General features: G+C 36.0%; 21 protein-coding genes and 2 long non-coding RNA genes across 42 annotated transcripts in view; 11 read left to right on the top strand and 12 right to left on the bottom strand.

The window, feature by feature from the left end:
- LOC122311020 (oligopeptide transporter 4-like) overlaps positions 1-820 on the bottom strand; it is a 7,128-nt gene extending 6,308 nt beyond the window's left edge. The window contains exon 1 of one of the 2 annotated variants that reach the window (XM_043125363.1): positions 155-820. In XM_043125363.1, the coding sequence (XP_042981297.1) occupies positions 155-688 (534 nt within the window). In that variant the 5' untranslated portion in view covers positions 689-820. The remainder of the gene's footprint in view (positions 1-154) is intronic. The other variant, XM_043125362.1, reaches the window with a different exon arrangement.
- Positions 821-2,533: 1,713 nt separating this feature from the next.
- LOC122311019 lies at positions 2,534-9,557 on the top strand. 4 transcript variants are annotated; one of them, XM_043125358.1, is made up of 9 exons: positions 2,534-2,853; positions 3,409-3,510; positions 3,687-3,846; positions 3,972-4,151; positions 5,091-5,225; positions 5,466-5,548; positions 5,933-6,026; positions 6,132-6,230; positions 9,244-9,557. In XM_043125358.1, exons 1-8 carry the CDS (start codon positions 2,582-2,584, stop codon positions 6,207-6,209), a joined length of 1,104 nt encoding a protein of 367 aa, XP_042981292.1. In that variant the 5' UTR covers positions 2,534-2,581; the 3' UTR covers positions 6,210-6,230; positions 9,244-9,557. The 4 variants fall into 4 exon arrangements, with proteins under 4 accessions (XP_042981292.1, XP_042981293.1, XP_042981295.1 ...); XM_043125359.1 differs by having other exon boundaries at positions 8,439-9,557; XM_043125361.1 differs by lacking the exon at positions 6,132-6,230.
- On the bottom strand, positions 7,293-13,244 carry LOC122311018 (oligopeptide transporter 4-like). Its single transcript, XM_043125356.1, has 6 exons — positions 12,584-13,244; positions 11,964-12,061; positions 10,204-10,767; positions 9,227-9,479; positions 8,454-8,636; positions 7,293-8,141 (listed from the first exon to the last, which is right to left on the bottom strand). The coding sequence occupies exons 1-6, from the start codon at positions 13,115-13,117 to the stop codon at positions 7,527-7,529; spliced, it is 2,247 nt and encodes a 748-aa protein (XP_042981290.1). The 5' UTR covers positions 13,118-13,244; the 3' UTR covers positions 7,293-7,526.
- A 6,727-nt stretch (positions 13,245-19,971) lies between these two features.
- On the top strand, positions 19,972-26,334 carry LOC122310592 (zinc transport protein ZntB-like). Of its 2 annotated transcripts, none has more exons than XR_006242647.1 (6): positions 19,972-21,554; positions 22,893-22,972; positions 23,443-23,707; positions 23,824-24,123; positions 26,102-26,178; positions 26,270-26,334. XR_006242647.1 is itself a non-coding variant. In XM_043124594.1 (6 exons), exons 2-5 carry the CDS (start codon positions 20,801-20,803, stop codon positions 24,090-24,092), a joined length of 1,368 nt encoding a protein of 455 aa, XP_042980528.1. In that variant the 5' UTR covers positions 19,973-20,282; positions 20,711-20,800; the 3' UTR covers positions 24,093-24,123; positions 24,242-24,519. The 2 variants fall into 2 exon arrangements, 1 of the variants encoding a protein (XP_042980528.1); XM_043124594.1 differs by lacking the exons at positions 26,102-26,178; positions 26,270-26,334 and adding an exon at positions 24,242-24,519 and having other exon boundaries at positions 19,973-20,282; positions 20,711-21,554.
- LOC122310590 (heat shock 70 kDa protein, mitochondrial-like) lies at positions 25,210-29,181 on the top strand. Its single transcript, XM_043124592.1, has 6 exons — positions 25,210-25,347; positions 26,102-26,178; positions 26,270-26,348; positions 26,476-27,042; positions 27,134-27,754; positions 28,377-29,181. Exons 1-6 carry the CDS (start codon positions 25,270-25,272, stop codon positions 29,001-29,003), a joined length of 2,049 nt encoding a protein of 682 aa, XP_042980526.1. The 5' UTR covers positions 25,210-25,269; the 3' UTR covers positions 29,004-29,181.
- A 1,203-nt stretch (positions 29,182-30,384) lies between these two features.
- LOC122310591 (transcription factor GTE7-like) lies at positions 30,385-32,949 on the bottom strand. The gene is made up of 4 exons (XM_043124593.1): positions 31,342-32,949; positions 31,022-31,238; positions 30,775-30,936; positions 30,385-30,685 (listed from the first exon to the last, which is right to left on the bottom strand). Exons 1-3 carry the CDS (start codon positions 32,710-32,712, stop codon positions 30,878-30,880), a joined length of 1,647 nt encoding a protein of 548 aa, XP_042980527.1. The 5' UTR covers positions 32,713-32,949; the 3' UTR covers positions 30,385-30,685; positions 30,775-30,877.
- Positions 32,950-33,810: 861 nt separating this feature from the next.
- Positions 33,811-34,458, top strand: LOC122311793. Its single transcript, XR_006242864.1, has 2 exons — positions 33,811-34,111; positions 34,194-34,458. It is a non-coding gene; the product is annotated as an uncharacterized LOC122311793 (long non-coding RNA).
- A 1,971-nt stretch (positions 34,459-36,429) lies between these two features.
- LOC122311568 lies at positions 36,430-37,254 on the bottom strand. Its single transcript, XR_006242811.1, has 3 exons — positions 36,999-37,254; positions 36,712-36,802; positions 36,430-36,623 (listed from the first exon to the last, which is right to left on the bottom strand). It is a non-coding gene; the product is annotated as an uncharacterized LOC122311568 (long non-coding RNA).
- A 5,192-nt stretch (positions 37,255-42,446) lies between these two features.
- Positions 42,447-44,210, bottom strand: LOC122310901. Its single transcript, XM_043125146.1, has one exon. It carries the CDS (start codon positions 44,069-44,071, stop codon positions 42,644-42,646), a length of 1,428 nt encoding a protein of 475 aa, XP_042981080.1. The 5' UTR covers positions 44,072-44,210; the 3' UTR covers positions 42,447-42,643.
- Positions 44,211-53,734: 9,524 nt separating this feature from the next.
- On the top strand, positions 53,735-65,311 carry LOC122310983 (fatty acid amide hydrolase-like). 4 transcript variants are annotated; one of them, XM_043125295.1, is made up of 21 exons: positions 53,743-54,082; positions 54,179-54,266; positions 54,404-54,513; positions 54,605-54,665; positions 54,903-55,093; positions 55,173-55,302; positions 55,476-55,553; positions 55,646-55,793; positions 57,849-57,961; positions 58,049-58,124; positions 58,906-58,977; positions 59,404-59,455; positions 60,339-60,419; positions 60,513-60,596; positions 60,797-60,900; positions 61,108-61,200; positions 62,390-62,458; positions 63,013-63,077; positions 63,779-63,840; positions 64,809-64,904; positions 64,988-65,311. In XM_043125295.1, the coding sequence occupies exons 2-21, from the start codon at positions 54,188-54,190 to the stop codon at positions 65,048-65,050; spliced, it is 1,827 nt and encodes a 608-aa protein (XP_042981229.1). In that variant the 5' UTR covers positions 53,743-54,082; positions 54,179-54,187; the 3' UTR covers positions 65,051-65,311. The 4 variants fall into 4 exon arrangements, 3 of the variants coding, with proteins under 3 accessions (XP_042981230.1, XP_042981229.1, XP_042981231.1); XM_043125297.1 differs by having other exon boundaries at positions 53,744-54,082; positions 54,576-54,665; XR_006242713.1 differs by lacking the exons at positions 64,809-64,904; positions 64,988-65,311 and adding an exon at positions 62,543-62,577 and having other exon boundaries at positions 53,735-54,082.
- A 187-nt stretch (positions 65,312-65,498) lies between these two features.
- Positions 65,499-82,739, bottom strand: LOC122310990 (phosphoglycerate mutase-like protein 1). Of its 2 annotated transcripts, none has more exons than XM_043125310.1 (4): positions 82,114-82,739; positions 66,819-66,999; positions 65,931-65,975; positions 65,499-65,852 (listed from the first exon to the last, which is right to left on the bottom strand). In XM_043125310.1, exons 2-4 carry the CDS (start codon positions 66,974-66,976, stop codon positions 65,726-65,728), a joined length of 330 nt encoding a protein of 109 aa, XP_042981244.1. In that variant the 5' UTR covers positions 66,977-66,999; positions 82,114-82,739; the 3' UTR covers positions 65,499-65,725. The 2 variants fall into 2 exon arrangements, with proteins under 2 accessions (XP_042981244.1, XP_042981243.1); XM_043125309.1 differs by lacking the exon at positions 82,114-82,739 and adding an exon at positions 67,431-67,642.
- LOC122310982 (fatty acid amide hydrolase-like) lies at positions 70,015-80,631 on the top strand. Of its 6 annotated transcripts, none has more exons than XM_043125292.1 (21): positions 70,252-70,565; positions 70,662-70,726; positions 70,888-70,997; positions 71,086-71,146; positions 71,386-71,576; positions 71,656-71,785; positions 71,959-72,036; positions 72,133-72,280; positions 73,383-73,495; positions 73,583-73,658; positions 74,456-74,527; positions 74,954-75,005; positions 75,883-75,963; positions 76,057-76,140; positions 76,341-76,444; positions 76,652-76,744; positions 77,917-77,985; positions 78,332-78,396; positions 79,091-79,152; positions 80,125-80,220; positions 80,310-80,631. In XM_043125292.1, exons 2-21 carry the CDS (start codon positions 70,684-70,686, stop codon positions 80,370-80,372), a joined length of 1,791 nt encoding a protein of 596 aa, XP_042981226.1. In that variant the 5' UTR covers positions 70,252-70,565; positions 70,662-70,683; the 3' UTR covers positions 80,373-80,631. The 6 variants fall into 6 exon arrangements, 5 of the variants coding, with proteins under 5 accessions (XP_042981223.1, XP_042981227.1, XP_042981226.1 ...); XM_043125291.1 differs by having other exon boundaries at positions 70,262-70,565; positions 70,662-70,749; XM_043125289.1 differs by having other exon boundaries at positions 70,015-70,565; positions 70,662-70,749; positions 71,959-72,280.
- Positions 80,877-86,970, bottom strand: LOC122310988 (phosphoglycerate mutase-like protein 1). Of its 2 annotated transcripts, none has more exons than XM_043125306.1 (10): positions 86,712-86,970; positions 85,752-85,813; positions 85,491-85,675; positions 85,296-85,375; positions 84,418-84,580; positions 83,373-83,447; positions 83,179-83,267; positions 81,937-82,056; positions 81,245-81,289; positions 80,877-81,166 (listed from the first exon to the last, which is right to left on the bottom strand). In XM_043125306.1, exons 2-10 carry the CDS (start codon positions 85,768-85,770, stop codon positions 81,040-81,042), a joined length of 903 nt encoding a protein of 300 aa, XP_042981240.1. In that variant the 5' UTR covers positions 85,771-85,813; positions 86,712-86,970; the 3' UTR covers positions 80,877-81,039. The 2 variants fall into 2 exon arrangements, with proteins under 2 accessions (XP_042981240.1, XP_042981241.1); XM_043125307.1 differs by having other exon boundaries at positions 85,491-85,598; positions 86,712-86,960.
- A 1,008-nt stretch (positions 86,971-87,978) lies between these two features.
- Positions 87,979-92,145, top strand: LOC122310985 (protein trichome birefringence-like 12). 2 transcript variants are annotated; one of them, XM_043125300.1, is made up of 4 exons: positions 87,979-88,627; positions 90,081-90,218; positions 91,012-91,261; positions 91,490-91,686. In XM_043125300.1, the coding sequence occupies exons 1-4, from the start codon at positions 88,113-88,115 to the stop codon at positions 91,535-91,537; spliced, it is 951 nt and encodes a 316-aa protein (XP_042981234.1). In that variant the 5' UTR covers positions 87,979-88,112; the 3' UTR covers positions 91,538-91,686. The 2 variants fall into 2 exon arrangements, with proteins under 2 accessions (XP_042981234.1, XP_042981233.1); XM_043125299.1 differs by having other exon boundaries at positions 87,982-88,627; positions 91,467-92,145.
- Positions 92,146-92,478: 333 nt separating this feature from the next.
- Positions 92,479-93,382, top strand: LOC122310989. The gene has a single exon (XM_043125308.1). The coding sequence runs from the start codon at positions 92,691-92,693 to the stop codon at positions 93,183-93,185; it is 495 nt and encodes a 164-aa protein (XP_042981242.1). The 5' UTR covers positions 92,479-92,690; the 3' UTR covers positions 93,186-93,382.
- An 886-nt stretch (positions 93,383-94,268) lies between these two features.
- On the bottom strand, positions 94,269-97,698 carry LOC122310986 (protein RMD5 homolog). 4 transcript variants are annotated; one of them, XM_043125301.1, is made up of 2 exons: positions 97,567-97,698; positions 94,269-95,760 (listed from the first exon to the last, which is right to left on the bottom strand). In XM_043125301.1, exon 2 carries the CDS (start codon positions 95,735-95,737, stop codon positions 94,580-94,582), a length of 1,158 nt encoding a protein of 385 aa, XP_042981235.1. In that variant the 5' UTR covers positions 95,738-95,760; positions 97,567-97,698; the 3' UTR covers positions 94,269-94,579. The 4 variants fall into 4 exon arrangements, with proteins under 4 accessions (XP_042981235.1, XP_042981238.1, XP_042981237.1 ...); XM_043125304.1 differs by having other exon boundaries at positions 94,269-95,773; positions 97,567-97,674; XM_043125303.1 differs by lacking the exon at positions 97,567-97,698 and adding an exon at positions 97,059-97,555.
- A 1,304-nt stretch (positions 97,699-99,002) lies between these two features.
- On the bottom strand, positions 99,003-102,094 carry LOC122310984 (glutamyl-tRNA reductase 2, chloroplastic-like). The gene is made up of 3 exons (XM_043125298.1): positions 101,728-102,094; positions 100,566-100,807; positions 99,003-100,458 (listed from the first exon to the last, which is right to left on the bottom strand). The coding sequence occupies exons 1-3, from the start codon at positions 101,999-102,001 to the stop codon at positions 99,337-99,339; spliced, it is 1,638 nt and encodes a 545-aa protein (XP_042981232.1). The 5' UTR covers positions 102,002-102,094; the 3' UTR covers positions 99,003-99,336.
- A 1,600-nt stretch (positions 102,095-103,694) lies between these two features.
- Positions 103,695-106,015, top strand: LOC122311667 (peptide methionine sulfoxide reductase B5-like). Its single transcript, XM_043126301.1, has 3 exons — positions 103,695-104,146; positions 105,293-105,449; positions 105,558-106,015. The coding sequence occupies exons 1-3, from the start codon at positions 103,710-103,712 to the stop codon at positions 105,720-105,722; spliced, it is 759 nt and encodes a 252-aa protein (XP_042982235.1). The 5' UTR covers positions 103,695-103,709; the 3' UTR covers positions 105,723-106,015.
- A 7,575-nt stretch (positions 106,016-113,590) lies between these two features.
- LOC122309385 (protein FAR1-RELATED SEQUENCE 1-like) lies at positions 113,591-115,116 on the bottom strand. Its single transcript, XM_043122860.1, has 4 exons — positions 114,595-115,116; positions 113,965-114,540; positions 113,786-113,854; positions 113,591-113,677 (listed from the first exon to the last, which is right to left on the bottom strand). Exons 1-4 carry the CDS (start codon positions 115,114-115,116, stop codon positions 113,591-113,593), a joined length of 1,254 nt encoding a protein of 417 aa, XP_042978794.1.
- Positions 115,113-115,976, bottom strand: LOC122309381 (protein FAR1-RELATED SEQUENCE 5-like). The gene has a single exon (XM_043122858.1). It carries the CDS (start codon positions 115,974-115,976, stop codon positions 115,113-115,115), a length of 864 nt encoding a protein of 287 aa, XP_042978792.1.
- A 24-nt stretch (positions 115,977-116,000) lies between these two features.
- On the bottom strand, positions 116,001-117,383 carry LOC122309378 (leucine-rich repeat extensin-like protein 2). The gene is made up of 7 exons (XM_043122855.1): positions 117,324-117,383; positions 117,153-117,245; positions 116,987-117,076; positions 116,821-116,910; positions 116,484-116,573; positions 116,301-116,390; positions 116,001-116,201 (listed from the first exon to the last, which is right to left on the bottom strand). Exons 1-7 carry the CDS (start codon positions 117,381-117,383, stop codon positions 116,001-116,003), a joined length of 714 nt encoding a protein of 237 aa, XP_042978789.1.
- A 1,252-nt stretch (positions 117,384-118,635) lies between these two features.
- Positions 118,636-129,879, top strand: LOC122310827 (K(+) efflux antiporter 3, chloroplastic). Its single transcript, XM_043125001.1, has 19 exons — positions 118,636-119,003; positions 119,868-120,254; positions 120,833-120,934; positions 121,918-121,998; positions 123,071-123,172; positions 124,019-124,096; positions 124,768-124,836; positions 124,973-125,023; positions 125,323-125,436; positions 125,514-125,615; positions 125,702-125,836; positions 126,689-126,870; positions 126,973-127,108; positions 127,705-127,776; positions 127,879-127,980; positions 128,198-128,359; positions 128,650-128,739; positions 128,847-129,008; positions 129,344-129,879. The coding sequence occupies exons 1-19, from the start codon at positions 118,968-118,970 to the stop codon at positions 129,629-129,631; spliced, it is 2,451 nt and encodes an 816-aa protein (XP_042980935.1). The 5' UTR covers positions 118,636-118,967; the 3' UTR covers positions 129,632-129,879.
- Positions 129,880-130,013: 134 nt separating this feature from the next.
- Positions 130,014-133,741, top strand: LOC122310828. Its single transcript, XM_043125002.1, has 2 exons — positions 130,014-132,944; positions 133,038-133,741. The coding sequence occupies exons 1-2, from the start codon at positions 132,507-132,509 to the stop codon at positions 133,482-133,484; spliced, it is 885 nt and encodes a 294-aa protein (XP_042980936.1). The 5' UTR covers positions 130,014-132,506; the 3' UTR covers positions 133,485-133,741.
- Positions 133,742-137,441: the final 3,700 nt, after the last annotated feature.

Raw genomic sequence — 137,441 nt, 5'->3', positions numbered from 1 at the left:
ATATATATATATATATATGATACAAAGAACAAAACAACATTTACTTCTAAAAAGCAAGAGAATTGTTTGTTCTAATAATTTCAAACCCTCGAACTGTGTATTCACAACAATAATAGAAATAAAAAGATTGAAAGTTTTGTCATCTGAATCTCACCTGCGTAGTGGTAATAAGAAACCAACCAGCAACAAACGAGATGTTGTGATTGTAGAAGGCTTTGATTATGGTAATAATATTAACAGCATATGCATACCCAGATCCAAATGCACTCCCAGCATTAGCAAAGATTGAAATGAGGACGTGCTCCTTCATGTTGAACGGACCTGGGTTGACCGAGAATGTCCGGGATCCGAAGCCAGGTATCCGAAACTTGGTCTTCGGGAGGACAGAAGCCATGAAACGACCGATGGGGAGAGTGGCCACTTGGACGGTGATCTGGGTTACGATGAGGGGCTGAGTCCGATAAGAGAAGAATTGGTCTAGGAAGGAAAGAAGGGCACATGAGAGTAAGCCAAGGAACCACATCCGGAAGGTCCATATGGGGAGGGTAGGGTCGTCAGTGTTAGCCACAGTTAGTCGGACTTCTTCAATGGGAGAGAGCTCCTCCTCGTCGGCATGTTCACCACTTGAGGGGATGAGCTTTTCTGGGTCCGTGGATTTGGAGGGCGTTTGTATATCCATGGTGGCCATTGAATGCCACAGAGCAAAGAGGAAGGGAGGGTGAGGGTGAAAGTGGACGGAGGAAGCACTGGTTTTAGTATGAAGGGTAATGATGGATCTGGCCTTTATAAAAACAAAAATTTGACGAGTCTACTTGATTTACTTTGTATTTGATCCTAAAATGATTGACTCTACTTGATTTTATTAAATATGGGATTTTTTTTAGAATATTCAAAACCCTATCATTCGTACACTACAGTAAAGTCACACATAGTGCTTTATTTTCCAAGTCGTGTGGGCCCAAATGGCTGGAAAAACACAAAAAAGGACAAAAGTTAACATGTTCTGACGACGACGTCTCATGAATCTTTTTATTATTTTGGGACACAGAGATGGATCTTAGGTGGATGGAGCACGGATCTTTGAGATAAGTCATTATTCTAAAGTTGTCAGTTGATTCAACATTCTAACGATTTTGGCTCATCTTTATAGATAAGAATTATATGTATTTTAGAGCATCTTTAATTAATTATATAAAATTAAAAGATAATTTTAATAAATATAAAATAAATTTAATTTTTATCTATTTTATTCACATAAATTTTTACATTAAAATAGTTATTTTTTTATTATATAATAATAAAATAATATAAAATTAATTTAATTTTAACTATTCACATAAAATCTTCATATTGAATTATCCATCTATTCATTATATTATAATAAGTAATTAATAATTAAAAAATATTTAATTTTTTTAATTATTAATTAATTTTATTTTATCATATTTTACTATTCTACCTATTATATATTAATTGTAATTACATTATAATTTAATTAGTAATCAAGAGTAATATAAAGTAATAAAATAAATATTTGCTCCTTAAACATGAACAATCAAATTTTATTTTATATTTACCAATATTATACCCGAAAGCTAAATAATTTAGATTTAACTAATCCATTGCAACCCTCATTTCATTTATAATAGTTAAAAGTTAGTTTATTTTTATATATGCATAATTTATTAACAATGCTCTAAATAACGAGCAATATATAAATAATCCTATAAAATATGAGTTTTTTATTTGAATGGCTCTAAGGTCACATGAAGAATCCAGATTGAAATTCCGATACAGCAATTTTTTTTTTTATATATTTTTAATATTATTAAATTTTTTCTTAAGAAAACACCTATTCCAATTTTTTAAACTATTGTTTTTTTAATAATTTTTTTAAAATATTAAAAAATAATTTCTTAATCATTAAATAAATAAATAAAATCAATCGAAACCCTCCATCTGGAAGAGTAACAATTCTCCTTTTATTTTGTCAATAATTTTAGAGGAATTGGTTGGGTCAAATAAAGGCCATTGAATAAAGTGATTTTTTGTTTTTGTTTAGAGAGAGTTGGAAATAATTTTAAAAAATTGAAATTTATGTTTTGTTTTTGCTCCTATTGTTAATCATGTGATCCAGCTGACCATAAATGTAAGAAAAATACGAAATGATTTCATGAGTTTGCACCCTTAATTTTACTGCTCAGTAAATAAATATTAATAAAACTTTGTATTTATTTATTTATTTTTAATAATTAAAGTTGTTAAAAAATATTTAAAATAAAATCACAAATATAAAAAAATTGAACTAGCAGTACGTCCACCTATAAAGATTGGACGGCCCGCTCGTAGCCTCAGTAAAATGCCAGTGATGGGCCATGGCTTTGGCAGGTAGGTGTAGTAAATTACTAAATATCATTTACAATTCTATGTATTCACTCGCACACGGAAAGCCCAAAGGATGACTCCAAAACCCTGAGTAAGTGGGCTGGGCTGGGCTGGACCGCGTTGGAGAATAAAGCCCTTAAAATTAAGGCGTAGGCCGAATAGCTGGTACTGGGCAATTTCTCTTCTTCTCCGTCGGATGTGTCGAAGGAATTTCGGAATATCCATGACTCACGCCCTTCTCCAAAGATGGAGGCCTCTCTCTGCGTTGAGAGCTGGAGCTCGGAGCTTCCGGTCAGACGCTGCACTGGAGGCCCTATCCAAAGCTTCGGAAGATAAAGTCCCCAACTTAGTGCTCTACAACTACCCCTCTTTCTCTGGAGCTTTCTCGGCTCTCTTCGCCCACCTCTTCCACTCTCGCCTTAATCTCCCTTGCCTCATTTTGCCTTTCTCTTCCGTTGAGCCTCTCTGGTGCGCTCTCTCTCTCTCTTTACCCGCACGGATATTTGGACGTGTAGAAAGAAAAGGCTTTGAGTACACTCCTTGCTTTTGAAATTCTTGGTTTACGTTTTGTGCTTATTGGGGGCTTGCTTTGGATGTCGAGAACGTGCAAGAAACGAAGTGGAAAGAAAATAAATGAAAGTAAAAGGAAATTTTATTATCTAACAGACTGATCGTATTCGGTATAATATACTTTTATAGCTTGCATTTGCTCGCCCCTGTTCATATTCAAACGCTCTATGCTTCACACTGAAACTTTGTATGTAGTTTTGGGTTCTATAGTTAAGTTTGTGAGAGATTGATTGCTCAGCTAAGACTCATTTCTTGCATTGGGCTCGGCTGACATCAACCTTTAACTTAGTTGGGATAAAAAGAAGATTACAGTATTAAATTTTTGTAGTGCTTTGGTTTTTCAGGTTCTTCGAGCAACCAAACAGATCCTTAAATTTTTTTGATAAGTAAAACTGTCAGAAAAAAAACAGATCCTTAAATTAGTGATTTAATATATATTTTCTTCTATTTTAGGGTTGAAGATCTATACATAGAAGGGCTTAAGCGATGCTATCTGCTTGACTTCCTTGGTCCAAAAGGATTTGCTATGAAACTTGCACAGCGGTCATCATGCGAGTAAGCTAAGCTGATATGTCCGGTCGTCAGTCGTCAGTTTATTTTCAAGTATCTGTTTATTTAAAAAATTATCTTCAAGTATTCATCTTAACTGGCCAATGGTTTTGTTTTATTTTCTTTTTCAACTGGGTCGACTGTGCAAGCTGTAACTTATTTTTTGTTGTTGATCCAATTAGGATCATAGGTTTTGATCACCGAAAATCAGTACTTGCGCAGATTCTCCCTGCCGAAGATCATCCTGATAACCTCATATTTCATATAGATTTTGAGAAGAGTAGCTCTCGTGCTGTGTATGATTACTTTTCTGATAAACTTACTGATATGACATTTACTAATGTAAGTAGAAATGAGATTATTATCTTCTATTCTTTAGTTCCTAGCACCTTGCGTTCAGGATAACTGAGACATGAAGGTATTCTTCTTTTTTCTTTTCTTATTTTTTCGTTCTTTTTTTAAATAAGGGGTTGGTTGCAAGTTTGTTAGACCCGAAAGACCAAGATCGCATGGAAATAATTCTCAAGTTTATTGAGGATGGAGATCTTCGCCGATGGAGCTTAGCAGATATTAGGGCATTTAATATTGGACTTAGGGAATGGCGCTCAAGGTTGAACTGCATCACTAATCCATACGTGTATGAACAGGTTTGGAATTTCAAAGTTTGATGCTTTTCCTTTTATTTCTGAAATTCTACTTCTATGTTATTTTTCACACTCCCTAGTTCATGATAATTTTTTTATTGGGTACTTCACTACTTTCTGTTAGTGTTTGCTGCTGCTTGTATGCTGACTTCTGCTTCTGCTGGAATCCAGAGTAAATGTCTAATAGAAGGAAAAAAAACTTGAGTCCTATATTTATATATATATATATATATATATATATATATTTTTTATAAGTACTAAAAGATTTTATTCCCAAGAAATAGGCATAAGCCCAAGTACACAGGACGCATACAAAGGAAATACCTGCTACTTTGTATACATCCTATGTCTGTGTAAACCCCTAGGGATTGGCTCAAGTGGCAAAGGCCTTGGTCTTTGAGGTATGTTCCCTCCAGGACTAAGGTTTGAATCTCATTGAGTGCAAAAAATTTCTAGGGGCCATCGGATTGGGGGATTTTTCCCTTAAATTACCTGTTGTTTACTGGTGAGAAACTCCTTGCCGAGGACCTGTGCACTTCCGAGATTAGTCTGGGTGCTATTCCCAGACACTCAGTGCCAATAAAAAAAGGTCTGTGTAAGCACTTTATTTAGGTAAAAGTACATTTAAGTTCACCTAAATCCAAATGCTATTGTAGGCACGTAACAATGGTTTAAAAGTGATTGTTTACCTGATGAATAGTCAGACGGACATGTATTCAAATTAGTATTGATGCATCATCTCTAGATTCAAATTTCTCAAATTGATGTTTTCCAAATTTTGACCTTGAATGGCTATTACTTTGGCGTATTCTATTACCACTGGGTTTGTATTTTGAAATTGGAACCTGTTCTTGGTTTGCCTCTTCGTTTCTATTTTTGACATCATATTTTGGTTTCAAAGTTTTAGCCTCTTTAACCTGGTTTGGATCATTTCTGTGGCAGTTACTGGAGTTAAGTTCCAATGATCTAATTACTAAGGGAAATTCCTATATGGAATCTCTCCGCACTGCTGCACATAATTCGCTGGGTAATGTTTTCAAAGTTCAATTAGGCAGGGGATTATACGGAGTGTGTCTGGTAATGATAACTCACAACAGATTCTCATTCTATTATATATGTCCTACTTTTATTTGGTCTGCTCCTACTCCAATATGGTTGGCTTTATTTCGGATATGGGAGTTTCAAGGCCATTTTCTCAACCATATTATCATGGAACAATTTTTTGAATCATTGTAATTTCATATGAAACGCTTAAGATGCAGTACTTTTCCCCCATAGCATCTTAAGTGAGTTTTTGTTTCCTCATTGTACTTTTAGGGAGTTAAAGTGGATCAGAATTCCAACTTAATTGATGAAATTGGCAAGCAAATTAGCGTAAAAAGTGCTGCAGCTGGTCTAAGGTAATTTGTCTAAGAAAAGGTGTAACTCAATTTCCGTATTCTTGTAGATTCGTATCACTGAAAAGTCCTTGTTCATGCCATCAATTACATATCTAGGGGGTTTGGGGCAAAGTTAATATTTTCCTTTGAATTATATGCTGGTCAAGAAATAGTAAAAAAAATGCAATTTTCAATGAATTAATTTTAGTTTTAGTCATTTCTAAACTAATAGTTTTAGTTTAGTCAATTCTAAATAGTTGTAGTTTAATATAAAATATATATATTTTATATAGTAAATTTTATCTCATTTCTAAACTGCTATTTTTTCCATTTTGGTATTAGAATCATCAAGTCATTGATAGTTGATTATAATTTGTCTTAGTCTTCACCCGTTGATGGTGTCAGGCCTATAGGAGCTGTTGTTTACATGCAACGAAAGAATCTTAAGATGTGCTTGAGGAGTACCGACGATGCCATTGATACCTCTGAAGTTGCAAAGGTTTGCATCATTGTTAACTAAACTGTATTTTTAATATCTTGTATTAATTTCTTAAGTAGGAATTTTTTGGGCTAAATTATTGAGTCCACATCTTGGGACATGAAGGCATATGGTGGAGGAGGTTCCCCAAGTTCTAGCTCCTTCATTATTCGGATGGATGAGTATAACCAGTGGCTAGCGTGAACTCATCATGAGCATATCAAGGCGTGAAAAACTATCCTTCTAATCTGTACTCCAATTTTCAATTTAAAAGTATCGAATTTAGGACCAGTATTCTGAACCAAAAAAATTATCAGATTGTGAACATTTGTTTTTGGTGTGTGAATGCGATCGAGAACAATTAAAACAGATTACACCGGTCTCAGTTGCCCCAGTTCTATGATATACGAAACACCTCTACACTGTAAGAATTCAATGATAGTGCAGTAAAAACTTCTAATATAGAGAATTTCAGTTCATCGTCATGCAGAAAAGCATGGTTAGAAGCAGTTTTTTATGTCAAGGAATGCACTGGTATCTGAGCTCTTCATTTCGTTAATGTACAACTTGATTATGAGTCTTGTCGAAAAAGTTTTAATAGGGCATGGTTTCAATTTGTAGCTCTTAATATGTGAGTACTTGCACCTCTGATTTGACATGCATATTCGCGACCAAAAGAAAAGAAAGGAAATTGCTATCCTTGTCTGTGCCTTATTTTATATCATATCTCCCCAGCACTTATTAGGAGGTGTTCTCTTGTATGCTTCTTGTACTTGGGCTATGCCTAATTATGTGGATTAATAAATTCTTCTTATAAAACATATATATATATATATATCATATCTCCAATTGTATAAGAAAAGTTCTTCATAACAAGGATCCTTTATTTTTCCAATATTTTCATTGTATATATGATGTTAATCTAGCCATACTTGCACTTGTTTCTACTTATACTCCACATACTTCTGCAAAATCTCATTTATACACATTGCAACCATCCCCATGATTATGGGTGTTGTCATGTATTTGGGATTGTACTCATCAGAAAAAATATAATAATGCAATGTTAATGATGGGAATTCCTCTATAGAGATTTTGAATCATGACCATGTTGCTTGAATGCAGTTTCAGTTGAGTCAGGTGTATTGTATCGCGAGCTCGAATGACTGGCATGTAATTCGATGGGCTCAAAAGTTTCGATACGTAAATTAAGTTGTGATAAGATATTAAATGAGATGAAAATTAAATAAAATATTATTAAAAAAAAGGTGTACTGCTGCTAAGGAATAAAAAAAATAAAAGGTTTGTTGCTGTTAAGGGCTAAATCAAAAGATATACACAACAATATGCACTTAAACTCAAAGGTTAATTTGCACAAAATATTATGACTTCTATAATACATAACATCCCCACCATTTATCTAGTCCAAATTTAAAATCCCACCATCATAGTAATTCCCACTTGTATATGTTGCACAACGTTAGAAGCGCGAAAATCTTGTATGACATAGAAGCATTCAAGTTAGTTCACTGGACAACCATCAACAGCTATACCCTTGGCTGTTGGACATGTTGCTAATGGACAATGTTCACCATCGGTACCCCACCAGGTCAAACCTTTCCCTTCCATGCCCACTGAAAAGTACAATAGCACTCCCATGAAAGCCACGCCAGCATCCAATGCTGCTGAAAGAATGTAATTGTATCTCTGCCACCACTGCTTTCTGTAACGGAAGATGAAAAAGTTGAAAATTGTTCCAACAAGAATCCATGCATTGTAGTTCAATGGTGTTGCCGGTGGCATCATTCCAGTTGCTCCAAGAAGGACTGGAAGGTTAATGAGAGGAATCCAATTTTGCTTGGGAAATGCCTTGTGCAACAGCCAAACAATAAATGGCCCTATTGCACCTCCAAGGAAGAACCAATTCATCATCCCATAGTTTCCAAGTGTTCCAAAGATCCGTTTTGGTCCTACCAGACCCCATATAACAGATGCATCAAAGAAGACTCGGTCTCCAGGGCATGTCCAGGGACTGTCAGCAGGAAGAAGATCATCCTGGCATATGTTCTTTATGGAGTCCAGCAACCACATTGCCACCGCAAGGTTGATGGTTCCAGCCAGAATTGTTCCTATGAACTAGGAATAGACATGCACCAATGCAGCAGAGGAACAACTTATCAATAATTTTGTAGAAAAAATGAGAAAAAAATATAGCTTAAAGAAATTGGGGAGTTGATGGATAATTTAAATAGTCGTTCTAACGACATGAAATTAGGTGAAAAATCGTCCCATACAAATCTAATATGCTTTGCTTCTCCATGCAAATTATCAAGCAATTTGTACCTTACTCAAGTGTTAAGAGGATCTACTGGCTAAACAATGGTAAATAAATGTCGAAACTTATGTTTGTTTCTTTTGATTTGTTGATTGTAGGAAAGAAAATTGCACCTGAACTAAGAACATTGATCTTGGAGGAATCTTCATATAGTGTCCCAGCTTAAAATCACTGAGGAAAGAGACAGCCTGAGCCATGCTCATGTATCCATAGGTTTTGAAGCAAACATTGGCTATTGGTCTTCCAGGGTATATTAGACCCATTGCATACTCCGTGATAATGTTTAGCCCCGGTGTCTGTATATAGAACATTAGATTGTTAATTGACAAATAGCAACTTTTATTCAGATATGGAAATGAAAACTGTGCTTATATTAATGAGTGAATTCGAGAAAATTATGCTGAAACAAGCTAAAATCATTAATGATAGTGATGTGATCTGGTAATTCTATCTGACTGGAGCTGTTTTAATATAATAGCTAGTTTCTTTGAAGCTATGTTAAATTTTATCCTTATATTATTAAGAGTACTGCTACATCTACAAATGAATTATACAAAACAATCACACAAACTGACGTGGCTTCATTTGATTTTTTAAATCTACTTTACAAGAAAAGTAACTTTACAATCGGACGAACCACATTAAACCACATCAGTTTGTAGGATTATTTTTGTATAATTCTTTTGTGGCTAGAATATTTCCCAATTATTAAACCTAGTAGAGTTCATAAGTCTTATGTGATGTATGAAAAACTAAGCTTGGCATGACACAGCTTGCATGACACAGTTGAGATAACCCATTAATGGTAATTTCAATTACTTAAGACATATAGATCTCTTGCTGCAAGATGAGCAAAAGAAGTAGAAAAATGTATTCTCCCAATAACCTGGTTTGTCGTGGCAGTTATGATGCTGATTGGAAGAGTGAAAATAAAGGCCATGGCTGCAGCAAAGAGGAGTCCCCACCATGGCATCTGAACCTGATTGTTTAAAAATATGCAGAGTACTAAGGAAACTGCAAGTGTCACACCAAGCAGAATGTAGAACCACCAGGTAGGTATGTCCTTGTATCTCCTCATCAATTTGGTATGGATGTCCTCCTTGCCCTTGTAAGAAGCATGATACCGCTCATAAATTTCCCTGTACATATTTTTTTTTATACGACATGAGACTTCACAAATATAATTATAAAAATTTCAGAACCTTGCAAACTTTTTGCGAGATAAGGGTGTTTGTGTTCTTGATTCCTTTGAAAAGGGTCTTATCTATCTGGATTACGTGAATCTTTATATGTATCTATACATACATACATACAAACATTTATACACATGCATACAGAAAGGGCACTCCTGAGAATAGGATAAACAGGAATTTTTGAGAAGTTGTGAGTATTGTTTAACATCTTGGCTCATTTTTCAAAGAACGAATAGTGTTCAAATTTTAAAGCCACATTGAGAAAGAATAGACCTTGTTGTGATGAGGAATAAATCTCGCACATTGAAGGCAAAATACTTTCAAATCTTGTAACACTGAGGGGTAGTTTAATTGGTCAGGCCTTGGGATTGCTCTCCAATGGTAGTCACCAGTTGGAATCTCCTCAAGGCCACTAGAGGTTTACTTGGCCGTTAATTTTAGGGCCCCGTGGGATTAGTCGAGGTGCATGCAAGCTGACCCGGACACCCACGAATATTACCCAAAAAAAAAAAAAATCTTGTAGGTATTCTGTTTTGTGGCATCTTGGTAAATTAATGATACAGACAGACCACAGAATTATTTCTTCAACTTAACCAGTACAATTCTTACTATTTCTTGAAACAATGAAAGATCTCACATCTAACCACCTGAGAATTGATTGAGAATATACCTGCCATAGAAAAATGCCACATGTGTGAGGGTGGATGCGATTGTGGCAAATCCAAAGCCATAGGTGAGAGCAAAAAACATGCTTAAGTGAATCCGTCCTTGCTCCTGATACTTTGCTAGATCTAGCTCAAAGTTGTCATTTACAATGGCTGATATGTTGTATGTTTGACCTTGGGCTGTAAACAAGTGTGACGAGAAAATAGGAAATCTACTTGCCTTGTACATGTCAAATGCCCAATATGCTGTTGGGATTGCAATGTAAACTATCAATACATAGCCTGCAAAAATGTTGACGATGGAGAAGAAAGGGCTGATGAGGGGGCTGAACAAGAAAGATGCCACAGCAGACCAGTCAAGTGTCAGAGCTCCAAGTCCAAGGCCTTTCATGCCAGAACCGAGCTGCTGGGCTGTAACTGACTTGGAGAATACCCAGCAGACCCATGATATGCTTGTGAGTGTTGAGAAGAGGTACCCCGGGACCAGGTACCATGAGAAACTGCAGATTAATGCAATCAGGAAGAACTTTGCCCGTGACATGCGCTCATTCTCATGTTCATGCAAAGCCCTGCAAATGTATAGGTCAGAATTTTATGTCGATGAAGTTTATATCAAGGATTAGAATAGGTTTTTTTTTTTTTTTTCAAATGCCTAGAGGCGTTTGCCCTTACGTGCGTCTTTAGGCTTTAATGACACTGCCTCAGTGGAGTCTCGCACATTTTGGCATGCTACTCTACTTGAGAATTAACCAGTGAAATGAATACGACATGCATGTCTACATAGCTGAGAGTTGAGTCGTTGACATTGCCACTGATCATCCTTTGGTATTAGGGTCTCTTTCACCTTCGTTTTCATCGTTATCAGCGAGGCTGAGACATACTAACCGGAGTTTTGAGTAAAATCTATAAATATAGAATATCTGTGAATATCATCCCTCTTACTGTGAATTCTTTAAAATATATTTGCTTTCAAGGGTGGTGGTTCCTTGGACTTATTAAATGACCGTACGTAAGAAGACTCTGTTGTGTGGTTGTTGAAATAGATCCCTTAATAAATAATTATTAGTGTGGGGTCCCACTTCACGAGATGGGTGGCAGATGCAACATCTTTTTGGTTGGAAAATACAATTAACCATAATGGAATTGCCACTGAAAAATAATTAGTTCTCCCTTCAATTGAGGGCAATAAATGTATGGTTTATAGCCAAAAAAATAAGATATTATTTTCTGCAACCAATGAATTAATATCTTTATAAACTTAATATTTCGAGAAGAATCTTATCTCCTATTTAGAAATGAGTTGCCCCGTACAGTGAGGTGGGGTGAGGTATAACCCACAACCACATCCACTTGTTAATCCACAAATTTTGAATCTCATCGTTTGAGGTTTAGAAATGTCAATTTTGTTCGCATCCTATGAAATCAGGATCCGTGAAGTTACATAAATGCGTATAATAATTATATTTTTTTATAAAAAGTATGAACGCATGCACTTGTGATAAGATTTGATTTTAAAAGTAAAATGAATAGTTTTGAAACCCATCGGCTAGATTAAACTTGGTTCTTGCTTTCGGTTTCAGTCTCAGTTTCATCATCTTTTGGGCAGCGGAGACCGAAAACGTTGAAAAGAATCTTGAGAATGAAGACCCAAAAAAACAATTAAAAATAATAAAAAAGAAAGAAAAATATTGAATGGCGATATCAGCGTGATAAATAATTGCATGAGAGTATATGAATTTGAATTTTTTTTTTTTTTTTCACTTACCGGAAAAGTGAAACCTGAACGAGGGTGCTCGGCCACCACATATGTGCCGGCTCCACCACATACTTCCTCAATAACCCTGCCCAGCCGTATCCCAACACCTGCAGGCAACCATCCTCCAAGTTAGTATTCATCTTTCTTCACATAAATAACCCATACCGACTTTGAAAAATTGGTGGGAATCTTTCCAAAAAAAAAAAAAAAATTAGAAGAGAAAGGAAAAATAATTATTTTTCCAATGTTAGATTGTATCAAAATCAACCAAACAAGATGCATGAGAGTTTGGAAACCTAACAATCAACTATGCATGTAATCAATATAGTGTGAATCGGCCCGTTTCAATGGCCTCCAGACATACAAGTTAAGAAAAGGGCTGGGAGCTACGAGCAATCAAAGATATTCATTAACGAGCCTTTTTTATTTCTTACTTCTTTTATACATGATATATATATATATATATATATATATATATATATATATATATGATAAAAGAATAAAACTACTTTTGCTTCTAAAAAATAAGAGAATTGTTTGTTTTTAATAATTTCAAAATCTCGGATTGTGTATAATTCCCAGCAATAATACAAACAAAAATATTGAACTTTTCGTCATCTGAATCTCACCTGCGTAGTGGTAATAAGAAGCCAGCCAGCAACAAACGAGATGTTGCGGTGGTAGAAGGCTTTGATTATGGTAACAATACCAACAGCGTATGCAGACCCAGATCCAAATGCACTTCCAGCATTAGCAAAGATTGAAATGAGGACGTGCTCTTTCATGTTGAACGGGCCCGGGTTGACCGAGAACGTCCGGGATCCGAAGCCGGGTATCTGGAACTTGGTCTTCGGGAGGATGGAAGCCATGAAACGACCGATGGGGAGCGTGGCCACTTGGACGGTGATCTGGGTTATGATGAGGGGCTCGGTCCGATAAGCGAAGAACTGGTTGAGGAAGGAAAGGAGGGCACACGAGAGTAAGCCAAGGAACCACATCCGGAAGGTCCATATGGGGAGGGTAGGGTCGTCGGTGTTGGCCACAGTTAGCCGGACTTCTTCGATGGGAGAGAGCTCCTCCTCGTCGGCATGTTCACCACCTGAGGGGACGTGCTTTTCTGGGTCCGTGGATTTGGAGGGCGTTTGTATATCCAGGGTGCCCATGGAATGCCACAGAGCGAAGAGGGAGGTAGGATGAGGGTGAAGGTGGACGTAGGGAGTACTGGTTTTAGCCGGAAGTGAAATGATGGGTCTTTGGAAGTGAAATGATGGGCCTGGCAGTGACCTTTGTAAAAATAATATAAATATATTGCATGTGGGGAGGAGTTTGTATTTTACTTCAAGAGTAAAGTACTGTTGAATATTGAATTCGAGAAAACAGGCAATTGGATTTGCTTTACTTTGATTCTGTAATTGACGTGGCTGCGTTTGACTCAGTCATGGTTTGGTAAAAAAAAAAAAAAAATTATCTTTAATTTTTAATTTTTAATTTTTATTTTATTATTATAATTTTTTTAAATTTTTATATAAAATATAATAAATAATTTTTTTTTAATTTTAAAATTTTATTTTAAATTCAAAATTTTCATCTTATTTAATAAATAAAATTTTAAATTGAGTTAAGAAGAAATGATAATTAAAAATTTATAAAATATTATTATAATATTATGTTTTAATATTATTATTATTTTAAAATTTAAAAGATTAAATTATTTATTATATTTTATATTAAAATTTTAAAAAAATTTAATGATGGGTTAAAGATATTTTATTTTATTAAATATGGAATATTTTTTAGAATATTCAAAATCTACTCAATTGTACACTACAGTAGTCACACATCATGCTTTATTTTCTCTTTTCTAAGTCCCGTGGACCCAAATGTCAGGAAAACAAAATAAAAAAAGTTATTCTGTCGACGAGACAACAACCCATGACCTGAATTTTTTATGTCTATGGGATAAGCCATTATTCTAAAGTTGTCAGTTGATTTTACATCCTAATAGTTTTGGCTCGTTTATATAGATAAAATTTATTATATGCATTTTAATAATGAGGATTAATGTCTTATCTCAAATGAAATAATTAGTAAGTGTTTTTGGCCTAATTATGCTCTAATTTTTATTTTTATTTTTCTAAACAAGTTGTTCATTGATAAAAATTAAAGGATACGCGATACAAGTTTTAGTAGAGTGGAAGTCTCTAATAAACATCTCAAAATAAATAAAATGCAACACTAGTAAAAATAAAAAAAAGACATCTAGAGTTAAAATTGGCTCTCACCCATTTCTCACTAAGGAGAAGGAGAATGTCGTTTGAAACGGTTTTGAATAGTTTGATAAGCAGACTATTAAACTGCAATTAAAAGTTACAGCATGAAGGTGTGTGCTGCTGCTTGCTTGTCTAGATTGGCTATAGAAAACTTTCACACTCATTTTATCTTGATCATCGGTTATGAAAAGTGGGAACATAAAAATATAACAACTAAAAAGGGTACCAATATACCAGAAAATGACCATCATTGACTACAATGGCGCATGTAGATCACGCACCACACTAGGAAGGGAGCTGGTGGTCAAATATGGGTAAACCGAGGCCGCTTATCTCAGTGAAGCTGTACGTAACGCTAGCTGAGACTTGCTAGCACAAAGGAGTGTGAAATTCACGCACGGTAAAGACCGGACGTGAGATTCATGCGTCACTCTTTTGAGAAAATTTGTTCCACCATCCAACAGATCGACATGAGATTCATGGCGGTCAAAGGTGTCTGGTAGGTAGGAGATCGGCACTTCTTTGTACTATGAACAGAAGAAAAAAAATTATATATTTTTTCAACTGGCGCCAGAAAAAAAGAGGGAGGGCGGAGCTTCTGAGTGGAAACAAGGTATGCAGGATATTGAAGGTGGTTTGGGTGGAACGAAACTACGGAGAGAGAGAGTGGACGAAAGGGTCAACGAAAACTTTTTTGACAAAAAAATACGTTTTCCAAATTAATCTCTAACTTGGCAAGAGTCCAATAATATAATGACATATGTTTTGATTTTGTAAATAATTCAAAACTTTCCACCCTTTTATCAAAAATTTAAAAAATAAACAGCAACTTGTTCATCTGAAAACTCAGAGTCACGATTCTACGCATAGTTGCAGATGCACCCATATTTCAGCCGCAATTAAATGAAGGAAAACGTCAAAGCGTTGATTTTTTTAATCATAACTAAATTTTGATTCGGATGTTGGAGATCATGTACGCCTTGTCTTTGAACTCCACTAGTGTCGCCGCAATAAAGGAATTTCATCCGTTCACGTTTAATATTTCCCCAACGACCATGCTTTATTTTATTCGTCAAGGAATCTCGCGGATACTCCGTGAAAATTAGGAGGAAAAGGAAGAGAGAAAGAAGGATGTAATGAATATCAATCGGCAATGCATCATCTCGGATCACGACTAACTAAATTTTGCCAATCCATAGTAATCAGTGCAGACGTTGAGTCATTTTTGGCACAATGGTTATAAGACAATTTCATTCCATATATGTATTTCAATTAGGTGAATTTTTTAAAATAATTACGTGACGTTTATACACTTCATATATTTTTGATAGAGTCGAGTTTACATATTGAATTTATTTATTTTATTTTAAAAAGAGTTATTCTACATATAATCTTGAAGTATATAAATATCACGTAATTATTTTGAAAAAAGTGTAAGATCTACCATAAAAAAATTAATTTTTTTTAAATAGATCTCATATTTTATATTTTCTCATTGTAGAAATATAAGGTTTTTTTTTTTTTTAAAAGTACCTAAATACAAGAAATTAAAATAACTGAAAACAAGCTGAAATATTGATAGACATGCATGTTTATTTGCTTACAACCCCAACTGGACTTCCTAAAGGACTGGACCTCGTGGGCACGAGCATCATTAATTAAATAGAGTAATGTTAGATTCTTAATATAATTATAAAGTTTGCAAGTTGCCCACGAGGCTTTTTGAATAAATAAGTTTAATCATGTATTTCTTTTGAATAAATATAAATAAGGACTGGGCCTCGTGGCCCACGGGATTCTTAATATAATATAATCATGTATGTTTTTTGAATAAATAAGTTGAATCTATTAACAAAATGATTTTTTTTTTACGTAAGTTTCAAGTTTATTCATTTCTTTTCAAATGAATGTGTAAAATTTGTAAATTTTAAGACTGTAAATACTATTTCTCACTTAAATAAGTTAAGAGTCCACTTGCTTCGTTACTTTCTCTAATTTCCAAATTGTAATAAGTTTCAATTGTTAGTTACGGCAAGTTTGAGACCTTATATGAGACATAAAATTATCATTTGATTTTATTTTATCTCATCTTATTTTATTTTTAAATATAATTCAAATATAACTAATCATAATAATTTTTTAAAACTCTTAAATAAAAAATAATTCAAACTTTTTCAAATATCCAGACAAAAATAATATTATAATATTATATTCTTATAATATTTTAATTTTATAATATTTGTTATTCAGCTTTTTATCTCTTATTTTTTAAAATAAAAAAAAAATATTCGACTCAAAACTATTTCGTTATTATTCACAAACTATTTTATTAATATTCACAAAATTCTTATCACATCTCACTCTTCACACCAGCCTTTAGAGTTCTCGAGATGCCCTTGCTAGCACGTTTATTTTTGTAAATTAGTGTTCTATTAATCTTTCTTTTCTTCTCTTATCTTCTCTTCCTGGTCCCTTCCTTCCTTCCTTTTGGCGTCATTCCAAGACTTATCTTATTTAACTCTGAATGCCAATGGACACACTGCGACGGTTTTGAAATGCTGTTGCTATTGCAAATCGGTCACTGCTAAGGTGAATGTGTTTCAGGCCCATTAGCACCTGATGGGCCTTTTGTACCACTTTCTCTTATAAAAGGGCTTGACCAGCATACTAACCCACGCCCATGCAAAAAAGGACTTTCCAAGCTTTCCGGAGGATCCCATTTAGCAATCAGTTCATTTAGGAAATAAAAAAAAAAAAATTTATGTGCTGTAATTTTTACATATTTTTTATTAATATGATTTATTATATATATAAAAAATTAATACAGTCAATCACATTAATAGAGTACATAAAAAATATATAAAAGTAATTATATGTAATATTACTCAATACATATTTGAGATTGTGGTAGGAAATATAACTTATAATTTTAGGATTTATAGCTTATACCTTAAATAACAAACTCTACTATTAAAAAGTCATTTACCGTTTAGTAATCATGTCTTTAAAGTACTTTTAAAGTTTTTTTAAAAATATACAGACTTTTCAATAAAAGTTTCAATTTGGTACTTTTTAAAAAAAGTAAATTTTCATCTTTTTTAGATGATTAAAGAACTTTTATAAATTTACCAAGCACATCATTTTTTCTTTAAAAGAGCTTTTAAACAATTAAAAGTACTTTTTAAATTTTCAAACTCAATCCCAGACAGGCTCTCAATAAAATAGCCTATGAAATTTGTATTTTAAAAAAAAAAGATGAAGTCATGTATTATACAATCATTGTACATTTATTTTAAAAAATAGTAAAATTTACTATTGAAATGCATAACATTTACACATTCCATGACTATAAATATCACTTATCTTTCTTTAAATATTGATTTTTACATTTTAATTTCGAGTTTCTTTATCATTACAATTTCAATATTATTCAAAGTTTTTTAAATGAGCCACATAAACACCAATCATGGAGTGCCACATCAAACATGCTTAGCACTCGAGTATAGCCTAAATCGCATCCAAACATCCTATGAACATGTAAATTATGTCTAAGTTTTATACTGACAAAATATATTTATAAATAAATAAAAATATAAAATTGAGAAATCTATTTGATCTCATTGTTTACAAAGAAGACTCTTCTTCGATATCTTTCTTGCTTTGTGTTTGCATATTTGAAGTCAACAACAACTTGAGTGAGCCAATCAATTTACTTGTAGGTGTACATCGCTAGTGTTGTGGGAGTTCTATAGTCAAGTAACAATCGCCATTTTCCTGACCAAAGCCCGAATCGTCCAAAGTACTTCACCCTTTAGTTGTAGAGACAATGGTGTTGATGTTGAATCCATGTGCCAATAATTAAGATTTGCACTCATTACACTTTGGAGACTGTTTGGATAGTAAGAAAATAATATAGTTTTAGATGAAAATTAAAAATTAAATAAAATATTATAATATTATGAAATTTAAAAAAATTGAATTATTTATTATATTTTATATAAAAATTTAAAAAATTTTAATGATAAAATAGGATGAATTTTTCAATTTAAATTTCCTCTAAAAATTGTAGTACGGTCTAGATAATAAAAAGCTCGGAGAAAAGAACATAAAGTGAAAAGGCTAAGTACTAAAACAATTATTGAGTTTTTATTTATTTTTTTTATTTCAAAGGTTGTACGGATTTCAATTTTATTAGTTGATTGTCTATATTTGTAAAATGAAAAATCATTATCCCTATACAATACATTACACACAATTTTTTTTTAATTTTATTTTTATCAAATGTGTGGTATATAGATGATGAGTAGAAAAATTCATTAAGTTCAATAAGAAAAAATTAAAAAAAAAAATCAAGTGTTGTGTGTGGAGTATGGATAATGAATGGAAAAACTTTTATAAATATATATCAATTAAATTGCTCAATTGTATAAATTAGGAAGATAAGTACTGCATTTTTTAAAAGATTTCAAAAATAAATAAATTTATAACCATATATGACAGACATAACTTCATGTGTTATATTAGATCTATTTACAATCTAATATATCATATAAACTCATATCAATTTATGAGTTTACTTTAATATGGTCTATTTTATGGCTAAAACATCTATTAATTAAGGATAATCTTGCTAAGTGTGTGTTTTCTTTTCTCGGATCTTTTTTATTATTCTCATACACCAAAATGTCTAATTGATAACCTTTATAGATATCGAAAGTAAAATGGTAAAATTAAAAAATTAGAAGAAAAATATGAAAATCTTATATAGAGATGGTAGATAGTATGTCAAAGATTTGAGTATCCGTCAAGAGTTTGTTGGTTTGATAGCATATAACCCGATTTTCTAAATAAAAAATTTGCATTCAAAATCCTATCCATTGTATAAAAAATAGAAAAGAAAGATTTGAGCACCTAATTCAATAAAAACATAATACAGTTGAAGATGGTAAGAAAGTGGGTGGATATTAGGTACAAATTATTATATGAAGTCCTCGAGACAAGAAATAAATAAAAAAATGCGATTAATAATTTAAAATCAAGTTCCATTATAACCTTAAGTGGATCTACACTTCAGATCCTTCTCACAAAGTGTAAGCTTGAATTCATTTTTTTTTTTTTTTTGAGACGAGACTGAAGAGATGAGAAGCATCACAGCAGGCTCCATTTATTTTCAGATTTTTTTAGAAGCATTGCTCCAAAGGGAACAGAATCTGAAGAACACTTTTTGCAATTGCTTCCCTTTTGGCCGCAATATTGATTAAATCATGAATTCGCAATTATAATTGTGTGCATAATGAGATGATCTTTGCTTTTTGATCTTCGATGCATTCAAAGGGAGTTATTAACTGACACAGCTCGAGACCAGAAAAGGAAAAAAAAAAAAAAAACAACCGACAATTGATTATTTACTGTACAATCTTAATATAAAGAGTTTTCTATTGAGTTGAATTTTTTTTTTCTCGTTTTCTTTTTTCCAATAAGATCTCAAACACCAAATTAGATTTTAAAATAAAGAAGAAAAGAAATCAACATATAGGACTAGAGGAAACTGCAAAAACGCCCAGAGTTGGGCCAAAATTCATTGCAACATCTTGCATTTTAAAAATAATTACGTGATTGGTCGTGATAGAAAAATTCATTTTTTATTAATATAAAAATGAAAAAATTTTAAAGGTGCATGACTGCAAGTTGGCGATGATTCTGATGAATGAGAAGTTGGGAAAGAAACTACTTCAATTTCCATATAAAAAAGGGCAAAGGAAGCTTCGTAGGAAAGTGAGACCCATGCAACACGTTTCCTTTTTTTTTCTTTGTTTTTACGCCTGACATAATCCCGTTATCAAAATATTCCACCAGTCGCAAATAAATATTTGTTTCAAAGACAAGTTGTTTTGAAGCTTTCAAACATCGAGGGGGTTGCTCTACGAGTCTACGGCCTTTATTAAGTTGAAATTTAAAAGTTTTGTATATTTCTACCGCTTGGCGATTGGGTTAGCTGATTCTGACGTGGGTCTTCTTGTTTGGGCGATGGTCTGCTCGTTTGTAACCTTTAAATAAGGTATAGCATGTGTGTAAACCTGTACATGTTGCTGTTTTCATTATTTTCTCGGCTGTTTACGCATAATCGAGGATTGCATGTTGTAATGGGGTTTCTCGGGGTTCAGTGGGACTTGAAAGATTGAAGATTTGATGGGTTTCTTGGGCACTGATGGGCGTTGAATTTGGAGTCTTGGTGGTTCTGAAGTGTCCAGTGGGTTTGTAGGAAATTTGGTGAATTATATTGATTTGGGTTCGTTCTGGATCCGAGTGTCGCCTCTGTCTTGTTTTGAGGCAGTTAGGGTTGATTTGATGCCATCTTCTTCTTCGTGTATATTACTGATTTGGTTCTCAATAGATAGAAAACGTGGCGTTTTGAGGTTGAAACATTGCAATTCCCCGTGAAGTGCGGAGTTTTGAATGATATAATTTTTTTATTTTATTGGACAGGGAAGTTGATTCAGGTTTTTGTGGATTGGATTGGTTTGATAAACTTCCTTGTTGTTATTGGATTGATTATTCCAAGGTAAGCTACAAATCATGGACTTAGATCCTGAAGAACCAGCGGTTAATGGAGAGGCAGATGTAATGGACAGGGACCTCTTGGGAGACACTCCTCTCAGGGAGCCCCCTCTCTACTGGACCCATTTTCAGGGTATGGTGAGACAGAAAGCCTATATTTTTGATGGCCTTGGGAACTTCTATAATAAGGAATGGGATCTTGCAGAGGGTGGAGGCAATGAGTTTTGTTGGTACCATGTGGAGCTTCCAAGAGTAAATGAAAAACTGTCACAATCTGCACAATACCTCATTGGTGTTCTTTGTCCACCTTTGAAACTCCAAGACATTCTTTCACTCGTCAGCAATGGACCCTTTTGTGGGCATGTTGATGGGGCTCTTGTCTTCAGAATTAATTCACCTGGCCCTGCCTCGAGCGATTTTACATTTAGAATTGCTGCTAGAGTTACTGAGAATTCAGTCATCACAGTATCTTTAGGTCGTGTTCCTAGATTGGGCTTCTCACGGATGGCTCAGTCTCTTCTCTCAGAGATTCCTAGAGTTGAGAGTTCGTATCTTAGGGGTGAACATAAGGAAGGGGGTGGAACTGTTATCAGGGAGCATGTTCTCGAGTTCTTGTTGACAATGAATCACTCTGAGGAGGCTGATAATCCCGTGCCAAAATCTATCTCTAATCTTGTTGTTCACATTCTTGACACACATGTGGATCACCTTCAAGATGTTGTGACTAAACTTGAGATGGAGCTGGATTCTGTGGAGCTTCAATTGGATAAAGGTAAACTCTGAAATGAGCTAAATATAAGTTGTTCTACCCATAATTGAATCATCCTTATATATAGTAACATCAAATTTTCAGGATTCGTGCATCACTTCTGATTCAGAGCTGTATTAGACTGTTATGCCTTTATTAGTCTTTTCTATCAATAAGTCACTCAGAACCTAGTGAAAAAGGGGGTCAAAGGATCTTGCACACCAGAGTTGTGGAAACTCAGAAACCTTTAGGTAGCATTAATAAAGGCCGCATGCTTGAAAGTATAAGAATGAAGCTGGATTAAAATATCATCTGCAAGTTTGTAATCGTATTATCAATGTGCAGTACACAATCTGTTGATGCAGTATCATTCTCTTATGGGATTGTGTATCATTCTTTAGTTATGTCCCAAACAATTTGTTGCGAACCTGTTTTAAAATACCCAGCAAGCTCGTGTCGATGAGCAATATGGAGCCCTTTGCTTTTGTTGCTCACTTTTGGGTTTAACCTTTTTCTTTTTGGGGGAGATTGGAATATTGATTCTTTACTGTTGAGATAGAGAGAGCAAAGTAAAATGAATTTGAACAAGTCTTGATTCTTACAATAACGATATTATATAATAAATTGGACTAATTGCTTGAGTAATACTTTACAAAGGTCATTCATGTCATTTTACAAGGTCATTTTACACCCAAGTAACCAGGATACAGATACACTGAGTAATACTTTTTCATGTTAAATGGTGTAAAATGACATGAGTTTTACCTTGTTTTCTGGGCCCATCCTTAAAAGTTCTAAATGTTCTTTACAGCTTAACTAGGATGTTGAAAACATTGGAGGATATGCATTTTCATGGTAAAGTGTACTTTCCCACATCTATGGTTGGAGACATTAAAAAAAATTTAATGACTTCTGCCAGTTATCAGTAACGTCTGAAAATCTGGAATGAAGAGAACATTGTGTAAGACAGTCTATGTGAGTCTATGATTTGGGTGTTTCAAGGCCTTAGGATTTTTTTTGAAGTTCTGAACTTTATTTTAATTGTTTTGTACTTTATTATTTCACCTTATTGATTTATGAAAAGATAGTCGGTCTATCTGTAGTCTATAATGATACATTGAGAAAGCATGGTGAGGGCCAGTTGCAGGATTTTTGTCTGGAAAGACCTGTTCTCCATTGGGGATGCATGCTCTTGTTTACTCAAAAAGGACGTGGATATAATTCCAATTGAAATTCTTCCATTTCTTTCCATAGTTTGTTTGTGCTTACGAAGCTCCTATGAGTTCATATTGTTTTCTCCTTGGATTCATATGGTTTGATATAGGGTCGAAATTAAGGCATGGTTCTTCTGCTTCATTGCAGGTGGGTTTGCTTTGAAGAAGCAAATGCTAGATGATAGAAGATTCCCCAAAATGCATATTAATTTGCAGCGCCTTCTGCAGGTATCAGCCCCATTTAGTTTCTTTAATGGCCAAAAACAGAGTAGGAGAGAGATTAGAGTTATTACTAACCTTATGTTCGATGTTGTTAGCCTGTCAAGTTTTATTTGGGTAACAACTCACAAATTAAAGTCTCTAGTAAGAGGCATGCTTTTGAAAGAAATGACTAGCAATGAGACAGCTATGGAAGTTACTTCGATAAATGGATTTCGACCATTTCTGGGGTCTTAGCTCCTTCCAGCCAACTTCACGAAATTAGAACATACTAGCTGCGTTGGTGGCCATAAGGGTTATGATGCCTGGTAAATAGTAAACCAATAAAGTGTTTGGACAATCGTGTCTTGATCTGCCATAGGAAGGCCGTTGTCTAGAATAGTTACTCTACCATTTAATTTTAGTTTCGGCCTACTGAATTGAAGTAAAAAACGGTTAACTGGACCTTCACTTTGTTTTTGTAACTTCATTGAATTCAGGTGATAGCGCATGGGGAGCAAGTATTTCCACGGGTGAAAGAGAAATGTTCTTCAAAAAGTTGGTTTGGTATCGAAGACATTAACTCCCTTGAAGAGTTGATCGGACGTTTAGGGAGGCTAAAAGACAATGTGGGGTTCATAGCAAATCGTGTCACAGCAATTCAAGCAGGACTTGATAGCTGGCAGGCCGAGCAAATAAACAGGAAACTATATTATCTTTCATTCCTTTCCATAATATTCCTTCCGCTGTCCATCATCACCGGGGGTAAATGTTTCACCTTGCTGCAACCTTATTACATTCAGAAGAACTTTCTGGTGCACGTTTTTTTGTTATGATTTTGTTTAAGAGATTAGTAATTGACACCGATCACTTTGGAACAGTGTTTGGCATGAATGTGGGAGGAGTTCCATGGACAGGGCAAATGAACTCAAAGTCAAAAGATGGTTTCCGGAATGTTATGTTACTCTGCGTGGCAATGCTACTTGTGGTACTGATGTGCTTCTGTTTCCCTGCTCTTTATACCCATTTAGCTGCTTGGCAGCGGAGGAGGGTTATGAGAAGAAGCTGGTCTCTTAACAGGAAGTCAATCCTCATGAGAACCGCAGGAAATGGAGGAGCTCAAGAAAGAGGAGGTTACCTTCGGATTTGAATGGAACTGAAAATGTGTTTATTATCTTCCTGTATGTATCTCTTTTAGCACACACTCTCCTCATTTACTTTCCAATTACATCTTCTTCCTTTGCCTGTTTAAATATTCACTTCTCTATCATCTCTCTCTTCCTCGTTTTTCTTTTCCAGGATGTCATCATGCCACTCTACTGTGATCAATTTGTTTAGGCCTGGTTCTACATGACCCCTTTTTTTCATTTGTACCATTGACTCTATCCTGGAAATGGGAATTTTTCATTTTTTTTCCCTTCTGATTTTTGTTTCTATAGTTTCTTCCATCTGTTGGTATTCATCTCTGCTAATAGTACAATATTTCTTTTACTTTCACCTTCCTTAGCAGCACTAATTGCGAGTGTATTCTTGGAATTATATTAATGATATGTGTACATACACTGCTTAAATTGCAAGGAATCTGTGACTCTCTCTACTCTCTATCTGTGAAGACTCTTCTATCTGATGCTTGCTAATGCAAGTGATACAAATTGCATTGTTCTGGGTGCTATAATTGAAAGTCCTTCCTTTAAATAAATAATTAAGATGAAAACTATATATTTATATGTATATAAACAGATATTTTTTTATTTAATTTATTAATTTATGAAAATATTTAAAATAACACATATAATTAAAAATAAAAAAGGAGATGAAGTTTAAAAAAAAAAAAATGCCTATGATGGACTGCATTTTGGAAAACTTGCTGAACTCGATCGAACGGTTGGTAGTGAATTGATTAACACTCGTGGCTAGTTTAGATATTAGAATATTCATTACTATTTATTATTTTATTATTATTATTTATTTATTTTTGGTTACTTTTTATTAATATTTATTATTATTTAATATTTTTAATTATTTCTTAACTATCTTTCACGTAACATCTGAGATGATATACACAAACTATTTGAGTTTAACTCACTGTCCAAATGCAACTTTAATCACCTGGGGGTGAGGTGCGCAGTAAGGAGATCTAGAAGCTTCGACCAACCTCTCTTAGCTAATCGCTAGAACAATCTCAAAAAACAAAAATTGAAAAAAGTCACCTCCTTTCCTTCCCACCGCAAAACCCCTAAACCCTCCATTTTCCTCAACTGACTCACTCTCTGTTTCTGTGTCTTCCACTTCTCGCTGTGTTCTGATCCTCCGAAGGCGATCCGTCCATGGCCGCCACCGCCGTCTTGCTTCGCACACTACGACGCCGTGACGTTGCCTCTGCACCTCTCTCCGCCTTTCGATCCGTACGTCTTCTTCTTCGTCGTCGCCGTCCTGCGAGATTTCTCTCTGCTCTGTTTTATTGAACTGTTTCTTTTTAGTCGTCTATTCTGTGCTCTGTTTAGTTCCTGCGAAGGTTCAGAGAAATTGAATGAGTCTGCGGAATTTTCAGGCGAAATACTTGGTTTCCGTTGGTTTTTTTTTGCTCTTTGTTTTAACCTATTAAACGAAAAATCTAGTCCGTTATTTTGTTTCTGTGCGTCTTTTTCTCGGTTTTATTCTTTATATCTGCGCTGAAGGTTTTGTGTAACGATATATATAAAAAAATTTCCGTAAGAGATTGGAACCGAGTCCGATGGATGTATAGAGCTCAGTTCCATTATGGTTTTAGCTCTGGTTTCCGGAACACAATTTCTTCTTCATCTTATGTTAATGCTGAAGTTTTCTTTGAAGGGGCTATTTGAACCTATGACAGACACTTTCACTTGTATTTTTGTTACTCCCTATGTTTGTGAACGATCGAAAGTAAGAGGTTTTATGACTGTCTAGAGGTGTTCATGGAAATATTGTCTGCTATACGTGGTTATATTGAAGTTAGGTATAAGTTCAGCTTGGTAGATACGGGTAAATCATGGGTGAGAAATAACCTTTTTGATAAGTAACGGTGAGAAAAAAACTTTTTTATTTTTTATATCAGAAAGTAAGAATTTTATTGAAAATAGACGAAGCCAAGTACACGGTGAGAAATAAACTTAGTGGTGTTTTCTAATGATCACGCAGTTAGCCAGCAATGTGAAGCCAGTGTGGGCTCCCTCAAAGCTGGGCTACAATTGGGCAAGTTTGACGAGTGCATTCAGGTATAATGGATTTTCCGGCTATTTTTGGGAGTTCGTTAGAATATTTTTCCAACTTTTTTCTTGCTGTAACATTTTTCTATTTTCAATTCAGTTCAAAGTCTGCTGCGAGTGATGTTGTCGGCATCGACTTGGGAACAACCAACTCATGTGTTGCGGTTATGGAGGGAAAGGTATAGACATGAAACAGTGTTCTCATAATGACTCCAAATGCCATCCCATCTATTGATAAGTATTGTGTTATTTCTTATTCCGTTTAGTTTACCTCTGACTCATTTTAATTTCTGAGAGAATCTGTAGAATCCCAAAGTTATTGAGAATGCGGAGGGATCTCGAACAACACCATCCGTGGTTGCCTTCACCCCGAAAGGAGAACTACTTGTTGGTACTCCTGCAAAACGTCAGGCTGTGACTAACCCCACGAATACCATTTTTGGAACCAAGCGTCTGATTGGCAGACGATTTGATGATCCTATAACACAGAAAGAAATGAAGATGGTTCCATACAAGATAGTCAGGGGTCCAAATGGAGATGCTTGGGTTGAAGCCAACGGGCAACAGTATTCCCCAAGCCAAATTGGGGCTTTTATCCTGATCAAGATGAAAGAAACGGCAGAGGCATATCTTGGAAAGTCTGTTACAAAGGCTGTGATCACTGTTCCAGCTTATTTCAATGACGCTCAGAGACAAGCAACAAAGGATGCTGGCAGAATTGCAGGACTTGATGTGCAGAGAATTATTAACGAGCCTACTGCTGCTGCACTTTCCTATGGAATGAACAATAAGGAGGGTCTCATAGCAGTTTTTGATCTTGGGGGTGGAACATTTGATGTTTCTATTTTAGAGATCTCTAATGGTGTTTTTGAGGTAGTCCTTCCCAACTCCTTAAAAAAAAGCTGTTGGAGTAGTTCTTTCTTGTCGCTTAGGCAAGTCCCACTAACTCCTCTCTCTTGGAAAGGTTAAAGCAACAAATGGAGACACGTTCTTGGGAGGAGAAGATTTCGACAATGCACTGTTGGAGTACTTGGTGAGTGAATTCAAGAGAACTGAGGGGATTGATCTTTCTAAGGACAGGCTTGCCCTGCAGAGGCTTCGTGAAGCAGCTGAGAAAGCTAAGATAGAACTGTCGTCCACAACCCAAACTGAAATCAACCTGCCCTTCATCACAGCTGATGCATCTGGCGCAAAACATCTGAATATCACACTAACCAGATCGAAATTTGAAAGCTTGGTGAATCACTTGATTGAGAGGACTAGGGGCCCATGTAAGAACTGTTTAAAGGATGCCGGAATAACTTCCAAGGAAGTAGACGAGGTACTTCTGGTAGGAGGGATGACACGTGTTCCCAAAGTACAAGAGGTCGTTGCAGAGATCTTCCAAAAGACCCCAAGCAAAGGAGTGAATCCTGATGAGGCAGTTGCTTTGGGAGCTGCTATCCAGGGTGGTATTCTACGTGGTGATGTCAAAGAATTGCTCCTCTTAGATGTCACTCCGTTGTCGCTTGGTATTGAGACATTGGGTGGTATCTTCACCAGGCTTATCAATAGGAACACAACCATTCCAACAAAGAAGAGTCAGGTATGGCCTCAAAGCCAAAATGCAGTGATTTAGTTAGTTTTTTACTAAATCCATTATGGGTACAAATGCAACAGAGTAGTTTATGGATTTTTTTATAATTTTTTGTTAACAGATTTGTACTTGAAATTAGAGTAGTAAATGGCTTGGTTTACCAGTTTTATGTTCAAATATTTTTTAACGTGACCAAGACTGTTGCACACCGGATGATTGGTTTGATAAATTGATTGTGTTAGGGAGCATGTGCTTATTGCATTTTGGGAAAATTTTCCATTTTGAGACAAGGAAGTTTGTGAAATTAAGTAATTAAAAAAAAAAAATGTTTGTGAAATTAAATAGGATGTTTTAGTGGGATCATACGTGTTTTCTCCTTTAAGGCTTGTGCTGCCTAATAAGATTACCCCATTTAAGTCCTTCCTTCATGTTCTCAGGCTCTCAGCGTTCCCAAATGATTTTGTGGTGGAAGAAAAGATGTCGATTTGCTACAAAAAATTTCCAAGTTACTCCTGTTCTAGAGACCCCATATGACTCAACCTTTTGACGTTGGAGATCGTCTTTAATGGCACTTTACATTTTATAGTTTCGGAGGATGCTAAGTTCCTGAATACAACTTACATTATTGCAGGTCTTTTCCACGGCAGCTGACAACCAAACTCAGGTGGGCATCAAGGTATTGCAAGGTGAGCGTGAGATGGCCTCTGACAACAAGCTTCTCGGAGAGTTTGAGCTTGTGGGCATTCCGCCGGCCCCCAGAGGCATGCCTCAGATTGAAGTCACATTTGACATTGATGCCAATGGCATTGTGACTGTTTCTGCCAAGGACAAGACCACTGGGAAGGAACAACAGATTACCATCCGTTCGTCAGGAGGGCTCTCAGAAGATGAAATTGAAAAGATGGTTAAGGAAGCGGAGTTGCATGCTCAGAGGGATCAAGAAAGAAAAGCATTGATTGATATCAGAAATAGTGCAGACACTACCATTTACAGCATTGAGAAAAGCTTGAGTGAGTACAAGGACAAGATTTCTGGTGAGGTTGCAAAAGAGATTGGGGATGCAATTACAGATTTAAGAAAGGCAACAGCTGGGGACAACGTTGAGGAAATTAAGTCAAAGATTGATGCTGCAAACAAAACTGTGTCAAAGATAGGACAGCACATGCAAGGTGGGTCTGATGGTGGTTCTTCCTCGGGAGGTGGCTCTCAGGGTGGCGACCAGGCTCCTGAGGCAGAATATGAAGAGGTGAAGAAGTGAGTGTTGAGATTGTTGTGTGATACTTTCTTTCTGATGGCAGTGTCACAAACTGGGGTGGATATCTCTAGTTTCATTCGCTCTTTCGGCCATAAAAGTTTTTAGCGGTTTTTGTATCTAAATATGGGAGAGGTGGTATTAGGAAAGTCTCTTTATATGAGCGCAAGTCTATGCTCTTTTAGTACGTGCGTTGACGAAGTTTTCGCTGCAGTGTTCTTCCTGGTTGGCGTTCGCTTGATAGTTTGAGAGAGATTTTGCTTGGGAGACCCGGGTCATCAAAACCAATACATTTTCAGGACCACGTAGTGATGCTGTCTTTAGCCTGAAATTACTTGATAATAGCTTAAATTTGGGAGGCCGTTGAATATGGCTCCAGAATCGTCGGGACTTTGCCTGGCAACAACATGGTTAATGTACAGTTGGCCAAGCAGCTTTAAAAGCGATGGATTTGATGAATTCTTAGCAGTATAGGTTGGTAAACTTGATTTGTGTTTTTATTTGTGAAACAATGATGACTAATTACCATGGGAAATTCTTACAACGCCTCCACATCTTAAGAGTCCCACCCCACCCAATGACCAGAATGGGGAGCAGCGAGTAGAATAGAAGAAGAATGCCCCACTTGCTTCAAGCCTCCAACCATATATATATATATAAATGCCATTGCCATAGGTCACATAGAGAGAGAGAGAGAGAGAGAGAGAGAGGAGGGTGCCGCGAGTAACTCCGTGGAAAGTAACATCCCATCCCCATCAAAGATGTACAAAATGCCAAGATACCTAGAAGATGTTCTCTGTCAAAGGGATGCTTTTCTGAGGTCACACGAACTTTCATTTCTTTTCGGTTATTATACGTAGTTGGGTCGAAGGATAGACAGGGACTCCGGAAAAAAATAAAAGGGTACTTCTTCACACCCCCTACCCACTCACGTTCTCTACAGTTTTTGAGCAAATTTCTCCCCATACCATGAAGCAGCACATGGATGGACTGAGACTTTCGAAGCCTTCTGAACTCCTGTTCGGAGAATCCAAGTTTCAAAGCCCGGCGACACCCCGGCGACACCTGATATGCGGACCTTCTTATTATTTATATTTTGATTAAACTTAAAAGAGTTATGAAGATTTCAACATATCTCTTCCCTCGTCGAATCTTGTGCACCAACATGTCATCAGAGAGTTTCTTCCCCCTCAAAAGTCTTGGGCATCAACGGACCACTAGAATGATTCACAAGATAGAATGCTTGCTTTGGAATCTCTTGGCTACAAAGCAGGGAATGGCCGCCTCGAACACACTCTCTCTCCCTCTCCCTCTCTCTCTCTGGTGCTATCCTGCTTAAGAGAACCAAACCCAAGAAGATGGATATAAATTGAACCACAAAAGCCTCTGAGAAAAATCATGTATTAATGCGGGTAATGTGTACAATGGTATCTCTCAATCCTCTAATTCTCTCTCTCTCTCTCTCTACCTTCTTCTAATCCCTAACCATTTTTTTTCACACACTGAAGTTATCTTAACATCTGACCTACAAACTTGTTTTTTTTTTGGCCCAACTCAAGGGTTCCTTTTCACATATTCCTCGCGCCACAGCCAAAATGCCCACTCACAGATACAGACTTCCAGTTCCATCAATCTCTCCAAAAGCTTGAAACAGAATATCACACTTCACCGAGTTTAACACCCATCCCCTGTATCAAAAGAGCTTCTTCGTAATTCAGCTCATACCAAAAAGTAGAAACAAAATTTATCGAAGACAATTATAGCACAAACTTTATACCTTGTCCAACAAAACAAACATTTCCCAAAAATGGGAAATTTCTGATCCACCTCTCCACTTGATTCCACTCTTGGGAGACCATTTCAATTAATTCAATGCAACCTCATGACTGTGCATTATCGGCGTCCGAATCACTCCCAGAAGAACTCCCTGAATCTGAATCTGCATCCAACCCTCACTTGTCAATCATTTCTACAAACAAAAATTTCTCAAACCCACCAAGAAGAAATGAAACAATGGGTTATACCACTTGACGAGGAATCACTGTCTGAACTGCTGGAGCTGCTAGAACTACTACTACTCCCGTGTCCACCAACATCTTTCTCGATCTCCACCGGCGGGAAATTACTCATCGGCATCTCGTCCCCAATGTCCACATCTTCCTCCCCAACTTCCCCTCCTTTCTTCGACTTCTTCGCCTCACTAGCCACAGCTTCAATCTTCTCGCTGCTCACAGGTAGCTCCTACACACAATAATTATTAAGCGAAGTTAGTATAAAATGTCCAAAATTTTAGATCAAAATTAAACAAATGCCCGTATTTCTGAAATTTGTTGAATTTCTCTACCCCATTATTTTTGGCGTAGTTTCCCATGAGAGCTTGGCGTTTGATCTTGCTGACCATCTTCTTCCAATTGGTGACGAGTCGATCTAGCTCCCAAAGTGTCTCGGTGTCCACGGCCTCAATATCGAGCTCTATCTCATCACCATCCTGCTTCAAATGCCCGTTTCTCTTCCTTATTATCTGCACGACTTGTTCCATCTTCTCTGGAGGCAGACTCTGCAACCCGATCCCCAATTTGTGCTTCTCCTCCAGACTCATCTCCCTCTTGTTTGGATCCTTTGCCTTCGGCTTCGGCTGCTTCACCGGTTTCACTGGTGGCGTTTTCACTGGAGACTGCACCATCTGACGATTCGATGAGCTTGCGTGGAGCTTCTGCAACGGTTCAGAATGATCCGAAACCCGATCCGATCGCTCCGCAATTTGCATCGAATTAGTATTATTATTATCGCTCGCTTGCAATTCTTCCTCCGTATCGAAAATCCGTTTTTCTCCCTCTTCTTCATCAATCCGATCGATTTTCTCGCTGAAAGGGCGAAACAACTCCTCAAATCTGGCCAGTAGCAGCTCGGCCATGGCGTGCACGGTGTGGCCCTTGGGGTTGTAGGTCAAGGCATTGGTGAAGGTCAGCCTCACATCAGCGGCGAAATCCAACGGAGACTGGTAGAGATTCCTACCAAGCCTTGACTTAACGGTCCCCAAATCCATGGGCTGCTTGATTATGTCGTGGTAATCGTGAAGCCCCATGCCCACCACATCCACCGGCTCGTTAAATACCCACCCGCTCTTGTGCTTTCTCAGCTTCGTCAGTATATCCTTGCACGCCTTCATGGACATCAGGTTCATGCTCCTGTTCACGTTGTTGGCATTTGACGAAATCAAATTCGGGCTCGGATTCTGGTTCTTCTGATTCAGATTGCCCGGCAAGGGACGCTTCTTGCCCGATAATTTTTTCGATTTCTTCGAAGGCGGCGGCGCATGGGTGTGATTGGGTGTTGAATGGGATTCGAGGCGGTGTTTGAGTTCGCGAATCTGGTCAAGCTCGGCGGCCAGACGGGTCTTAAGGTCGCCGAGCTGCTTCTTCGATAAGGATGCGACGTTGAAGCTCAAGTATTGAACGTTGTTAAATTCGGTACTGGTGGAGGTGTGTCTTCGGTGGTTGATTGACGAAGCATCGTCTGAGGCTGCCGATTGCGTCACGTCCGGGGATTCCTCAACGATGATTTTACCCCCAATTGGATGCGACTGTTGCTGTTGCTGCCGTTTTTTGGTGGTGAAATTGGGGTTAGGGTTTGAGAAAGGGACTTTGCCCATGAATCCTCCGCCTGCTCTGTTGTTGGTGGTGCTGGTGGTTCTGGCTAAGACAGCGGACGCCATGGACGTACCGAATTCGAAATCTTCAATTCCGGTGAGGTGGAAACCATGAATCGGGTGGGGCGTGACCTTCACGCGCAGATCAATAACCGCACGCGCTGAAGGAAAGGCCTCCCAACTTCCCAAAAATTTCTAAAAATAAAAATAATTGGGGAGAGAGAGAGAGAGAGAGAGAGAGAGAGGGAACGTGAAAGTTAGGGTTTGGGGATTTTGAACCCTAAATCTGAGCGAGGAAGGAGAGGAGGCTAGGGCCGGTTCTTAAAGGCGATGAGATCTGACCGAGGAAGTATCGGGCAGGTTGTGAGCCACCGATAGGGATTTGATTTTTCATCCGAGGGTGAATCGAGATTCTCTTGGTGCCCAAAGAACTGACCGCGTGACCTGGCATGGACGGCGAGGATGTGAGGGTTGGTGCACGTGGCGGATTTTTGGAGGTCTTGGATTATTTGGAGGCGGGTTGAGAAAGGTTATTCGCGGGGGGTGGGTTTGAGTCTGGGTTACATTTGCATTTGGGTTGAATTTGTACTGCATGTAGGGTTTTTATTTATTTAATTATTTAACAAATTTCGATATTTAATGGGAAATGTCTGGGGCCCAGTGGCGTTGACGTGGAAGGAAGCGAATTGGATGGTCGTAGCGTGAGCTAGAAGGGAAGCTTGAAAAGTGGCTAAGAAAATGAATGTAAGGGTCATTTCGTAAATGCAGACGACGTGCTTGCTGGGGTAATCAACGACCTACTGTTCTAGCTTCCATTTGGCCCTGCGGATAGTACATGGACAGATGGACTCGTTCTTGAAACATCTTAATTTACCATGTTACCCGCGTATGGACTGGCCACAATAACCTTTAAATTTACTATAAAAAATAATGAACCTGGAATATAATTAATTTACAATCTATTTTCTTATTAATTGACATAAAAATATCATTTATCACATATATTACAGTTTTCATTTAAATTTTATATTTTATATTATTTTCTTTCATTATAAAATAAAGAATAATATTACATATTGTAATTATTTTATAAAAAAAATGGATTCATTATTATAAAAAGAATAAACTGTAATTTTAGGTATCTGTTTTGTTTTGAATGAAGAGATGGTCTCCCTCCCTCAAGCTCACTATATAAAGCAGCTCTGAAATCCTTGACGCCGACCACTCCAAACAACACGACCGCACCTAGCATCTGTTCATTTTCTGCATTTATTTATTTGTAAAAATCTCCTTTTACGTTCCCCTCGTTCTTGTTTTCTCCCCCTGTTCTTATTTCTTCGTTCTTCTTTTCCCATCACGCTAGTCTCAGTAAAAACAATCATATCATTCTGCAATGATGTCTTTCCTGAAAGAATTCACGGCTTACTATCGTGATCGACCGCCTTTTTCACGGTAGATACAATCGGTAATTTTTCTGATACAATCTCGCCCTCCCTTTGATCTTTATTTATTTTTTTTCCCCTTCAATTTGGTGTTTTTTGTTTTAGCTCTTCCTCTCGCGTAGTCGTTGGATTTAGTTCAAGGGAATTCAGCCTGGGTTTCGTGAGGAGATGTTGGCCTAAGTCTGTTTTCTGTGGAGTGGGCATTTTCATTCCGCAAAGGTACATCAAAACCAATTTAATACTGCAGAATACGTCAACATTTTGATTGGGGCTTTGTGCAAAACAGTGTGAATTTGTGTAAGACATATGTCAAGTAACGAAGGATATGTACGTTGGGAGTACGGAATATATTCGATGAAAGTTGATCCAACTCAGACTTTTCCTTCACCAAAAAGAAAAATAGAAATTTTATTTTATTGCTAAACTAATTAGATCTGGACACCACAGACCTTAATGTCTTCAAATCAAACTAACTCACGGCCGAAGGTTGTTGGAAAGTTTAATGGTTTTTAACAGGACAGCTTAAGATTGTATAGTTACCAAGAGCCTTGTTTCCTCAAAGCTCTTCTGCTATTATCAAAACCAGTAATCCGAGGATCTTCTTTGCTTCTTTTCTGTTATTTTCTTCTTCTTTTGGCCGGAAGAAGAAGAAGAAGGAAGACCTAGTCTCCGATTCCTTCACAATGAATTCTCAAAAGGAGTAGATCAATCTAATTTTTATTTTTTATTTTTGCATTTTACCCGTGGAATAACATCTCAAAGCTCAGATGGGAGCTGAATCCATGTATTGTGATGCTATAGTCATTCGTGTAACCTGGAGGTAATTTGCCACTGGGACAAAAACACAGCAAAAAACAAAGCCAACCCATCCAACTCCTTGAAGGTTTTTTATACAACATAAAAAAGATGTAGAATTTAGTCAAAAGAAAAAGGGCAAAGACATACATGCACATACGTGTAGCTTTTGAATTTTCTATCGTCCAGAAGTTGTGTGCTGCCTTTCATTGAACAGAAAGGGCCATTGTTGTTGTCGGCTTTGTTGCTGTTTTTTCGAATGTCAAGAGCCATAGGTTGCATGTTTTGGAGGCCCACGAAACCATCCGCAAGTCTATAATGCATTTGGGCCCTTTTGGACCATTTCTAGAGCCACCAGTGTGGCATTCACTATCAGCAGTTCAGCTTGGGCTGAAGATCTCCTTCGAGAAATTTTTATAGTTGGCTTAGCTTGATTGATGTGATGCTTCATGGCTCATGCTTATTAAAAGACTACGGTTAGAATATGAAAATAGCTGTGTTCATCTTAATTGAGTTTAAATTTAAATTTTAGCATAATATTTAAATACATAATTTTTAAATTAATAAATATCATTCAACATAAAACTTCTTTACGGGTGGTATATACAATATTTTTTAATTCAAAACCTTTTTATACACAGGATTTATAATATTTTTCAACTTTTCATAAATATATCTAAATTTATTTTAACATCTAAACACATTTAAATTCATTTTAAGTGAACTCCATAAAACTCACACTACCATCTCAACTCACTAATAAATATTTTTCATAAAGAACTTAACTCATTTCAGTTCAACTCAACATCTAAATGCAACCTGAATAAACTTACAAGAATAAACTTGTTGAGGATTGGAGATTTAGGACAGTTTGGTTTCACAAATAGTCTCAACCTATCTCTTCTTAACATTCAGATACCATTCAAATACAAATATTTTTTAATTTCAAATTTTTAATTTTTTCATCTAATCATTATACCTAATCGTTATAATTTTTTCAAATTTTCAATCAAAACATAAAAAACAATTCAATTTTTTCAAATATAAAAAATTATATTTTGACAATATTTTTATTCAACTTTTTTTATTTTTCAAAACTCTATAAAATATCTTTAACTCAAACTATTATATTACTATACACAAACTATCTCGTTACTATTCACATATTTCCTATCTCAAACCAACTTGTATGTAGTTTCTCGTTCTTAGTTCATTCTCACGGTTGGAAAAAGCCATCTCATAACCTTTTCCAAATGCACAAACAAACAAACAAAAAAAAGTAACAATCCCCTCCATCTATTCGTTAAATTATTATGCTTCTTTAAATAATTAGCTGTATTATTTCGCATAATGGATCCTACTCTTTTGTCACATGCATAGATGCACAAAAAGTAGCTGCTTGAAATCATTTATGCTATTGCCTCTGTTTCCTTTTCTTCCCGCAAATTTTAAAATGACTTGGATTAGTTCACCTATAAATTTACTCTGGGAAACATTCGTAGCAAGTGCCATATATATAAATATATATATTAAAAAAAAAATCATATGGAAAACAACAAAAATATTGAAGATGACCAGAATGTGTACATGTATAATTCGACTACATCTTTAAGGAATACAAAGAACTCCTCATTTTCTATGGATTAAGTACGGCCATAGCCATAGTTTTAGGGGATAAATATAAGAGAGGGGTCGCAGCAACACTCATCCAAGAGGCAACAGCAACACAAGGCTGCAAGGCTGCATAATCACACAAAAAAATCTGTCAAGATTGGAATATTTCACTAAGAATCGATTATTAGATACAATACTAGTTTATAATACATACCATCCCTCAAGAAAACCCGTTTCTCTTGGAGGTGGTGCTGGAGCCGCTGCATACTGAGGAGGAGCCATCACAGGAGGTCCTTGATAAACACCTGCACCAAATTATGCCTTTTTCAATAAAATATTCCATCTTTTATCTGCTATTTTTGCAACAGTTTTGCTCTTCAAATATACATAACATTCCATCCCTCTACGTGAGATTACAGAGTAGATTTTTTAGTTGAAGATGAATGAGAGTAGATTTCCTATATGAAAGATTACAGAGAGGAACAAAGAGGATGAAGGTACCTTGAGCAGGATAGGGATAGGCATATTTGGGGTCATAATTCATCTCTGAAATGCAAAGCAACAATCCAACACAATAGAGATGCTTAGAGCTTGTTGGAAGGCAGGATCATTTATCTAGCATTTGAGGTGGTGGGCATTTATTATATACTTGGACGTGAAGATTGGAGTTGGAGAATATTAAGTGTATGAGGAATCAGAAGAGTCCAGAAGCACAGTTCAAAGTGAAATATGAACTTGTGCAGTCATGATGACATTTCTTTCGGCTGCGTTAATTCTGAGACAGCTATATCCTCACCAGGACCCTCTAAAAGATTAAATTAAAGTTAATAACCAATGCCAGATTCTTTAATAGCTAGGCGGGTTCTATGTAGATCAAGACTGACCAAAAACATACAAAATACAAAATCATCTTACAAGTTTGGAGTATGCTCTCTGTCATCACGTGGACAGATTGCAGAGGGAATACCTTTTATTTGCAACTTTGATGTGTTTCGAAGTTTCATTGCAAGAGGTTGATGTCGGAAACCCTGGGGTCCATGTGAGTCTGAGGCTTCTGGCGTCAAGCTCACATTAAAAAGTTGGGTTGTTGCAAGCAGCCTAGTAGATAATTGTTCCTGATCTGACAACTTGGCCTTGGTATGTGTTCTAGCCACTTCCAAACCCCTCTATGCATATATTCCTTTCACACACATATATATTATATACAGCATGTCTCCATGAGAACATGTTCTAGCCTTCACATTGGTTACGAAGGACGAAACTTTTCACAAACTTGACCTCTTTCTTGGTGAAATGGTGAAAGGAACAAGTAGATTAGTCAACTGATCAAGCGTATAGCCCTACTGCCCATACACAGGTATTTTTTTGACCAAAATGGATTGAGTATGTTACAGAAAAAGCTATTGTATACGCTTTTGTTTTCTGTTACCTTGGAGATTTCTAAGTGTCTTGCTCATGATGGGCAAAAGCCCTGAAATTAAGGAGGATAAACTGCCACTAGAATTAGAACGAGAGTTTACTAATTTACTAATTAATGTTGATTCCTTCATATTGAAAATTTAAATTTACACTATTTTCAATAAAATCTATTTTTTAATTAATCATATTAAATTAGTACATATATTAGTACGTAGGTGTACTTGTAACTAGATTTTTTCAACAAAGAGGTTTTATCTTACATTTTCTTAACTATGACGTGCATCTATTTAAAGAGAAATAATATTTACAGTCGTGGTTGTGTAAACGTCGTCCAGTTTCTTTGAAAAAAAGTGAATTAATACGGGATACGCATGAAAAAAAAAAAATTAACTTTTTAATCATGGACTTACTCTTTTTCAAAACGATTTTACGACATTTGTACACTTCACAACTCTACGTAATATTATTCATGTTTAAATATAGACATCATGCACCCAGAGAAAAGTTAACAGAACCAAATTAAATATTAGCCGTCGTGGGAGGATCTCATTTTTAAGGCAATAAACAGTTGCTAGCAGGTGGACAATTGTGATGATTCCTGCCCTTTTTTTTTCCTGGGCAAGAATCTAGTTTTCTGTACGCTCGAGTGATTCCCTAAATTATGCTTTCACCATTTCTTATGTAAATTATATTATTTAAAGATAATATGCCTTGATTCTGAGTTAATTTTCTGATATTCTCGAAAGTCGTGGGAAAGATGTGTGGAACGAACTAGCTTTATCTCCCAAATCCGAAAGGGAAGTTTGATATTTCACGCCATCTTTTCACGCCCCCAACTTCTTTTACATTTCTCTGTTCCCACTTCCCCCCCGGCTGAGAAAATAACACAAGAAGACGATTACTTATGGTTGTCCAGTGCTTAAGTTCATCCGGTTGACCCATGTTGGGATTTTAATAAGAGGAGGAGGCCCAATTTTGGGATCGAGGGTCTGTGCGTTGAACTTCTCGTAGTTTTCATTTCCGTTGCCATTTGGGTCATGTGGTTTTTGTTCTTGTTTCTAATTTGGTTCTAGGTGGGCGGGCCTAGCCTATAAGAGCATTTTTATTAGATTATCTAAATGAAAATGTAAAATTTATATAATATAATATGATTTTATATTTGATTATTTTACTCTAAACTTATTTTCACATTAGATTATCTATTTATTAGTTTAAATAATAATAAAATATTATAAATTTAATAATTTTTCTAAATTAAGAGTTTATATGGAAATACATTATTATTTTTTATTAAATAATATGGAGAAATAATGTGGAATGAAGAATGAGAATGGGGAGGGAGAATAGAGGGAGAGAGAGAGTGTGTATAAAGATATTATTTCTTATTTATTTAGATGTGACATAGTAACAATCAAATTTAGTTACAAACCTTAATTTTATTGTAGCTAAAAGTCAAAAATTTTGAAGTTAGATAATCCAATGTAGAGTATTTTCAAGTTTTATTAACTAAATTTCTTATTGGATTTGCATAATTCAATGATGATGTTCTAACCTGTCTGTAATTGCGTTAGAATCTTAAAAAATAATTAAATAGATTTAAAAACTCTTTAATGAAAAAAATTAAAAAAATAAGATTGTTTTGAGTGTTACATATTAAAATATTTTTTAATCTCAAATAAACTAAAAAGTATATTTGAAAAAATACCATTCCAAAAGTTTTTTTCCAGATAATCTATAATGTAGTTTCAATTTTAAAAAAACTGTTAATGAGTAAAAATATTCATATAATTTTTGGATAATTATAATTTTTAAACTTTCAATGATATGATCATAATTTTTTTAAAAAATCTAATGATATTTTATATCATTTTTACCTCATAATGTACTTTTGAATTTATTTGTAAACAAATATAATATGTTTGAAGTTGTTTTAAACATATGATTGAAATTATTTTAAATATATGATTACCAAATAGTAAATATTTTTTTAAAAGTAATTTTTTTTAAAGGTAGAATTTATAACTTAAGAATTTATTACTTAAATTATAAGTTATATTTCCTACCACAATCCCAAACATGCACTTAAAGTTCATAATTTTTATAGAAAAATATTTTTTAGCGATTTTTTAATTGAAACAATTGATATAAATAATAAAGTATTAAAATTCACTATAAAATTAAGTGTAATTAAGAATAAAATAAATTACAATAAAAATAATATTAAATTTTTCTTTAAAATAAATTACATTTGCTGATCAAGCAAGATTTGGGGCAAATAATTCATTTTTAAAAATACTTTAGATACAAAAGGATTATTTTAGATACAAAAGGATTATACAAAAATAAATTCATAAAGTAACGTGACTTGAAATGATATTTTAGATTGTAAAATTATTTTTACTATAAAATAAATTAAATAGATCACATGAAACCAATATTTATTTTTGTATAATTTTTTTATTTATGTAGCACTTTTTATTTTTTATTTTTATTTTTTAAAGTCAAAATTTAATAATAATAATAATAATAATAATAATAATTGTTATAATTATTATCTCCACTCATGGCTCATGAGTGATGACTAGGAATCGAATATTTCATATCTTAAATTTTAAAAACAATAATTATTGTGGGTGCATGTCTATGTTTAGCTATTGGAGGTGGGCCAAGAGGCTATTTGAGTGGGGGTCCCAGGTAGGAGTGAACCACTGAGAAATGTTAGAAACTATCTCTTGGAAGAAAGGCGAAAGCAAGACAAATTTAAATGTAGACGTTATCGAGAGCAATGTGGCTGAGCTGTGGGCGTTCGTGTGAAATGACTGTCGGTAGCCTCGTCTCCTTACATTGGAAAATATTTGGAATTAATGGTTACCCAATGCTATTAACTTCTTTTTAATTAACTAAATTAATTAATGTCAATCCTCTTTAATGTTCCCATCATACACATTACATCAATACATCGCTTGGCATCTTTGCATGCATACAAAAGCATGACGCTTGTGAAAACTTCTCACAAGCAAACCTGATAAAAGAATTCAAATGCATCTTTGCATTCTGCACTCCGTTCTTGCCCATCTTTCAAATCAGTTTTCCTTTCAAAATCTCCTTATACATCTATCGTCGCTTTGTTGTGAGATTGGCCCATTTTGTCACCGCTACTTTCTCATTTCATCCAATGAAGTTCAATAATTGATTTCAACGATTGATTGATAAATTCTATGTTTTTCTTTTAATCTTTACTTCAATAGGAAATCAAGAACCGTAATTATACCAGGCGTGATTATTTAGCCACGGGTTTTTTGCATGGAATGGAAAATTATTTCAAAATTACATCTGGTTTGATTTCACGATGATGAGATAAAATATTTTGTTATAATATAATTTTTTAATATTAATTTTATTTTAATATTTAAAAAAATAAAATTATTTATTATATTTTATGTACAAATTTTAAAAAATTTATAATTATTAAATAAGATGAGACGAGGTAACCGAGCTTCCATAACTAATACCTTACACAAAACTTTCATCTATTATCCTTTTAATACTAAATTAATAGTATTAAATTATTAGAGAATGCCAATTATTTGACCACGTCGAGATTATTGTTTAAAAAAATATGTATGACATTACTCTAACATTTACTACCAAACACTACTCCTAAGATACCTTATTGAAAGAGTCCAAATGAATTTTGATAGAAAGGGAAATTTTTTATTTTTTATTTTAAAAAGACTGCTATACCTTATCGAATATTCTAAATGAAATTTGAAAAAGTTTAATAATTAAGTAACTATTAAATAAAAAAAAATATTAAATATTTGAAATTAAAAATTATATTATATTTTAAAAAAATATATGAAAGATCTTAAGATGAGAGGAATTATTCTCTCGTCTCATCTTCCAAACATGAGCTAATGCTCTGCGTCAACGAGCAATTGATGGAGCGTGCACTTGAGTACTCACTGCGCACCCAATGAATGGCATTACCCTTATGGACCCCAAAAATAAGAATGATATATACCCACTTAATAATTGTATAACTTAACATAATTTTGGTGGGTCAAATTGTAAGGCCAAACCTAAAATAGTTTCCGCATAATTGGTGCCTGCCACGCCTCCTTAAAAATTATGTCACAAAAACAGTGACCCCTCCTGTTCCTGTACTACTCATAATGGAGCTTATGATGCAGCTGCCAGGAAGATAAACACTCGAGTCGAGAGAGACCCATCTCCCGGTGACTTGAATTCAAAGAAATATCCATAGGTAGTGAGATAATTACTGCTAATTGATTCCCCACACCTGTCTCTACAAATTCCAGCTGTTATGATTGTCTCCTTCGTTTTTTCAACATTTGAGTGCCCCCATTTGGACGAAAACAATCATAATAGCTAACTAATCCTCTACACTTGTCAACCCACAGACCGTAGTGGGTGAACAAGCGTACAACTCGATTCCCATAAAATACAAAACTTCTGATGGTTACGCCTTTGTTTCTTTTCTCGTGATTTCAAACATCCAAAACCCAGTTTTCTGAACTTAAAAACAAAATAATCGGATCACAAAATCATTTCCATCTCCATAAGCTTATACACAACCAAGCAAAACTTCCTAATCCATATATATATATGATCATCACGATAATTAACCACATAATTAACATGAAATATTCAGTATTGTAGTTATTGTAATATTATAGAGTATCTCTGCAACTGAATTATGATTATCAAACAGAAGCTTGTGAAACCTTGTTCACCACCTTACCCTCCTGGCCCATCGACGGCCCAGCGCTCCTCATATCAGCAGTAACAGGCGCACCAACGCCGCCTTGATAAGTCGCCGTCGCCGGTGTATAGTACACCTGTCTCCCCATCCCGCCATCGTACGTCACGGGGGTGTATGAAACCGTATCCATCATCCCCACTCCTCCTCCACCCGGCCGTACCATCCCGAACCCCTCCGTGTACGCTGACATCTTCGCCTGCTGTGGCGGTAGAACCGACGGGGGATTCGCCGATATCGGTGGTTGCTGCGATTGTGGCGGTGCGACCACATTGTAAACCTGCTGCGGCTGGTCTCGATATACATCCGGCGAGACTCGCTGCATGGTGTAGTAGCCTTGAGTGCTTTGAATGCCCATGGCTCGAACCATCGGTGGTGCTGCATGGTAGACTGGACCCGGAGCTGGCATCATGTACATCGGTTGGTCCTGTGCACTTGCCGGGAAACCCCCTCCGGCGAATTGTTTTTCCTGCCAAAATGCCGGGGCATGAGGTACGTTGGCCGGAGGAGCCTTTTCCGGCACCTTGGGGACATAGTAATCTCCGGAGTAGTTTCCGACTAGATTTTCATCGCTCTTTCTGAAATTCATCACCCCCGGTTCATGCTCTCCAATATGCAGCCTCTGCAATTCCTGCAAATGCCTCTGCATCTCGATCGGGTTTACGACTGGATCTGATCCGGTAACGCGGTCCCCATGAACCATGCGGGTAGAAAACTCAGGAGGCGGTGGTGCGACGGGTTCGGGCAAGGAATCTTGGAGCTTCACTGCGGCTTGTGGCGGTGGGGTTCCTTTGTCCAACCCGAACAGATAGTCAACGTCGTTTCGTGCCGGAGCTTTCGGCGCGTCGGTAGGGCCCGAGTTCAGAGCCTCCATGAACCTTTCGCGGTCGGTCCTGGCCACCTCGGACCTGAAACTGGGAGAAGACTGATTGGCCGAGGGAGAGGAGAAGAGAAACAACCTCATCCTGGCGGGCTTCGCGGAGGCACGGTAAAGACGATCGTACTCGTGCATCATGTGGTCGAGGTCGTCGTCGTTGGTGACGGAGATCAAGGCATCGAGATCCTCGCCGGGGAGCTGGTACTTGAAGGAAACGTCGGGGTCGCCGGAGAGAGCGGAGAGCTTGGAGATCATGGGTTCGAACTTGATGTTGCGGTCGACGGCGAGGATCTTGGTCTCGCCACCGATATAAGAGAGCTGGTTGTCATGGGGGCGAGGGTGGATCTTGCCGCCATAACTGCACATGAATTTGGCCTTGTAATTGTTGTGAGACTGCTGGTCGTCCCAGGGTGGAGGGTTCTCAAAGTCTATCTCTCGAGAACGGGGAGAGGAATCCCCAGAATCCGGATAAGAGGTAAAGGAATAATTCTCCATAGTTGCAGCTGGACAGAGCTTTGATTGAATTAGTTATAGAAAAAGGAAGAGCGGGGGGCAGAGAAATTTGGGGGAGAGATCTTTTTAGTTTAGTATCATATTTTGGGAAGGTGAAGAGTGGGGCGGGTTTTGGAGTGGTGACAGAAGGGGTTACGCGGTATATGTGTGCTACGATGGGTATGCTGGGACAGGTGGTGGATTAGGAGTGGAGGGTGATGCATGGGTGTGGGTTTTGGTGGGGACCCTCTGATAGACTTTTCACAATCAGGGGAAGGGGTAGGGGCCACTGCGGATGGACTAAGGGGAAAGAGATAAGAGAGCGATGTGTTGACTAGGATTGGACTATGAGCAGTTAGTCTCTCTCCCCTCTCACCGTCGCAGCCCACCAATACAAAGTGGCCAAGGAAATTACGGTGACGGTAAGTGTGGGAGTGGTCAGTGGAGTATCAGATCTAGCAGTGGGTAAAAAAGTGTGGACGTCATAGAGCGGTTAAAAAAGCTAATGCATATTACAGTTACAAAATTGTAAATATTGTGAGTATTTTCTTAAAAAAGAATAATATTTAATATTAAAAAATTATTTTTTATATAAATTTGATTTTATTTATTATTTTTTAAAAAAATATGCGAAGTTCGCACAATTACCGTAAATATAATTTCTAAAAAAAAATTCCATTTTTCATATAGACTTATGCCATCCAACGGTTACCGTATTCCGTCAAGTATTTATTATGTTCGTAGCTCCATTTTCAAAAAAGATAGCGTCGAAAGTGATACTATTTAAAGTAACATCTTACTACATGTAATGTTTATGGCATTGATAAATAAGAGTTAAAATATTAATAATTTTTTATATAATGGGAGAGATTTCAATATAAACGATATCAATGATGCGTTTGATAATAATAATAATACGATTTTGATTCCTCAATCCAAAAATTCCATAATAAAAATAAAAATAATAATAAAATCTATGGAAACCCAGTCTACGGTCCTTTCGGGGCGGGCTGGCCTTTATTCTCTACGGTTTTTTTTTTTTTTAAAATCATTGATTATTTGTTGCTATTGAATAATTCTCACTACTATTTATAAAATATTTTACTATTATTCATAAAATTTTCACCTCACTCAATAAACTAACTCAAAGTCTGTTTAGAAAAATAATTGTTGTTTAGTTATTTTTAGATTATTTTATTATTATTAAAAAATATTTAAAATACTCTTTACAAAGCTAAAACTTATTATATAACAAATGTGTTGTTAAGTTGACTGAAACTCCGGACAACAACTGTCATTTTGTCCATATTCCAAAATAAACTAATGGCAACCATGCCTTCTCGTGTCCCTGAAATCACGCCACACATGATTAGGACGCAACTTTTCTAAAAAGTTCAACACATTATCCCATAAGCTTATAAAATATAATATTTAAATTTGATAAAAATAACCAAACTAACCATTATGTAAAAACGGGATCTCTTTTCCCACAAGAGATGGCTCTGAAAATCCCTAATGGCGTGGCTTATTTTTCTAACTCTCAAACCAATGGAGACTCTTTCTCCCTTCCCTAAATGAGAGGGCTTTTCTTTTTTTTTTTAATATTAATATTATTTTATTCTTTTAAATTACATGAAAATATGTTTTACGAAAAATGATAGGAGTGATAAATTTTATAAAGTCAGAATTAAAAAAATTAAAAAAGAAAAGGAAAATCTAACAACTCTAGTACTGGCGAAAGAGAACAAAAAAATAAAAAATAAAAAAAAAACAACTTTAAATGGGGGGATACACGTGATTTCGTAGTGGGCGACAGTTTTTGGCAGTTTCGATTTTCGAGAAATCGCTAGACGGATAGCAGCCAGTTTCGGCCACCTGGAATTAGCAAACCAACTTTTAGAAGGACGGATTTGCCAGCTTCACCCCAACTGGCAGCACCGTATAACGTTTCTGTATGATTCCTACGATGCTTTTTTTTTTTTTTTTGGGAATAAGATTCCTACGATGCTTGTTTCACCGAGAGACTTGTATTTACCATACAAAAAGGTTTATATTATACATTGTATTTTTTGTATTCAATCTAAAATACAACACCCGGTACAAAGAAGATAGACAAACTGCAGCGCTATTTAATAGCAATAGACTAGGTTGGATTTGGGTATGGAGAATTGTTATGTTGTCAATAATAGTAAAAAAAATAAATAAAAAATAATAATAAAATATTAAATAATAATTAAAAGTAATGAATAGTAATTAAAAGTTGATGAAAACATAATTTAGAATAGTATCAAATCTTACTTTCTGTTTAAAATTTATAACGAATTGAATAATTTAATCTAATTTTAAATTGAATCTAAGATTTAAATATCAAATTCTCAAATTATTGTTTGGTTTCGTCACATGAGATTTTTCAAAATTCTCATATCAAATACAAAATTTACATCTCATCATTATAATTTTCTCAAATTTTTATACAAAATATAATAAATTATTCAACTTTTTAAAATCTCAATTTTATTTTTTCAAATCCAAAAACAATAATAATATTTTTAAATTTTATCTAAAACCAAAAATTTCCATCTCACTTCCTGAATTATAAACTTATCTTAACTCAAAATTTTTTTATATGTGAAATTTATAACTTTTTTCAATTCAACAGATCTTTACATACAAGACTTACAATATTTTTTTACTTCTCGTAAATATATTTACATTCATTTTAAATATATATTATAAAACTCATTTAATCATCTCAACTTATTACTATTATTAAAAAAATTTAACTCAAGTTAACTTAATCCATATTCGGCAAAAGCTACCGATGAAAATATAAGAAAATAAAAGAAGGTCTCGAGTTATTAACTGGAACCCGTAACCCCTTTGAAAGACATGCTCTCCAGCTGCCATAATAACCGAAGAACATGATCCTTTGACCAAACCCAACTGCCGACAATTTACTTATCTTTATTAGGGGTGAGCATCGGCCGGTCCGGACCGGCAAAACCGACCGGACCGGCACTATTTGGACCGGACCGGACCGGACCGAATTGGGTCCGGTCCGGTCCGGTCCCCTTTTTAAGGGACCGAAAAGATTCGGTCCGGTCCCGGTCCGGGAGTTTTTCACCCCGGACCGGACCGGACCGGACCGAATAGAAAAAAAAAAAATATTATTTATATATATTATTTATATAATAGTATTAGCATATTACTAATATATATAATAATATACTATATGTATATATATTAAATATATTACAATATAATTACATAAATATTAAAAAAAATGTCATTAAATATTAGCATATTATATAAATATATAGTTATCACTATTACTATTATTACATATAGTTATTAGTTATAGTATAGTTATTATTACATATATTTATTAGTTATAGTATTATTACTAATAGACTAATAGTATTAGCATATTACTAATATATATATAATACTATATGTATATATATTAAATATATTACAATATAATTACATAAATATTAAAAAAAATGTCATTAGATAAAAAAAAAAAAAAAAAAAATCAACCTTGGACCGAATGGACCGACCGGACCGGACCGGACCGGTCCTGATGGAGTTCGGTCCGGTCCAGGGTTGGAAAACCCTGGACCGAATAGGTTCGGTCCGGTCCACAAAACCTCCCCGGACCGGACCGGACCGGACCGAACTCACCCCTAATCTTTATAGCCCAATCTGAGAACGGACGGGAGCAAGGGAGCGTTTGGATTCCCAATTGACAGGCAGATTTGAATTAAGTTTCATCTCACAATTACACCAACCTCGGCGCCTTTTCCTCACCCCAACATGCTCGGTCAATCTCTCTCCATGTTCCAACTTCCATCCCCTAACTTTTCAATTTTAAATTTTCTGGGTTCTTGGACCTTCTCTGTTTGGCCCAGAATGAAACAACACACGTTTTTTAATCATGTCCATTAATTTTGGACCTAAATGGTTGGGCCTATGTTTCCCTGTTAGTTTGTCCAACTGTTTATAAAGACTTCAACCCCGACCTGCCCACCGCCAGAGGGGCTCTTCTTCTTCAGACTTCATTCATACCCAAAAGACTTCAAGGCTTTTAGCTATAAGGGCCGTTGAAATAATATGAATTCTAATGTAAAATATAGGCCCATGTAATATATATTGGAAATGATCTTGGAGTATGTAAACATGAGTACTTTACGTGGAAATTAGTTCACTTTTTATATCAAATACTAATAGCGATGCAAATTTTGGGATTCATATCATATTTACGTATCGATTACATCAAAGATGTGATTTTCAATACCACGAATATAAATAATCATAATTTAGGAGCAGAGATGTTCAACACAGCCTTAACATAATTAATAAGTATTGAATTCTTTCACTAGTAAGACGGAGGGGTGGGCGGTGGAGCCTCGCCACTCGTCCACCCACCCCCACTGTTAGGCCCTTGCCGATAAATACCCCATCCAACCCACTTATATATGAATTAAAAATAAGTAAATTTCTTTAATAAAATAGCATCGATTTGTTATATGATTTAATATAAAACTCCTCCCCTATTTGCATCTCTTTTTCTTCTATCAATCTTTCAGTTCAACCTCCTAGAGACATCTTTCTCTGTTATGGTATTCAGTCCAAAGTTTTGAAATCCGTTCCGGAGACCATTCCGGTTGAGGCACTGGAACGGAATATTTCGGTACCGGTACGTTTCGGTGTACCGTTTCGGGATTAATTATATATTATATATAAATATTTATATGTATATATAAACTAACAATTAATAAAATAAATACATATATATGTAAGTGTGTGATATGTATATGTGTATATATATAGAAGAATTAAAGATTTATAAAATGAATATATATTGAAAAAAATCACAAACTTGAGTTAAGACACAAAAATAAAAGAAAAAAAATTAAAGAATAGACAAATTATTAAAAATAACAATACTTCTAGTGCACGAAAAGGGGTATTTGAATTCTAAAAGTATAATTTTATTCATTATTTTTTAACTTATTTACAAGAGTTTTTTTTTTTTTTTTTTTTTTTTCGGACCGGAATTACTATTCCGGCCGGAATACCGGAATTCCGGCCGGAATTGACCGGAACGGCCGGAATTTGACCGGAACGGCCGGAATTTGACCCGGAACGGAATAGGTACCTATCCCGTTCCGATCACTGTTCCGGCACGAAAAATTCCGGCCATTCCGGCCGGAACGGAACGGTTTTTAAAACCTTGATTCAGTCACCGGTCATTGTTCTCTCTCTCTCTAGTGTGTAATATATATCTAGTTGGTTTTTGTTCACCATGGGTGGGTGGGGCCCGTGGGGGTGGGTGAAGGCTTGTGGGGGCCAATCAATCCCTGGCGTCCAAATGTGGGCACTCGCCCAGGAAGGATGGTGCTAAGGTTTGAGGGCCTAAATTGTCTCCCAACCCATGTAGAGGCGAGGGGCAGCCAATGACACCCCTTTATCCAAAGAATGTTAGTGAATGTTAGTAATAAAACATTTAATTATAAAATTAAATTAAGTTACAAATAAAACATCTATCATGTCCGTACTAAAATAAATGTTAAAAAGGCAAAATTAAGGTTTGAAAAACCATGATTACGTTAGGATTGATTCAGTGAATGGGGTGATTCAACGGGTTGAATTGGAAGATTCATAACAACTTTGAATAGAGTATTTCAATGTTGATTAAAAATATTAAAAACCACATATAATGCAGTTCAAACATTTAATATTGTGTATAAAAAACTTTAAAGCATAAATTCATTGACTGATTTCAATAAAAATGGTTTCAATAAATATGTAACGAGAAATGACATTTGCCGTTCTAAAGTATGTAAGCCGTGCAGAATCTCTCTGAAAAAAATTGATAAATTTGGGCCTATATGAAAAAATTTATTTTTTAATTATGGATTTCACTTTTTTTAAAGAGAGTGTACGAGATTTGCGCTCACTAATTAAGATTGTATCTAACATTACTCGTTATCTATTTAACCTCAATTGTTGACATTTTTTTTCCTAATAAACAAATAATATAAATACCATTAAGATATAAGTACATGACAAATATATTTTATGCACAACCACAAATCTAATACAAAATACTCATTCAATTTCTAATTTTTTGTTTAACTAAAAATAATAAAGAATTACATGTTTTATTTTTCAAATTTTCTGCAATTATTATTGAATATAATAATGAATAAGTTAATATATGTTTACTTCTATTATATTTTTATACAATAAATTTAAAAAAAAAAAAACTTAATTATTAGATAACTTAAAAATAAATATAATTTTAAATTAGTTGAAATTGGCTAAAATCGATCTGTTAAAGTGGTTTAGTATATGATTAAAAAAATTTATTAAAATCAATTTAGTGACCTATTGAATTTGAACGGTTTGAATCGAATCAAACTATTTTTTTTAGAGGGTTGGATAAGATGGTACACCAAATAGACTGTTTCAACAACTGCGTAAACTCTGGCCGTATCTTTCGAGAGACTGATTTGGGTTGTAAAATCTTTTGGAAAATGATATTATTATCCCTCAATTATAATTTATCTACAATTTTTTTTGTATTTGATTTTTTTTTAATTTTTTATTTTACTTAATGATTAAGGAAGTGAGTATTAATAAAATTATATATTTTTTAAATTTTTTCTTAATGATTAAGGATGTTAAAAAAATACTTAAAATAAAATCAAATACAAATAAAAAAATTTCAAATACACATGAGTGGAAAATATATTTTTTCGAGTGTTCGCTTTACTTCCTGATAGGGGCACGACCGAACACTCGAAAAATGCTATTTGCACACGGCTTGGGGTACCCGCCGCGTACACGAGTCCATATGGCAACTTTAATGAAACGGTGCGTCGCGACGTTGGAACCTTTCCTCATCCTGCCTTCCCCCCTTCACGTACAGAACCCGTTGGAGGGGAAGCTGTTTTTCACATTTTTTTTATTTCGCAAGAACTGCTGTTGCTAATTTTACTAGTTCGATTTTAGAAACAAATTACAATCATCGCTCCCTTGCCCGCCTCCTTCCTTCATGATTTCATCGCTCGTTTCAAGAAGGCGACTATGATACTTTGTCCAAACTAACTTTCCTCCACTTCTTTCGAACGCTTCCTTGATCTTTTTCCCTTCTTTTTCACAGGTGTTTCCTTAAAGCACTTCCCCAAATTCCCCAAGCCCTCTTTTTCCGACCTACCAAGAAACTCTCCCTACTCACTTTTTCACCATAAGAACTGAGTTTTCCATAAAAGCACCAAATGAGGTTAAAAAAAAAAAAAAAAAAAACAGAGGACCGTCATCTTCTACCTTTTGTTAATCAATTCCCAATTATTCATACCACGTAAATAACCCATATGAAACATGGTTATGGGGGGTAGCAACGATCCAACAAATCTAAACCTCAACAAATGACATACCCAAATCACCAAACTCAAACTGAAAAATGGACAGAATCAAACCACAGCGAAACTGAAGTGAGGCTCCCGACCAAGTGAGGAGAAGTTTGGTATATATTTTTTCTCACAACATCTTCATTCAAAATGCTGATGCTTTTGCTTTACTAGATATATTTAAATACATCAAAAGAGAAAAATAGCAACTCCCAAAGAGACATCTCAGTAACATTCACAGTATCAACATAAACAAAATTCGTCAAAATGCTTCTTCTTCGTCTCTCAAAAACCCCTTTTTTCTCCCTGTAAAGCATTTAGACATAGTTTCTCTATTCATTTCTTTTATGTATATATAGATATATTCAAGCGGCAGCTATAGTGCTTGTTCAGAAAGGGTAGTCCTGGGTTTCGTTTGGGGAGGTGGATTCTCTATGGGGCCGGTGCTCTTCGAGTCTTGCATCATAGAACCTCCCAGATCTTGGAGACAAAACCGAAGCGCTTCTGAAACTATTCCTCGTATTACCATTACAAGGAGCACTGTGACACAACCTAGACAAGAAAGGTTGTCTGTGGTGCTGGGTTCCAGAGAAGCCAACTTCCATGTCTGCCAAAGAGGCCAACCCATCATCTCCCTCGACGAAACATGGCCTTCTCGTAGAACTACCAGAGTCCATGAGACTAGCAAATGTATTATGTCCTCAAATGTATCAGAGTTGAAGAAATTGCAGAGAGAGAGAAAGAGACCAGAGACACGAGAGAGAGTGATACGGAGAGGAAAATGGGATGTGACGAGATATAAGAAGTTGGAGAAGACTCGGAAGGGGATGGAGCAATAAACAGCGTCAGGTTTCAGGAATCCGTGCAAGTGAATCCATTGGCTCAAATTACCTGCATCTCAAAGTACCCACCAACTTGCCCAAATTATCACTATTTTTCTCCATTATTTACAATAATGGCATATGCGAAAGAAAAATGCTGACGTGACCTTTTTTCTCTCTCTTTTTTTTATTATTATATCGGATGACGTGGCATTATGCCACGTCAGCCGATTCCGCAACAGGTACCCATCGCCAGGTACCTGTAGCAGTGCTACCGAACACTCCTCATCTTCAACGGCATTATCGAGAACAAGTAGTTGGTTCCGCGATCCCGCAACAGCAACCGCCAGCCAACAAAACAATTTAGCAAGAAACGACGTCGGCGGATGAGTTGTACAATGAACGCACCTGATGCCTTAGCCGACTTATCACCATTTAAAAGCGTCCAGACAAACGAAGCCCGACCCGAGCTGTCGCATTCCCCACCCCAACCCCCACCCCCCGGGCAGGGGTGCAACCCGAGGAACCCGTTTAGAATTTGGGTCCGACCTGAACCGACCCGCGTTTTTGGACAAATTAGGCGGAACCGATCCGACCTGCATATTATGGAGCGGGTCAACCCGTGTTTTTTCCCCAACTTCAGAATCTCAGATTCTCGCCCCCCAAACACATACCCCGTCTTCAACCCTCCTTTTCCTCCAATTCATCACTGTCTAAGTCTCAATTACTCTCAGATATCCTCTTTCCAGATACCCAATTTCATTTTCGTTTCATACTTGAGTGTCAAAAACCTTCATATATATATATATATATATATATCCTCTCTTTCCTCCACAGTATTCCTCCCTCACGCCGAATTACCACCCAACGGAGCCTTATGCAGCAAAACGAGAAAACCCACACTCAGCCAACCGAGACACTTACCTCGCCGGAGAAGATGCCGACAGTAAGCTCTCCTTCCTCCAAGACGGACGTCGACCACCACAGGGCGTTGGAGTTCTTGGTAGCCACAGAATCTGCCAGCCGATCTCCTTCCATCAAGAATGCGCCGCTCCGGTGAGTAAACGACCGCCCCTCACTCCCTCCCTCCGCTCCGTTATTCTCGGTTGAAGACCACAGATCACCCAGACCCATCGCACATTGTTTCCTCTCTCGTAAGCTCTCTGTTTTTCATCTCGTAAGTTCACGGAAAGCGTGAAATCTGAAGATAGGTGAAAAGTGGGTGGGGGGCGAGGGTTTCAGCTGCAGAGTTTATAAGCGGGTCATCGGGTTGTACGGGTTGAATCCGAGTATTGTTTAAAATCGTATTTTTCGGTGCGGGTCGGGTCGGGTCTCACAAACGGGCCGGGCTACTCTGTTTTTTGCACAGCCCTACCCCCGGGGCTTCAACACCAACTTCGGTAAGCATTTGGAGCTTCTACGCTCCTTCCCATCCATCCGATCGAAACAGAGAACCGGGGCCGTGGGTGGGTGGGTGGTTGGTTCGGGTCTGGTTGGCTTGTATCCGACTCGTTCGACTACACAGTTCTGAAACTGAAATAAATTTGAGGAGCAGTGACTGCACGTCTACGTCATAGTAGTAATGGATGGCCTATCTCCATTCTTTGAAAGGCAATTAATCATGTATTAAATGCCAAAGAAAAAAGACAATTGCTCTAAGCCTCTACGCTCTACTAAAGTTGCGTTTCAGCAGCTCAACCACCACCCCATTGACCGCTTCGTATCGCTATCCTTTTCACCACATAGTCTGACTAGACTGCCTCTCTTTGTGCCAGGTTCTGTTTTGCGCATTTCGACGATTAATAGCCTCTTTGAAGGAGATTAAGCGATTGAAATTGCAATTCTGAACCATTTTCTGGTTTCGATTTCAGTAGCTAAAGATGGGAAAGAAGCATGTCATGGTGCCGGCCCAGGAGGTTGACTTATCCACCGTCAAGTACGAACCCGAATCTATCCAAGGTCGCTTACATGATCGAATTTCATGCGCAAACTTTGTTAATTGCAATCTTTGTATGATAAATTTAAAACTGTATTCTGATCCATATTGAACCGAAGCTCAATTACTTTTTTTGAAATTTGGTTTCAATGGCCTGCAGCACCGCATTTGACGGGGTTCATATTCAAGGTTTTTGTGAGCATAATTGAAGCGCCGGTGATAGGCTCCCTACTCATATCTTACTTGAAGAAGAAGAATAAATTCATCGAGGTCTGTTTTTTTCTTTTTGGTTACTTCTTAACTCGAATTTATAATTGCAATTGGATTTCCAGCTATAGGAGACTGAATTGGCAATTAACAGTTGTTTCGGAATACGGTGATACCAGAGACTCCCATGTTTAAACCTGAGTTTCCTCCTCAAGGTTTTTTTGCCTCTCTCTCTCTCTCTCTCTCTCTCTCTCTCTCTCTCTCTCTCTCTTTTGTGTGACAATATGAGTTCATTTTCTTTGGTTAAAGTTATAACATATTTTGTGCGTCGATATAGATATATTGTTATTGTTCTTCTGTGTTGTTCATCTGTTAATTTAAGTAATCGCTTTCTTTGCTAGAGTAAGTTTTTTTTGGCACGAAATGATTCAATGAGTTTGATGTGAAATTAGAACCAGAACATGGCGTTGTCACCTTCGATGAGGACGGGAAACCAGAAGACCGAGTTGAATCGGCTTTGAAGTGTCTTCCAGATTACGATCTTCCTGGCAGCTGGAATGGTAATCAAGATCCACCATTCAAGTACTGGAAGATCCGTGATTATGCTTATGCTTATCGGTCTGGGCTTGCGACCCCATCTATAGTAAGTTTCTATTATTTGCTAGTAATCGCGTTCATTTTCACCTGGATTACAACAGGAAAGTTCCCATTTCAATATGTAGGTGGCAGAGCGCATCATCCCAATTATCGAGGAGTTCAGCAGTAAGAAGCCCCCGCAACCATTGTTGATTTCCTTTGAGGCTGAGGAAGTCAGGAAGCAAGCTGCAGCTTCTACAAAAAGGTTTGAGGAAGGTAAGGCTGAGCTGTGATGGTTTTATTCAGGCATATGATGCTATTTGCAGGTTTAATAACTATAACAAGTAATTCCACTCTAATGTAAAATTTTATCATGTATAATTGTGTTGACTGCAGTGGAAATATACCCCAGTTAATAATTATGGCATCTTTGGATGTCGTTAATGCAGGAAAGCCGTTATCTATATTGGATGGGATTTTCATGGCAATCAAGGATGATATAGATTGCCTTCCTCATCCATCTAAGAGTAAATGGCTATGGATTTTTTTTTTTTTAAATGATTTTGTCAGACTTTATTTGATGTATTAGCAAACTCACAGTATCATTTTATTGTGACAGGCGGTAGTACATGGATGCATCAGGTTCGCTCTGTCAAAAAGGATGCGGTTTGTGTTTCAAGACTGCGAAGCTGTGGTGTGATCCTTTTAGGGAAAGCAAATATGCATGAGTTTGGCATGGGTACGACTGGAAATAACCCTAATTTTGGGTACGTTTATTTCTTAGCAGTTGAAATAATGCAATTTCAATACTGATGTTGATGTTTGACATGAACACTATGTCTATGGCAAGGTGATATCCAACGCTTTTTAAGTGACAATTATCCATGCAGTCAGACAAATTGATGGTGGATAGTGGATGTGTTACGAGTGCCTGCCTGAGAAGTGTACACGTTACGATGTCACATGTGAATGGGATTATTTTCCCAAATATTGAAAATATTGTAGTCATTGCCAAAAAATTCTTTAATTTTACTTTGTTGAGATTTGCAATAGCTGTCAAGATCTTCAGTTTTAGATCTAATAATGTACATAGATGGTGAAAACTTCACCTTTCTGTTATGTTGGTAGTTTCTGGGCACCTTGATAGGGGGGAAGGAAAAGGGTCAGTGGGTTGGGTTTGGGTTGGATTTTTCTTCCGAGTAGTGTGCCAGACACTGTGCTTGTAACTGGGATGGGAAAATGCAAGCTGGAACCAATTCAACCTTGGCAGGGCTTGAACTTTGAATGTAGTATAGTTAGTTATCCAGGTTGGTGGGTTTGTGAGTTTTGCTTGGGTTTTAACTGTTTACTAGTGATGATTGGATCAACCTGAAACTTACTTAGGGTCCACTTAATCCCAACTCTGACCTGTAAGTAGTTTAGTAATTTCCGGTTTCCAGCTGTTTGGTTATGCTAGGCCTTGGGAAAAAAACTTCTAGTCCAGCTAACATAATCCTATCTCAATGTACTGAGCATGTTAGTCTTTCCAGATAATTATTTTGCATAATTTTTCTCTTATTACTTGTAAATATATATATATTTTGCATAATTTTTCATTTGTAAAATATTTCCACATGGATGAACTGACAGACTTCAGCAACTTGAGGAATTGTTCAATTGTTATATTTTGTTTCAGATAATGGAATCTCACTACTATATTTTGTTTACTCTTTCTTTCATAACCTTATAAGTACATTCATAACCTTATAAGTAGGGCTGCAAATGAACAGAGCCGCTCGTGAACAATTCAAGATCGACTCGTATAAACTCGACTCGGATTCGGTTCATTTAATAAATGAGTTGTTCATGAACATTAATATTAGTTCGAATATTAAACGAGCAAAACTCGTATAATCTCGACTCGATTCGGTTTAAGCTCGTGAACAATATTCGTATAAACTCGATTCGACTCGTTTTGAACTCGTCACAATACTTGTAATATTTATATATATACATATATACTTACATGTATTCTTTTATTATATATATTTTATATGCTATGTATATTATTTTTTATACTTTGTATAAGTAATATATATAAAAAATAATATATGTTGTTATTTTAAGTTTATGTATAAGTAACATGTTTTATTATTTTACAATAATAATTTATCTAGTTCATAAAAGAATTATTGAGTCAAATATAAAAATTTTCTAAAAATAAACAGCTCTAATTGATTGTCTTAACTAATCATATTTTAATTATTTGGCCATATTTAATATTATATCAATGATAATCGAATATTTAATATTAAATTAATAGTTTAATTATGTAATTTTTTAAATGACTTTAATGTATTAGGTATTCTTGATGCCATATGTATTGGAAAGTGACAATGAATCAATGTTACATTGATATCTAGTTAAAATTGATTAAAAAAAATAATCTCATTTGTGCTTCAGCCAACCAAAAATAAAATAAAATTGTGGATCAGATTTTAACCGAGCTCGAGTCGAGCTACTCGAGCTCATATAAACTCGTATAATTTTTGTACTCGAGTTCGAGTCGAGTTCGATCATCATTTATTTTATACGAGTCGAGCTCGATCAGAAATTTTCAGTATTTTTCGAGTTCGAGTCGAGTTCGAGCGGATATATATGCTAAACGAGCTCTTGACCCCCTACTCGAATTCGACTCGATTCGGTTCGTTTGCAGCCCTACTTATAAGTACATGCATACTTGTAACTGAGAGTTTTTAATTTCTTGGGGAATAGTTCCTTGTTTTCTCCCTTCCCAGTTTAGACAATATTTATTTCCCTGATTTATGTAATTTGAAGTGCAGAACAGCAAGAAATCCTCATGCACCTGAAAGGTATACTGGTGGATCTTCCTCAGGTCCTGCAGCAATTGTAGCTTCTGGACTATGCTCTGCTGCACTTGGAACAGATGGCGGAGGTTGTGCAAATAGAATATGTTGGCTGCACTGTGATTATCATTTCTTATTTGCTAATTTTTTATGCTTGCTGTAACATTAAAAGGCAGGTTCAATCCGTATTCCTTCATCCCTCTGTGGTGTAGTGGGCTTCAAGACAACGTATGGACGGACGGATATGGAAGGGTAAGCCTTCCAGCTGTGGGATCGAGCGCGATGATATATTGCTAATATATCTGGGCCTTATGCTTTTACAAAATAGATATTGCTCACTACTTGAAAATGAAAACTATATTTTTATTCCATTGTAGCATCTGATATATCTTCTATTTAACAGTAAATTTATTCTTGGAGTTATCCTGTAGGTCAACCCCCTTGGAAAAAGTCACTGTGGTTCTTGTGTAAGGATGGTAGTTGTTATGATTATTATAATGATCCTCCCCGGACCAAGGTAGAAAATATTGAGAAAAATAGATAATTCGCAACCACTGATAAATGATTCCTTGACAAGTTAAGGATTGGTAATCGTTTTTTGAAATCGAATGGATTCGATCTTAACTTCTACATACATGAGGAAGGTAATAAGAAAAAGGAAAGAAAAAACTCTCTGTGAGGCGAGTAAGTTAAATATGTGGTAAAATTTAATTTACACCGTGTGTAAGAGTATGAAATGGCTTAACTTATATATAAAAAAAGAGAGTATGAAATGGCTTAAGCTCCAATTAAAATATAGTTGGCTTAGGATCCAATGAGTCTGACTATTGCTTCTGCCTCAATCAGTGCAACCCTTGCAATATGGCCAATAGGAAGGGCCAGGAGTCCTCAGTTATTCACTCTCTAAACGTTTACTTAATGGCATTAATGTACTGAAGATACTTTTTATGCTGTGGGAAGATATTTTTATTATTATTATTTTTTTTAAGGATGAATGATTAAAATCATTGTATTTGGAACCTTTTCTTTGTAGATCATTATGTGATGCTGGGACCGTGGAGATTATTGGACCAATTGCGTCAACAGTGGAGGATGTCATGCTAGTGTAAGCATTTCATGCTCGTGAAGATGTTCATCAGTACTCTGGCTTGTTATGAATTTCATCCTATTTCGGTTCCTAGCTTGGGTCTATTGTTGATGTATTTTCAGTTACATTGGAAGACATCTAAGTTCTGCATCAATATTTCTCTCTCTATTGCATAACTCTTGAATCATTAAGACCTCCCAAATTGGAATGTCCATTTTTTAGGATATTATGGATATTGAATTAACTTGAAGTGCATAATCCTTTTGCTCATAGTATCTATTATTTGCAAGTATGTCATGGATTCCCGGTTCTGTACATTACATCAGTGTTCAATGCATGCATGTTACAAAATATTGGCTTGTTTAAGTGAGCCGTTAATAACCATTTGGTTGAGAATACTAGCTATGTTCCTTAATTTGATCTCATTGCACTATAATTTATCAGGTATGCAGCAATCTTGGGATCCTCTCTTGCAAGTAGAAACAGTTTACAACCGGTAACTTTAGTAAACCTTGTTACCTATCAAAATAGCATACACGTTTTTACTTGTTGAAAAACAAAAATGTACAAGTTCACCTACTCCATTTATCTTTCTATTTTTTAAGGATTGGGTCATTTGACTAGTATCTCATGGTTTGTCAATAAAAGAATATCCCCTACATTGCATGTTGTTGATCCTATTTAGATATCCAACATTTGAAGGGGACATCATCTAATGCATTGTTTTTCACGTAAAACTCGTAAGTTTCCAATATTACCCTCCTTAATTTGAACTCAAATAAAGTCGAGGAAAAAATGGGTGTAGACTTCTTGAATGGAGGGCAAGTTGGGAAGGTAATTAAAATTGTGTCCATTGACTTTTCAAAGGAGGCAATGTCCCAAAATAGAATAGACCAACAATATATTTTTTTGATCGGTAGAATAGACCAACAATATGAGACAGGGAGTGCGTAGCAAAAACATAAAAAGAAGATACATGCCCCATTGATTGCAATAAATTCAGAAGTGGAATTCATAATAGCTCTCACAGCTCATCATCATTCCAATCATGCATTTGCATTGACTGCCGATTTGTTTAATTTGTCTAGAACCAAGTTGTCAGTTACTTCACTGGTTCTCATTTATTTTCCCAATTCAGTTTGGATTATGGCTTAGTTGAGTTACATGGCCCTTTTTAATTTCTTCCAATTGTTCTGGGCATTTAGTCGGAATAGTTATCATTTTTGTAAGTGGAATTAGTTATTTATATAGCTTGGTATAGACATACCTATGATATCTTTGATAGCTTTTATTCCTCTAGAATGTTAATTATGATGCACCTTTGTTAATTTATTTGAACTGTGTATCACATTTAAATTTAACTATACTTTGATTTGTAGTCCGCACCTTGTTTGCCAATACTGTCAGCACACGACAGTTTAAACGCTTTGGAATCATTGCGAATTGGAAAGTATACAACGGTAATCTCACACTGGTTTTCACCAAAGTGGATGAAATTTAACTGCTTTAGATATCAGACGTCATTGTAAGAGTATATGATTTTTCTACTGCAGTGGTTCAATGATGTAAACTCGACTGATATTTCTGATAAGTGTGAAGATATTCTAGGTCTGCTGTGCAAAACTCATGGTTGTAGAGTAAGTGCATTATGACTACTATGCACTTTATAACAATTTTACCATTCACCCTTGTGTTATTTAGTTTTGAAATAAAATGGCTTTTTCTGTCCTTTGACATGCTAATAGTTTGCTCTGATAATACATTTAAACTTGAGAATTAAAATGCTCATTCAATCACACTGGTTAGATGCTTCATATTTCATGTATTATTTTTCAAGATGGTGGAGATTGTTATACCTGAGCTCCATGAGATGCGCAATGCTCATCTTGTTTCAATTGGATCTGAAATGCTGTGTTCCGTGAATCCTGATTGTGAGGATGGGTATGTTTCTTTGCCTTTGTCGAAGGAACATTAAATAGTAGGTTTATTGTATACTGAAACTGGAACAAAGACCTTTCTACAAGTTATTGGAGTTTTTCAGAGTGATTGCTATTATTATCCCAGGATGACATTATTTATAAAAAAGACAGAACTAATGGTGGCATTATATTAAATTGATATGTTCTCCCTCCTTTTGTCATTCTGAAGGAAAGCTGCAAGAATGACGTACGATACTCGTACTAGTTTGGCCCTTTTTCGATCATTTACCGCATCAGACTATGTTGCTGCCCAGTGTCTCAGGTGAGTCATAATAACTATCATTTACTGCATCAGACTATGTATGCTGTTCAGATAATTGATTCTTCATAATTTATATCGGAATTGTCTAATCCTTACAAGCTTCCTTAGTTTACATGGATTGTCAGGAAGGTCTATGATGTTTCATAAAAGAGGGATTGATTCTCCCCCTTAAGTAGATATGTGATCTTCAGGGTAGGAATCTAGCGAGCTGAAAGGCTTATCATCTATCTCCCACTTTGTATCTCTAATATCTACACACTGCTCACACTGCTCCATAGCTGTTCATTTTCTTTCCTTGTTCCCTTTTCAAGGGATTTTTCATGAATTGTACTGGATGTGAAAGCCTAGTAAATTAATGACTGGTTTATTTCTAATCTCATGCATGTTAAAAGCTACAGTACCGTGCTTTCTGAAATGCTTCATTGAATTTGCCATCTCTGGGTGAAGCTAGATTAATAACAAATTACCAATGAAAACTTGGAGAGCTCTTTGGAAAGCTCAAAAGCGGGTCATGAGAATGGGGAGAGTGGTCTTGTTTCCCACTTTTTGTTTGTTAAGACGTGAAAACATTGTTTGTGATTGCTCATGAGTTTTCACAGTATAAAAGACCCAGATGTCTTTTCTGGATATATTTATCTACTATTTATGGTTGTTCATAAACTCTTAAAGTATCCAGGTGCAGGGGCACCCTATTCCTACCATGATGTGTGGCACCTTGACCAGGCCTGATGGACCTCCAGAAAATAGTTCCTTCCATACATTTTAGGTCTATTTTTTCTTGTTCATTCTTCACACAAGGAATGATATCTTATCTTCAGAAAGCTCTCGTTTTTTATTTCATTCTAAATGCATGATACAGAGAACTGGGGATACTGATTATATGCTTACTGATCTTCTTTTCTTAGAGACCCTTGGGGAAATATCTGAGATACTTCTTCAATATATCATGCCAACTTATGTCAGATGTTGTAGATCTAATTTTACCCATCCACTTTATACAATGGTTTACACCATCATTTTCAGAAAAATATGGTTTAAATGTCATAGACATAGAACTTTAGAAATATCTAGCGCATTTTATCATCTATTACATTCTCATTTAAGACTGTATTATAACAAGTGAGATACTCAAATGTTCCTTGCTTGGTCTAATTTAGAAATCTTATTGTTTTTTTCATCTACTCTTCAGGCGAAGGATTATGTACCATCACATGGCAATATTCAAGAACGTTGATGTCATAGTGACCCCAACAACTGGGTATGTAAGCTTAATCGATCACTTTGATAATAAGTGCAGCTAATGTATCAGATCATTATACATAATTAATCCAATGGGGGACAGGATTTGGATATGGACTACTACAGCCCGTCACTGTGGTACTACAGTTCTTTTCTGGCTCTTTTTTTAGAAGTATTGAATAAATATCTTCCCCCCCCCCCCCCCCCCCCCCCTTTTTTTTTTTTTTTTTTTCCGGTTTTCGGCTTCCTGGTAATTATTGACTAAAGGCCTGATCCAGTCTGATCATGATCCTTTTATGCATAATTTCTACAAAGCTTATATTTAGGTTTATATCATGCACATTGCACATTCTGAACGAGCTCGGTCTCTGCTTTTGTCAGTTTCTGGGAGTTACTTTAGCCATTTGCTTCTAGTTAGAGTTTCAGTAAATCGTATTACTCTGCTTATCAAAGAAAATACTAGTTTTAATTGGGCACTTGTTTATTTCTAATTGGTTATCATGTGTAACCTGCATATGATATTTTTCTTTGAGATATTGTAACTGGACAGATTTGCTTTCTTATGCATAACAGCATGACAGCTCCCATGATACCTCCTAGTGCGCTTCTACATGGGGAGACAGACATGCAGGTTACAGGTCTGTTCATCAAAAGATTATTCTGTCACTTGAAAAATATGAATTTGAAAAGTGATTTTTCAACCAAGATGATTGTTTCCAAATCTGCAACTGAAAAATACTCATTATAGTCCATAACTTCGGCCTGTTGTTAGAAGGCCTCAATGGGCCAAATATGATTTAGAACTCCACAGAAGGCCCAAGAGACCTTGTTCATCCCACGAGACCAATTTACGCATCTATCATTTCATCCCATGCAGCATTTTACTCCAGGTACGAGCATATGTACCTCTTAATGCCCTTAATCTGAAAATAGCACCTAAGCTACGTAGAGCAAGTGGGATGTAGTTATGTCACTGCATGAGATTCTAAAACCTTGCAAATCTTGAGATGGTTGATCAAATTCTAAAGCTACAATTGACCATATGAAATTTTAAATTAGGCCATGTCTCTTTTTTGTTACTTTCAATTGAATTATCTCCAATTTCTAAAATTCGAGATTGTTCGTTAGGCATGTTCTGGTATTGTAGATTCAATTATCTCCAATTTGAAATTGCAAAATAGGCAATTGGCCAGTTTCCCTTTTGTCATCAGAGATTCTCCATTTTATGTCTCTTCATGCTCCATGTGTAGTACAATGTTGTTTCCTGGTACATCTGCTTTTTATACATAATTTTTACACCTCTTACCATTTTTAAAGTCTCCTTCCTGTTGTTTTTCAGGTGATCTTATGCGGTTTACCCTTGCAGCAAATCTTCTTGGACTTCCTGCCATTTCTGTGCCTGTGAGTGATGCATGTCTTATTCTTAAACTCATATCTTATTGTTGTATTGTTTACATACGTATTCCCGGCAGTTCACTTTCATTCTCGGTAAGTATGTGTAGACTTCCACCCACATCATCAATTATGAATATTTGTGCTTTCTACAAATGTTGCAAGAATTCCCACCGATCATAATGCATTTAGAAGCAAGATCTGTAAAATTTTAGTCCGAAGAGTAAGAAATATAAAAAGGAAAAGAAAGGGAAATCCAAGTGTGGGTTTTTTCTTGATTTTTCTGTTTATTTTCTTAAGTAGAACATAAGATGCTGGATAATTGGAGGAACAATCAATATTATGGTACTCTGAAACATATATGGATGTCAAATAATGTAAATAAACTGTAGCCCTACTTCCCAAGCTGGGTTGATGCTGAAATCTCAAATAACTGATTGGGTTGATCAGTTGATGGGTTGGTGGCATTTTGTTTCCCCTTCCATATCATATGCTAATTAGTAAGCCATTAATTATGCATATGATCCTAGTGGAAACTTCTTTCACATAATTTGACCTTGAGAAAGCACTCTTTAATGTTACCCTCACCTATCTCTGTAAGATTTACTTCCTAAATTATGTTTTAAAGCACTTTCTGTTTGTTTTAGTGTTGACCTTTAAATTATTCTTCTTGTTTTCAAAAAAAGAAGAGAATTTGAACCCTTCGTGCAAATTCAAACAATTGGTATATGAGCTCAAGTGTTCAACCCAAGCCCTAACGCATAAAGCTAATTTTAAGGAGTTTGAAGTCAATCTTGTACTCTATTAATTTTTTCTTTGGCACAACTCCAAGGTGCTTGATAGCCCATTACATTCAATACCATTCAAAGCAATGGCATATGACCTATTAAGAATTTTGGATTGTTTTGTGACCACCTTTGATGTTCACGCTTTTGTTGCCTTATTATCTTATTGTGGATCAATATTATAACTTTCAGGTCGGTTTTGATAAACAAGGACTTCCAATAGGTTTGCAACTAATAGGCCGTCCATGGGGTGAAGCTTCCCTTTTGCGTGTGGCTTCTGCTATAGAGGTTTCATCAGTTCTTATATATTATTAAGAGAAGGAAAATTGATAATTTCTAGGGCAAGTTACCCATAACTTATGTTTTTTCAGGAGCTGTGTGTAAAGTCCAAGAAGAAGCCTGTGTCTTTTTATGACGTTCTGAAGACTAACTAAAGTGCTGCCTCTTGCTGCTCGTGATAGCCATTTGTTAAAACGCAAGATGTGAGGATTCTATGCTGATTGGCCCACTTCCAACATCAGTTTCCTTGGTGAAATTGATCCGTTGTGACAATAAATATCCATCTTCTATTGGATAAGTTGTAGACGTTTTCATCAACTTCCTAGAGGTTTGTATGTAATGGGCTTCAGCAGGAGACTCGGTACCATGTAGTTGTTATGGAAACAGATAAAGAGACTGAATTGCTTTGAGAGTCAGTTTCTCTTGTTTGCCATGTTCATACCTATTTCAAAGCACAATTGTAAGTTTTTTGTTGCCGTTCCGCTCTCAATGCTTAAATCCTTGTAGCAGCTGCAGGCTGCAGCACCAACGGACTAGCATAACAGAGAAGTCAATTTCATAACGACAACCAACAGTATGTCGTTCATGGTCGTAACATGAGGGTGGTGATGGAACAGGCGTAGATTGGCTTGAGTTGTTCCGGATATTTCAGTATCTCTATCACCTAATTATCTAGTTCATCCAATTTTCATTTAAAAAGGAATCATTGTTCATCCCTTTGTTGATTAGTCAGATTCAAACTCCTCTATTTGAATATAAATTCTAAAGATACCAGCAGAACATGTTGGAACGTCTGGTAAGAAACCAGAGCTTGGAAGAATGATTTTTTACTATGTAAATCCAGAATCTGTCTCTTCTTTCTCCAATTTCTTCTCGACCGCAACATCATTTGGGAGATCAAGCCCAGAAGGTATCTTTCCTGGATAATTAGTTGTCGAGTCATCTGAACCTGCCATACTGGCAAAAGAAGAGAAATCATTATGAATCCTGAATGGGACGGAGTTTCTTGTGGTCGTGAAGGGTTCATTAGCTCACCTTCTATCAACAATGACCATAGAACGAAGCTCACAATTCGCAAAGCTGTAAGAAGATGTTGCAAAAGTTATTTCTCATTCACAGCTGAGTTAATAACTGATTCTGCTTCATGAGCCTATTAATTATTCTTCAGAACTGCTAGATGCAGTCGGCACATGTAAGCGAGATGTAAACGGTTGTACGGAATGAATAAAAATAATTATAAAAATAATTTTTTTTTTTTCATGTGGATCTTATATTAATTCATATTTTTTAAAGCGACTGCACGTCACTTGCACAACCACGATTGCAAATATCATTTCTCATTATTATTTGAAGTAGTTATCTTATAACTGATGCTCTACCCAAAGAAAAAAAGGCACATGCTAAGATATACACATGTATGCACACAAAGGAAAATAAAATACATGGAATTTATTGTGTTACAGCTAAAGGATGAGAAAAATATAAATTTTACCGCAGATCGAGGACATGCAAAGATGCATTTGTACTAGACATTATCATTATGCAGTTTCTTTTTTCTTTTTCTTTTTTTCTTTCTTTTTTATATTCGTTAGTGTCCTGATCAGTTTGCGTGCACCTCAACTAATTTCACGGGACTTTAAAGTTAAACGGCGAAATAAATCTCCAATAGCCTTGAGGGGACTTCATTATGCAGTTTCTCAGAACAAAAAAGCATTAAGCTATAGTAGAAAAAAGCCAGTGGAACGTTTATGGGGAAAAATTAAAGGAAAAAACTCGTGTAGGGATTATTGTATCTTATGCACCCAGGAGAACATGGGGTAACACTCTAAAAGGAGCTCCATATAAACTGAGTTCATGTTTCATGTTTGAAGGGGGCGAGTCATGGTATCTCTAAAATAAATGAAAGGAATCATGGGTAGTTACTGTTTGCATATTTCTTTTTTCACAGAAGGGTGACAGTCATTTCCAAACGAAGTTAGGGTATGAAACAAGAATCCACTGTGGGTAACAATTGCTATCTCCTTCTCTTTCCTTGTCCACAACCTGAGAAAAAAATTCAAAGAAAAGCTTGGGTCCAACATACAATCAGGTCAAAGTCATATATGTTATAAAACTATCGAAAAGGAAAGAGAGAGATAGATTTATTATAGAACTTTCTAAAAGGAGAGAGAGAGATAGAGCTCAGAGAAGTTATGAAATTTAAGAATTTCTTAAAGAATTCAACGATATATATAGGCGTACAAAGGGATCTATGCTAGCTTACTATGCAGTACTATGCTGGTACTGTGCATATGTCGGCCATTCACTATGCTAATTACTATGCAGTACTATGCTGGTACTATGCACTGTGCTATGTCGGTCATTCATTATGCCAGTTACTATGCAGTACTATACTGACACTATGCACTGTGCTATGTCGGCCATTTACTATGCCAGTTACTATGTAGTACTATGCTGGCACTATACTAACACTATGCACTTGACAACTAGATAAATGTGGTCATACAATTTAAGATAGTTTATAACAATATATATTTATATATATTTATATGCTTACAGTGCTATAACAATACTCTAGGGGGGAAACTGTACAGCTAATCCGGAACCATTATATTGAGAAAATCAATCCAAAACTTGTGACTTTAGATACTTCTTGAGATCCATTGCCCCTTTAGATTCATACCCCACAAAAGTTAAGAAGGAATCATGAAGAGCTCTCGAAAGATATTTTGTTCTCGCAAAAAAGAGATCTTTCAGTTCAACCTCCTAGAGACATCTCTCTGTTATGGTATTCAGTCACCGGTCATTGTCCTCTCTCTCTCTCTCTCTCTCTCTCTCTAGTGTGTGTATATATATATATCTAGTTGGTTTTTGTTCACTACGGGTGGGTGGGGGTGGGTGAAGGCTTGTGGGGGCTAATCAATTCCTGGCATCCAAATGTGGGCACCTGCCCACGAAGGACGGTGCCAAGGTTTGAAGGCCTAAATAGTCCCCCAACCCATGCAGAGGCGAGGGGCGGACAATGACACCCCTTTATCCAAAGAATGCTAGTAACACCCCCAATAAGAAGATATAAATGATACTCTCTATGTAATTGGCTTGTTAACATTTAATTATAAAATTAAATTAAGTTACAAATAAAACATTTATCATGTCCGTGCTAAAATAAATGTTAAAAAGGCAAAATTAAGGTTTGAAAAACCATGATTACGTTAGGATTGATTCAGTGAATGGGGTGATTCAACGGGTTGAATTGGAAGATTCATAACTTTGAATAGAGTATTTCAATGTTGATTAAAAATATTAAAAACCACATATAATGCAGTTTAGACATTTAATATCGTGTATAAAAAACTTTAAAGCATAAATTCATTGACTGATTTCAATAAAAATGGTTTCAATAAACATGTAATGAGAAATGACATTTGCCGTTCTAAAGTATGAAAGCCGTGTAAACTCTCTCCGAAAAAAGTTGATAAATTTGGGACTACGTGAAAAAATTTATTTTTTAATTATAAATTTCACTTTTTTTAAAAAGAGTGTACGAGACTTGCATTCACTAATTAAGACTGTATCTAACGTTACTCGTTATCTATTTAACTTCAATTCTTGACATTTTTTTTCTTAATAAAAAAATAATATAAATACCATTTAGTTATAAGTACATGACAAATATATTTTATGCACAACCACAAATCTAATACAAAATACTCATTCACTTTCTAATTTTTTGTTTAACTAAAAAAAAATAAAGAATTACATGTTTTATTTTTCAAATTTTCTGCAATTATTATTGAATATAATAATGAATAAGTTAATATATGTTTACTTCTATTATATTTTTATACAATAAATTATTAGATAACTTAAAAAATAAATACAATTTTAAATTTGTTGAAATTGGCTAAAATCGATCTAAAGTGGTTCGGTATATAATTAAAAAAATTTATTAAAATCAATTTAGTGACCGATTTAATTTGAACGGTTTGAATCGAATCAAACTATTTTTTTAGAGGGTTGGGTAAGATGGTACACCAAATACACTGTTTCAACAACTGTGAAAATTCTGGCCGTCTCTTTCCATAGACTGATTTGGATGGTAATTTTTTTTAATTTATTTAATTTTATCTCAATATTTAAATATCATAAATATAAATTATTATTTTTTATCTAATTATTATCTAATCGCATATCATTTAATTATACAAATAATTTTATTTTATTTAATCATTATAAAACTTTTAAACTATTATATAAAATATAATAAATAATTTAATTTTTTTAAATTTTAAAATAAAAAATAATATTAAAATATTATACTCTAACAATATTTTATTTAATTTTCATATTTTTTTTATCTTATATACGTTATCAAACGAGTTTAAAACTTTTCTAACTTCAAAATAAAATAAAATAAATAATTTAATTTTTTCAAATTTAATATTATTTTTCTTTAACTTTATTTTTAATATTTATTTTTTAAAATTCTATAAAATATTAATTTAAAATATTTAATTATTATGTAAAATTTATTTAATTATTATTCATAAATTATTTCAATATTATTTATCAATCATTTCGTCTTATTCCTCTTCGTAGAGGCTCTATTCATGAATAGAAAAATTTAATTACAAATATAATTATGCATTCACATATGTAACAATTTAATGTGATTAATTTAAAAGTAAATTTTATTAAAAAAAATATTAATTTAAAATTTAAATATAAATAAATCAGTATTATTACATGAATTAGTATACGACTTTAATTATAGGTAGTAAAATTTCGTTTGATTACACAAATAAAATATTTTAAATATTGATAAATAAAATATTTTTATAATATAATTTTTTTAATATTAATTTTATATTAAAATTTAAAAATTTTAAATAATTTATTATATTTTATATAAAAATTAAAAAAATTATAATAATAAATTAAGATAAAATAAAATAAAATTTTTAATTTTGTCTAACCAATCCGAAAATAAACTCCAGTACCGAGTGTCGCGCGCGCTTAATTCCTGGTAGGGGCACGACCGTACACTCTTCATCTTCAACGGCATTATCAAGAAGTCGGTTCTGCGGTCCCGCAACAGCAACCGCCGGCCAACAAACAATTTAGCGAGAAACGACGTCGGCGGATGAGTTGTACAATGAACGCACCTGATGCCTTAGCCGACCTGCCACCATTTAAAAGCGTCCGGACAAACGAAGCCCGACCCGAGCTGTCGCATTCCACACCCCAACCCCCAACCACCTGGGCTTCAACACCAACTTCGGTAAGCAATTTGGAGCTTCTACGCTCCCATCCATCCGATCGAAACAGCGAACCGGGGCCGTGGGTGGGTGGTTGGTTCGGGTCTGGTTGGCTTGTATCCGACTTGTTCGACTACACACAGTTCTGAAAGACTGAAACTGAAATAAATTTGGGGAGCATTGACTGCACCTCTACGTCATAGTAGTAACGGATGGCTTTTCACAGAATGGATGGCCTTTCTCCATTCTGTGAAAGGCGAAAGCAATTAATCATATATTAAATGCCAAAGAAAAAAGACAATTGCTCTACGCTTTACTAAAGTTGCGTTTCAGCAGCTCAACCACCCCATTGACCGCTTCGTATCGCATCCTTTTCACCACAGTCTAACTAGACTCCCTCTCTTTGTGCCAGGTTCTGTTTTGCGCATTTTGACGATTAATAGCCTCTTTGAAGGAGATTAAGCGATTGAAATTGCAATTCTGAACCATTTTCTGGTTTCGATTTCAGTAGCTAAAGATGGGAAAGAAGCATGTCATGGTGCCGGCCCAGGAGGTTGACTTATCCACCGTCAAGTACGAACCCGAATCTATCCAAGGTCGCTTACATGATCGAATTTCATGTGCAAACTTTGTTAATTGCGATCTTTGTGTGATAAATTTAAAAACTGTATTCTGATTCATATTGAACCGAAGCTCAATTACTTTTTTTGAAATTTGGTTTCAATGGCTCGCAGCACCGCATTTAACGGGGTTCATATTCAAGGTTTTTGTGAGCATAATTGAAGCGCCGGTGATAGGCTCCCTACTCATATCTTACTTGAAGAAGAAGAATAAATTCATCGAGGTCTGTTTTTGTTTTGGTTACTTCTTAACTTGAATTTATAATTGCCAGTGTATTTCCAGCTGTAGGAGACTGAATTTGCAATTAACAGTTGTTGCGGAATACGGTGATACCAGAGGCTCCCATGTTTAAACCTGAGTTTCCTCCTCAAGGTTTTTTTCCCTCTCTCTCTCTCTCTCTCTCTCTCTCTCTCTCTCTCTTTTTGTGTGTGTGTGTGTGACAATATTAGTTCATTTTCTTTGGTTAAAGTTATGACATATTTTGTGCGTCTATATAGATATGTTGTTTTTGTTCTTCTGTGTTGTTCATCTGTTAATTTAAGTAATCGCTTTCTTTACTAAAGTAAGTTTTTTGGGCACGAAATGATTCAATGAGTTTGATCTAAAATTAGAACCAGAACATGGCGTTGTCACCCTCCATGAGGACGGGCAACCAGAAGACCGAGTTGAATCGGCTTTGAAGTGTCTTCCAGATTACGATCTTCCTGGCAGCTGGAATGGGAATCAAGATCCACCATTCAAGTACTGGAAGATCCGTGATTATGCTTATGCTTATCGGTCTGGGCTTGCGACCCCATCTATAGTAAGTTTCTATTATTTGCTAGTAATCGCGTTCATTTTCACCTGGATTACAACAGGAAAGTTCCCATTTCAATATGTAGGTGGCAGAGCGCATCATCCCAATTATCGAGGAGTTCAGCAGTAAGAAGCCCCCGCAACCATTGTTGATTTCCTTTGATGCTGAGGAAGTCAGGAAGCAAGCTGCAGCGTCTACAAAAAGGTTTGAGGAAGGTAAGGCTGAGCTGTGATAGTTTTATTCAGGCATATGATGCTATTTGCAGGTTTAATAACTATAACAAGTAAGTCCACTTTAATGTAAAATTTTATCATGTATAATTGTGTTGACTGCAGTGGAAATATACCCCAGTTAATAATTATGGCATCTTTGGATGTTGTTAATGCAGGAAAACCGTTATCTATATTGGATGGGATTTTCATGGCAATCAAGGATGATATAGATTGCCTTCCTCATCCATCTAAGAGTAAATGGCTATGGATTTTTTTTTTTTTTGAAAAAAGTATTTGTCAGACTTTATTTGATGTATTAGCAAACTCACAGTATCATTTTATTGTGACAGGCGGTAGTACATGGGTGCATCAGGTTCGCTCTGTCAAAAAGGATGCGGTTTGTGTTTCAAGACTGCGAAGCTGTGGTGTGATCCTTTTAGGGAAAGCAAATATGCATGAGTTTGGCATGGGTACGACTGGAAATAACCCTAATTTTGGGTAAGTTTATTTCTTAGCAGTTGAAATAATGCAATTTTGCAATTTCAATACTGATGTTGATGTTTGACATGAACACTATGTCTATGGCAAGGTGATATCCAACGCTTTTTAAATGACAATTATCCGTGCAGTCAGACAAATTGATGGTGGATAGTGGATGTGTTATGTGTGCCTGAGAAGTGTATACGTTAAGATGTCACATGTGAATGGGATTATTTTCCCAAAAAATTCTTTAATTTTACTTTGTTGAGATTTGCAATAGCTGTCAAGATTTTCAGTTTTAGATCTAATAATGTACATAGATGGTGAAAACTTCACCTTTCTGTTAAGTTGGTAATTTCCGGGCACCTTGATAGGGGGGAAGGAAATGGGTCAGTGGGTTGGGTTCGGGTTGGATTTTTCTTCAGAGTAGTGTGCCAGACACTATGCTTGTAACTGGGCTGGGAAAATGCAACCTGGAACCAATTCAACCTTGGCAGGGCTTGAACTTTGAATGTAGTATAGTTAGTTATCAGGTTGGTGGGTTTGTGAGTTTTGCTAGGGTTTTAACTGTTTACCAGCGATGATTGGATCAACCTGAAACTTACTTAGGGTCCACTTAATCCCAACTCTGACCTGTAAGTAGTTTAGTAATTTCCGGTTTCCAGCTGTTTGGTTATGCTAGGCCTTGGGAAAAAAACTTCTAGTCCAGCTAACATAATCCTATCTCTCAATGCACTGAGCATGTTAGTCTTTCCAGATAATTATTTTGCATAATTTTTCTCTTATTACTTATAAATATATGTATATATATATATTTTGCATAATTTTTCATTTGTAAAATATTTCCACATGGATGAACTGACAGACATCAGCAAAACTTGAGGAATTGTTCAATTGTTATATTTTGTTTCAGATAATGGAATCTCACTAGTATATTTTGTTTACTCTTTCTTTCATAACCTTATAAGTACATGCATACTTATAATTTCTTTCATAACCTTATAAGCCATGCATACTTATAACTGAGAGTTTTTAATTTCTTTGGGGACCAGTTCCTTGTTTTCTCCCTTCCCAGTTTAGACAATATTTATTTCCCTGATTTATGTATTTTGAAGTGCAGAACAGCAAGAAATCCTCATGCACCTGAAAGGTATACTGGTGGATCTTCCTCAGGTCCTGCAGCAATTGTAGCTTCTGGACTATGCTCTGCTGCACTTGGAACAGATGGCGGAGGTTGTGCAAATAGAATATGTTGGCTGCACTGTGATTATCATTTCTTATTTGCTAATTTTCTATGCTAACTGTAACATTAAAAGGCAGGTTCAATCCGTATTCCTTCATCCCTCTGTGGTGTAGTGGGCTTCAAGACAACGTATGGACGGACGGATATGGAAGGGTAAGCCTTCCAGCTGTGGGATCGAGCGCAATGATATATTGCTAGTATATCTGGGCCTTATGCTTTTACAAAATAGATATTGCTCACTACTTGAAAATGAAAACTACATTTTCCAGATTCTATTGTAGCGTCTGATATATCTTTTATTTAGCAGTAAATTTATTATTGGAGTTATCCTGTAGGTCAACCCCCTTGGAAAAAGTCACTGTGGTTCTTGTGTAAGGATGGTAGTTGTTATGATTATTATAATGATTCTCCCCGGACCAAGGTAGAAAATATTGAGAAAAATAGACAATTCGCAACCACTGATAAATGATTGCTTGAAAAGTTAAGGATTGATAATCCTTTAAGAAATCGAATGGATTCGATCTTAACTTCTACATACATGAGGAAGGTAATAAGAAAAAGGAAAGAAAAAACTTTTAGTGAGGCAAGTAAATTAAATATGTGGTAAAATTTAATTTACACTGTGTGTAAGAGTATGAAAGGCTTAACTTCTATATAAAAAAAAGAAAAAAAGAAAAAAAAAAAAGAAAGAGTATGTAATGGCTTAAGCTCCAATTAAAATATGGTTGGCTTAGGATCCAATGAGTCTGACTAATGCTTCTGCCTCAATCAGTGCAACCCTTGCAATAAGGCCAATAGGAAGGGCCAGGAGTCCTCAGTTATTCACTCTCTAAACGTTTGGCATTAATGTACTGAAGATACTTTTTATGCTGTAGGAAGATATTTTTATTTTTTTTATTTTTTAAGGATGAATGATTAAAATCATTGTATTTGGGGCCTTTTCTTTGCAGATCATTATGTGATGCCGGGACCATGGAGATTATTGGACCAATTGCGTCAACAGTGGAGGATGTCATGCTAGTGTAAGCATTTCATGCTCGTGAAGATGTTCATCAGTACTCTGGCTTGTTATGAATTTCATCCTATTTTGGTTCCTAGCCTGGGTATATTGTTGATGTATTTTCAGTTACATTGGAAGACATCTAAGTTCTGCATCAATATTTCTCTCTCTATTGCTTAACTCTTGAATCATTAAGACCTCCCAAATTGGAATGTCCATTTTTTAGGATATTATGGATATTGACTTAACTTGAAGTGCATAATCCTTTTGCTCATAGTATCTATTACTTGCAAGTATGTCATGGATTCCTGGTTCTGTACATTACATCAGTGTTTGATGCATGCATGTTACAAAATATTGGCTTGTTTAAGTGAGAGGTTAATAACCATTTGGTTGAGAACACTAGCTATGTTCCTTAATTTGATCTCATTGCACTATAATTTATCAGGTATGCAGCAATCTTGGGATCCTCTCTTGCAAGTAGAAACAGTTTACAACCGGTAACTTTAGTAAACCTTGTTACCTATCAAAATAGCATACACGTTTTTACTTGTTGAAAAACAAAAATTTACAAGTTCACCTTCTCCATTTATCTTTCTATTAAGGATTGGGTCATTTGACTAGTATCTCATGGTTTGTCAATAAAAGAATATCCCCTACATCGCATGTTGTTGATCCTATTTAGATATCCAACATTTGAAGGGGACATCATCTAATGCATTGTTTTTCACATAAAACTAAGTTTCCAATATTACCCTCCTTAATTTGAACTCAAATAAAGTCAAGGAAAAAATGGGTGTAGACTTCTTGAATGGAGGGCAAGTTGGGAAGGTAATTAAAATCGTGTCCATTGACTTTTCAAAGGAGGCAATGTCCCAAAATAGAATAGACTAACAATATATTTTTTTTGATCGTTAGAATAGACCAACAATATGAGACAGGGAGTGCGTAGCAAAAACATAAAAAGAAGATACATGCCCCATTGATTGCAATAAATTCAGAAGGGGAATTCATAATAGTTCTTACAGCTCATCATCATTCCAATCATGCATTTGCATTGACTGCCGATTTGTTTAATTTGTCTAGAAACAAGTTGTCAGTTACTTCACTGGTTCTCATTTATTTTCCCAATTCAGTTTGGATTATGGCTTAGTTGAGTTACATGGCCCTTTTTAATTTCTTCCAATTGTTCAGGGCATTTAGTTGGAATGGTTATCATTTTTGTAAGTGGAATTAGTTATTTATATAGCTTGGTATAGACATACCTATGATATCTTTGATAGCTTTTATTCCTCTAGAATGTTAATTATGATGCACCTTTGTTAATTTATTTGAACTGTGTATCACATTTAAATTTAACTATACTTTGATTTGTAGTCCGCACCTTGTTTGCCAATACTGTCAGCACACGACAGTTTAAACGCTTTGGAATCATTGCAAATTGGAAAGTATACAACGGTAATCTCACATTGGTTTTCACCAAAGTGGATGAAATTTAACTGCTTTAGATATCAGACGTCATTGTAAGAGTATATGATTTTTCTGCTGCAGTGGTTCAATGATGTAAACTCGACTGATATTTCTGATAAGTGTGAAGATATTCTAGGTCTGCTGCGCAGAACTCATGGTTGTAGAGTAAGTGCATTATGACTACTATGCACTTTATAACAATTTTACCATTCACCCTTGTATTATTTAGTTTTGAAATAAAATGGCTTTTTCTGTCCTTTGACATGCTAATAGTTTGCTCTGATAATACATTTAAACTTGAGAATTAAAATGCTCATTCAATCACACTGGTTAGATGCTTCATATTTCATGTATTATTTTTCAAGATGGTGGAGATTGTTATACCTGAGCTCCATGAGATGCGCAATGCTCATCTTGTTTCAATTGGATCTGAAATGCTGTGTTCCGTGAATCCTGATTGTGAGGATGGGTATGTTTCTTTGCCTTTGTCGAAGGAACATTAAATAGTAGGTTTATTGTATACTGAAACTGGAACAAAGACCTTTCTACAAGTTATTGGAATTTTTCAGAGTGAGTGCTATTATTATCCCAGGATGACATTATTTATAAAAAAGACAGAACTAATGGTGGCATTATATTAAATTGATATGTTCTCCCTCCTTTTGTCATTCTGAAGGAAAGCTGCAAGAATGACGTACGATACTCGTACTAATTTGGCCCTTTTTCGATCGTTTACCGCATCAGACTATGTTGCTGCCCAGCGTCTCAGGTGAGTCATAATAACGATCATTTACTGCATCAGACTATGTATGCTGTTCAGATAATTGATTCTTCATAATTTATATCAGAACTGTCTAATCCTTACAAGCTTCCTTAGTTTACATGGATTTTCAGGAAGGTCTATGATGTTTCATAAAAGAGGGATTGATTCTCCCCCTTAAGTAGATATGTGACCTTCAGGGTAGGAATCTAGCGAGATGAAAGGCTTATCATCTATCTCCCACTTTGTATCTCTAATATCTACACACTGCTCCATAGATGTTCATTTTCTTTCCTTGTTCCCTTTTCAAGGGATTTTTCATGATTTGTACTGGATGTGAAAGCCTAGTAAATTAATGACTGATTTATTTCTAATCTCGTGCATGTTAAAAGCTACAGTACCTTTCTTTCTGAAATGCTTCATTGAATTTTCCATCTCTGGGTGAAGCTAGATTAATACAAAATTACCAATGAGAACTTGGAGAGCTCTTTGGAAAAGCCCAAAAGCGGGTCATGAGAATGGGCAGAGTGGTCTTGTTTCCTACTTTTTGTTTGTTAAGACATGAAAACATTGTTTTTTATTGCTCGAGTTTTCACAGTATAAAAGACCCAGATGTCTTTTCTGGATATATTTATCTACTATTTATGGTTGTTCATAAAGTATCCAGGTGCAGGGGCACCCTATTCCTACCATGATGTGTGGCACCTTGATCAGGCCTGATGGACCTCCAGAAAATAGTTCCTTCCATACATTTTAGGTCTAGTTTTTCTTGTTCATTCTTCACACAATGAATGATATCTTATCTTCAGAAAGCTCTTGTTTTGGATTTCATTTTAGATGCATGATACAGAGAACTGGGGGATGCTGATTATATGCTTATTGATCTTCTTTTCTTAGAGACCCTTGGGGAAATATCTGAGATACTTCTTCGATATATCATGCCAACTTATGTTAGATGTTATAGATCTAATTTTACCCGTCCACTTTATACAATGGTTTACACCATCATTTTCAGGAAAATATGGTTTAAATGTCATAGACATAGAACTTTAGAAATATCTAGCGCAGTTTATCATCTATTACATCCTCATTTAAGACTGTATTATAGCAAGTGAGATACTCAAATGCTCCTTGCTTGGTCTAATTTAGAAATGTTATTGATTTTTGCATCTACTCTTCAGGCGAAGGATTATGTACCATCACATGGCAATATTCAAGAACGTTGATGTCATAGTGACCCCAACAACTGGGTATGTAAGCTTAACTTATCACTTTGATAATAAGTGCAGCTAACGGATCAGATCATTATACATATTTAATCCAATGGGGGACTGGATTTGGATATGGACTACTACAGCCCATCACTGTGGTACTACAGTTCTTTTCTGGCTCTTTTTTTAGAAGTACTGAATAAATATCTTCCCTTTTTTTTCCGGTTTTCGGTTCCAGTAAATGGTATCACTCTGCTTTTCAAGGAAAATACTAATTTTAACTGGGCACTTGTTTACTTCTAATTGGTTATCATGTGTAACCTGCATATGATATTTTTCTTTGAGATATTGTAACTGGACAGATTTGCTTTCTTCTGCATAACAGCATGACAGCTCCCATGATACCTCCTAGTGCGCTTCTACATGGTGAGACAGACATGCAGGTTACAGGTCTGTTCATCAAAAGATTATTCTGTCACTTGAAAAGTATGAATTTGAAAAGTGATTTTTCATCCAAGATGATTTTTCAACCAAGATGATTGTTTCCAAATCTGCAACTGAAAAATACTCATTATAGTCCATAACTTTGACCCGTTGTTAGAAGGCCTCAATGGGCCAAATATGTTTTAGAACTCCACAGAAGGCCAAGAGACCTTGTTTATCCCACGAGACCAATTTACGCATCTATCATTTCATCCCATTTAGCATGTTACTCCAGGTACGAGCATATGTACCTCTTAATGCCCTTAATCTGAAAATAGCACCTAAGCTACGTGGAGCAAGTGGGATGTAGTTATGTCACTGCATGAGATTCTAAAACCTTGCAAATCTTGAGATGGTTGATCAAATTCTAAAGCTACAATTGACCATATGAAATTTTAAATTAGGCCATGTCTCTTTTTTGTTATTTTCAATTGAATTATCTCCAATTTCTAAAATTCGAGATTGTTCATTAGGCATGTTCTGGTATTGTAGATTCAATTATCTCCAATTTGAAATTGCAAAATAGGCAAATGGCCAGTTTCCCTTTTGTCATCAGAGATTCTCCATTTTATGTCTCTTCATGTTTCCTGGTACATCTGCTTTGTATGCATAGTTTTTACACCTCTTACCATTTTTAAAGTCTCCTCCTCTTGTTTTTCAGGTGATCTTATGCGGTTTATCCTTGCAGCAAATCTTCTTGGACTTCCTGCCATTTCTGTGCCTGTGAGTGATGCATGTCTTATTTTTAAACTCATATCTTATTGTTGTATTGTTCACATACGTATTCCCAGCAGTTCACTTTCATTCTCGGTAAGTATGTGTAGACTTCCACCTACATCATCAATTATGAATATTTGTGCTTTCTACAAATGTTGCAAGAATTCCCACCGATCATAATGCATTTAGAAGCAATATCTGTAAAATTTTAATCCGAAGAGTAAGAAATATAAAAAGGAAAAAAAATGGAAATCCAAGTGTGGGTTTTTTCTTGATTTTTCTGTTTCTTTCTTAAGTAGAACATAAGGTGCTGGATAATTGGAGGAACAATCAATATTATGGTACTCTGAAATATATATGGATGTCTAATAATGTAAATAAACTGTAGCCCTACTTCCCAAGCTGGGTTGATGTTGAAATCTCAAATAACTGATTGGGTTGATCAGTTGATGGGTTGGTGGCATTTTGTTTCCCCTTCCATACCATATACTAATTAGTAAGCAATTTATTATGCATACGATCCTAATGGAAAACTTCTTTCACTTATTTTGACCTTGAGAAAGCACTCTTTAATCTTACCCTCACCTATCTCTGTAAGATTTACTTCCTAAATTATGTTTAAAAGCACTTTCTGTTTGTTTTAGTGTTGACCTTTAAATTATTCTTCTTGTTTTCTAAAAAAGAAAAGAGAATTTGAACGCTTCGTAAAAATTCAAACAATTGGTATTTGAGCTCTCTAGTGTTGAACCCAAGCCTTAACGCATAAAGCTAATTTTAAGGAGTTTGAAGTCAATCTTGTACTCTTATTAATTTTTTCTTTGGCACAACTCCAAGGTGCTTGATAGCCCATTACATTCAATACCATTCAAAGCAATGGCATATGACCAATTAAGAATTTTGGATTGTCTGTGACCACCTTTGATGTTCACTCTTCTGTCGCCTTATTATCTTATTGTGGATCAATATTATAACTTTCAGGTCGGTTTTGATAAACAAGGACTTCCAATAGGTTTGCAACTAATAGGCCGTCCATGGGGTGAAGCTTCCCTTTTGCGTGTGGCTTCTGCTATAGAGGTATCATCAGTTCTTATATATCATTAAGGGAAGGAAAATTGATAATTTCTAGGGCATGCCGTGACCCATATCTTCTCATTTTTTTTCAGGAGCTGTGTGTAAAGTCCAAGAAGAGGCCTGTATCTTTTTATGACGTTCTGAAGACTAACTAAAGTGCTGCCTCTTGCTGCTCGTGATAGCCATTTGTTAAAAAGCAATATGTCAGGATTCTATGCTAATTGGCTCACTTCCAACATCAGTTTCCTCGGTGAAATTGATCCGTTGTGACAATAACTATCCATCTTCTATTGGATAAGTTGTAGACGTTTTCATCAACTTCCTAGAGGTTTGTATGTAATGGGCTTAAGCACGAGACTCGGTCATGTAGTTGTCATGGAAACAGATAAAGAGACTGAATTGCTTTGAGAGTCAGGTTCTCTTGTTTGCCATGTTCATACCTATTTCAGAGCACACTCGTAAGTTTCTTGTTGCCGTTCCGCTCTCAATACTCTAATCCTTGTACCAGCTGCAGCACCAACAGACTAGCATAACAGAGAAGTCGATTTCATAACGACAACAAACAGCACGTCGTTCATGGTCGTAACATGAGGGTGGTGATGGAACAAGCGTAGATTGGCTTGAGTTGTTCCGGATATTTCAGTATCTCTATCACCTAATTATCTAGTTCATCCAATTTTCATTTAAAAAGGAATCATTGTTCATCCCCTCGTTGATTAATCAGATTCAAAACTCCTCTATTTGAATATAAATTCTAAAGATACCAGCAGAACATGTTGGAACGTCTGGTAAGAAACCAGAGCTTGGAAGAATGATTTTTTACTATGTAAATCCAGAATCTGGTTCTTCTCTCTCCAATTTATTCTCGACCGCAACATCACTTGGGAGATCAAGCCCAGAAGGTATCTTTCCTGGATAATTAGTTGTCGAGTCATTTGAACCTGCCATACTGGCAAAAGAAGAGAAATCGTTACGGATCCTGAATAGGACGAAGTTTCTTGCGGTCGTGAAGAGTTCATTAGCTCACCTTCTATCAACAATGACCATAGAACGAAGTTCACAATTCGCAAAGCTGTAAAAAGATGTTGCAAAAGTTATTTCCCAATTCACAACTGAGTTAATAACTGATTCTGCTTCATGAGCCTATTAATTTTTATTTGAAGTAGTTATCTTATTACTGATGCTCTGCCCAAAGAAAAAAAGGCACATGCTAAGATATACACATGTATAAACACAAAGGAAAAGAAAATACATCGAATTTATCACATTACAGCTAAAGGATGAGAAAAATATAAATTTTACCGCACATCGAGGACATGCAAAGACGCATTTGTACTCAGATATTATCATTATGCAGTTTCTTTTTTTCTTTTTTTGTATATCCGTGGGTGTCCGGGCTATATCTTGCGTGCACCTCGACTAATCCCACAGGGCCTTAAAGTTAACGGCCAAATAAACCTCCAATGGCCTCGAGGGGACTTCAACACAGTTTCTCAGAACAAAAGAGCATTAAGCTATAGTAGAAAAAAGCCAGTGGAACGTTTATGGGGAAAAATTAAAGGAAAAAATTCGTGTAGGGATTATTGTATCTTATGTACCCAGGAGAACATGGGGTAACACCCTAAAAGGAGCTCCATATCAACTGAGTTCATGTTTCATGTTTGAAGGGTGCGAGTAATGGTATCTCTAAAATAAATAAAAGGCATCATGGATACTTACTGTTTGCATATTTCTTTTTTCACAAAAGGGTGACAGTCATTTCCAAACAAAGTTAGGGTATGAAACAAGAATCCACTGTGGGTAACAATTGCTATCTCCTTCTCTTTCCTTGTCCACAACCTGAGAAAAAAATTCAAAGAAAAGCTTGGGTCCCACATACAATCAGGCCAAAGTCATATATATATATTTATATGCTTACAGTGCTATAACAATACTCTAGGGGGGAAACTGTACAGCTAATCCGGAACCATTATATTGAGAAAATCAATCCAAAACTTGTGATACTTCTTGAGATCCATTGCCCCTTTAGATTCATACCCCACAAAAGTTAAGAATGAATCATGAAGAGCTCTCGAAAGGTATTTTGTTCTTGCAAAAAAGAGATCTTGAAAGACCTGATAAGTTAAAACAGTTTATATTGAACAATATAAGATTAGGGGATGTCTGGACACAAATATGAGATATAGAATTCTCAAAATTCTAAAAAATTCTCATAATTTCATTCTCAAACATCTAATAACTCTATTCTAAGCCCTCTACATCACACACCATCTACATGGTATAATTTGATTTGAAAAATAAATTTTAAAATTTAAATCTTACAAATCAAATTATGCCATGTAGATGATGTATGGGATAGAAGCCTTAGAATAATATTGTTCTCAAACATCCCTCAAACACAAACATTTTTCAATTTCAAATCTTCAATCTTTTCATCTAATCATTACCTAATCATTATTCAAACGCAAAAACCAATACAACTTTTACAAACTTCAAAACAAAACACAAACATCAATACAACATTTACAAACTTCAAAACAAAAATAATATTAAAAACTTATACTACAACAATTTTTTAATTTTATAATATTTTTATTAAACTTTTTCTCTCTTATTTTCTAAAACATAATAAAACATCTTAACTCAAACAATTTCACTAGTATTCACAGAATACTGAGATAGTCCAAGTGCCCAAACAAGCTCTAAAGCTAGCTTTACTCTTACTTATAAAAAAAAGATTAAAGCTAGCAATCCTAGAAAAGCTCGCGGTCAATTAAAATAAAGTTTGTCCTCCTAAGGGTTACAAGTTAAACTCAAAGATGATAGCACATTAAACAATCAATTGCAGTTTCCATGTAATTGGTGGTTGAAGTATAAGTGAGGTACTGTTTGAATGCATTTAGAGGCTAAATGCATTGACCCAAATCCAGAGTTCAGATAGTGAACAAAGGTCATCATCACCAGTTCATGAACTTCAATCCCCTAGCTGCAACTTCGTCCTTTGTCTCTCTAATATCGGCCTTCCATAATACATCTTCGTCATTTTCTATCTGCATAGAAATCTGAAAGTTATTCATCAGGGAATCCAAGGAAAAAACGAACGTTCACTAGTAACTGTATTGCTGCCTCTAGATCTACTTTATCAAAGTACTTGCCAGAGAAAAATCAATTGCAGGGAAAAGGAACTGATAGTCACTGATGTTTCTCCTTTTATCACAAGGGTGAACTCCCTGCAACCAGAGATATACAGAACAAAAGTAGCTTTAGATATCATTCAACGAGCAGTTGGGCATTACCTGCTGCAAGGTCAAAGGCTCTTATCCATACACTTCGACATAGTTCAGCGTAATATATTTTTTAATAGGTCATATTTCAGCGTACATATTATATGCTATCTAAATTTAGATTTTGAGTGCCCTGCCAGTGGTGGCTAGGTGGAGGCTAAGTTGGTTCTCCAAATGTGAGCTTTATAGCATGGCTGGTTATTCACATTAGGTTCACTACTGAAGATAGACTTCTTCAGTGGGGACATTTTAGTGATGTACATCGGGTTTTTACCGGGACTATTGCATGTGCATATCGTCTTTTTATCAATGTGGTTTTCTAACAGAATTTGCAGAATGTCGATGTCTCAAACAATGCATTTATCATTAAGAGCCACTGTAATAAGCTTTTGAGCAACTCATATGCCATGTGACAGCTAGCTGTTTGACCAGTTTCCTTTTTTCCCTGCGGTATGTTCTCTCTGTGCATTTGCATCTTGTACTGTCATGCTTAGTTTATATGAAGAAAAAAATGAATTCATCAGAAAAAAGTACTGAGCTCATTAGAAGTAAGAAAAATATCTATGGCCTAATATATATGAAACATGTCCTCGAATTGTCTCTGTACTAAGTTGAATCAGACATTTCTGAAATTTGCGCTGCTAAAATTAGCAAAACCAAGCCAAATTATCAAGGCACAAATGGAACAATTGACACTCTTGCCTACAGAAAGCATTTTCTTCCATGAGATACTTCCAAGATTTTAGACTCAATAGATAAGAAGTATTTAAAAGTAGTCTTGTAGGCATGATCTTGGGGTGGGTTTTACACTGCCAACAATGAAGTTACTCGGCCATTAACAATCTGATTCACTCCCATCTGATGGAAGGCAAGTGTAATTGCAAGAAAGGAGAATGGAAATATTCACATGACATACCAAATGTTCTCGACAATGCTCTACTGCTATGATTGGTGGGCAATTAAGACTTGAGATTGCAGCACGGCCACTATTTCCTGCATTTGCCACCATTAGAGGCAGTACATCCGCCTTATCTGCATAGCCCTCACCACCAAATACTCCAACAGCAGTTTGTAGAGTCCTATAATCAAGTGATCATGAGTAAAATGTTGACTTTTGTGACATAAATCATGAAATATGTCTTTTCAGGGAAAATAGCAACTAAAGAACCAAATCCATTGTCAAAAAGAAGCATATGAAACAAAACCATATATCTTTTACATCCAACCAAGTTTTTTCCTTAACTTAATTTTGAATTTTGTATATCCTCTCTCTATTGGAGTCTTTCTGCAAAACCATTGCAAACATGACCATAGTCTATCAATCCCATCAAACAAATAAATGCCATGGATATTTAAATTACTGTTCCAAATACAAGCATGTTTCAATACATTCCTTTAGACAAAGACCCTGTTTTTTCCTCTTTTTGGATGGTAATTATTTCTCACGAAATGAGGTGTGAATCAAACCCATGCTTGAATTTCATTTCAGCTGATTATATGATCCCATCAGAACTGCAAATTTTGGTGAACGGTTTGGAGTGCAACTTCCACAATCAGGAAAATAGAGTGAGAGTGAGAATCAAGATGAATGGTTGAACTTCAATTCAAGAAACAAAAACTTCCGCCTATCTTTTAGAAAATATTACTAGACATCAATTCAAATATCAGAACTGATTATGACTGAAAGAAAAAAACCACGTGAACGAAGAAGAACTACTTCTAAATTTAAACAGAAACGTGAAAAGATATCAATGAATGGCCATGAAGAGGATTACAATAAGCTGACATAACAACCTTAGCAATGGGGATGTAATGACTAAATCAATCTTCTTGGATAACCCACATGCACGAACGTGCTTTCGCAAATTATCAACCTGCAACAACAGCAAAAAAAAAAAAACTCAAAACAACATTTTTCGATGGGGTATGGTGATCTTTCCAGCAAGGGAAAAATTGTAGATAGAATTGTAATAATGACTTGCTTCATACCTGCTGCCAGCCTAGTGGAGTTAGGTGTGCATCAAAGTATTCAGGAGACAAGTATGCTTTGTAATTCTTATCTCCGTCTACATTGTGGATTCCTTGTCCGTGCCTCACCTGGATGTATGGTTTTAAAAGATCACAAGGCCTTAAGTAGCGAACAAAAGCCAAGAACGAAGGCAAACTTGAATGTCCTTCAGACAAATTTATAACAGGTTTAGATCCATGATGGACATTGTACATAATTGAAAAGCAGATTTGGGTACCAACCAGATGGAGAGTTTTGCATCGGTGCAATGGAAACAAACTTGGACCTGCACCACCATCCATGTCTGCAATTGAACACACTAGCTTTCAAGTAAGAAACAGGAAAATACGAGTACAAAACAATGGTAATTGCCTGAAAAACTTCAAGTAGAAAACGGATTTCAATATAACATTCGATTAAAACCATATATCTGTAGTGTATGTGCTTGTGTAACATGATCAGGAGACAGCTCAAATAGCATTACAAGGTGACGTCATATGGCTCGTGGCGCCATAGAACAACACATGTTCCCCTAACGACAACATTAGACCAAACAATGTGCCGCAAAATTAAAGTGAGTTAGTTCAGTTAGTGAGTGCTGAAAGCATGTATGGTTCAAGTCCAATACGTTTTCAACTAATAATTCCTTCTTTATTTTCTAAAATTTTCATTCCATACAATTAACAGCCTTTCTTTCATAAAAATGCAATTACCGCTTACAACATGATGGGAAACATATCTAACTAGTAAGGTAAATTTATAATTGATAAAGAAATCGACCTTGTTAAAACATACATAACTGTCATGTATTAGACAAGATAAGAACTTTATGGTCAGTTTAACATTTCCTAAACGAAATAAACAAAAACCAAAAAGAACCCCACAACTTCCATCAAATTGGAATATACAATATGAAACCTTGACAGATCAGACCACTATTTTCCTACGGGATTCATACATCAAGGAAACCAAACATCTGCTAAGCTAAATGGGAGTTCCAAAATTATCTCAGTCCTCCTCCTAAGTCACCACCTACGGGCTAAAACAACTTAAAGACATAGTTTTTTTAAGAAAGAAGAAATAAAGAAAGAAAGAACCATACGCACTAATTAAAAAAAAAAAAAAAAAAAAAAAATCAATAAAAAACCCCCATGGGAGGGAAGATATATGTTAGAGGGAGGGTCGTGGAAGGGAAGGTGTACCAGGAGAAGATGAGAGGCAAAGAGCCGAGAGATGAGATCGAAGCGGGTATGATTGAGACGGAGACGCGAGAGGAATGCAATTGGAGGAAGAGAAATATCAAATGGTAGAGAAATGCGACTGCGTGTACGTCTGTTAATAACTGAAAGGACTAAATATATGAATATTAGGAGTGAATGATTTTAATAATGGGCATGGATGGATCATGGATGGACGGACGGATGGGATGGGTGGGTTCCTCTGCTTCTTTACTACTGCTTCTCTCGTCCACTCCTCCTTTCTTAGGAAAATATACAACATCTGACTCTGATCAATCAAGGTTTGATGTTGTATATTCCAATTTGATGGAAGTCGTGGGATTCTTCTTGTTTTTCTTTATAACGTTGCACTTACTATTATTTTATAATTTATTTTTAAATAATTAATAAAATCATATCATTCTATTAAAACTAAAATTTAATATTCTAAAATTATCTTCTATTTTACGTAGAAATGTAAAATAGTTATAAGATAATAATTATTATTATTTGTTTATTTCATTTAGGAATTGTTAAAATGACCGTAAAGTTCTTCTCTTGTCCCATATATGACAGGTACGCATGTTTAACCAAAGCTGATTTATTTATTAATTATAAGGCACAGTTAGATATTTTTTTTTTATATTTTTGGGTGTCCGGGCCAGTTTACGCGTACCTCGGCTAATTTCACAGGGCCCTAAAGTTAATAGCCAGGTAAACCTCCAATGGCCCTGAAGGGACTCGAACTAGTGACTATTGGGGAGCAAACCCAAGACCTGACCAATTGAGTTACCCCTCAGGGTTATAAGGCACAATTAGATATTGAGTAGAATTGAAATAAATTAAGATGATGAAGTGAGTTTAGATTTAGATGTTAAGATGAGTTATATGTTAGATGTTAGATGTTAAAATAAATTTAGTTATATTTAGATGTTAAGATGAGTTTAGATGTATTTATAAAAAATTAGAAAAAATTATAAATTCTGCGTGTAAAGAGATATTGAGTTAAAAAAAATATATACAAAGAAATTTTGAATTGAAATAAATTTAATAATTTAAAAATTAAATATTTTGATATTAAATTCAAATTAAAATCAGATGAAATCAAGTTATAAGGGAGCCTAATCCACCTTACTATAGAACGTGTCCGCTGAAGATTCCCCGTCTAATTTTATATTTTTTTATTTTTTCAGAGAATAAAATTATCGTTCTTCAAATTATTTGCCTGTGAAAAATTTGTGGACAAGGAAATATATCTTCATTAATTTGTGCCGTGTGCACAAACCTTCGGAAATCGGGGCAACGTGTGTGTATGCACAACATACGGACTCCTCGATCTTAAAGAAGCCCGTCTGTCTCTTCGGGGGCCGTAGGCGATGCACCAGAATGCCTCCTAAGCTCCTCTCGCCCGTCTTCCCATGCCTAATCTTCCTCACTCTCCTCCTTCTTTCCCTCTATTCCTCTCTCCTCTCTCAACCCCCACCCGCTGTCCCACCTCCAAACCGACCTCTTTGCAACCTCTTCAAAGGCCACTGGGTCATTGATCCGACCAGCAAACCCCTCTACGACCACACGTGCCCATTCCACCGAAACGCCTGGAACTGTCTCAAAAACCAAAGAGAAAACATGGGTCTCATCAATTCCTGGAAATGGGAACCCGAATCATGTGCTCTGCCTCGGATTGATCCAGCTCGCTTTCTGGGTCTGATGAGGAACAAGAATATTGGGTTTATTGGGGACTCACTGAACGAAAACTTCCTGGTGTCCTTCTTGTGTGTGCTTAGAGTGGCTGACATGGGTGCCAGAAAGTGGAAGAAGAAAGGGGCTTGGAAAGGTGCTTTTTTTCCCAAGTTCAATGTCACGGTGGGGTATCATCGGGCCGTTTTGCTAGCAAAATACCAGTAAGTTTTAGTTTATTCTTTTATTAGATAATGTTTGTGGGATTTTCTTTGTTTATACAATTCTGTTGTAAGTGTTTACATTGTGCCACAACATTCAGTTTTTGTCTAATGTGATGGCTCTTATGGGTTAGTAATAGGTGAAACAAAGTATCGTGCTAGTGTCATTGATATCGTGGTAGTGAAATTAACACTCGAGGATTCATAAAGAGAGTTTTGTGCTGATGATGCAGCTAAAGAGAGCCGATAGATTTGGCAAGTATCACTAACATCGACATGAATTGCAATGAACGATCCTATCTAGCATGTATGGGCGAATGTATTATGATAAACGAAAAATCATTCATTTAACCAGTGTAATCATTATGCTGATGGCTTGGTTTTAGAAATGGAAGTTACACAAGAATTCTTTTGATAAACATGATAAATGGTATGCTTTCCTGTTTTACAATTGTTTCCAAATGTAATAATGATAAAGTGGGAATTTTGGTAAAATGACACTATATGTTTGTGGAGTTCACGAAGAAATGCTGGATGCAACAAGAAGTTAATGACATGCTGGAGTAATGTCCATATATTTATTCCAAATAATCAAATATATAATTTCCTGGCCGTGATGAGATCAAGGTGAAAATTGCATATTGGTTCATGTAATTTTGCTTGCTACTTTTTCTTTCCCATTTCAATTGTAAAGTTCAGGCTTAAAGTAAACTTTATCCAATGTTTCTTTGGATGCATGCTTGCTTAGATATGGAGTTTTTTTTTTTTTTTTTTTTTTTTTTCTGGATTAGTTGAATTTTCTGTTAAAGCGTTTGGTTTTCCGTGGAAAGATTTGTGTGATTGTAATGATAAAAATCTGATATTTTAGACGGTTTGAACATAAAGCTGCAACTTGATGATTTTGTCTGGTGCTATTAAGCTATGCTCAGGGTTGTGAAAGGGTAGATAGTCACAGAAATTTATGGTTAAAGTAGAAATGCAAGTTTTAGTGGATGCCAATTATGCAATCTCATCTAATAATATGTTATACATTTTTGGAGTGCTTATGATAATTAGCGTTTTCTTAACTACATTTTATGCCTGGTTCATGTTGCCTGTGATTGGTATAATGACCCAACTGACAGCTGCATGTTTGTGGCATTACTCATTTTGATCAGTGAATATACCTATTGATTGATACTTTACAAATTGTATATACCTGAGATAGTAATAATAATAATAATAATAATAATAATAATAATAATAATAATAATAATAAAAGTGACTGAATAGTAATTCTTCTTCTTTTCGCCTATCTGGCTCAGTTGGGGTTCTCAGTGGATTTGACAGGATTTGATGATTCCTCTAAACTGAAACTTGATTAAAATCTTGCTAACTATCTCAGCTGAAGTTGCGTTTTCATCTTTATGAATTTTGGAAATGGCAACCTTACTTGCTCGTAACTGATTAAATGAAGGTGGCAACCAAAACAGTCAACAGTTGATGATCAGGATGGACTGAAAGGAATATATCGAGTTGACGTTGAAATTCCTGCAGATGATTGGGTCAACATCAGTGACTTCTATCATGTCCTTGTTTACAATACTGGCCATTGGTAAATCCCTTTTATATTTGCTAATTCACAGAATAGGTTGATCAATGTATTATTTCCCTTTCTTTTTATTTTTAATGAGTGCTATGGAGTCATCAGCTTTGATATACCTGTATTTTTTAGTTGTAATCGCTGCAAAAATATAGGTATATGAGACCGATCGGCCCTCTTAATTAGGAATTAATTAGCTTTCCTTTTTCTTTTTGGGAGAAGATAGAAGTATGTAATGATACTCATGTACTTGTCTCTTTTAGCTGCATCACATTCATTCTTTTGATGGACATGTTTTTAATAGATTCTGAGTCAAACTCCTTGGGCGCTTTTAAACATCACTACCCATACCATTTATTCGTATACTTATGAAAATAAAGGCATGATGCATTTTCATACCATAAGTATTAATATCCTGCATCCCTATTAATTTAATTCTTCTTACATGTTTACTTGAGGCGTTTACGCAACAAATGAGAAGACAAGATAACTTTTGTAAAAGAACGATGTTAATTGGCAGACCTGGCCGATTGAAATAGTTATATGTTTTAATATGGGCATAGGTAGGAGCATAGTATATAGAATTGCTTCTAGAGGGGGAAGACAATTTGATTCAGAAAAGAAAAAATGTGTAAAAATTTGGCTCAAATCAGAAACCTATTAAGGTTGTAAGATACACTTTTCTGCATTCCGTTGAGTTTAAAAAAAAGCCTTTCAGTTGGTACCTCATGAGATGATCTCAACATTCTGGTCTCTCACAGATTCATGGCTATCTAAGTATGCTTTCTCACTTGGTCTTGAACAGGTGGGGTTATGATAAATTCCCGAAAGAGACACCACTTGTCTTTTATCGTGGGGGACAACCAATATTTCCTCCCATTGGGATGTTGGATGGATTTAAAGTTGTTCTGGAGAATATGGTCTCTTACATACAAAAGCAAGTTCCCGTGAGGACACTCAAATTCTGGCGTTTGCAATCACCAAGGCATTTTTTTGGTGGTGAGTGGAATCAAAATGGTAGCTGCGTGTTCAGTGAGCCACTCCAGGAATTCCAGGTATGAATCGATGAGGACCATCTGCACTTTCGTGCCTCCTTATGTTTTAGGTATTTTTTCAGAGCACCCATCTAAGTTTTGATAGATGTTAAAATCATGTACAAACATTATGATTTCTTTCATGTTTTTCATTGATGCATGCTGGGACATTTCCCATATCATTCCCCAACTTTTCTGCTCAAATTTGGTGCTGATACCTGGACAGCTTGACTTGTGGTTTGATCCCAGGAACAAGGGTGTGAACAAAGAAGCGAGACAGCTGAACCATCTGATTGAAGATGCTTTGCAAGGCACGGGGATTCGACTGCTTGATCTGACTCATCTGAGTGAGCTCAGAGCAGATGCCCATCCTGCAATTTGGTTGGGAAAGAAGGATGCAGTGGCAATCTGGGGTCAGGACTGCATGCACTGGTGCTTACCTGGTGTTCCTGACACATGGGTTGATGTCTTGTCAGAACTGATCCGTGGTAGTTTGGAGACAGGGTAATAAAAGTCAAAAGAGGTGTATCCCCTTACTTCAAACTGCAAAACGTTTCACAACTCCACCAGAAGACATTGTGTTCTTCGTCCTTGCATGCAGTCCCTAAGAACCAACAAGGTGGTGGATCGGGGTACAAACGAGCACCCAAAGGCTATCTTACGCGAGATTTGGATCACATTGAGACTTCTTACCGGAAAATGCCTGTTGCCCCCTTTGTTGTGCCAGTCCAGATGTCCAATTGTACGAACATCGATTACATACTTAAAAGTTTCTTTGGATTTGTACCTCCTTTTTTTCTTTTTCTTTTTCTTTGGGCAAGGTCTTCCTTATTGTGGAAAAAATAGAGGCTCAAGATGTGAAGCATTCGAATGGATGATTTCTTTATCTATTGATTGTTTTGCCATTTGTGTTTCCTGTCAGAAATGTAAGCCCTCTCTATACATTTTTTGCCCTAGTCCTCTGCATATCTGTTGAATGTTGTTTTTGTCCCACTCTTAGCCTTTTGAATGTTGTGTTTTTCTGCACTTTAAGACAGACCATGCTGTTGTGTACAAAATATCCGCACTGCACTGAACTGCACTTGGTGTTGAAACATCCAACAGGTACCGTACTGTTTGATGGGAGACTCAATCAGATCCATTTCCGTAACCAAGCTTGCATATTGAGCTTTGTTGGACTGGAATCGGAAAGCCTGGTACCAATGCAATGCACCGTAGATTAGAGAGAAGAGAGGCCGGCGGCTCCGATCTGTATTCTCTGTTCAGCGGGTCATTTTCGTAAATATGGTGAACAAACAGGGATAAATATCCCGTTAGAACGACGACAACCGACCAAACCCTACTCTGGACACAATCGAACTCGAACATCGCTCTCCTGGTTCACTGTTTCGATATCGAAACCTTTGTCTCTCCAAAAATCTAGGCCATTTCATCTCAAGCAAAGATTCAAATGGCTTCAAGAATCCCTTTCTTTTCATTTACAATCACCCCAAAACCGCGAAAATTGCATCCTTGTCCTTTCTCCTCGACAACCCTTTGGAGCAACAAACCCAGAACGCAAATCCCATGCATCAACAAGATCGGTGATTTAGAACTTGCATCGGGTTTGGCTTCAGAGGTGGCAAAGAGAAATGCCCATCTGGTGCAAAGAGAGGAGGCCATGAAGAAGAGCAAAGAGCTCCTGTTCACAGAGCTGTGTCAGTACCTTGCTTTGAAAGGAGACGAGGTCAGGAAGAAGTGGAGAAAGATGGACGAAGAGGACAAATGGGTTTTGGTTAAAGGGTTTATTTCAGAGTGGAGTGAGAGTTTCCATCCCTTGTCTGCAAGGTCTGTGAAGGAGATGGTTGAGGAATATTTGCAGGAAGAGAGCCCATCAGCAAAATCTTCTCCTTCATCGTTATTTCCTGGGTTGAAGTGGATGATGGGGTTTTCCCAAAACAAGTGAAGAGAGGGGAAAAAAGCAGAGAATTTGCATGTGGGTGGAATTCACAATCTCAATTTCAAATTCCTGACTTATGTTGGATGTTTAAGGATTGCAATCTTTGGAATGTGACGCAGGTTTATTTATTTCAAACCGAACATAGTTGAATAGAACAACTTTTGGCTTGGTGTATATGACGTTAATGCTTTCTCTTTGCAGAATCTCGGTGTATATAACATTGTTTTTCTTAGGATTCTTTCATTATTTTTTAGGACAGAAAATTTGTTTATGGTAGTGCTGTCATAGGGGCAAAGACGTTCGTGTTTGAATACCACTGCAGACTGCCACTACCAGGTTTGATAACTCTTCACATGCCAACCGAAACATCTTCACCATCCTGTTCATACCAACATTTGCATAAAATACTTATCATTTTCCTCGTTCTACGCCGAAACAACACGAGTTTAACGGTAGATATCAAATTAGATGGCTTCTGTTAATGGGTTTTTTCGTACGGATTAGACCGGACGGGAATATTGGAATATGGAATGTTCAATCCTAGAGAAAACCAATTTGCCTTCACGATTTGGAGAAAACCAATCGTATCTGCAACCATTTTTAATGCTCTTTCTTAACGAAGTTTCTCACCCGTCTTCACGTAACCCCAAATCGGTCTTCAGCAGTGGGCAAGCGATGCAGCGTTGCAACCAAGTAGGCCAGTCCAGGTTTGACAACCATGCTTCAAGACTGCGAGATGTTTATGCCAAACCTTAATGGTATCAACATCTAAAGATGAGGCAGTACCCAGAGGATAATATCCAAGTCTAAATCAGAGGCAATAACACATAAGGCAATGGGAGAGTCGCATATGAAAAGTAAATAATAATTGGTGGGGAGAGGAGACAATGCCACTTACTTACTGTTTATTTGTACCACATTGAATCCAAGGGAAATTTGAGTCTGTTGAAATTAAGCAGGAGAGCTGAAGAAGAGAATAAAGAAGGAAACGAAGCAGGGGAGATCAAGGCAAGGAGTCTTCCCTAATGACATCAGTCCAATGGAAAAACAACGAGATCAGTGGTGCAAGATCACCATCTCACTATCATGTACAAACAACTAGTGTCTAGATTATTATTTTACCAATTGGTCTTTCAAAAACAGAAAAGGAATCTTAAAAGAATATCTATACACAAAATAGCAAAGCGCAGGTTGAATGCAGCCATTGCGTCTGCAGTAACCTACCACACCAATTTTTTTTCTTTTTGATTTGTTTCTAATCATGAATAACAGAAAAACTAGAATTATAAGAGGAATTAGTCCCTCAAGTCGGGGGTATAATCTACCAAATCATTGCCGCTGCACTATCTTTGTTTTTATTTTTGGGGGCGGGGTGGAGAGAGAGATTTCGCAAACTCATTTCAGAAATACAGTTGCCTCCACTGTCCAACTGAAATCTCTGCTGGGCAATACGGACACTTAAACGACCGTGTTCCACTTTTTGACAGCTTCATGATTGATTGCTTACAAAGAACATGTGAACATGGCATCAGCATTGGCGGATTCTCTTCACTACCTTGATCCCTACTCACAGGACAGACAAAGATTGAATGAAATTGAAATTCTTTTCCCAATTCAACTGGCACTGGCAGCTGTTTCATTGCCTGCCACTCCTGCTTCTTTGCAGACATGACACTTGCCAGCTTTAGAAGAGTAGGTAGTCCTTCAATACCAGCTGATATTGCCACACCCAATGGGCTCCCATATGAATGCCCTAAGAGGCTGCAGAATTCCCTGGTCAGCTCTTCAGTCAAGTTCTCCCAATGGGTTGGAGACGTGATCTCAGGATACGGGGCGCTTCCAATCCTTCCTGCCCACAGAAGGCAACACATAAGCTTCTGGAACTCCTTCTTGTGAAGGGAATAGAAAGGAGCAAGGTAGGTTCTGGCATATATGACTGCATCAGCTCGGGTTCCTTTCTGCAAAACGTCCAAAAACTGCAGCTGATGAAGTTTAAGCTCAATTTTTGAACCATTCTGCTTGAGCTTCTCCCGGTTGGTAGAGGCCCATTTCAGTGCAGGCTCAAGGTTCCGAAGTCTTGCAGCCTCAAGTATCTGATGCATATCCAAGAATTGAGATTTTAATACAGTTGCCTCTGGTTCCCCAGCATCGTTTAATATGCTATCTCCAAGATCAAACAAGCCTTCCCGGTAAAAATGGCTCGCAAGAATCTGATTCACAATGTGGAGGTCAAAGTCTACATTTCTATATGCCTTAGATATGTCAGGATTGAAGAATCTTTCAAGTAGTTTCTGGTACTTGCTAAGGTTTAGGTTTAGTTCCTTCTGTGGTCCTTCTAACTGGTGGAGTGGGTCAATTGCATTGAGCTCGAGTACAAGATCCGTAAGGATGGACTTCTGATCAAAAGGGGAGGTGGGGTCATCAGCTGACTGGATCTTTTCCAAAGCCTGTTCAATTTCCCTGCCAACTTGGTCAATAACTTCTTGGGATTTAGAAGAAGATAATTTTTGCTTCTTATTAACACGGTCAAATGCATCCTTGATGGTGGTTAGCTCCATCTTTCAATTCAACCAACAAGCTCCTGCAAGAAAGTGCTGGCAAGTTTTCATTGTCGGAAACTACAACATTAAGCTAAGCAAATTGATTTTTCTTGAAAAGGTCAGGAGTTATTACATAGGTTTAACAACACAAACCCATGATAGAAGACAAGAAAAGGAAGGCACAGGAGGGCATGTCAACTATATAGAATTCCTACATCCAGACTGGCCATATGACTGTTACCTTGAATCTGTGTGACCGCTCTTTACTAGTTAGGATGGGACTGACCATAAGATTGAGCAGAACCAGAGTCTGAACCTTCTGGATCTGATTTCTTTCCTCAAATTTCTGGGAAACTTCCTTCTTTCCCTAGCTAAATTAAGTATACAAGGGAACTCTTTATAATAGAGAATTTTCATATAAAGAGTTTCCTCTTCTTTTTTCTCTTCTAAAAATTTTGTTGGGAGAAAAGGGTTTGTGGTTCAAATAATCATCAAAGACTCATTGACAAGTAAAATTAATGAAATATTAGTACCATTAAGAGTTCTAAGCACTCAAAATCTTATGTCGGCCCCATCGCCTTGGGAACAAGTGATATGTATACTGTGCCACAAGTTGTTATTAAATAAAACATTGCTATGTGAACATTTGACAAACTGTTTTCTCAAAGGTCAATGGCCACCCTGATATAGAAGAGAATCTTTTTTTGATAAGAAGTTCCCATTCAAGCACATTTTAAAGTTCCAAATACTCCTGGATAGATTCTCACCACCACTTGTAACATTGATTTGGAACGAATTCTGGTCCTTGAAAAGATGCTAAAGTGATGGCATTTAAGGACAAGAATTTTCCATGGGGCAGGGAGTTAGACACAGTTAACACCTATGATGTAAGCAATAAGCTAGATCAATCCTACAAAATATTAATAGAAGATAAAGAATATAAAGATGCAGTGGAGGCCTAAATCTAGAATCAACAATACCCAGAACTAATTGGGTAATAACCTGCTAATCTAGTCTCAATTTTTAAAATAACAGAATATTCCCCAAAATAAGCACATATTTACAATTAAACGTTACAAAACAAAATCCTGCATGTTTAATATGCATTGACAGCCACGATTCCTTTCACCCACCACCAACCATAGATACAAACAACAACGAAAAACCAAATGAATTCAAAACGCAAAGTAAAAATCCATCAGAGACAACATTAATTTCGACAATGCAAAATTTGCCTTAGATTTTTTTGTTTGTTTGTTTTATTGATAAGTATACCTAGTTTAGAATATACAAGCTACTAAAATACATGGAAATTACTATTAATATTTATAACCTCTACCTTCTCTCTAGTCTTTGCTGACGGTAAAAGGATTTCCTGGTGGGGATGGAACTAATATTATCCCGAAATTTTAGTCCTTTCAATACCACAACAACAGTGACTAAAGAATCACAATAATCTTCTTTCCATTTCCTCCGTTTTCCCAGCAACCAGACAGGGGGCAAAGTGAAAAGGGAAGAAATGACACTGCAGAGCCTATACAAAATAAAATAAAGCAAACACAAACTAATAATTTTTTAACGCCGCCCACGCAATCCTGAACCAATCACAGTATCTGCTTGGTTAACAAGCGCATTTAGGAAAAGAAAAGAAACAAAAAAGGACATAAACGTTGGAATTATTGCATGAAAGTCGAATATTACTGAAAACAGTATCAAGATTGAATTCTCGGTGTCTATTAATTTTTCTCAGGAACCAAAAGGAAAGTAAAATCTTAATAAACGAAATGAAAATAAATTCCGAAGTACTTAAATAGAATAACACTAAAAAAGGTAATAAGAGATCTCACACAAAACACAAGCTCCAAGCTCGAGCGGCAGCTGGATGAGAAAGGGAGCGCGGGTAGGGAGAGAGGGGGGGTGGGGGGGGTGGGTGTGGGTGTGCGGTGAAGAATGCAAGCGTGCGAGTCTGCGAAAGTAATCTTTGTAGATGGAGGAGCACACGTGTAGATATTCCCGTGGCCATACTACCCTTCACAAATAAGTTAATACCTTCTGTATTCTACATTCCGTATCTAACCATTATATGCAACGTGTCATCAGATGAGATCGACGCGTTGACGTATGCTAAAACAAGAGTCTCCGATCATTCCGAATTGCTCGGTTCGTACGAATAGTAGATTCATAAATCATAAAAAAATATTATAAATTCACTTAACTATTTTAATTTATTATTATTTATAAGAAATTTAATTCAATTTAATATCTAAACGCAATTTTAATTATGTGAGTTTAATTTTATGAATTTTTTTATAATTAAAATATTTCTTTATTTAATATAATAATTTAAGAAAATGCTTAGGTCACCGCTAGTAGCTCCCGCCAGGGGCTACCATTGGCCTTTTTTTTTTTTTTGCTTTTGCTTAATGATTAAATAAAATAAGTATTTTTTAATCATATTATAAATTTTTAAAAATATATATATATTTAACAGTGTTAAAAAATACATATAAAAAAAATCTAAAAATAAAAACACACACTATAACTAACGGTAGCCCCAGCAGTAGCCGTAGCTCTACCCAATAATTTAACTCAAACCAACGTATAAAATTATTTTTTTAAAATCATTTTATAGACCGAATAATTATCTTTTTACTTTCTATTCCATCTTATTACTCCATTTCAACTAACAATTTTTTTTCAACGCTTACTTCATGGGACACTGGAAACACCTTTTCTTGAAAATATTTGAATTTAAAAAAATAAATAAAAATTATATTTATAACCAATATGACAGAATTGAACTTACGAGGAAATCCACTCTTGTAAATTGAATTATATAATGCCAACGGCACATCCTCTCCTAACTTGCTTACAAGTGAAACAACTCTTGAAATTTAATGTTACTAAATTCGTGCTTATCTTTACAGTGAAGAAACATCCAAATCGTCACTTTTTAGGCCTTCGGAAAAGAACACAATACATAATGGCGATCTAAACAGTTTTCTCAGAGGATTCTTGGCTGTCATAAGAAGCTATCTTTTGAATTATCACTCAAGTAAATTCATAATCTGTGTGAACCCTGTTATGGTAATGACAGTCGTTTTAAAATACTTGTTTTCACCACTAGGACGCAGCATGAAGAACAGAAGCAACACACTTACCATTGGATAATCTTTTCAAAGTAACCAAAGATCCCAATCAAAGGCACAAGTTAATCACATCATCTTTGAGCAATGGATCTAAGCACCTGAAATAACAGGATTGGAAGGAAAGGCCACAAGAATTTAACAAAGAATGATAAAAGAATTGGCATTTCAAAATTTGAAATAATCAGTGAATTAATTACAAAGAATTCGTTGTAATCAGCTATCAGGACAAATATCTAATAGCCAGACCAAGTTCTATCTCCACATTTGTTTCCTAGTATGCCGGGTATCTATCAGTACCAAGCACAGACAAAATTTCTCAAAAGTGGCATACAGAATCCATAACCAGAAAAGCCTCCTATGTGACAGCCTATTTCTATCTGAATGTACAGGAACAACATGTGGAGGAAGTACCCTCCTGAGTCCGATAGAATGGTTTAATCGGAGTAAGAGAAAACTGTTACAAAACGCTTACTTACTTTTCCGTCCCATCTTGGCTTCAAACTTCTGTTCTAAAATAGACTTATCTGTCTCGAGATCATACATTCTATTAAGAGCCCGCATGTTCTCAAGAATCTCACTCAAACTATGGGCATCGTCACATCTCAGGTTCTGCATTGGACCATGAAGAATCTTTTTTACTATAGACATGCTAAGGTCGTGAATGGCTGCTTTGTTCTTGTCAGACATATCATCACCTATCTTTGATAAACACTTGTTCAGCTCAGCATCCCTGATCCTTTCAAAATAGCCTTTTAACTTCTTGATGGTAGGAACAGTCTCAAGGGAATCCTTCCAAGCTTCAAATTTGTTCGATTCCTCCTGTATAATTGTCTGAGCCTCCGTGGCATTTCGGAGTCTATCCTCCTTGTTAGCTAACACAACTTCATTGAGGTCATCCACATTGTAAACGACTGCAGTCTCAAGATCTAAGACACATGGTTCCACATTCCTGGGAACAGAGATATCGATAAAAAGCCGCCTTCCAACTTCTGATTGCACATTGGGGAGCATCTCTACATGCTCTTTCAAGAATAATGGGGTTTCTGATGCAGTGCTGGTAAAAACCACATCAGCATCAGCAGCACATGCTAACATTTCTGTCATGGGTTTGTAGATTATTTCAACATCCTTGAGCTCTTTACGTATGGCAGCAACTCTTTCTTCAGTTCTATTCAGAACAACCATGTTTCTGCACCCTTTTGCAACCAAGTGTTTGATCACAAGTTTCCCCATCTTCCCAGCTCCAATCACCAGCACTCGAACAGCAGCATAAGATGAATCTGGAAGCTTCATTAAGGCAAGTTCCACAGCAGCAGAACTGACAGAAACAGACCCTGAGGCAATGTTTGTCTCACTTCTAACCCGCTTACCAACAGTGATTGCATGCTTGAACATGCCACTGATTTTCCTATCAAAGCCAGCAACTCCTTGTCCAACTTTAACAACTTGTTTTACCTGAGCAAGGATTTGGCCTTCCCCTAGAACAAGAGAGTCAAGCCCAGCGGCTACTTCAAACAGATGCTGGGTGGCATCTTTGTTATACAACACAAATAGGTGCTTACAAAGCTCTGAAACAGGAATCCCACTTATCTGCAGCAGCCAAAGCATTTATTATTTATAGATTACAGGCTAAGTATCGAAGGAATTCGGATCACTGTTTTTATTAAATGTCATGAAGCACAGATGCTAATAAATACCTTTGACATCCATTCAGTCACTTCTTTAACCCCACGATGCTGAGACAGAGCCACAACATATATTTCCATTCGGTTACAAGTACTAAGAACAGCAGCTTCTTCTATATGGTTCATAGCACAGAGCTCACTAATGCCTTGAGGCCACTGTGCTTCTGGGATGGCTAGTTTTTCACGTATCTCCACTGGTGCAGTGTGAACATTAAGCCCTATGACAACAATGCTGCTTCTTTCCTTGGTATATCCTAGCAAAAAAGGCAGGAATAGTTCAAATTAGCTACCTAAGTAAATTACAATGAGGATTTGTTAATGGGCAATAGAACTAAAAGCCACATTTATCCTCAATTCCTTTCAAGGGAACAAGTATCTACAGATTTTAGAAGCAGCAGAGTACAAAATGTAACACCATAACCACCTATGACACTTATCGTTCATTTTTCCAAAACTTTTCATCTCATCTCATTTCATCTAATCATTATAACTTTTCCAAATTTTCATACAAAATAAAATAAATAATTTAACTTTTTCAAATTTCAATATAATTTTCTCAAATCTCAATATAAAAATAATATTAAAATAATACATTCTAATAATATTTTATTTAATTTTTAACTTTAATCACAACTCATCTATGAGGAATTGGACAAGAAGACAAAAGGACTCAGAAATCGACACAGCGTGATTAAAATCCACTCTCACTACAACTTCGAGTCTCATGCAATCACAGCAGGCGGCAGCACACCAAACCAGTACAGGAGAAATTTAAGGTTCTTTCTTCCACAAAATCACCGCAAGGACTGGCGAAATAAAATGTACCCAACTATGGATCCAAGATTGGGTGTGATAGGTGCCCCAACATGGATTCAGTTGTACGAGGTGGTCGAAATTTGAAGGCACCATCCTCAGATCGAACGCACGGAAACATTATAATTTATGAAAATAGCGAATCGTCAAAATTCTCAACGTTGAATGCTGAATCGAAAATCCCAAAATATCAGTTGTTCTTTTATATATATATATATATAAGTAAAACTTTTATTAGAAGAATTTGGCCAAACCAATTAACAATAATTTGTATACATGAGTGTTTGTGCGTGTGAAATCAGAACAAAAACCCAACTTAAGCATAAAAGAAGGAGATTAGATTATCCAAAACGAGGCTCACTGTTAGCAGGAGACGACTTGAGCAGCTCGAGAGGTGAAGCACTCAGCGCCCTCGAATCGATCCTCTCGTCCGGGAACAAAACCTGGCACCTAGGGTTCAGACATGGTTTCCACGTGGAAAACAAGGGACTACTGCTCTTAAAGGTCTTGGGCAATTTTGAAACCTGATGAGAATAAGAGGACGTGGAAGAAAATGTCGTGGCAGTGGCCGTGATGCGGTTTGCATTCATAGATAGAGGAGGAGAGGTGGCGAAGCCAATAGGAGCGACCGCCATTGAAAAATGCGCAGGGTGAGAGAGCTCCGAGCTGCAGCGATTTTGAGAGACGCTGCATATATAATATGCAGAATATACGTGTGTTTTTAGAGAGAGAGAGAGAGAGAGGTTGACTGAAAAGTTCAAACAGTTGGGGTAGGAATGTAGTTATTGGATTGGTGCGAATGATTTGACCAAAGCCAGAACGTGAAAATTATGAGGCGCGTTCTTTCCATACTCCCACGGCCCCATCCCCACCGGCCACCATGTTTTCTTCCTCGTTTTTTTTATTTGAATAATTCTTAGTTGTATTTGTTGGACCATAAATTCCGTATCAAAATTTTTCTGGTCAGCAGACAGGCAGGTTTGGCCTTTTGAGAACTCGGGTTATAATAAAATTTTCATCTGATATTATTTTATAAATTTAAAATAACAAATAATTTCAATTTTTTTAATTTTTAAATAAAATTATATTTTTACATTATTTTAATTTTATAATTTTTTATTTAATTTTTTTTCTCTTATTTTTCAAAATTTAAAAAATATTCAACCCAAACTATCTCATTATTATTCACAAACTATTTTATTACTGTTTTGAAAATTTTCAACATATTTCATCATAATAACTTTATCAAATTTTTACATAAAATATAATAAATAATTTAATTTTTTTAAATATCAATTCAACTTTTTTAAATTCTAAAATAAAATAATATTAAAAATAATATTTTAAGAATATTTTATTCAATTTTAACTTTTATATAAAATCATCTCATCTTATTTCACTGTACAAATATAAGAAGCCAACCAGTTTTTAAAAAAAGAAATACTTTCAGATTTTATTTATTATAAAGTTAATTTAATTTATAAAATCGTTAATAACTGTGATTGGAGATGAAGAACTCAAAACAAAGTAGCATGCAATTATTCATTTAGAATAGAGGATATTCTTACGTTTCTAAAACATCTGCGATTCTTCACGACAAAAAATGTCCAAACAAAACGTGCTTGAAATGTCGAATAATGCCCATTCTCGTTCTTAGAAAGTAAAAAAAACATAATAATAAAATAAAAAATGGTGGCCAACCAACTACTTGATAAGATTTTTTTTTTTTTTAAATTGTAAGTTTAATAATAGTGGACTTTTTGTTCAAAAAAAAAAGTTAAAAACTATGACTTTATTTTATTTAAAAAACAGTAATTACTAATTATTGACTTTGAAGAATGAATTTTCAAAATTTAAACAATCCAATTAAGTTTTGCTTAGTGTATAAATGAGATAAGATAAAATAAAATAAAAATTAAAAATTTAATATAATATTATTAAAATATAATTTTTATTTTAAAAAATTAAATTATTTATTATATTTTATATAAAAATTTTAAAAAATTATATAATAATTATACGAGATAAAATAAGATAAAATGATGATATCATTGTAACCAAACGAGTCGTGACATTTCACAATAAAATTCAACCAAATTTATGTAATATCGTACGTCCATTAATGTTGCATCTTAAGGTCCAGATTTGTACACGTCCTTTTAACTTTTAAGGTGGTCAGAAAAATAGACAGAAAATGGCGTTGCACATTATCTTATAGAGTAATGTTACGTAGAGTCATTTTTGTGCATTCCTTACGCATTCCACTGATATGATTGGCTAGATTAATTTTTTTTTAATACACAACCAATTATATCACTGAAGTGCACAAAAAAATCCGCGAAAATGACTGCACATAGAATTTTCCTATCTTCTTTATATGTAAGCCTCCTGAACTGCCGACTGGAACTGGATGTCCACTTCTCCGAGTCCCTAAGTTCCCAAATGGGCTTCCAAATTCCGAGAACATTACCCCTCTCTTCCTCCAAAACCATAATCCTCAATCCCACGACCAAACCCACTCACTCAAAGCTCCTCTTTCAACCAAAGACTGCACGAACCTCTCTCTTTGGGATCCATTTTAGAACCTTTGCTCCAAAACCCATAATTACCGCTCCCATTTCTGCAATTGGGTTTGGCGGATCGTGTCATCGGAGTAAGCGTAGCTTTCGTGGTGGTTTTGTAGCCATGGCTGCAACTGGGTCGGTCCAGAAGTCGGAGGAGGAGTGGCAAGCCATCCTCTCGCCCGAGCAGTTTCGGATTCTGAGGCAAAAGGGCACAGAGTAAGTATGATTCTCATGTGTTTAAAGTATTTTTGCGTAGAATAGGGACTTAACAATTTGATTGAATGTTGGTCTATTGTGGGGTTTTGTTCGATTGCTCTGTATTGTTTTAATATCGCAGACTTTGGAGATTGGGGCTGGAAATTGTTTGTGATGACAAGAAAGTCTTAAAGAATTGAAAATAAAATAAGTTTATGATCTGAACCTCACTGCCGAGATAGAACCCTTCCGATCCACCATCGAGAAGTAAACTAGTTACATAACCCCAACTTGCCTGCTTGCTTGGTGCTCATTCCTTTTGTTGGATTCAAGATACCAAATTGGGAAAATATACTGGAAGATAAGTTGTTATGACTTCGGTACTTCTTCTCATGAAAGAAACTGCAACTTCGATGCATCCATTTCATGAACCATGCAATTGTTGTCATTCTTCTTTAGCAGGCATGGTTACTTGAAGTTTTGGCTTGATAATCATATCCACAGACATTTTCTAGGCTGTGGATGATGGTTTCTCATCCCATGTGTAACCACTTATGCATTTGGTTGATGCATGTGGCCAATGCCTCTGACAAAATGCATGATTGATGTTGAGCTGTGTACATCACAATGCACTGTGTCAGAACCTTAAACCCGTGACAGGTCTTAGAAAATGTAGACATTTAAGCCTCTGACTACTTGTTAGAAGTGTATCCACAAGATGTTGGCTTGTTACATTTTATAATAGATATAAGAAAGAGGAAAAAGGGTGTGGGAAAAGATAAATGAACCTAAGAATTAGCTAAAATAACTGTTTATGGATGTTGGGCCCCATGGACGATAAGTTCTGGTTCAGAAACAAAAGCCTTGGCAAATTGTAATTTCAAGAAATAATAGAAGCAGAAAGAGAAGAGCAAAGTTTATTTAGGAGGTAGTCCATATGTTTTAAATTGGTTAAGACATCACAATTCTCTTCTGATTACTCGAAGTAATTCAATTGAGGCGATAGAGCAAGAAGCTAGAATCCAATTTGTTTTGGGAAGCAACTTGGTAACAAATTTTGGTCACAAAGAGAATATGCATTCCATATTAGTTTGTTATGGATATGTGTTTTTGTTTAAAAATTAAAAGAGCTTTCTATACAGTTTGACATCGTTGGGAACTATACAGGTATCCAGGCTCAGGAGAATACGACAAGTTCTTTGCCGAGGGAGTTTATCTCTGTGCAGGATGTGGAACGCCTCTCTATAGGTCTACAACCAAATTCAACTCTGGTTGTGGTTGGCCAGCTTTCTATGAAGGTCTCCCTGGAGCCATAAATCGAAATGTAGCATCTGTCCTCTAGTCTTTACATTTTTTCTCCTTTTTCTTTCACGTTCATCTATATTACTTCATATTTTTGCTCTATTTATTAATGAGATCTTAACATAATCAGCCGGACCCAGATGGGAGGAGGGTCGAAATCACATGCGCAGCTTGTGGTGGGCATCTTGGCCATGTATTTAAAGGAGAGGGTTTTCAGACACCCACGGATGAGCGCCATTGTGTCAATAGCGTTTCACTCAAATTCACTCCCGCAAATTCTGATCCTTCCAACTGAAGCCAGTTATAATGCCATTTCCATCCCCCCGTAGATTCTGCATTTAAGTTCGTCTTCATGTGGCGTTTACCCAAATAAAAGGCAGATGCGGTCACTTTTGAGTTAAATGCCGCGTTTCCTTTGTTCTTATGTTTGAGGTGCCTTGTATTTATTTAGATGTAATAATGGAAAGAGTAATGTCATCATGCGTACCAAATCTTGTTATCATCCATGACAAGTTTTAAGTGCTGTTATTTGGGACCATTTAAATGGGAGTGACAAATCTAAGATGAAAACCATTTCTCTTATGGAAATCTCCGTTCATATGTTATTTTTTTGGAAGATTTTTCATGTTTTAGCTGAATTAATAGAGAAGGGTTGATGGGATTTGATGAGCACATAAATGATACAGGACAGGAGGTTCAATTTCTCAACCATAGAGCAGAAGCAACAAGGATGCTGTTCTCTTGAATTTTGGATAAAACTAGTATGGAATCTGCTGTCCTGTATCGTACATCTTCTTTGTTTTGTGCTTAGAAGCATATATATATATATATATATATATATATATATATCTTATTTCCTAAATAATGACTATGTAAAGGCTCTTCCATTCTCTATTTTCCGGATATTTTCCTATCCATGGATTAAATCCCAGTTAGATAGGTTCTATGTGGCATTATTCATAAAGAAAGTAAAAGTGCAAGAATAAAAAAGGGAAATTCTTTCCTCTCCTACCGTGTAAACATGGAACAAACTTCCTCTTCTTACAAAGACAGTCAGAAAATTATCCGTATTTTTTTCTTATAAAAGAAAAAAAATAATCTCTCTTTCCCATGGCTTCCATATAAATTTCAATTTTAAAACATCCTTAAATTTCAAACTAATTGGCACGAGATAAATACAAATTTTTTGTTGAGAAAATCTATTCTTAAGCCGGTTGGCAAATCACACACCACACGAATGTGATGTGGCAAACCCAGTCTAACTTGAATTCGGTCTACTTGTGTGACTCCCTCTCTCGTGTGCCTGTTTCTCTGTCTTGAATCTGAATCCCTCCCTCTCCCCCCTTTTCTCCCCGAACCAAATTGTCTATCGTGTCCCTCTTTCTCTCTCTTGAATCTGAATCCCTCCCTCTCCCCCCTTCTCTCCCCGCACCAAATCGGCTCTGGTGTGCATGTTTCTCTGTCTTGAATCTGAATCCCCCCCCTTTTCTCCCCGAACCAAATCGTCTATCGTGTCCCTCTTTCTCTCTCTTGAATCTGAATCTCTCCCTCTCCCCCCTTCTCTCCCTCTCCCCCCTTCTCTCCCTGCACCAAATCTGCTCTGGTGTGCATGTTTCTCTGTCTTGAATCTGAATCCCTCTCCCCCCTTCTCTCCCCTCACCAAATCTCTCATCTCAAATTCGATTCTCTCCCCTACGAATACCCAATCGCAGATCTAGGGTTCTGAGAAATCTCTCTCCCCTGCGAGTACCCGGTTCACATGGTCCCTCGATGCTTCTCCTCAGTGCCGACTGAAGAAGAACCTTAGATTTCCAGCTTCAGTCGTTACAGGTTGCTTCTCCTTTGCCATCGTTCGGTATGATCAACCAGAATCCTAGATCTATATTATTGCACGATTTTATGATTTATGAGTTGAGTTGTGCTTATGATTTTTGAGATGGGTTTTATTTCTGGGCTGTTATTGCACGGTTTTATGATTTATGAGTTGGCTTGTGCTTATGATTTTTGAGATGGGTTTTATTTCTGGGCTGTTATTGCACGATTTTATGATTTATGAGTTGGTGTTGTGCTTATGATTTCTATGATTTATGAGGTGATTTCTGAGTCTATCAGGAAAGGCAATCCGTTTTCTACTCTAGGACCCAACGCCTAGATAAAAACTCTCAGAATAAAAATGATCTCACTTAAAAAGTTCAGCACAATGTCCTTTCCTTAGATTTTTCTCTCATTCCTCGCCGATCAGATATGAACTGTCTTTTGAATTTTCGAAGGTCTACTTAAACATTTCCTTCATCCTTTGTTTCGTTGCCTTTTATGTATCAGTTATTTTGTTAAAAATTTCTATTTTTTTCCTCTTTTCCAATTTCAGATCCTTTGCCTTGCCTTGCCTTTGCAGAGCTGCAAAGGCCATCGAAGAAAGATTCTATGCTTTGTGAATACACTGGTACAAGGAAAATTTTATTTCCAATATATATACATGTGCGTGTATTTATATATATATATATATATATGCATAAATCCATATTTATTAGTATAATTGTATTCATGCATGTGTCTATGTACTCATGGAAAATGGAATGCTTCAATGCACTCGTATAGTGATGAGTAGTGCTGGTCTACAATGAAGTACGGTGGTTTAAGGTAATTCAGAATATATTTCCTTGTTTGGTTTTGTAACAGTTCTTAGTTTTCCTTTTTTTTTTGTTAGATTCGTGTTATTGGTTGTTTTTTCATTTAGTCTGGTTTTCTTGAATTTGAATTGTGTTTTTTTTTTTATTTTCTGTCACCAAGCAGCCATTAGTTTAGTTGTTTGTGGTCTTTCTTTTTCTACGTTTGAAAAAATTTGGTTGATCTAAAACTATTCAATATTCCGTGCTCAGTAGCTTTAATGTTCATTAGGTCTGCTATTTCACGAGTTCATACTTGTTATATTTGTGTGTATGGGTTATATTTCAATAAATTGAAATAGTATGTGGTTTGCTTTATAAATTCAAATGGATATATATAATGTGCAGAAATCTCCACCAATATATTTACTATTGTCCTTAACTTGTTAGAATAATAGTCTATTTACAGATTTTGAGTTGTTAGTAGTGTTATAACTGTATAGTGGATGCTTGTAGAATTAAATTGAAGTCCGTGGCTTAATGCTTTTTTTGATTTTGGTTGAAAAGGATTTGGTCCTCCAATCTCTAGGCTTGTCCCGAGATATGGAAATATACTTCAAAGACGATATAATTGATTGGATTTGTTCAGGTTCATGTATACATTCTGTAAATCACAGTTTCTTGCTTGCTGGTAAACAATTTTGTGCACTAGTTTGAGATATCGATCACCTATGGCATCGAGCGCATCATCATGTGTAGACGATGATTTTTTGGAATCACCAACCTGTTGGTGTGGCTTGAAAGCCCCATTAAAGACATCCCAAACTAACAAAAATCCAGGAAGAAAATTTTACGCTTGCCCGAAGTACAAATACAACACGGTAATAACAAGAAGTTGAGGGTTTTATTTTTGTAATGTTTTTTATTGAGTGTCATATTTTACATTGATGAAATTAACAAAATTTCACTACAGGGAGAAGCAAAGTGTCAATTCTTCATATGGGCAGATATACTCCAACTGGTAGAGGAGAGAACTCGCGCAAGGGAGAATGCAGTTCAAAAAAGGGAGGACGATTTATTGTTGCGCGAGTATAAAGTTGAGCAAAAAGAAGATAAACTGTTTGAGAGAGAGTGTGTTCTTGACAAGCTAGAGGAGGAAATGCAGAACCTGGTCGTATGGAATAGACGTGCACGCACATCTTTGTGTTTGTATTGGGTGATATCCATTGTAATAATTTTTGGTTGGCTTGGACCATAAAGGTAGGTTGGTCCAAGTATGTTGTAAATGGATAGTTTGGATTAAATGGATATTAGTGGTAAACTTTTGGTTCTTGGTATGTAAGAATTTTGATCAAAGTACTTGGTTGGTAAGCTGTTGCAGAATTTTGACCAAAGTATTTGGTATGTAAGAATTCAAGAGGACGATGGAGTAGTTTAATCAATGTATTTTGAATTTATTAGTTGTAAACCTTTTTTCTGTAGAATGTATGGTTCCTTAATGTTAGACATGCTTAATATTTAAGAAGATTTAGAACTTTACACAAATTCTAGACACATGCTGTCCGTAATTCAGAAAATAGATTTACTCTAATTCACCCAGAATGTTGACCAACTCCTGACATAAAATCATCCATTCAACTAGTTGGATTCCAATTTCCACACCTAGTCTCAATACAACATAAAAATATGACTCCTTAAGAATCAAATCACCCAGCCGTAGTGAACATGATGTTAAAGCATGAATCACTCAGCCTTTACAATCCATTCAATAAACATTAGTGTAACAGCCTGCTAGAAATTCAATTGTGAAATTTCTATTAACTTAGGAACCTCGTGAAAACCCCATAAGTTTTCACGAATCCATTAATCGTATAGGTTTTTGTCTAACTACATAGTTAATGTTATTATTTACTATGGTATCAGAAGTGTGTTTTTGATTATTGGAGATAGTTAGAAGTGTCAAAATGTATTATGATTTGTGCCATTAGACTCGGAGGGTTATTTAAAGTCTTATGGCGCAATAACATTTTTTCATATTTTCGGACAAAACGTCTGTTCAAAACTGTAGATATTATTGGATAAAAAGAAATATCTTGAGGTAATTTTCGTGAATATTATTGGGTAAAAATATTTTGAGTTGATTTTTATAGATATTATTAGATAAAAATATCTTAAGTTGATTTTTTTGTAGATATTATTGGATAGAATATTATGAGATAATCTTTTATAGATATTTTGGGTAGGAGAAAACCACACTCAACTCTCAACTCCAGCCTTATCACCTCCCTTATCTCGTCCATAAATATGTCCAGCCAGCACCCATGAACTTATATTCAATTACACCTTCCAATAAAAGATTATCAAACACTCTCTCTCAGACAGTTTTTAGGAGTTCTTTTGCACGCCCATTTCGAAGTTGTTGTAAGTGTTTTATCATAAAGTCTCATTCATATAAGTTGTTCCTTTTTTAGTCTAGTTTACATGGATATCTTATTTGCCCCATTTGAAGATCATTTGGTTAGTCAAATATTGTGTAAACTATAGAAAGGTCATTCTGGGAGATAAACTGGAGAATATGTTATAGTTTGGAGTTTTTGACCAAGCTAATGGATAGATATTGGTCCGAAATTTTTATGGAGTATTGTTAACATGTATATGTGACTATTGGTTGAGGATTTTCGCATGATTAAAGGTTTTGATGAAAGATTTTCTTAGATTTAGAAACTTAGAAACTGGAAGAAGAAAAACAGTTTCTGTTTTGAGAAAGTTTAACTCTTTGGTGGTCTAAACCTATTCTAATGACTTTAATAATTTTATTGGAGGATCCTAAGTATCTTATATACATGTTATATTATTATTTTGAAGATATTTGATGTTATTTTCAAAGATATGAAATTTTATGCAAAGAGATATTCAAATAAGCTAAAGTGTGGATATTCTTGGCTAAATTTATGTTTTAGTTAATTTCTAACCATGTGATCTTGAATTAGAAGCTTATATATGTTTTAGGACATCTTTTTAAATCATTTGATGGTTTGGTTTGAAGATCATATATTTATAAGTCATAGATCAAGAGATTTATCAAAACTAGTTGAGGAAAAAGTTTCTGTTTTTGGACTAAGTGTAAAACCAAAAACTCCAAATGTTATTTTGTGATTTTGATGACTTTGGTTTGATGATTTAAAGCATGGTTGATGTTAGGATGATATTATGAATATGTTAGAAGTAAGATTTGATTTTTGAAACTCTTGGAGATGTTTTGATTTAAGGTCAAAACTTGTGATTCAAGTGCTTGGATCTTTTTACAAAAAAGGTTTAGTGTTGATTATTAGCTTTTTCTAAATGGATGTTTTAAGTATGGTTTTGAACTTAGGATTGGAAGATGTTTGTTGTAAAATTTTAGTTTAAGCATGAGTTTTGAAGTTGAAAAGAATTGCAACAAAAAAATCAAGAGAAATGGCCTATGGATGTTTCGGCCATAGTGTGTTTTCCATAGTTGTGTTTTGTTTTAAATTTTTCTGAGTTGATATTTAAGTTTAGGACAAAATTTACATGAGGAATGTAAATTTTGAAAACTTTTGAAGTTAGTATGCAAAATCCTTAAGTTATGGGTAAAACGGTCATTTTCCCACATGTAGAGAGTAAAATGAAAATTTTACTCTTTAAGTTAGTATTTTTCATATTTCAAATTATTAGTGATTTAGTTCTAACTTTTACAATCACTAATTACAGTTCCTCGTGATCGCACTTGAAGTTTTATAAGAAATGCGGAGATCGAGGTAAGTTAGCTTTTAACTTACTAGCAGTCTACTGTGTATGTGTGCTAAGTAAAGGAACTACTGTGTATGTATGTATGTTATCATATATGTCATGCCATGCCAAGTTATCACGTAATTGTCTATTATACAGAATTTATTCTGTCATCAATTTTTATCTGTTACATAATATATTCTGTCATGTATTACTGTACCTTTCAAGTACGTCATGCTAAGTATGCCATCTATTACATGTATGTCAAGTCATGTAATATTCACTGTTGCAAGTATGTCATGTTAAATATGTTGTCTATTATATGTTATGCCATGTTACGAAATGTTTCTATCTCAAGTTGGTCATGTATTTCAAGTTATATTCAAGTCACGTTATGTTACGTCAGGGCTTCAGTCATTTCGTATTCCAGTCACGTTTCATCTTGATTAATTATGTATGGAGTCACAGCAATTGTGGCGCATACACTACGTGAGACACAGCAATTGTGACACGTAGAATACATGGGGCCACAACAACTGTGGAGTATGTATTTAAGCAGTTAAAGAATAAGTTTCTGTAGAATACATGAGACCATAACAATTGTGGAGTATGTATTTACATGTAGAATACATGGGGCCACAACAACTGTGGAGTATGTATTTTTCATGTTAAGTCAAGTTTGTGTAGAATACATGGGGCCACAACAACTGTGGAGTATGTATTTACACGTAGAATACATGGGGCCACAACAACTGTGGAGAACGTATTTTTCATGTTAATTCAAGTTTCAAAGCAAATTCATGCTAAGTCAAGTTTCAGATCAAGTTCATGTCAAGTCAAGTTCAGTTCATGTTTCAATTTAAGTTATGTCAATTATGCTATGTTGTACTCCAAGTTATGCTTTAATTACTTATGAATTTGATTATGCATTTATGTTTTTACTGCCATCCATGCATCATTAGCTTGTGTGGAAGTTTTTTGTTAACTTACTGAGATTTGTAATCAAATCTCACTTTGGTAGTCCCAACTACCATTCCCCCCGAATGGTAGATCTTGTTACAGGACCTGAAGGAGAATCAGGAGCTAATCAACTAGACACAGTTGACTAAGTGACGGTGCGACATAAATGTTGATATAGTAATTAACGTAAATTACTACTTGTACGATTGAGTTGCATCTCTACTACTTTTTGGATCATAACCATTTTGGACTAGTGTTGTGATCTTAATTGTTCAATGGATTTTTATGTATGAAGTATGTTTTAAGCATTTGGGATATTTTCAATTTGGTGCATAGTATTGCTAAAGAAAAAATTTATCCGCTGCGAATATTGCATATTGTTAGATGCATGTTAGGAATATTGCATCTTATATGTCATGAACGGGGGCAGGTAACCTTGTGTTATATGTCTCGACGTTTCAAATGTTCGTCTAATCCCAAACGGAATTTGGCGGCGTCACAATTAGTTTTCCTCATAAAGCTAAAAAATTATTTAATACTCAAGTTAAAACCACCCAGCGTAAAAAGAACTCGCGCAACAGTTTTTTGGCATCATCGGAGCTCAATAGTCAATATTCGGCTCTAAACTCAATAGTCAATACAACGAGGCAGCTCATATCTTATTCATCTACCACCACATCGAAATCATCATAAAGCCATATTAAAATTTTCCAAACCAACCTCCCAAATACTTGACAACCCCCTACATGCTTCAATAAATTTCCTTCATCAATCAGATAACCAAAATTGGTATCCACCACATCACCACATCACCCCACATCCATGCACTTGCTTAGGTAGCAAAGCCTCACTTCTCATTTTCCGATGGCGTTGGGTGTGTGAAAGTACTGCACTGTGTTAGTACAACATAATCATCCTTGCATGCACTAAGTACCTAAAGAAATTTCAAATAAACAACCACAAACCCATTAGAAAAAAACAGCAATAGTAAGTTTAAAGAAATACATCACAATAATGCCACGGGTAGCTCAATATGTATTACCTGATCACTTTCTGGAGCTTCTGATAACTCACCATCCTGTGATGCATCATCAAATATTTTCCTACATGTCTAAATAAATTTGAACATAAAAAAAAACATAACTCCCATTAGAAATACCATTTGATGTCAGTCAGAAGCATAATAAAACAGAAGTACCATTATATTTAAGAATTTTTTACCGATTGTTTCTTTCGCTTTCTTGCTGCCTTCTCCACAGGCAGAACCTTCCTTTTCGTTGGTGGCCTACCTTTCCCTCGAACAACATGCGGGCTTAAGATTTTCTTACTCTTATCCGTGACTATAGTTTCTTTCACCTTGCTTGAACCGGACTCAAGTGTCAATCCTTGAAATTTTTTCTCAAACTCCTCCAAGTGGCTCACGAATGCAGTAACATGTTCATCACTTGGGCAAACACGGGTAGCTAATTTTACACAATATTTAACCACGAACTTATACCTTCGTGAGTCCGCATTCGATCGCAAGTCATCGTAGCTACTTTTGACCACCGTATATCTCCTCTTTAAATCCTTCCTCCATCGATCCAAGATATACTTTTCCGGCAATGCATGAATCTTATTCATCTGGCAAACGTTCAATGCATGCCTACAGAGGATCCCCCTCATCTCAAATAACGCACATGTGCATTTCAAATCAACCTCCTCCTCATTAAAATAAACAGTGTACTTGACACTCTTCACATGGTCATCATCAATGGTAATTTCATCCAAAACATCGTAGGTGGAAATGCAACCCTCCTTGCATATAAATATGCAGTTACATAAAATCATTCCTCACACCTCTTTTTGTACCTCTTTAAATTTTGCACTCGTATACACTGCTTGAAATTGCTTCTCAATGCGGAATGCGGATGAACATGGGATGGTTTGGTTGGCGGAGTTGAAATCAGCTGTCGTCTCGACCTCCACCTTTTTCCTGAGCGCATTGTCAAATTGGTCAACAAATTCTTTCAACGTTGTACCAGAATGCACAAACCCATCGAAGAACGTGTTCATACTTTCTGACCTTTGGGTTGTGCTCATGCCAGCCCAAAATACTCCCTTAAGGTACACCAGTACCCAGAAGGACCTCTCATTGTACAATCCATTCAACCATGCATTATCACTAAGATCATACTTCTGAATAAATTGCCCCCACTTCATTTCAAATTCTTCACATGTCTGTGAATCATAAAGGGCACCCTGGATGGCAGTCTTCAATCCTGCATTGAATGCAGCGTGAGATCCCAATTTCTCAGGCAACTTTCGCATTATATGCCAAAGATAATATCTATGGCGAGTATTTGGGAATACCACAGCAATAGCATTCTTCATTGCTCGGTCTTGGTCTGAATGATGGCTTTTGACGCCCGACCATTCATGCACTCCAACCATGCTTCAAACAACCAGACGAAAGTACTTGTGTCCTCGCTTGAAAGCAACCCAGCCCCTAACAGTATAGACTGCCCATGATGATTTACACCAACAAACGTGGCAAACGGCATACCATACCTATTTGTAAGATATGTCGTATCGAAAGTAATAACATCGCCGAAATACTCATACGCTGCTCGACTACGTGCGTCAGCCCAAAACACATTTCTCAGTCTCAAATCCTCATCCACATCAATCATATAAACAAAACCATCATTTTGCGACCTCATCCGCTTGAAGTACTCAGTAAGGGCTTCGCCACCTCCTTTACCCAACCTCAATTTCCTAGCTTTGTCAATAAAATTCCGACAGTCTTTTTCTTGAAAATCAAGATTCTCAAACCCCCCCGCTTCAACAACAAGTACCCCAAAATTCTTATTCATTCGAATACCAGCTCTGTCGTTCAAATCAAGCATCCTCTGACTGTATTCGTCTAGATTTTTGTGCGATCTAAAGAATCTAGATTTTTGTGGGCTGACAGTGTCATGATTATGAGCAAGTTCAACACTGGTCAGCTCCCAAGTACCCTTCACCAAGTGCGCATTTATCCTTGCCTTACAATCCGTTTTAATAGTTGGACGCGGCCTCGATATATTACTATGGCTAGGTTGGTACTTGCCACCTCGCGCACACCCAATCGTCAAATACCTCACTCTCTCATCGGCCTCTCTCTTCGTCCGTTGTGTTATAACACCAAAACCTTGTTGCTCGGCATATCGCTTATAATAGGCCATAAGCTCATGATCAGTGGCAAACTTCATACCTGCTTTGGGATCCTCCTCAACTCATTGGTTATCAGAATTTTCTTCATTTATATCCTCAGATTCTTCATTCTTTTCAGAAAATAGAGATGTACCTCCAACAGTAGTTTCATTTTCGCTTATAAATGTCGCATCAGTCACATTAGTCGATGGAGTAGTTGAAGAATTTTCAAAGCTTCTCAGCTCCTCTCCATCACTCGATGGAGGTCGTGTTATTGGTGGAGGCTGTATTCAGGTATGGCGTAAGGAAAAAAAAAATAACGTAAGGGTAACAATGTAAGGAAAAAAATAACAAAACAAAATATCCAGTTGTAATTTTCTAACCTGGTTGGCTACTTGAAAATGGCTCGACTTCTTTGCGGTCATCGACGGAGGGTAGATGAATGGAGTTGGAAGAGGTGGCATTGGTGGGGACTGTAATCGATTACATGGTTAGAATGGGTAACAAAATAGATTAACAAAATAATATTCATGACACCAAGCACAAAAATGGCACAAATTTCTAACCTGGTTCGTTTGTTGAACAACGCCTGCCTCTTCCGCATTTGTCGAGAGAGGGTAGATGAATACCATTGGAGGAGGTGGCATTGGTGGGGTCTGTAATAAAGTGTACGATGTTAGAAGGCATAATAAACAGATTAAGGAAAAAATATCGATGCACTTGACAACAATCTACCTGGGTCGTTTGTTGAACACGACCCAAATCCTCAGCATTTGTCGACGGAGGGTAGATGAATGTTGTTGGCAAAGGTGGCATTGGTGGGGGCTTATATCAAGCACTATGTTAGACTTGGTAACAATGCACATATTCAAGTACCAAAATTCAAGAAAATAAAGGAAGTACCTGGCTCGTTGGTGGAACACGGCCCGACTCTTCTGCATTATTAGATGGATGATAGATGAACATCGTTGGAAAATGTGGCATTGGTAGAGACTGTAATAAGACACCGTGTTATAACAGGTAATAAACAACAAATGAGTAAAATTGAAAAGTTTAGAAAGCTATATACCTGGGTCGTTTGTTGCATACGGTCTGACTCCTGCGCACTAGTCGACGAAGGGTAAATGAACGTTGCTGGAAAAGGTGGGATTGGTGGTGCCTGTAATCAACCACAGATTTAGAAAGGTTAAGAATCAACTACCGGGATAAAAATTAATATTTAGAAATCTATGTACCTGGCTACCCCATGTATATGTGTATTTATTAGGAAATGCATTTGGACGCATTATAAATGGCGGGTAGTAAGTACTCCCCGAACCATAATATCCCTATAATACACAAATAAAAATACATTAACTAGTTGGAATCAAGACACATGCCTTTTATGAATGGCCAATGTATCATACCTGAGTCGGTGGAATTGGTGTAGAAGGCCTGGGTGACCTTTTATCTTCTTCTTTGTCCATAACACTATAATAAATTAGAATTGTCAATTAATAAATGCATCACAATAACGCAGCTCCACATACAGTTATAATAAACATTTCATAGTAATGTGAAGTCCTAAACATTATTTAGTTATGTCTACAGTGATTAGCATGTAGTAATTGATTTTACAGGCTGGGAAGTGCAACTATAGATCTGTATTTTTTATTTTTGTTTGATTTTCGGTTTTTAGCATTACATACTCCAGGCAATTTGAGTTCAGTGCATTAATTAATCGCACTAGCCATATTAAATCACAATCTTCAAAGCCATATTAAATCACAATCTTCAAGCCACAATCAAATACCAAAATCATGCCAAAATATTAGAATCCACTCCATAATCTCACACCACAATCTCAACCTCAATCAAAATTGATACCCATATTACAGTATTTAATTCGGAAATAAAAGAGCATAAATGGTAAAAGGGCTTAGAAGATAAAATTTCTACTGTAATTGATACCCATGTATTTTAGTTCTATGTGGATTAATTTTGTCTTAGTTTTGAGTTGAAAATATAGCAAATCTTTTCTTCTTAATCTTATCTTCTCAATCCATTTACCTACAAATTTAAGCAAAACCCAAACCTAGTAAATGCCTCTCGGAATCCAACAAAAAAAAATTAAAATCCATTATCACAACCAAAGAGCAATCGCACTGTTGAATCCTATCAGTGCAAATTAGAAGCCATCAAAACCACTTTGCCTGAAGAACCACAAACTGAATCCTATCAGCTCAGTTTCTTACCTCACAGAATCGCAGACCTGTTGGTGCGGCAGACAGCAGACGGCAGACGGCAAAAGGTTCGGCAACCGACAGAAGGATCGGCAACCGGCAGAAGGATCGGCAGCCAGCACACCGGACGGTACGAACTGCAGACTGCAGCCAGCAGAGAGGGTATCGGTTCGGCGAGCGGGAGGAGCAACGTTGGAGGGAGTAGCAAATTTTCGAAACTTTTGGGGATTATTCAATGCCGAATAGCGTAAAACGTTTCCGTTTTACTGTAGCAGCTAAAAAAAATTTAAATTTAGGCGTAAAAAGTTCCCGTCGTACTGTAGCATTAAAAAAAAAATTTACACGTCGGTAGAGTGTGGTGTAAATTACTATGCAGGCTTAAGTATAGCACTACTTTTTTTGTTTTTGTTTCAGATAATGACACGGTGGAATCACTTATCGCCACGTGGACATTACGTTAGCTTGTGCTTTTAAAATTCAGCCGGAGAGGTTAGTGGCCAAGAGCGAACTCAAGCTCCGGTCCGGGCGTGCATTTCCTCCACAAATACGCTCTGTCTACAAAAACTCATCAAATCCGAAGTTCGAAACTCACAGAGTTTGAACGTGTGCGTTTTTCGTCCTCAATTTGAGCCTTTTGTTTTTGTATCAGTTTTGGTGGTCGTCCTTTTTCGGAGCCGTATAAATATAGCCAAAGCTTAAATTCATCCCTTTTCTTCCCCACGAGATATATGCAATTTTATATCTGGGTTTGTCAGTAAAACCGAGCAAATGCACTGTAACTACTTCAAGTTGGGGGTTCTTGCTTCATAAGCCTGAGCAGCGAGCACTATGTTGGAGTCAATTCCTCGTTGCCAAAGATCTAAGGTACCATATACTACGCCAGATTTTTAACAGGTTACTTGGCTCAGTTCCTGTTTAGCATTTCTTGTGCTTTCTTGGCTAGCCATATTCGTTTTCTATGTTTTTTTTATTGCAATGATGGATTTTTCTTATGTTTCATGGAGCTTTAATTGAATTTAGAATTATTGACTTTATTCATTCAAGAAATAAAGAAAAAAAGGCAAGAACAACAATAGTTCACCTTAACGTCACGTGTGTGCACTGGTACACCATCATTCATATCTGTACCTTAACTACTCCATCAACTTCCCAACAAGCTCCTATTGCTTTCAACTTTTGCTTAAAATTAATTAGAGCCACTAGTAACTTTGATTGGGTGAAGTGGGTAGAATACTGAATATCCGTTGAATTTCTTCACGCCATGTTGTTGTGGTTTGTTTTGCCTAAAATTTTCTGAATTATCCACTATTGAAAATCTGGTTCGCCAATGGAATAACTAGAGAATTAACACAGCCACAGGTTTTGAATCGCTGTTTGGAATTAATTTGTAAATGCATTAGTTTTTTATCCTAAATTGTATGTAATTTGGTTTTGGATTGAACTCCATATTCAATAATTCTGAGAATTTAGCTAGTTCTATGATGGTCTGAGTTAATCTCTTTGATGCGCTCGTGCATTTTATCTTTTCTTTGGAAAAATTTGCAGCAATTGGTGCATGAATGACATCATGATACTCACTATCTCAACTTTCATTCCTGATTAATCTTTAAAAGCATTTGATGATTTACATTCGTTCAATCTTAGTAGAATATAATTGTCTGCACTTTATCATTATATGTAAACGTATTTCTTTATACTGATCTATTTCAATTGTTTGTCCCCTTGTAGGGATATGACATATTCAAACAAAAGAGCCCAATTGGGGCTTGCTCCCATGCTACTTCACGACTTGGTGGAAAATATATTCAAATGCCTTATTCCCGAAACCAGCAAGTGTGTCTATCATCATATGCCATCAATTATAGGATGAGTCAGAGTTCTTTTGTTTCAGGATATTTTTTTGGCGGGGCACATTCATTATTTCCCTCGGTATCTAATTGGGGAGGATTCTGTTTTAACCATAGATTGGCCCCTCGGGAAAGATCCCGGGTATATGCAGCAATTGATGTTGCCAATGCTCTTGAGGTCATTAATGATTTAGGTTCGGATACCTTGACATTCTTAGCTGTGACTGTCTTGGTTGTTCCGGCCTTCAAGATCATTAGAGCTAGCCCAGTAAGTAAAACTTCAGTACTTTAATCTTTTTCTTCAAAATTACTCTCTCTCTCTCTCTCTCTCTCTCTCTCTCTCTCTCTCTCTCTCTCTCTCTCTCTCTCTCTCGCACATACATGAGACATATTCTTTTAAGGTTGAGTTATATTTGACATATGCTCTTTCCTAAAGGTTTGAGAATGTAAGGATAAGCATTGAGAAAGAACCCAGCTCACTCAACCCAGCTCACTCACACAACCAGATGAATGTTATGAATGGGTTTATTCTTGAGCAAGATATCTAACATGAATTACTTAGTTTGATCTAGTGTGGTATACATGCATATACTATATAAGCTATAAGGTAAATATTTGTATACAAATTACTTGATCAGTCAATATTGCACCGATATTAGAATGTATTTATGTAAAAGAATACGAAAAAGTAAGCTGCTTTACATGCACATGCATACTTCCTGCAACCATTATTCTTGAATGGTTTACAAAGCTCATATTTGAATAGTGTGGTAGAATTAGACAGCTGCAGTAGTTTTTTAGTTTGTTATTTCAGTTCTGTACTGATTTAGTGCTGATCCTTTGCAGATACTTGGTTTCTTCTTTGGGGGGATTGTCCTCAATCAGTTTGGCTTGTTTAGGAATCTTACTGACGTGAAAGTTCTGTCTGAATGGGGTATTCTTTTTTTGGTAAGCTTAATTGCTTTGGGTGCAACTTATAACTTTTAGACAGATTATCCACTATCACCACTGTGTTGTAATTTTTATTACCATATTTAACCATGGAAAAATGACAATTTTTTCATCATTATCATTGTCCTTAAATAGAATAAATGTTCAAAATCAGAATACAATGCATTGGAGCTTTTTTGTAGTACTTACTAGTGAAACTAGTGGTCTCAAATTACGTTTCCATACATGTCTCCTTGCAGTGTTGTGTGATGAAATGCTTATCATTCTATAGCCCTTTACCCTATAAGGGGAACTTTGTTTTATCCATACTGCATAGTTGAGACCTGAGCATGCAATTTGTTTTATTTATTTTTTGATAAATAATAAGATATTTTATTGATATAAAGATAGGCATAGCCCAGGTACACTGGAGCATGCAACTTGTTTTATGTCAAGTCAGGGAATGATTCACGTACCATTTAGTTCCTCTTTTATAGTGAGATCTCAACGTTTGCAATTATAAGTTTCATATGCTGAATTTGATGTTTCTGCTTTTTTTTATTGGTGCAAACTATCATAAAATGTGATTTTAATCTATTGGAAAACATCACTTTCTAATATTTGTTTGATGCTTAATCAAGAATGCATCTACCTTCGAAATATTTTTTCTTCAGTAGATCATTGCTTGCGCCTACCCATTGTATTGAAAGTTAGGGCATTGGGACGTATTTTAGATCTCCTGTGCTGATTTGTGAGAGCTAATACCCACAGGAAGATATGTGGGAATGTTTTTAGCTGAAATGTTCGTCTTTGTTGCATGACTTTGTGGATATGTATTTCTTGATTCAGATTTTTAACTGAGTTTTTTTATAAGTAATTTTTTAAGTCTGAAAAATTGAAGGCTATAATTTGAATAACAATCACCTTGCCCACTTGTAATATATACTGTGCCATCTATCTTGATTGTCATTGATTTTTTATCAATAAATTTAATGTTTCAGCTGTTTGAGATGGGCTTGGAGCTTTCATTTGCTCGCCTGAAAGCTCTTGCAAAATATGCCTTTGGCATGGGATTGACTCAGGTATGATGTTGACAAAAGCTAAGATCTTATTGTCCAGAGGGGTAGAATATTCTTGCAAATCAGATGGTACATATGTTTCTTCTGTTATTTAGCATTATTACGGAACATGAAACATGACAGTTGTGAGACAATTATTTATCAAGTTTTTGTGACATACATGATATGAAATTGCTGGAACCTTTTGGTTTTGCAAGATGTATCAAAGTTTAATTTTGCATATAATTGATTATATCCTATTCTTGGAGTTTTATTTGGTTGGCATCAACAAACACTAGAAGAGTATTGTGCTTGCATTTGGGCAGCAAATGGCTTTTAAAAACTTGTTGTCAATGCTGGGTGCTGTTTGGAGCGAGAAATAAATATTTTTGATAAGATCTGGAGTTGGAACTCAGTTTTCTCATGCTTGTAAAAAAATATTGCTTTAGGGATATGTTTTTGGTTGAATGTTTTGAGCAGTTTTGTTTGGCTACGTTCAAACCTAAAATGCTCAAATTCCAACAAGGAACCACTGGATATTTGCAATATTGATTGGCTAGCTGGGTTGGATAAACCACTCCTGGAAATGATTATGAAATTTCTTGCTCAAGCAATTAGCATAGTAGTTTTAGGTCCATATATATAAGTTTCAAGGTCCATGATCAAAATTCTCTCTTCTTTGTTTCCTGTATTTGTATGCATGTAACTATTCAGCTTCCTGTTTACTCTGGTTCATTACTTTAGGGAAATTACGTAATATACATGGCAGTTAATTTCTTCGCCCTAAGCATTAACAGAGAAATCCCATGAAAAATGAGTTAACTGGGTTCAAAGAAATATTTCATTAATATTATTAGAAGTGTATTAGTATATTGTTCAGTAAAGAATCCCCTTGTCTTAGCTTTGTTATACTGTATTCCATACATGCCCTGTTTCTTGTAAGTTTATATGTTTAGCTTGCATTTACTCTTTACGGGTTGTTGTTGGAGTTGCGTGGCCAAAAATAATTAAGACTTCTATGAATTCTGGGCAAGTCTTTACATTGATTAACTGATCTTTGTTTACCTTTTTGTTTCTCCAATCTTTGCCCTTGAAGGTTGTGTTATGTACTCTTGCTTTCACAGCATTTGAACTTCCTCCTAATGGGGCCATTGGAACAAGAATTTTGGAATTTCTTTTTCACTCAAGGCCTGATTTGGTGAGAACTCTTTTTTGAGACATCTTTAATATTTTGCATGTAATCACATTTTTTTTTTTTTTTTTTTTATCATTGTTGTTATCCATTTTTTATTTGCACCTGAATTTCATGACATGGGATTTTCATGGTGTGACTTGCTGAACTTGTTGCAACCTCAATTTGCATCAAATCCATGTTATAGAATAGAATGACAATATTTTGTCTAGAATCGAGTCCATAGATTTACATGTATAGATGTGATATCCCATTCTGATAAGCGATAAGGTTAGGTGGTGTATAGGATCCCACTTTACTTGGGAATGAGAAGTTCTTGCTCTTTATAATGTTCCAATGGAGCTCCAATTGTATCATTGACTAGTCCTTTTGGAGTATAAGCGATGTGGCTTGGGCCTTCCATTGTGGCATTATGATAGATTAGACGAGTATGTAGTTTTCCTAATTATATATATCGACCTAGTCGAACAAAAGCCTTGCTACCATAACCATCTTCTACATGTTCTATAGTACTCCTAAAAAAATGTTGCTCTATTAATATCTAGTTTAACTTTAGAGGGGTGGAAGATGGTCCCCATTTGCATTATGTGGTGCATATGGCGAGAACGTAATGAGAGGACATTTGAAGATAAGGAGCGGTCTTTAGAGGAGCTTCAATCTTTATTTTTCCGTACTTTATTCCTTTGGGCTATAGCTGTAGATTTTAATGGCCTAAATTTGCATGATTTTCTTGTTTCCAATATTACGAACTAGATAGGTTTTATCTCTTGTATACCATCTTGTGTACTTGAGCTTTGCCTATCCTTATTAATACTACCGTTTACTTATTAAAAAAAAAAATTATTGTTACAGGTCAACATCAGAAGCATTGATGAGGCTGTAGTGATTGGTGCTGCTCTCTCTCTGTCTTCCTCAGCTTTTGTTCTGCAGGTATTCCTAGATTATCTAATTTCAGCTATTGGACTTTGAACATGCTTGTATAATTTATTAAACAGAAAATGCTAATAGCTAAGCTTAGGTTCACATTATGGAAATATTCCTATTGAAATTTCTTGTCATGATGAAAAACTTCAAAGTTCCAAAAAGTACAAAAATCTCTTCAACTGTCATAAATAATAACAATGGGCACTCAATGGAGCAATTATGTTGACTTGCTTCTTCTGATATTATGACTTGATTGTGAGCTGCATCATTTGTTAGTTTTTTTGTGGCATTATGAATATTTGGAAAATTGCACTACGAATCTTATTTCTTGCTGAAGAATTTATAACCGAAACAACCTTACATCTTGAGACATGGATCCTTACTCTTTGTCCATTCTTGAGCAGACCATTTGAATTACTTTCTCCAAATAATTAGATTTGAAACTGGAGGTTAAGGATGGTGCAATAAACTGGCTTCTACTTTTGGTGAGGTGATTCACATGGTGCAATAAGAAGTAGATTTGAATCTTAGTGATCAAGACAAGTTCAAAACGTTGATAAAGGAGGTTGGATATTGAATGGATTGTATATGTGCCGATGTGTTTTCTGTTTAACGGATATGCCTCATGGCAAATGATACTGGACTATAATTTCGATCTTACCTAGTATAGTATCTAGCTTCTTGCAGAGAAAGGTGAGCTCCCAACCAGATTTGGCTCAGCAACCCTTGGCATACTTCTGTTACAGGTTCTACTTCAGACTCCTGCCTGGGCTTATGTTCCCTTTTACTTCCCCTTCTGGATTTTGCTAGGGTCGTCTTTGCAAAGTAGACCTCATGGTATGATGTCAGTAACTTTTGGACTTCCCACTGGTTGATTTGCAGGACATAGCGGTTGTCCCGCTCTTAGTCATACTTCCAGTGCTAGAGAGCCAGGTACAGAGGAACTTACCATGAACTTAGCATACAATTGCTTTTAGTTTCGAATACAATTTTCTTTAATGTTCACTGATGGTAGAGCTTTCCTTGTTTGAGATGGATGCAGCATATCTTCTATTCTATAAGCCCGTTAGTAGTCAGTAATGCATATAGTTAATGAATTTGTTAATCATATTCACAGGAATATTCCCTTGTAGTTCTATTTTTGTTATTTTATGCTGTGTTTTTATTCTTTTGTATGTTGTCTTCTCACATATAATGCGATTCATTGACCCTGCACTCCAATGTTTTTGCAGAATCTGGTAGAGGAAAGTATTTGGCCAATGCTTGCTAAAGAAAGTTTAAAGGCTTTAGGTGGGTTGGGTCTGCTTTCTCTTGCAGGAAAGTTCCTTCTCAGACGAGTTTTTGAGGTGTGTTTTCTGTTTACTTATTAAGGACCCAAAACAACTTTGTATCCTAGAGGCAATAATTTAGTTTGTCTGATTAGGTTGTTGCAGAAGCGAGAAGCTCAGAGGCTTTTGTTGCACTCTGCCTACTTACTGTTGCTGGGACTTCTCTTCTCACCCAGGAGTTGGGCTTCAGTGATACGGTTTGATATCATTACTTAAGCTTGGAGAATTGTTGGGATCAATATTTTCAGTTTCCATCCATTGATAAAGTTTGATCAAACTGCAGCTTGGAGCTTTCTTAGGTGGGGCACTATTAGCAGAAACAAATTTCCGGACACAAATTGAAGCTGATATAAGGCCATTTAGGGGTTTGCTTCTAGGGTTGTTTTTTGTCACTACAGGGACATCCATTGATACGCAGGTATAATGGTTATTTAACATGATGATTGTTCCTTAGATCTCATATTTCTTGGTTTTTGTGTGTTTTAATTGCAATTTAGTAGGATGAGAAACTGAGTACATATGCATAAGGTTTTTGTCTTACATTATGCAAGGTTCTGGTGAAGGAATATGATTCATCTGGACCAGATGTTTTTGCATTTTGATTTTTATTAACTCATTATGATATTCTATGAGTTTCATCTTCATGATAGAGAGTGTTATCCATTGGACATAAAACTGTGTAATTGAAGTGGCTGACATAAATAAAAAGGTTATGAGGCCTTTTATCTTACTCTTCTAACTGTTTAAGTAGCTCTGTTGTCTAGTGGAAGATTAAAAAACAAGAAATACACGAGAAGTCATAATTTCCGTTGGCCTCTGCAACAAGGAGACACATTTTATTTATATTTGGCCCTAATATAAGTAAGTTTATTGATGTATTCATATTTGCAAAACGCATAATATCATAAACTACTCCATTATACCGATTATTGGCTGAGTTTGCAGCTCTACAGTGATTAACCCTATGTGGCATCCTCTCACATTCTCATTTTTTATGGTTTTTCCAATTTATTTGAATTGTTTAAACATTTATAATGTTGGCCTACTGTATGACAATGATTAACTCGCTCTTCGGCCTCATCGCCCACTTTGTATCATTATTATCAGTAATTACAATTATCAAAGGAGAAGAACATGATTTTGGGATAGCAAACTTAAGAGACTCATTGTTTCTCTCTCTCGTCCCTTTTTGACAATATGCTTTAAAGTTAAATAATAAAAAGTTAAAATTTAATGGGGGTCTAAGCATTGTGCTGCTCTTTCTTTGCAGCTCCTTTTCCGAGAGTGGCCAAATGTGCTTTCACTCTTGGCAGGTTTGATCGCCATCAAGACACTGATCATAACTGCAATAGGTCCCCGTGTTGGATTGACTATCCAGGAAAGTGTGAGAATAGGATTGCTTCTATCTCAAGGAGGCGAGTTTGGATTTGTAGTTTTTTCTCTTGCAAACAGGTGAGTCAAATTTTTGTTCAATTTATACCCATTCACAGACTAAGCATTTGGTTCTTTTTTTTTTTTTTTTTTCCCTAAAATTTTCTGTGTTCTCGGAAGCAGGCTTGGTGTGTTACCTCTTGAGCTTAACAAGCTGCTCATAATTGTTGTTGTCTTGTCAATGGCATTAACCCCATTTCTCAATGAAGCTGGAAGAAGGGCTGCTGAATTTATTGAGGACAACTCTGATGCAGATGATGTATGTCCAGGTTCTCTGTCAGTATATGGATATAATAGATGACAAGGGCCAACCATGGTGGACATTGATTTTGTTGAATTAAGTTCTCATATGAGGACTGAGATAGGATGCAACTTAGATGCCATGCGTGGACATGATCTAGTTAGTTTAGGTTCCAAACTGTTTGCATTTTTGTGCATTTTTCTAACCCTTCCTTTCATTCTGTTTACTGGTGTTTCATCAAGTAGTTAAAGTTACTAAGTCATAACTATCACTGAGTTCTTGCACTATTGATGTAAATATGAAAAATTCTATTCATAATCCCTACACACCACACTTATTTATTTATTTATTTATTTTTTCTCTTACCAAATGTGTGGTATATGGATGATGAGGAGAAGAATTCAATTAGTTTAAGAAGAAGAAAACCAAAAACAATTTTTTTTTTTTTTTTTAAAGTGTGGTGTGTGGGATGATGAGTAGCAAAGCTCTGTAAATATATGTGTAAATATTCATACAACACCAATTCTGCTAACTTGATAATTACAGATTCAGTATTTTCCCATTTCTTCAGTAACATTTCAGTGTACCTCAATTGAAATATGAATATTTTACAGAAAGCTGCTGAGATGGGAGGCTTTGATGTCAGTGAGCCTGTGGTCATCCTTGGGTTTGGACAAATGGGTCAGGTAAAATAATGAGTATACGATAATTACTTTCATTTTCACGGATTCACTCATGATGCCAATGAAAATGTATTTTTGTTCATATTTTGAATAATTCATATGCAGGTCCTTGCCAATTTCTTGTCCACCCCATTGGCTTCTGGATTAGATGGTGATGCTTTGGGAATGCATTATGTTGCCTTTGATCTTGATCCTTCTGTAGTGAAGGTAAGCAAGATTTGTTAGGATTAAAAGACTGTTTTCTACAGTTTGACTCAGTTCCTCTTTGTTTTATGTTAATTAAGAGATAGTGCAAAGTAATGATATCTGGGGTTTAGCTCCCAGTGTTGATCTAAAGGGCCCTGCTTTGATGAGGTTCCATGTCAAAATATATATATATATATATATATATATATATATAATTTTTTTAATATTAAGTTAACAGGCATCCAGAAAACTTGGTTTTCCAACTCTTTACGGGGACGGGTCGCGCCCAGCAGTTTTGCAGTCTGCTGGTATCTCTTCTCCAAAAGCTGTCATGGTTATGTACACAGGGAGGGACAGGACAATTGAGGCTGTTCAAAGACTTCGACTTGCTTTCCCTGCAGTAATCCTCTCTCTCTCTCTCTCTCTCTCTCTCTCTCTCGCATGTGCATGTGATGCCATAGAATAGCATGTGTTGGTCAGAAAACCATGACATACATGATCGGAGAGTCAGGTCACTACAGAAAGCAGAAAGACTGAAAAAAAAATCCATGTGGGTTTACTTAGGTGCCATATAAGAGTATTTGTTATTACATAAATTTTATTAATGTACTACAGAGTTAAAGTTATATTTGTGGTCTCTATTTTTTCTGGTTTGATTGTGAGTCTCATAGAAAAAAATCTATCAATCAGATCCCAATTTATGCAAGAGCTCAGGACCTCAAGCATCTTTTAGATCTAAAGAAAGCAGGTGTGACAGATGCTATATTGGAAAATGCAGAGGTATTAGCAGATTGAATCTTAGTTTATCTTTTTGGACTTTTAACTAGATAGCGTTCCTATGGTTTGGCCTGGACAGGCTGACTAAAGTGTTCACATTATTAACGCAGACAAGTTTACAGCTGGGCTCTAAACTTTTGAAAGGACTTGGTATCATGTCTGACGATGTAAACTTTCTGAGTCAGCTTGTTCGTGACTCCATGGAGCTACAAGCTCAAGATGGACTCAGAAAAACTGATGATCGAGAATTGGAAATCATGAAGCCATTACAGGTACTTATAATATGATCTGGTTCAATGTAACGTCAGAGGTCAGTCTTCAAATAAATTTCAATACAAGGAACTGATCTGCACTGACTTTTCGTCGTGCTGTTAACCATATTTCTAAACAGCTGTCCCCTCTTTCGGACTGTATTTTCCTTTTCAGTTAATTATCTTGAATTAACATCGGGGACAAGTTTGATGATTTAAGTTTGATATAATGCTGTATGGCTGTTCCTTTCTTCTTTAGCATCAGAAATTACTCTGTTGCTTTAAAATTGTTTCTGTGCTACTAATTTAGTTTTGCTTATAATTTACTAGTGGTACTAATGGGTTTGATTGCTAAGGTGAGAGTTGCTGACCTAGTTGGTGACCAAGCACCCATTTCTTCAACTTCATCCAAAGACATATTATCAAGGGCGAACCTGAGGGATGCATCTCGTCTTTTGGGGCTTCAAGGAGGAGTAGATCAAGCGACATACAATACTGAGCTCAAGGAGTCTGAAAATTCAGGCAATGGCGTTTTGTATTGTGAACTGGGTAACAGTTTACCAGTCAAGTCTGAAGATGCTGAGGGAGACAAAAATATGGTGGATCCGTCACTGCCTTGCATAGCAGCTACAGATGAATCTTAAAAACTTGCAAACTAGAAATGCCCTTGACTCCTCTCGCTCTCTCTCTGGGGTAAACAATTCTTGTTTTTTGGCAAGCCTAACAGTACAGACGACTCACAGAAAGTAACAAGCTAAACATTTTAAAGGGTGACAAGGATTGATCCGGCAAAGAAAAAAGAGAGGCCAGTCATTTTTGAATGAACCACACCATGTATATTGTGTAATTTGATGAAAATACTCGATTAATAAAAATGTTACCTTTTCGCTTCCTCGCATGTATCTTCTTTTTTTTGAAATTTATGTTCCTTAATGTGGCTCTGATGAAATATACATTGAAAGGCCGAAGCAAAAAGCCAGATACTTTAGTTTTTCTGATTGAATTCTGCAAGAGTTTCTGGGAACAAAAGAAAGAAAAGGAGTTGAATTGGAAGTTACACCACAAGCAAGGGAACAAGTCCCCTGATGCGTGAGGGAGAGAGGTAGAGGCAGAGAGGGAAACAACAATCAGAAAAGGAACTCGGAATAAGAGCACTCGCATCCGGCTCCCCATCTCTTCCGCATCCTCATATTTTGGGGAAAAATTTAGGGTTTGAGCTAAAATCTTCCTCCATCCGGTTCCCCAAAATGGGGATAAACTTTCCGGTCGCTACAGTAGGTCCCCATATATGGGGACTCACTGTACATCCCCAAATGTGATTTCGGTTCCCTCTCTCCTTCGACATCCCGCGTCTTCTACCTTGCGACGGTTGGCTGCCCTTCATCTCTCCGACTTCCCTGAATCTCGCATCACACCGGTATGCCCATTCCAGATTTTTTTGACTTTGAATGATATTTGATTCGACAATCCCCATCTGTTGGCCGAAAATGAAGTTGTGAAATTTTGGTTTCATTTTCATAAATCTCAAGACTCTGTTTTTCGGCAGTGGTAGGTTCTTTTTTGAGGCTGTTTTTGGATAAATTAGGACAAAATTTCAAAGGGTTTTGGGTTGGAAAAAAACCCTAGATATGCAGGGGACCTCCGGTTTCGAATTTGGGGATTTTTTGGGAACTGATTTTGTTGAGTTTATTTGGGGCATTTTGATATCTTTAACTGCGATTTTATCCATTACCTGGGATTGTAATTATGCTTGGCTATCTTCGGGTGGGGTTGTGATTATGCTTGGCTATCTTGTTGGTTAGTTGTGAGCCACATTTGGTATTTTTCTTCTCTATGATTATATCGGCATGGCTCTATTTGATAGTTGGAATCACTGTTTGTTTGTGGTTCTGTGATGTTCTGTGATTATGCTCAATGGAAGGGGGACGTGAAGTTTGGTGCTTTCTGTTGGCTTTTTTCCAGTAATCTCTTCACTTTGTAAATGCTTGGAAGTGTGCCATACCTTTCTTGAATCTGTGATGATCGAACATATTATGCATCTGTTGGCCGATTATCAGCAGTTGATTGTGTAAACTAAACCTCGGCTGAACCTCTTATTTTTTGACTATTCTGGACCTTTGGTTGAAGATTGGTTTAATTACACCGAATTTGGTTGCTTTTCATTGTAGATCTTGTTTCTTTTTTTTTTTTGGTAACATTGGTTTCTTTTGTAGGTCTTGGTTTCATGGAATTGTTCTTGGTTTCATTAAATTGTTCTTGGTTTCAGAAACAATTGTTCTTGGTTTCTTTGTAGTTCTTGGTTTCATGAATTTGATGGAGGAATCTTTTGTAGTTCTTGGTTTCATGAAATATTTCAGATTATATTTTTGTAAATCTTGGTTTCATTTGTACTTCTTGGGTTGAGTTAATTTGATGATAGTGTTTCATTACTAGTTCTTGGTTTATTTTGTACAAATGGTTATCAAGTTAGTTCTTGGTTTCATGAAATTTTCCAGAATTGGTTTTGTAGTTCTTGGTTTCATTTGTACTTCTTGGGTTCATGAATTTGATTTGGTTTCATTACTAGTTCTTGGTTTCTTTTGGTCTTATTGGTTTCATGCATCAGATTTGGTTTCAAATCTAGTTCTTGGTTTCTTTTGTACTTCTTGGTTGCATGAAAATTTGCCAAAACGTATTGTAGTTCACTTGGGTTTCTTTTGTTTTATATATATAATATGCAGAGGGAAATCATGTATATCCAATTCGGTTATTCTTCTGTTTGCTGCTTCATCTTTTGGAGTCTATGATATTCAATTCCATATTCAAATGCATTATTGATTATTCAATAGAGATTGTGAGCTATAATAAAAAATACATGTAATCTTCTGGGGAAAAAACATGCATACCTTGTTTGAATATCTATCTAATTTGATGATAGTGTTTGGTCATTTGCAGTGTTTCGTGTCATTCGGGGGAGGGGGGAATATAATTAGGCTGTGATGATGGGGTTATTTTTATATGTAATTGGGGCCCCATCGATATGGCGGGGTAATCGTTACTCGAATACACCAAGTTGCAGTTTGTGGTACTCTCCATAAACTGCAATCGGGGTTCGGGTGAGGTTTTGCAGCCATTCGATGTTGGACTCCTTGATTACGCATGTTGTCAATATTTACACCATTCTGAGCCACATTCATTGTCTTATTCAATATGGGGAACCGGATGTGAATGCTCTTATTTTGTGTTTTGTGATTTGCATGCTGTTTGTTGTTGTTTGTATTCTGTTGCATAGATCTGTAATGTGTAAATTAAACCCCCTCGGCTGTGATGATGACAACCGTATGTTAGGATTAGGGAGATTTATGGCCATCTGCTCAAAGGGTAAGTAACCCGGACGGCCAACAAGTCCTGGCAACCGGTCGTTGCAGCCATGAGTGGGTGGCAAGCTTATCTTTTGTATCCTCATTCGGTTCCTGAGCCCTGATCAAAAACCATACATTAAATGTATATCTTTTCTAATCTCTAAATGTTTTTTTAGAGATGGATTCACAAGACTTGACTAGTATGTACTTCACCAACCTCCTTAGTCAAGATCCTCAACTCGACCCCACTTACGATGGGCAAAGTGGGACTTCTCCGTTGACCCTTGATGACTCTCCAACCCTACCCCCTAACGAGCCCATCGGCGTTAGGAAATCAGTTAGGGGTGCGAATTTCACCCCCGAAGAAGACAAGTTACTTGTCTCCGCTTGGCTAAATTGTAGCCTTGATGCTGTTCAGGGAACAGATCAAAAACACTCCCAACTTTGGGAAAAAATTTTTGAGTACTTCCAGCAATTTAAAGAAACCACAAATGAGCGGACAATAAAATCTTTAATTCATCGGTGGTCGGTTATCCAAAAGGCCACAAACAAATTTTGTGCGAAACTAGCCCAAGTTGAAGGGTTAAATCAAAGTGGCATGACCGACCAAGATAAGGTAAAAATTCTCCTTGTCTTCTTGTTTGACAATTTAAATTTCTTATCTTCTACATTGGTTTAACCCTTGGTTTATTTTTTTTTTCCATGCAAGTTCGACAAGGCCAAGGTTATGTACCAAGCGCTAGAAAAGTGCTCATTCCAATTTGAGCATTGTTGGCACCTGTTGAAGGACCAACCTAAGTGGATTTGGCGCGCCACAAAGGAGGATCCAAAACGAAGGAAGACGATGTCCCCATCCCCGACCCCAACTCGATGTTCTGGCGCTACAATTGATTCAACTTTTGATATGGAGGCGGATGAAGTCATGGAGAATGAAGTTATCGAGTTGGACCGACCAATTGGAAGGAAAGCTGAGAAAGGAAAACGAAAGGTCCAAGGCAAGCAAGCAGAAGAAAATTTCCAACTCAGGAAGATGAAGTATACTCTTTTGGAGGAGTCACGCGCTCAGGAGAAAGAGTTTTATCGAATGAAGGCCGAGAAGATGGAGTATGACAAGGAAAAAGAGGAAAAAAAATACGCCTTGAGGATGAACGACTGAGGTTGGAGGCCGAGAAGATGTTAATTGAGAGGGAAAAGGAGCTCGCTAAAATTCGTCAAGAGGACGAAAGGTTGAGGTTGGAGGCGCAGAAAGTGGAGCTCGCCACGAAAGATCAAGATCAGCGCATTATGATGATGGACGTGAGTGGCATGCCGGAAATGCAGCGGTTATATTTCCAGCAACTCCAGAGGGAAATCATGGCGAGACGCAATACTTCCCAAGATTGAACTTCTTGTTTTTTAATATTACCATTTTCAGTTGTATATTGTATTTTTTGTTTTGAACAATGATAAATGTATAAAATGCATGTGATATCTTTTGTTTTTAGCATTTGTTGTATTGTCCCTCAATATGCTTGTGCAGGTAATATGTTATTATAAATTTAATTTTTATTAAAAATTAAATTTTCATCATCATATAGATTGCAAAGCTTATACTCAAGGACTGTAATGTGCAAAGCAAATCAATTCAAATATAAAAGTAAATAACACGAAGGAAATACAAACTCAAAGCAAATTAAGTTAAACATAAATGGCTAAATAACTTAAAGGAAATACAAATGCATGCCATATCAACTCAAACATAAAAGTAAATAACACGAAGGAAAAGAGGTCATAGTTTGAATGCGACAGGGCTAATGTTGGGAATATAATAACCATTGATGTTCAATTAGATCTTCTTGAAGCTGATGATGTGCCGAGCTATCTCTAATATGATGATGACGCTGGATGAAGTCCGTAAGCTCAATTGTATGATTGCGTGACAATTCTGGGAGATCATCATCAAGTTGATCATACTCAATGTTCAGACTCTCACTATCATCACGTTCGTCTTCAATGATCATATTATGCAAAATAACACATGCTTTCATAATATTTGTTAGGTCCTTCACTTTGAACATTCGGGAAGGTCCACGAATGATAGCAAATCGTTGTTGAAGTACCCCGAATGCACGCTCGACATCTTTTCTTGCGGATTCTTGTGCTTTCACAAAATGCTTCTTCTTGTTCCCTCGTGGTGATGGAATCGTCTTCACAAAAGTTCGCCACTTCGGATAAATACCGTCCGCAAGGTAATACCCCATAGTGTAGTCGTTGCCATTGATAGTGTAATTGACTGCAGGAGCACGCCCTTGAGCAAGTTCCGTAAAAATAAAAGATCTTTCTAGCACATTAATGTCGTTATGTGAACCGGGCATACCGAAAAATGCATGCCATATCCAAAGATCATATGAAGCAACTGCTTCTAAAATAATAGTTGGTTCACGGATGTGGCCAGAGTACATACCTTTCCAGGCTGCGGGACAATTTTTCCACTTCCAATGCATGCAATCAATGCTTCCGAGCATTCCTGGGAATCCTCGTTGTTCACCAACCAACAGCAATCGGGCTATATCATTAGCATTTGGAGACCGCAAATATTCATCTGAAAAAACACTTACTATTGTCTCAGAGAATCTTTTTAGGCTCTCCATTGCGGTGCTTTCACCAATACGTATGTATTCATCCATAAAATCTCCAGTAACCCCATACGCCATCATTCTAAGTGCTGCGGTTATTTTTTGCATAGAAGATAAACCCAGTCTTCCGGCATTATCTCTTCTCTGGACAAAATACGGCTCGTAAGACTCTACCTCATTTAGAATACGAAGAAATAGAGGACGGCTCATCCGAAATCTCCTTCGAAATAGATTCGAGGGATATACTGGATTCTCTGTGAAATAATCACGAAATAGGCGCTCTTGCCCCTGGGCATGATCACGCCGAATAAACTTACGTGGGTGCCTATTGTCACGCTGCCTCGATGACTGTCCATCGACCTCCTCAGTATGAACATCGCTATCATCTTCAGAGGATACGTATGTCAATAATTTGCGAAAGAAGGTACGAGCCATTTGATGAAGGGAGTGGGAGATCAAAGGATAGGGCTGAATCTCTGTTCTATAAATGAAATGAGACTTGAATTTGTGAGAATGTGAATGTTAGCAATACGCTAATTTATAGAGGAAAAAGTTACCGTTACACTCCAAACAAAAAATGTTACCGTTTGAGAGAAGACGAAAAAAGTTACCGTTAGAGAAAAGACAAAAAATATTACCGTTGGAAAAAAGACAAAAAATATTACCGTTGTAAAAAGGACAAAAAATATGACCGTTGGAGAAAGGACATGTAATATTACCGTTACAACCAATTTACCAAATTATATCATCAATACGTGACTACGGATCCTAATTAATCTTTAATTGATAAAGAGTACTATTCTAAAATAATTTTTCATCACGTTAGAAAATGCATTAATTTATTAATAAAATTTACTATTTTTATAATACGATTTAAGATTTGAAAAAATACTATATTGGGTAGTCAAAATCATATAAATATTTAGTAGAAACTGATATTTGAAAAAAAGATAATAAGACAAAAGAGTTAGTAGTTAGGATTATAAATAGAAGAGAGAGAATAAAATAATAAAAAAAGAATAGAGAAATATTATTTAATAGAATAGAGATAGGGATGGGGAATGGGATGTAGGAGGTTTTTAGAAGATGAATAAAATTTAGGGATAAATTTGAGGAAATGTGATTTTGAGTTAAATTATAGGGATGGGGATGGGGAACCAAATGTGGATGCTCTAAGAGGCACATCCACCAACGGTCTCAAACCAAATTTCAAATAATATCCGGATTACTAATATATCCCTGATTTCTTAAATATCAGTCCCTCCCGGTTTTGTAACTGCTGAACTCAATTAAGGTAAAACTCACACGTCTAATTATCACAATCACTCCAAATGACTATTGTGATCAAAGGTAAATCATGTGTTTTCAATTAAAAGCTCCAACTTTTATTGATTGTAATCTTCACCATTCATGCGTAATTGATTATCAGTTCTATACTTCTTTCTTAAGTAAAAGAACATTATGTCTACCTTATGTGAATTTTAGAACTTACAACAACGTGTGTATGAATCTATAAGGTATATTACTTACGGGTAACAGTATATCACATGATCTGTGAACCCGACACGAAATAAGCATATTTTTTTTTAATAGAAAAGCAGACTTGCATTCATAAAGAAGAGAAGTATAATCAATCATGGGACAATTACATGGCAGCATCTATAGAAACTCTAGAATGAATAAATTTCAGACATGAATACCACCATTGTAACGTATCATCAATAAATTAACCCATATAATCGGAATAAATTATATTATCAAATTTTATAAATGTTAGTTTTACATGCATTTCTTTTGTTGGGATATCATATTAATATTAATATTTGACTACTTAATATATCAAAATATTAAACTTTTTTTAGTTAATATGTAATTTTATTTTATAAAAATATAAATTGATTTATATAATTGGTTAGGACTTAGGATATTAATAATAAAATATGTTATTATGAATCCATTTATAATTGTGAATAATTTATATAGTTATCTTTGTATTATTTATGAAATTATATTTATTGAGATAAAATAAATAAATATAAGGTAAGCTCAATTCATTTACATGAAACAAGTAAAATTGGTTGAATGGATTAAACGTGTCGGTTATGTTCGAGTTAATCTAATAAAAACTAATTATCAAATGGGTTAAGAAAGTCATATCATACCATTCGTTATTTATATAAATTGTATTAAAATTTTAATATACGATAGATTTAATTAAATAAATTATGTTCAGATTAATTTATATAATCTAACACTTACGACTTTATATGATACGAATCAATAATGTTACTCTACTAATCATAGGAAAAATGTGACTTTCTCTTTCATAAAATGTTTAATGATTACATTCTTGAATTTTGGGAAAGGTGGGTAAGAAATAGAAAGTCACTCGGATGTTGGGGAGTTGGGAATTGGGTTGCTTTCTTGCAACTTCCAACCAGTAAGTAGACTTCTAAAACAAACATCATTTGAATACAAACCACATTACTTTAACAAAG

This window comes from Carya illinoinensis, chromosome 5 (assembly GCF_018687715.1).
Source record: "Carya illinoinensis cultivar Pawnee chromosome 5, C.illinoinensisPawnee_v1, whole genome shotgun sequence".
In the NCBI taxonomy this organism is placed as follows: Eukaryota; Viridiplantae; Streptophyta; class Magnoliopsida; order Fagales; family Juglandaceae; genus Carya; species Carya illinoinensis.
Note: the sequence above shows the minus strand (reverse complement) of the source record. Positions and strands in the feature narration are given on the sequence as shown.

Coding starts and splice junctions, on each gene's coding strand:
- LOC122309381 (XM_043122858.1), bottom strand. CDS start 115,976: ATGAAGTTTGCCACTGATCATGAGCTTATGGCCTATTATAAGCGATAT.
- LOC122310827 (XM_043125001.1), top strand. CDS start 118,968: ATGTTGGAGTCAATTCCTCGTTGCCAAAGATCTAAG. Junction 121,999..123,070: donor TTGGCATGGGATTGACTCAG/GTATGATGTTGA, acceptor TTGCCCTTGAAG/GTTGTGTTATGTACTCTTGC. Junction 127,981..128,197: donor TTGATCCTTCTGTAGTGAAG/GTAAGCAAGATT, acceptor TTAAGTTAACAG/GCATCCAGAAAACTTGGTTT.
- LOC122310901 (XM_043125146.1), bottom strand. CDS start 44,071: ATGGAGAATTATTCCTTTACCTCTTATCCGGATTCTGGGGATTCCTCT.
- LOC122309378 (XM_043122855.1), bottom strand. CDS start 117,383: ATGGACAAAGAAGAAGATAAAAGGTCACCCAGGCCTTCTACACCAATT. Junction 117,246..117,323: donor CACCAATTCCACCGACTCAG/GTATGATACATT, acceptor TGTGTATTATAG/GGATATTATGGTTCGGGGAG. Junction 116,391..116,483: donor TTGTTCAACAAACGAACCAG/GTTAGAAATTTG, acceptor AATCGATTACAG/TCCCCACCAATGCCACCTCT.
- LOC122310990 (XM_043125310.1), bottom strand. CDS start 66,976: ATGTTGGACCCAAGCTTTTCTTTGAATTTTTTTCTCAGGTTGTGGACA. Junction 65,976..66,818: donor AAAAAAGAAATATGCAAACA/GTAACTACCCAT, acceptor ATCTTCTTACAG/CTTTGCGAATTGTGAGCTTC. Junction 65,853..65,930: donor ATGGTCATTGTTGATAGAAG/GTGAGCTAATGA, acceptor TTCTTTTGCCAG/TATGGCAGGTTCAGATGACT.
- LOC122310983 (XM_043125295.1), top strand. CDS start 54,188: ATGGGAAAGAAGCATGTCATGGTGCCGGCCCAGGAGGTTGACTTATCC. Junction 54,514..54,604: donor AGAAGAATAAATTCATCGAG/GTCTGTTTTTTT, acceptor GGCAATTAACAG/TTGTTTCGGAATACGGTGAT. Junction 62,459..63,012: donor ATAGTGACCCCAACAACTGG/GTATGTAAGCTT, acceptor TATGCATAACAG/CATGACAGCTCCCATGATAC.
- LOC122311019 (XM_043125358.1), top strand. CDS start 2,582: ATGTGTCGAAGGAATTTCGGAATATCCATGACTCACGCCCTTCTCCAA. Junction 3,847..3,971: donor CTGATATGACATTTACTAAT/GTAAGTAGAAAT, acceptor TTTTTAAATAAG/GGGTTGGTTGCAAGTTTGTT. Junction 5,549..5,932: donor AGTGCTGCAGCTGGTCTAAG/GTAATTTGTCTA, acceptor TGATGGTGTCAG/GCCTATAGGAGCTGTTGTTT.
- LOC122310590 (XM_043124592.1), top strand. CDS start 25,270: ATGGCCGCCACCGCCGTCTTGCTTCGCACACTACGACGCCGTGACGTT. Junction 25,348..26,101: donor CTCTCTCCGCCTTTCGATCC/GTACGTCTTCTT, acceptor ATGATCACGCAG/TTAGCCAGCAATGTGAAGCC. Junction 26,349..26,475: donor TTGCGGTTATGGAGGGAAAG/GTATAGACATGA, acceptor GAGAATCTGTAG/AATCCCAAAGTTATTGAGAA.
- LOC122310988 (XM_043125306.1), bottom strand. Junction 83,268..83,372: donor CTGCAATTGATTTTTCTCTG/GCAAGTACTTTG, acceptor ATTTCTATGCAG/ATAGAAAATGACGAAGATGT. Junction 81,290..81,936: donor AAAAAAGAAATATGCAAACA/GTAAGTATCCAT, acceptor ATCTTTTTACAG/CTTTGCGAATTGTGAACTTC.
- LOC122310828 (XM_043125002.1), top strand. CDS start 132,507: ATGGATTCACAAGACTTGACTAGTATGTACTTCACCAACCTCCTTAGT. Junction 132,945..133,037: donor GCATGACCGACCAAGATAAG/GTAAAAATTCTC, acceptor TTTCCATGCAAG/TTCGACAAGGCCAAGGTTAT.
- LOC122311018 (XM_043125356.1), bottom strand. CDS start 13,117: ATGGGCACCCTGGATATACAAACGCCCTCCAAATCCACGGACCCAGAA. Junction 8,637..9,226: donor TAACTGCCACGACAAACCAG/GTTATTGGGAGA, acceptor TTCTATATACAG/ACACCGGGGCTAAACATTAT. Junction 8,142..8,453: donor GATCAATGTTCTTAGTTCAG/GTGCAATTTTCT, acceptor GTCTATTCCTAG/TTCATAGGAACAATTCTGGC.
- LOC122311667 (XM_043126301.1), top strand. CDS start 103,710: ATGACTGCACATAGAATTTTCCTATCTTCTTTATATGTAAGCCTCCTG. Junction 104,147..105,292: donor CTGAGGCAAAAGGGCACAGA/GTAAGTATGATT, acceptor GGAACTATACAG/GTATCCAGGCTCAGGAGAAT. Junction 105,450..105,557: donor CTGGAGCCATAAATCGAAAT/GTAGCATCTGTC, acceptor TAACATAATCAG/CCGGACCCAGATGGGAGGAG.
- LOC122310982 (XM_043125289.1), top strand. CDS start 70,671: ATGGGAAAGAAGCATGTCATGGTGCCGGCCCAGGAGGTTGACTTATCC. Junction 71,147..71,385: donor ACCTGAGTTTCCTCCTCAAG/GTTTTTTTCCCT, acceptor ATCTAAAATTAG/AACCAGAACATGGCGTTGTC. Junction 75,006..75,882: donor GTAGAAACAGTTTACAACCG/GTAACTTTAGTA, acceptor TTTGATTTGTAG/TCCGCACCTTGTTTGCCAAT.
- LOC122310984 (XM_043125298.1), bottom strand. CDS start 102,001: ATGGCGGTCGCTCCTATTGGCTTCGCCACCTCTCCTCCTCTATCTATG. Junction 100,808..101,727: donor CAAGTCGTCTCCTGCTAACA/GTGAGCCTCGTT, acceptor CTTTTTTGCTAG/GATATACCAAGGAAAGAAGC. Junction 100,459..100,565: donor TGACTGAATGGATGTCAAAG/GTATTTATTAGC, acceptor TGGCTGCTGCAG/ATAAGTGGGATTCCTGTTTC.
- LOC122309385 (XM_043122860.1), bottom strand. CDS start 115,116: ATGAAGAATGCTATTGCTGTGGTATTCCCAAATACTCGCCATAGATAT. Junction 114,541..114,594: donor CGAGTGCAAAATTTAAAGAG/GTACAAAAAGAG, acceptor TTTATATGCAAG/GAGGGTTGCATTTCCACCTA. Junction 113,678..113,785: donor AAGCTCCAGAAAGTGATCAG/GTAATACATATT, acceptor AAATTTCTTTAG/GTACTTAGTGCATGCAAGGA.
- LOC122310592 (XM_043124594.1), top strand. CDS start 20,801: ATGGACTTAGATCCTGAAGAACCAGCGGTTAATGGAGAGGCAGATGTA. Junction 22,973..23,442: donor ATTTGCAGCGCCTTCTGCAG/GTATCAGCCCCA, acceptor CATTGAATTCAG/GTGATAGCGCATGGGGAGCA. Junction 23,708..23,823: donor GCTGTCCATCATCACCGGGG/GTAAATGTTTCA, acceptor ACTTTGGAACAG/TGTTTGGCATGAATGTGGGA.
- LOC122310591 (XM_043124593.1), bottom strand. CDS start 32,712: ATGGCGTCCGCTGTCTTAGCCAGAACCACCAGCACCACCAACAACAGA. Junction 31,239..31,341: donor ACTACGCCAAAAATAATGGG/GTAGAGAAATTC, acceptor TATTGTGTGTAG/GAGCTACCTGTGAGCAGCGA. Junction 30,937..31,021: donor CAGTGATTCCTCGTCAAGTG/GTATAACCCATT, acceptor GGTTGGATGCAG/ATTCAGATTCAGGGAGTTCT.
- LOC122310986 (XM_043125301.1), bottom strand. CDS start 95,737: ATGGAGCTAACCACCATCAAGGATGCATTTGACCGTGTTAATAAGAAG.
- LOC122310985 (XM_043125299.1), top strand. CDS start 88,113: ATGCCTCCTAAGCTCCTCTCGCCCGTCTTCCCATGCCTAATCTTCCTC. Junction 88,628..90,080: donor GTTTTGCTAGCAAAATACCA/GTAAGTTTTAGT, acceptor GATTAAATGAAG/GTGGCAACCAAAACAGTCAA. Junction 90,219..91,011: donor GTTTACAATACTGGCCATTG/GTAAATCCCTTT, acceptor GGTCTTGAACAG/GTGGGGTTATGATAAATTCC.
- LOC122310989 (XM_043125308.1), top strand. CDS start 92,691: ATGGCTTCAAGAATCCCTTTCTTTTCATTTACAATCACCCCAAAACCG.